Here is a 144,179-nt window from a genome sequence, read left to right as displayed (position 1 = left end):
AAAGGTCGTCACCACCACATGTGGTGTCTGTTTTGGTTTCGAGATGTGGAATGAAACGGAGGGAAGCAGAAAAGAGGAAGGCACACAGAGGGAGGTCTGGGGAGTGTAAACCAGAGCAGAAAATTCTCCTACCTCTTGGGGGAGACAAAACGCGGTGTAACTTCATCACGTCCTCCCTTCTTCCTACCAGTATGCAAGCAGCAGCAAAATTCAACTATTATTCATTTCCTCTGCACCCGCCCACCCTCTTAGATAGATTCTGATGTCAGAAAGAGGCGTGACTCCTAACTCAATCCGTCGTCCGTGGTATAATGTGGGATCTGTGAGAGGTCAGTGCCACAGGCTGCCATCCTGCCACCTCAAATGACAATAGATGACGCTAATAGCAGGAGGAACCATAAGGCCTTATCAGATTACAGACACAATGAAACCATGACATATTACTGCTGGCTAAACACCAGAATGGGAAAAGTCAGTGATAGTGTTTTGCAGGAGTTTTACTGCTGTTTTATTCCTTGCTCTTGTTTATATTTCACAAGCTCTCTCTGGGCTTCAGCACTGCCTGTTCTGTGTTTATTCCTTCCCTCCCCGTAGGTTCCTTTTTGTTTGTATGATTACTTTCAAATGAACATGCTTAGGTGCTCTTCTGTTGATTTGCATTTTTTCTGCCTGTGTGTGAGTTGCCATCCTGGGAAACATAAATGGCATCCCCCCAACGTTCATGTGTGTTTGATAAAAATCTTCCTGGTCTCTCTCCATTTGTCGGCAGCCGCTAACCAGCTCCAGCTCTGCCTTCAGCTGCCTCCCATTTTATCATGCAGGCTCTAATCAAAGCCAGGTCTGCCTGGACACACACACACACACACACACACACACGTTACATGTATGTGCACACATTCAGACATACAAACGAGAGTGCACACACTTGCATATCTCTCACGCCCTCTAATATGGTTTCAATTGTCTATTTGAGCTTCAGAAATGGTAACAGTATTCCATTGTGACCAATAAAATGTTCTGCCCACAGGGACGTTTATTTATGTATGTAGAACTGGGTGAACAACATGATTTTAGCCTTTAACAACTGAGCCAAACGGTGATTGCAGCATTCTTTAACATTTCTGTAAAAGCTGCCCACAGGAAAACTGTTAGAGTGAGCAGCTCGTCCCGTGTGCATTACAAGATTATTTACAAGAAATCTGCCTGCGGTGTCTGTGTAATTTTCAGGCCGTATAGTGGGTCATATATTACAATATGAATTCAAAATTACTGCAATATGTGTGTATGTGTATGTGTGTGTGTGTGTGTGGGGGGGGGGGAAATGTGTTTTCTATTTAGAATAATTGTTGTGAGGCATTTTAGTACATTAACATCTAACTGCTTATGATCAACCATAAGCTAAATGAACATATCAAGCTTCAACTTGTCTAATGTTTACAAAGATTTATGATGTGTAAATTTAAATAAGATAAATTCCAGCACCCTCTCTGCCACATGTGGCTTTCTGTCTCCCTATGTCTCTTGCTGTGTGTGTGTGTGTGTGTGTGTGTGTGTAGGAAGTTTCAGCCATTAAACGCACCGGGCCGGGGCGCAGGTTGTTGGGGTCAACCTCTCTCCTGTTGGCAGATTCAGAGGCCCAACTAGAGAACAGGCAACAGATTTTTATCTTCCCTTCTGGAGAGCACCTGGATTCGGTCGTACACCCCCTCACACACATGCACAAACACACACTGCACTGGAGTGACTGACAAGCCAATTCAGACCTTTGACCTCCCCAAAGGAAGACTGAGTGGGAGAGCATGTGTTAGTGTGTGTGTGTGTGTGTGTGTGCATGCATGCTTGGGTGGGGAGTGTCTGTTTGCATGTATGTGCACATGTGCATGGTCTGAACTAGAACTAAAAAAAAAAAAAAGAGGGCGTGAGAAGGGGCATATACTTTCTCATCACTCTCCGCTATGTTTCTCTTAAATTGGCAACATTTAATTTGGGAACAGCGTATTTTGCAGCTTGCCAATAAAGCATAACTAAGTGAAACTGAATAGAGTGAGAGTGATTATAGAGAGAATAGTAAAAGTAGTTCTCACATTTACTGTGGACATCATTTCCAACAGACAGGTAATTTACAGCTCTCTATTCAGTTCAGCCCACAGGAGCTCAGCGGGCTCATTTAGACGCTGTTTTAAATTCTTGTCCATTTGATTCAAATTAAAGGAGAATACCATTAAATCTAAGAATGATGTTACAGATTTAAGGCAGGACACACTTGCTGGCCACCGTTTGTGAATGTTTTTCTAATACAGCAACTAGAGAAAGAGAGATACCATGTTTTGATATTGAAATTCACTGATATTCCACCTTAAATATTTCTGTATGAACTCTTGCAGCCGGAGATGCTTGTGTTTGTTCAGCAGCAAACTTCAGGGACACTCGGACAAATCCTAGTGAAGGTTATGTTGAAATGAAATATAAATCAGTAAATGTAAAACCAAATAAGTAATGTTTATATATTAATAAATACCTAACCACCTACACTTACTTAACTATTTTTTCACTTAAATTCTATGTTTGAAACTTTACTGAGAAATGCAGAATTGATATTTCCCCATTCTCTGTCATACTTTTATGTTATGCTCACTTTACAGTAGATCTCCACTATTTTTTGCATTATTCAGCATTGTTTTTGACTCATCGTACTGGAGTAGGAGGTTGAAGATGTGATGACAACATAGGTAAGCATTTTTACAAAATATAAGGAATGTATTTTGAGGAGTGTCTGGAGTAAATATAGCTCAGTTAATCATTAGATTTTATGATGCTCTTACTTTTTCCCCTGTAATTTACTTCCTGGATTGTTTTATTTGTTCAGTGCCCATCAACTAATTCTGAGATAAAGAGCTGAGAAGAAAAATGCCTCTTGGCGGCAGGGAGGGAAGCTTTGTGTGAATAATAATAACAAGTATTTAAGAGGAGGAGCTGGCACTGGGATCTCATTTTGACAGCCATTAAAAGGACATTAATGTTTATTTATTGGGAGATGTAACTAGCTAATCTTTCAATAATAATACAGAACGAGCTCTTTACTTGAATATACATATGTTTAGGGGGTACTGTGCAAATGTGTGGGTGTTTGAATAGTAACTCTATGCAGACACCCCTCACCTCCCGACACCAAGACATACACATACACACACACACACACATACACACACACTTAAATTGTAAGACCATAGATCTGGGCCAGGGGTGAGGGAGCTTTAACTGTTTGCTTAAGCTTTGACTTTATTGGGTGGCAGGGGTTACCTCCCCCTTTCACACCATTAATCTTTTGGAAGGTTTCTTCCTTCTGAGATCCTGTTCTCACAATTCTGTTTGAAATTTATTCTTAGGAACATTTTTTGTGGCTGTGATTTGGCAAACAGCAAGGTGCATTGGGAGCTTTCTGAGAAAAATGCTCTTACCACTTTTTTTTTAAACTAAGTAAACAAGGCAATGAACTGTTATACCCTATAATGAGTCATATCATATGCTTGAATAGTTTCCACAGGACCCAAGGTCTAACATGCACAGGGATTTCAAGTAATAATTATAAAAAACTGTCTATTTTGCTTCTCTAAATCAAGAATCCTCAGACGTGATGGGAAGTGATGCATTTTACATTACTGGCGGAGGAAACAGTGGCTTGGTTGGATAAACAGGAGAAGGACTGTGTACTTATATATGCAGTGATAAATCAGGGCTCACCATGACTGAACAGGCAAGAATCACCTCCTGCATAAGCTTTTTTGCAAGAGACGGCAAACAACTACATTTAAAGTTAGATAAATACATATTTTATGTACATAAACGTCAGACACTCTCCAGGCTTTTAATGCTGTTTCCGCTGTACATCAAAGTATGATGATGATGATTTAAATCACTTTCAAACTTTCTCACTCACTCGGTGGATCAAGGTTAGAAGTTCATTGTGAGGTGCAGTGAAAGATGGGATTTTCAAGTGTTGTCTAAAAGGTTGAGAATGGACCCACAATACTAACTCTACAGCCATGCTCTGTGAGGCTGGACACAAGCATAGCAGTGCTTAGAGCTAAATTCTAATGTTTACAAGTTAACATGCTCACAATTACAGTGCTAACATGCTGATGTTAAGCAGGTATAATGCCATATTCACCATCTTAGTATGCTAACGTTTGCTAATTGGCACAAAATGCAAAGTAGAGCTGAGGCTGATGGGAAGGTAATCAGTTGGGTATTTGGTCATAAACCAAAGTACTGAACAAATTAAAATGATGACCTTATGGGGGTGCTAGATGAAAAGTCAGAGGATCACTAAAGTTATTACAATTCATCCTGAAGAGGACATGAATGTGTGCACCAAATTTCATGGCAATCCATCCAATAGTTGTTGAGACATTCCACTAAAAAATACAAATGTCAACCTAGATGTGCCATAGATATTGAGATATTTCACAGGATAACTGAAAACTTTACCTGTTGGTGGCTCTAGAGGAAAAGTCAGGGGATCGCCAAAGTCAGAACATTCGTCCTCTGGGGACGGCAATCCAACTAATAGTTGTTGAGATACAGTATTTCAGTCTGGACTGAAGTGGTGGACCAGCCAACAGATGGACGGACCAACCGACCGGCCTTGGCCTCCCTAGAGCCATGCCGCTAGCATGGCTACAAACTGTAAGAACGCTACCATCCCAGAAAGGTTCTGGTCAGCTTGTTGGCTGTGAAGTTACAGTACATGTATTCATTTTTAAACCCTGGATGCTACAGTATTGGTCAGAATTAGAGGAAATGCTGGGAACTGCAACATAAAATCATTACAGTACTTAAGGTATCACAACCAATTCAAATGATTGTGACAGATGCCCATTTATATGAAGTAAAACATGAAATCATGACTTTTTAATGGAAAAGCAGCTAGCACTGCTCTTGAACTGTACTGTACACTTATCAGTGGAAACATCAATATGTAAGCATGAGTTTAATTTGACAGACAGGTTGCACTCAGCCAAATGCATGCCTCTTGTGTATCTCTTAGCATTCAGCATATTCATTACATGAGTGCCTCATCTGCAGCAAAAACAATGACCCCATTGTTTTCCTTCACCTCCAATTCAAGTCGGAGAGGTTTTCTGGCTGACCTGTATGTGTGTGTATAAGTGTCCATGCAGATGTATGCGTTTGTGTGTACAGTGCTATTAGCATATATCATAGCAACATTAGCATACAGAAGAACACCAGGGGATACCAAGTGTGCATAAGTTTTAAATAATTGTATTATTCTTCGCAAACTGAGTCCCTTAACGGATGGACTTTATCGCATAAAGTGAAAGTATTCAATCATAAAAGATTAATTTTGGTGGTGCTATGAGAAGTTGGGACTAGAGAAATGTATCTTTACCACAAAAGTAGCAGAGCAGTAGGGCAGCAGGAGTGTGAGAGAGGATATGAACAGTCTGGCACTGACTGTGCTCAAGGCATCACGCCGAGCTGTCTGTTTGATAGCAGATCAGATCTTGAGCTGAAAAATAGAATTTGACAAAAAAAAAAAGCTCCACAAACAGTGCTGGCCATAGAGTGCTGAGGACAAATAGTGTAAGGGCAATAGGTGGAAAAATCACGCAAGTAGAAATATAGACCAATACTGTTTTTAACCAGTGTTTTCTTCACTGAAATTGTTTACTGAAATTTCACTTTCATTACAAGCACTATTTAAAAGAGGCCAGATGATGGCAGTTTAAAGCCAGCTGTTTGTTATTGTATTGTTGAGGACATAACAGATGAAGAGTGCCACAAAATACACAGTTATAACCGGTGGATCTGTGGTGCATATTACAGCCTATTGTCTGTAGACTGTATTGCCATGTGTTTTATGATATGTCAACTTGTGTTTACTCCACTTCCTTGCTTTCTAAACATAAAATTTTATCAGCTGTAAACAGAATCACCCCTTGTTTGGGCTTCAAGAGAGCATGATGTTTGTATATGAAAAGCTTTTTATTGTTTAGTCTGGCTTGTGTTACAGGTAGTCTTGATTAAAACGCAATGGGATCATTATTATGACTTCATTTTTTCTGATAAACTTGTTTCACAGATTGAAATTTCCTTAAGAACCTTGTCTCAGTCATTAACAATCTGTGGCTGTAGGATGGAAATGCAGGTGCATCAGTCCAAGTGCAACATGTGAAAGCACTGATCGCAGAATTCTGAACTCAATTCAACTCAAAAGTTTTCTCATAGGTAGTCATGACTCCTCTATCAGCTTAATAACCTAATAACTGTATTTGCTGAGCTGTGGCTCAGCTGCAGATACTGGAGGAAGACCTTTGAGTGGCACTGAGAGAAAACTATCCTCACAAGCCAGAGAAGTCCTCTAAGCCGGACACAGTTTGTGAAATGCGTGACCTTCCCCAATAGTCACTGAAAAGCGTAGCCACCCTGCATTATTTAAATATTTAGTAGTTTAACAATGTTATTCTTGGTATGCCGTGAGTAATGTCATCCTCAAAGAGTGCAACCAACAGAGATATGACAATAGGGACTACTGAGAGGTCAAACTCCTGAATCTGTTAGGAAAGATCAATGGAAATACAGTTATCCTCTCTGGAAAATAAAATATACCTTAGTGCACTTATGTAGAATATTCAATGTACCCATCCCCTTACTTTCTGAAGTGCTTCACCAACACCGTAATATTCCTTCTATGCTGTTGTTGCTTTCGGTTCTGCTGTTGCACTTGATTACACTGAAGGCCACAGGCAGAAACATCTGTATCTGTCCAAGCTCCTCATTGAAATGATGAAAGATCTTTGGCATAGTCATTTTTAGAGTGCAAACCTGACACCATTTACAGTTTAAGAGGCACTTTTGATCAGCCTCTTAAACTGATTGCGCTGTCCACTTTGTGGCCGACTCACCTCATTCCTGTTCACAGGAAGGTCAGGGAAGGTGGGCTACAATGTGAGCTCTGAAGACTACTTATATAACCCATTTGTATCCTTCCATTTGTTGTCTGATTGGTTTTGAGATTGTATTAATATTTTCTCAGGCTTATCAATTCTAACCCTTTAACCCCTTGTTGGTGGCAGAAATGTTTTCTTTCTTTTTTTTTTTTTTCATTCCTTACTTAGGTCTTGTGTGCCTCATAGGCCACAAGAGGGCAAGGTGACATATGAGTGTTTTATTTTATGTAGGTTTTAAATGTGTTTTCCACTTGAGCATTTATGAATTGATTTTTGTTCGTTTTCTAGTCAATAGGAAATCTGTCAACACTGTTATCGTCACTAATACACAAAAGAAGCAAACTATTGAAAAAGGCTACAAAGAGCCTTCCTCTTTAAACCCTGCAGGCATGATCTGATGATCTGTAGGGTGCCTTGAGATGAGCATTGAATAAACTAGATTCCAGCACTGGAACTAATTGGTGATCGGCAGCATTCATTAAATAAGCGGTATCTCCAACATTCACTTCCACCTCTGAGCCCTTGGTCACATGTGGCCTACTATTGCCTAAATACAACTAATGATTACTTACTGATTATTTTCTCTCAGGAAGGTTGGCAGGTGTAGGTTTATGTATATTTGGCTTTACAATCTGTACAACATATGGTACCCTTTAACTTTAGACCCTCGATTTGGATAAGGAAAGTGCAACATTTTAAAGAAAACATGCCAGCCTTGGTAAGTGCTTGTACTTGAGGTCAGTTTGGTGCACAAAGTTTGTACGGCTATGGTTAACTTTGTGCCACCACCCACACTGCCAAATCTACAGTTTAGAGTAAGTTTATAAACTGAATGAAGGTCATAATGCTCCCATTGCATTCACTGGCATTGTAGTTTATACAGACGCCATGGGTAGGCGGCGGAAGGCGAGAGTTGTTGTCATACTGCGAGTAGGAGGCTGTATTTACTGGAAGCAGAACAAACCCCTGCAGATGCACCAAGCTCAAAAATGTAATCAGTACCAAAGCATTGTTTGTTCATTTTTGCCCAGCTCAAGCCCTTTTAACTCAAAGTGCTCTGGTTGGGCTCTCTTGGCAGTCTTGAGTCTTTAGGTTAAAGACAAAAATTGATCAGGCTTTCACTGTCAGGACCCATTGGCTGTGGGCTGCCCTGTATCAGCTTTGTCCTTCAAATCAATCAAAACCCATACAATTCTTTCCATACTTTGCCTCACAGTGTAGATAGATGATCTGTGTAAATGTTACAGTGTGTTATGCCCCTTGCCATTCCTTTTACACACACATACCTGCCTCATACCTATATGTAACTGATTGGTCTTTCCAGCTACAAGCCTTAGACTTGAATGAATTACCCCTAATAACTTTTAACTTTTTTCACATTAACTTATTTGATTAACAAGTTTTATTACTTATTTGACCAATTTAGGAGCAGGATATTCCATTACATTCTGACACTATCCATTAGTTATTAAATTAACAGCTGCTGCAGCCCATTAATATTCTGATTAGCAGTTTTATTAACAGTTATCTGATCACAGGTGGTATCTGCTAATGACTGGCTCGCTGACTGTTTTGTACTGTGACCTTCGAAGCATCTCCCCAACCTCACTGCCTCAGTCAAGACAGTCGCTTTGGAAAGGCAAGGGAGACCCTTCCTCCTTCATGGAATACATGGAATAAAATCTATGCTGCGTATCCGTAATTCAAAATGCTGCCTAGTGTTCACAGAGTAGAGCACACCTCCCTGCAGTTTTGAGCATGTAAGCTAAACAATGGACCCCACCTCATTAACTTTGACCCACCAAATTTCATAAACGTCCTAATATAACCATAAGGCTCATGGTGTCTTGAGTCATTCCCCTGGCACACCTCAGATAGACGCCATGCTTACGCAGTCCGTTGGGCAATTAGAAACACTTAATCTTGATGAGTTTGTTTGAAATCACCAAGAAAGTGTTCAATGTCTTTAATCACAAACACAGTTACAGTCTTCATTTGCAAGAACCAAAAGCTGTGAGCTTTTTTTTTCTTCTCAAATTGAGTTATGCACATATTTATAATCTTTAAGTCTTACTTGCTTTTGAGATGAGGTTGCAAACACCTGTCTGGGCTACATATTTGATAAGATAGAGTGTGCATACAGTTTTGATGGATCTCTAGCTATGTCTGTATTTTACCTTGATTAGAAACCTGTAATTCAAAAATTGCCAGACTGTTAAAACATTAGAAATGTAAGCCTCAAGGACATGCACTGGTCTTGTGCAAACACCATCACACCTCTTTGGTATGGATTGTACACTGAGGATCTCCAATCTGTGCACTGGTCTATTAGTATTGACCCCAAGAGTGGAAAACAAGACCCCTCATACAGAATATTGATGCCAGTGAGGCAGTGTACAGGATGATTTGTGCTGCACATGCTTCCTCATTGATTGTTTATTACAGCTGCACACTATGAAAAAAGCCTTCATCCATCACCCACCAGTAATGAGTTTTTACATGCAGACTCAATTCAGGGTCTAGGCATCTCAAATGGGCTGTCTCTGAAAAAGACAAAGATTGAGCAGCAATCATAGCTTATTATGTGACTGCACTGCAGGACTGGAGGGAAAACGAGGCTGATGCTAGATGGAGGATGGAAGAAGGAGAGAGGTGGGTGGAGGGGTGACCAGTATTTGCTGCTACCGTCTAGCCTTCCTCAACCTACAGGGCAAGTGCCAGATCAATGATTGCGCTTTATCACATGGTGGCAAAGACTAATGTGCTTCCGTTAAAATGCAGACAGCAATCCTGGTGTGAGCTATGCATGTACACTAATGAGCTGTGCAGCCGCATGTTGTCGTGGTGATTACCATCTCTTCTGGGCATTGATCCCAGCAGGGTAAAAACAGGAAGGAAAGAGGAAGGCGACCAACAACAACAGCAGCAGAACAGCGTGGCACTCTACCCTGGCATCACACCAGGAAGTTCAAGGTCTTCTCTGAGATGTTCTCTTGAGCTATGGAGCCTCCTGTGGACCTTCATTTGAATTGCATCAACATACATATTTTTTTCTCCATGGGATGAATGTAAATCCCAGCATGGAAATGGGAATTATTCACAGCTGTTTTTGCTCGGGACGTTTTGGCTCCTGCTTCTGAGTGGGAAGCCAAAGATGGGTTGTGTCCTGACAGCTAATGACAACAAAGCAAAGTGCCCCTTGCCCCCTCAGGACCCACTCTACTGCCAAATGTGTTTTGACTGAGCTAATGAAAATTAGTCAGGTAAATCTGATATGTTGGACATGACGGCTAGACCTGTTGTAGTGTAGGTCTGAATCCATAGAGGCTCCATTAAAGTGGATACACTGCCTGCGCTGATCAATACACTAACACAAATGAGAAACAGCATAATTTTTATTGATGAGGAGCTGCTTGGACTTTATAGGAAAGCTCTCAATAGACACTTGGAGAGAGGTTTGTCTTTATCACATTGTGTGTACTTGTGGTTTGATGTGCCATTGCTTAAATACACAAGCATGACTTCAAGGGATTAGAAGGTTCCCAAATGATATCTGATGCAATTATGGAGAAGCGTTCAAGATAAAATAGGAAAAGAGAAACTTTAATCATCTCTGTGGGGAGCTGGTTGTTGGAGCAACAATGAGCACTAAGACAGATTAGTGGAATAATAGTATATGAACAGAAAAATAGAATGTCACAGAAATGGAGGAAGTGTGGGGTTATATAACAACACCATAGCCATACTATAAATTTTCATTTGCAATTTACAAAAAAAGGTTTGGGCAAAATAGTTTTTTCTATAAAAATAAATTGCCTTGCCTTCTATTAGCATAAGAATTTACATGCAGTAATTTCCTGTTTGTCTGTATTATTTCCTTTATGTCTTGGAATTTAAGCTGTAAACCAAGACAGCAATGAAACTGGTGTGGATTGTGTACATTGACAGCAACATGGATAGTAGGAAGGCAGAGCTGCTGAATCAAATGAGCTTTGCATGTTTTGCTGTGGAGACACAACAGGCCTGTTGTACAAAGTCTGTCATTTGCAATCTGGTCGATCTGCAATGAATAGCCTGTTCCGCAGGGCTGCCTCCAGAGAATGGAAGCTCTTACAGCTCTGAAGCCTAAAACAACAGAGAAGAATCTCTCATATTGTATCTTTGGGTATAAATTTACATTTCTAATTTCTCTGGCGTTTAGCAGGCACCCCCACAGGCCAATACAGATGTCTCTGGCAATGACCTAACTCTTCATTAATATGTATGCTGACAACCAACCAAAAAGAATAATAAAATTTCTCCTCTCCAGTTACAGTTTCTCTGGGCTCCCAGAGCACCAGGGAGAGTGAAAAGCTGTCCAATTGTACATCATGAATTCCTGTCTCCTCTCATCTCCTTGCTTCTTCTACCCCATCCATCTGGACCAAGTGGGGTGGTTGCCTCTTATTAAGAGACATTTAAAGAGGATCCTTTACCCGCTTCTCCTTTAATGTAATTGTTTAAGTATCAGAGCTCACATCATACCATGTCAAAGAGGAAACCTCTTTTGTTGGAAAAGGGGAAACAGTGATGTGATTGTTCAGTGTTTTTCTTTTTTCTTCGGTCACATCTTAGACAAGTTAACCTCTTTAATTAAGAGTACTTAGCTGTGTGGGCCCGGATGGGGCAGGAAGCGATTGTTGAGACCCTGCCAAGCTGGATCGGGTTTCTCGGTGGCCCATGCCTCCAGCCAAGGCTGAATGGGAGACTGGCTTGTCAGCAGATGCTGTGCTCAGGGATCAGTGTCTCTCTGTTGGGTTACAAGAGCCCTTTTCCTCAAGACAAGAGAGCAGGGGGGAAAAAACAGGACGAGTAAAGGGTGTAGTGGCGAAACAAGGATGAGGGGAAACTTGTATTGTGAGATATGTGCTCTGATGTTAGAAACTGAATACTTGGCATAGTCTGTCAGCTTGTTTCTGGACCAGTGAGCATGTCAGCACAGCATTGTCCTCTGTGAGGATATCATCAGTAGCAGTGCAGTATATCAAAATCTTCTTAAGAGCACGACACAAGCCAGTCACTTAGCATGAGAGCAGGAATTTGCCCTAAATGCTGCAGTGTTGTGCAGCAGCAGGAGAGCACCGTTTTAATGCTACTTAAATGTACTCTGGGACAAAATCAAAGAAAACAAACTCTGTTAAAGAGAAGTTAGATGTTTTAGCTTAACACTGTGGCTAATATGTGTAGAGTTGATCGCACTTACATGGCTGTCAAAAATAAATATGAATACTCTGCATCTATAAAAGATGTGTGGAGCTGTTTTGATTTTTTCATCTCACATGAGTCCAATGTAATGAATCACAGTTCTAAGTCTTCAGTTCCGGCAATAATAAGATCCAGCCCGCTGTGTTCGCATGGTAATTTCATCCAGCGTCTAACCCTAAATGAATACATACGTCATGTGGTTTATATACTGTATCTGTATTAGTTTCTCCAGAGCTCCAAGAAAGACGCCTCTAATTTCAGTTTTTGATATCCTAAGTATGCTTTATGCTTGTGGTGACATGGAATGTTCCAAGGGGACAACCCCATAATCTCCATGTTTATTGGCCTGTTTGCCAGACACAAGAGTGAGACGACTGCTCAGAAACTTTCCAGTGTATAAAGATTCCCGGCATAATACAGTTACTGCTGAAGATGCAAACATTTGTAATGTTACAGCACGAGCTTATATGATAGCATCATTTATTTAACTCTATCAGCTGGAGAGTTTGCTTCAGATGAACACATTTATGTGACTTGTTGTAAAGGAGTCAAGGTTCAAGGTTCATTTATTTGTCATTTTACAAATTAAATGAAAGTTGTAGCCCCACTAAACACAAAGAACATATATACAAGTACTTCAAATAAGAATTTAATAAAAAATTTAAATAAAATGAAGTTAAAACAATATATACAGTTGCTAAAATACATTTATTATACAAAAACGTTGTGGTATGGTAATGTGGAAAACAGAAAGTTCCATGTCATTTATTATCTACTATGGTGGAGTGCAGAGGATGAATCATAGTCATGGAGTGCTTGTTATGAAAGATTTAAAGTTTAAGTAAAAAATTCATGTTTACATTGAGCACACAGATTTCATTTTTATTTTTTTATTTGTTTTTATTCTCATATTTTTATGTCATCTTTATATTTTGTAACTTATTGTATCGTTTGTCTTGTTTATTATACATACTAACATAAGGTGGGGTGATAAAATACTCTATCAGAGTATATGCATTTTTTTGTGATATCTATTTTTAAGGAGAAAATGACCAGGTTCTGGCCCTGGATTGACAGTGTGCCTTGTCCATTATCTCCTTAATGGTGACTTCTTCTTTACCTTAGCACACTGTGAACTGAACCTGGCTACCCTCTTAGTGTATCAGTGTACTGAAACACACCCATATAGAGTTTCCCTGTCATGAACTAACATATACACACCGGGGTCTACAAGAGTTCAAAGTTCTTGGGTGTCCGATGGGACAAACCAGAGTGAAAGGATAGACTTATTTTGGTCTAAATGACTTCAAATGACTTTAAAATTACACCCTCCCATGTCTAGACTCTTTGAAAATGCACTATAATGCCTATATGGTAATAACATCCATTAAAATGAGGCGTATGTCTGCAATGAAATCTCAATTAGAGTCATATCTTTATCTTTTAAAGGAAAAAAAAAACGTGTTGAGGGTAACATTTAAAATTTGCACCTGCAGATGTCACCTAAGTGTTTCCTGTACAACATTTTTCAGTGATCTGAGGGAGATTACAAATGAAATGGGTGGCTGTGTCTAATTGGCTATTCCCTTTGATCTGGGATCAATCTCTACCATATGAGCTGTGGTTTTGGTTGAAGGGAAAATTGAGAGGGATGGCAACCTCATTTCCCAAGTTTACCACAAGGTTCAAGCGTCTATAGCCTGTGGTCAGTTGCTTCTTGTATGCTCTCGTTATGTCTGTCTGCTACCCTCTTCTCCTCCTCCTCCACTCGTTTCTCGTGTTTCTCGACACTCTCTCAGGAATAAAGTGACCCCGTAGGGCCATTGAAGTATTCACCTTTAAGACCTTTTGAAGCTAAAGGTGGCGGCCTCCCTCATATCTCACAGATTAGCAACTAACCACATCCAACGTGACACACATGTCCACACTCTTCAGTGAGCCCACTCCCTTATTCCATACCTGTGCTTGATTTGCATTCATTCACAACAGTGTGACCTAAGGGTAATGAGCATAGATAAAATAAAAAGCATAAGTTCTCTGCACCTACAACAGACCCTTCATTGTTACAGAGTTGAGTCCCACTATCCAACATGCATAGAGATATTTTTGCATCTTGAGATGTTTAATGGCAATGTCAACAGCAGCAGCAGCAGCAGCTCAATTGAAATGGAAAAGTACTCTGAAATCAGAAAGGGGCTCTAGCTAGCTGCCTGTGAAAGCACTCAGGCTCATCTGGAGCTGTGGGCCGCAGCGCTGGGGAATTCAAACCCCACCTGTAACTCATTATACCCGAGCCCAGCACTATGCACCATCCACATTTTGATCTTTCTCCATTTCATCTGAAATAAGTTCCATGAAAAAGAGCAGCGGATTCGGGGCGTTAGTGTGTTAGGCTCGGCGGCCGACACAGCTGCCTACATCGACTTCCTTTCCCCCTAGCTGGCCCCTGACTGTGGAAGATTAGAGACAGATTGCAGCTTGGGACTCTGGCCTCGCTGTATTGAGAAAATGACAAGGAACATTCAACTGGCGATTTTGTACTGATTTAGTGTTCATTTTACAGTTAAAGCGAAGGGTTGAAACCATGTAATACCAGCAGGTTGGTATTTGATGTTTTTTATTTTTGCATTGTTCAGAAGGATGGGACAGTTACATTTTGCTGCATATGCTTGTATTGAAGTTGTGACAATGCAAAACAAACATCTTGTACCTCGACAGTGCTTCTGTGTAATGAAACTACACAGTTATATTTTACGTGGTGTATGTTGCGTGTAGTGCAATGTATATATATATATATATATATATATATATATATATTTATATATTATGAATATATTGAGTTACAGTGAAATGAGATTGCATCATCCAATATTTAATCAAGCCAAGCAACTAACAAGCAAACTCAAAGATCAAGTATCCTCTTTAATTATCATTTTATACTTTTCCAACATACTTACCAAATGTCTTTGGAATGGGTTTTTTTTACGAATGTATAGAGACCCCAAGGCAGGGGTTTCAGGTTTAGCTCTCTTTGTCTGACAGCTATAATGCTCAAAACTTGGCATTGCTGCTGTCTGGGCTGCATTCCAGAAAGCCCAAAAATGCTCCAAAATTTTCAATGTCGATCCTTCATTCTCTAGTTTAGACACAACATTAACAAGCGAGCTGCTTGCCGCAGAGTCAGATGGATTGAGTTAAATAAAATGAGCCGTACTAATATGATTATTATATAAAGCATTTAATGGGGGTTGCTGATAGTGTTTTGCTGAATACACTGGTATACAGGATTCTGGTTGAGTCAGGTATGTTTAGCATTCAGCATTCCTTACTGTAAGGCAAATTGCCTTTTGTGTCTTCATGGAAATTTTGTTCTCTGCAACAACTGGCTGACAAAGTAGCAATTTGCCACTAAAATGGTGCTTGTTTGGTATTTTTGTTTCCCTCATCAGCACAATTAGGCTCATTTATTTTCTCCATCTTCTGCTAACCAGCCGTTTTCCTTTGGAGAGCCAATTCTATCTCAGTATGAGTGCCATTTAGTCAGGTTTAATAAATACGCTGAACACAAACCAATTTAATAATAAATTCCTTTTGCTGGGAAAGTCACTACACAACAACTGGGAGAACACTGTGGTAGCACTTTTTAGTGGAGTACATGAACATTTATATTTTGCGTTAGTAAATGCGCAACCACTGAAAACAATGAATTTGATCATTCATTTCAAAATAACAACAAACATAATTTTTAAAAAAAAGTCTGTGAACTTGTAATAGCTAGATCCCTGTTGTCTGGCTCAGTGTGCAGCTGTTGAAAAACAACAAATCAAATTTCTTGCTAAATTCATCAAGGATAATATGATGTACATGAGATCAAATGTATTGAAAAGTAAAGACTAAATGCAAGGAGCGTTTAAATTGAAATGTACAGTATATATTGCATGGGCAGTAATGATGGCAGGTGTTTGGTTTCTTAAATGAAGGTTTCCATGTGTCTTTCTGACCTTGGGCTCATTTCCCTGTTGGCACACCCCTGCAGCATACAGGAGCCCTCTGTGAGATGACTCATGTTTGACCCAAACATGCACAGGACATGCGTTGGTAGAAAAACATCCTTGCATTCTTCATTCAGTGATACAACACGTGTTTATCTATACGTTTGTTCAAAGTTGAAGAGCTTTTAGAGAACTGTTTATGATGTTCAAATATATATTTTAAAAAAAGATCCTCGTGGATTAGATTGATGCTTCTTTGGTGGTTTAATCAGCAGCATATTTTAACTAATCTATTTCAGATATGGATATTAACTTTATATGCAGACAAAATGCAACTGATTAAACCACCAAGAGAACACCAGTCCAGTGTGCATGTATCTTTCTGTCCCTTTCGATTTCTCCTCATTCGTATTAAGCACCTGGCCAGTACTTTGAATGTGCTGACACTCTCTCATTGCTGAAAATCAAAATTAAACAAACATGCCAGTGTTCCCTCCGGACACCTTGTGCGAGTGTCTCTCCGAGGCAGGAAAGAGTCTGAATGAACTCCCTGTGGAGTTGCCAGAAGGAGAGTCCAGCTCAGCAAGGCCAGGTGATCTTACCTGCCGACAGATGATAGCTGCATTGTTCTCTCTGACTCCTCTGTTTGAAAAGTCCTCTGGATTCAATCGCAAATGCCCCCGCTGCTTTGATACAGTTGCCTGGATACCAAGTCCACCTGGACTAGCATATGGTCACAGCATGCCGCTCTTCATGTGAGACAACCGCTCAGCCAAAACAGTCTTTTCCTCCCTCTCTCGCTCCCTCCTTCCTCCTCTCGGTGTCTCTCTGCCTTTCTGTTGATAGCTTACTTTTTTTTGTCCCACTGAAAATTATTTTCCTGTAATATAATTGTGTGAATATCTCACGCAAAAATAACAAGATCATAGAACAACATAGTTAAAAATGTAGAGGAAACAAATGGAAAATAAATCACACAACTGCCCCCAGCCTGGAGCTGATACACCTCAAACTGTCTCAGAGGTCTTAAGTCTGTCACTGATGAGGTTGGCCTGCATGGGTCCAGCTTTAATCACTTCTGCAGATAGTCTGAGAATAGACATGTGCGAGGCTTGCCGTTCTTCTGAACAACGCCTGTGAAAGTGACAGGCGGAGAAATAACTCTTCAGAGTAATTATGCACCGGATGATGGATGGGTCATAGCCAGAGACTGGCAGGAGGGATATGGGGTAAGGTTACGTTGCACGGCCCCTTGGAGACTGGCTTAAAGACGTACAGGACCAACTACTAAGACGAAAATCATTAAATGTTCTACAGACTTGTCGGGGATGACATGGAGCAGACAGAGACCGCATGGGCCCCGGAGGGAGTTTCACCGTAGAACAATAAGCCGCTAGTCACAGTAGAATGCATATCAATCCCTCTGACTGACTTGATGATGAAGATAACAGCTTGTGTCTATGACAATAAAAATGCTTTTTATAGACTCTGGGCGAGTTACTTGTTGTATCATAATAAATGTCTGCGCTCTGCAGTAAATTGTTAAGTCTAAATGAATTTTAGGTGTTTTAAATTTTGGCAGAAAAAGACAATCTGCCAATTATAGGCTATTATCTATTTTCATAGTCGGCCTTAACTCTTTGAAACCGTGTAGAACTTGCGTGTGCATAATCATCAAATATGAATGGAAACAAAAAGCACATTCAGACACCAGCTGTTTTATCAAAGCTCATTTATTCAGATACTTCCTCCCTCATGTCAAGTTCTAACACAGTGTAAATGAATGATTGAGTACATTTAGTACTGAACAACCAGCACAAATGACTGTGATACAACATGTATGGTTATTGGGACTTCAAAGACATCTTCATACACTGACATCTTTCTCTTTGAACTGTCTCATTAAATCTCAGAGTGGCAGAGTTAAGAGTCCAGACACTCGCTTTTTGTTTTTTCAATCCTCAATAGCTCAATATTTTGATAATGAATATGAAATAGATTTGTTATGTGAGTAATAAAACAATTATGTTGTTTTGCCAAAAAACATCCTACAAAGTGACTGAATTATGATGAAGGCATAGACCTAATTTATAAAGAATTTGACTTTTCTTTTGAACTTGCCTTTTATGAGGTTGAACACACACAGACGCAAACTCAACACTCAGTTTAGTGAGTGTTGCTGCAGGGAGCGATGAGAGATGTGATCAGAGGTCAGCAGTACATATGGTGAACTCTGTGGATGGCTCAGGTTAGACAACAGATGCAAACACCTGCAGCTTCAACACACTCACCTCTGTCAGGCTGATGTTGGCACAACTGCTCACTGATCAGATTAGCATTTGTGGAAAGAAATTCGGATCGGCAATAAGAGAAGTTTGGAGTTTTTAGATTATTAAACTTTCGGTGACTTTGTGAACCGATTATTGTGGATTGAATTTCATAAAATTACAAGGGATCACTTTTGAACACATCGCTAAAAAATACATTTTGAAAACACTTGACTTAGAAGCGGTGTGTAGTTTTACCTTTATCTAGTACAGTGATCCCAAAATCCTTAAAAACTTAAAAACATAATATTTCGAGCCGTTTACTTGTACATCTCAGCTGTTACCTTTGACAGAAATATACCGGGATCAATAATGGATTTTTTCCAACCGAGAGAGGAAAAAATATTTTATATATGATGCTGAGATTTGATAGTGGTTTATTTCAACCAGTTACTCTCTTTTACATTTTGATCTCCCTCTAGCCTCTCAAAATTAGAGGAAGAGCAACCTCCTCTGCCTCTATGGACCAGCCTCCTCTGGATGTATATAACTTGATGTTAAACACCTCATCAGTCATCTTTAATGGATCATATTATAAAAGTACAGCAATTGTTCCAACCCTGTATGCACAGTCAGCATTTCTCAAAATATCAGTTAAGACCGAAAAAAGAAAAAGGTCCCAGGTCTGTTTCTGGCTCTGCGTGATGCTACTAGGATTTTTTTTTAAGTCTAATATATCCTTGTTGCTTGAATACACGGATAAATTAATCTAAGAGAAGATTTTTCTGCACTCACCTTTTTCAAAATGGACAATTTTAGGGAGAAGTCGTCTAAAAACTGTTAAATAATTCAGTGCTGACAACGACAATTTATTTAAAGTTCCTACTATTATTACTTTATTTTAAACTGTGGTTTTATCTCAGTGTTTCTATAAAAAACCTCCCAACATTTGTCTTTGGTTGGTTGCAGCTCATGAAGCAGCTGGATGAATAAAACATGACTCGGGTGCATCGTTTAGCTGATTCCGCATCAAATCGGGTCTGTGCTCAGCTTGAATAATGGAGATAGGTCCCATCGAAAAGGTCATTGGATATTACCTTTCATTTTGAGCTTTAATGTGTTTTCTCCAAACAGGTGGTATCTATTGCAAACAATGTAAAGTCAGCAGACTTCTCTAGAGCCACCCATGCAGAACTGTACAAAGAGAGCAGGTAGTATCTCAGTGCGCAGTGACTGGTGGGTTGTCTCTACTCGTGTCATTAAAAACAAAAATGGGAAATGGAGTTTCATTTGGATATTAAAGCTTAATACTTAGAGACCTCAGTGGTGCCTTTAATTACAAATAACGCAAGCAATGATTACACTGTGTCATACAGAGCAAAGCTTTCTTTGTATTCAGCAATTGTCAAGTTTTCTTCTGAATTGCTCCAAGCAACAAATCTCATCAATGGTAATAACTGCTGATAGTGTCCTAAAAGGATTATGTAACAGTTACGTCTAAATAATTTTTGTCACTCACTCCCCAGTGTGCCGTGTCATCTTCATGAACTTCTGCCACAGGTGCTAAGAACACCACTCTCATTGCACTAAATTAAACAATCATTTCTAAAATCATAACGGGCTGCAATTACTTAATTACACAAGCAAGAGCAATTAGGAGGTGAGGCAAACAATGCGTCGTGACTGGAAACAGCCAAGGGAGTTCTCCTCTTGTCAACACTGATTAATTCAGCTGAATGCCAAACTTATTTGTCCCACAGAGAACAGCGCCGATGACAGCTCACGTGTCACTTACAATTTGCGTCACATCCAACCAGAGATGATACGTTATGATATTGACGGATTCTCCGCGTGGTGAAACCAGGCAGGGGGTCGTTAAGTAGTGATTTCTGGTCACATGGAAATGCCCCTTCTCGTCTCTTTTACCAGCTGTTCTTTGGTAAGAGGACACTCTCAACATCTTCACCAGCAGGTGTTTGACAGGTAATTTGCTGCTAATTTATTTGCCTCTTTAAATCATGCGACAGTTTTGGGCAAGTCTGGATCCTGGGTCATGGTTCAACCTGGACATCCTGTAAAAGTGTCACCGAAGCAGATTGGCTTGACGGTCTCCACTGAGAGGGATAGAATAGCTGGAGGGGAATGAAAGAGAGGGAGAGAGAAAGGGAGGGAGAGGAGTAGATGCAGTCAAAGGGACAGAAAGAGAGACAGATAACAGCGCCAGAGTGAAGAGTGAAGAGATCGCCCATGGGCAAATTCACGCCAGCCTGAGGCTTCCAGACAAAGCGTCAGAGATTGGTGGAAATGTGTAAAAAATGCATTTGTAGCCAGAGCTGTGGTAGAAGTGGACTGGAGGTTTACTGACAGCGATTTCTCACAGGTTTAGCAGAGAACAGACACAGCACCTCCACACTTCCACACAGCTGGCACAGAAATACCTTTAAATGAGGCATTTGTGGGCAAGGAGGCGAGCGAGGAAACAGATCAGGCAAAGTGCAAGTTTAGTGCTTTTCAGTTAACATATGTCTAATTATGAAGATTGATACTACACTAATATGAGCTTCACTTCTTTACACCGCCTTACTTCTCTCGCCGTCCATTTGTGATGCACACACACACAAAGTTTTAATTTGATGCTATGTATTAATTTCTCTTTTTTGCCCCGAAAGCCAATAGAAATCCACATTATTAATTTGTTTCAGGTAATTGAAAAGGATGTGATTAAACCAGCGGACTATCAGAGACTGGGCCTCGAAAAGGAAGTTTGCTTCTCAAGCCACTTAACAGTCTTTCTATTGATCGTTTTTTTGACTAATGCTGATCGATCTTACCTCTTGGTCTAGACCCTTCTCTTTGCTCAGATGGCTGGAGTCTTGTCAGTTGTCTGTTTCCCCTCCATTGGGTTGTCCTGTCAGCTTTTAGCCAACCTCTATCACCAGCATTATCTTTGCCTCTCCCCTTCAATATTCATCTCTTCCTTTCACACCCCATAATACTGGACAGGATGGCCTCTCTGCTGCACAACCAGTACAGTGGCTGTCTCAGCCAATTAGAGTTCAATAAAAGTCCTGTTAGAGCAGAGAGAGGAGTGCATTTGTCAAATCAAAGAAATCGTTTGGAGCAGTATCTTGATTCTTGATGAGCTTGTGCCAGTGTAAATGTAGGCTATGCACCTGCATGTACAGTGTTTGTTAAATGCATTCATATGCTTAACATTAATGCACATATCCCTGTTGATTTAACAAAATGAAATCCAAAGACATTAAGAAAGGATGTTTGGTCTAAGGTTTACACAAGTCTGTTAAGTATTAATTACATGTTTATACAATTAAGTACAAAATAGTGTATCTACTGTACAGTGTTCAGAAATGACAGAAAATAAATATGTCTTAGTTGTATGTGCTATAGAGAGGCCCTTAATTCAGTATAGAGTATTTGATTGTGTGTATCTATGTTTGGGTTGTTTTGACCATTATATGATAAATATATGAGTCAAAGGAGCAACGGTACAAGTAATACAGATTATCCCATTTTGCATTTCAATTGTGACAACCAATCTCTACGCTGTTTGCCTCAGGAGAAGACCCTTAACATTAAGGGAAAACAGTTGATCAGCTGTGAGATCCTTGAACTCGAGTGAACAAAGATGAGGACTAGCTGCTCCATATAATAACCCTCTCATACACTCTTATACATGTACACACTTGTACTTAAATACTTGTGATGACCCTCATCGAAATAAGGCATCTCCTACCCCCAACCCTAACCTTTACCGTTGCAATTACCTGCCTAACCTTCATCATCCTAACCTTAACCTAAACCCAAGACAAACAACAGCATCAGCCGTTGCAGCAAATGCTTCAAAACAATATGTTTACGTTCCAGTAACAAAGCCCTCTAGCAGCCATAGTGATTGTGACTCTTGTCGGCTGGCAGCGAAGGAGGCGGTCTGGTGGTTTTAAAGAGCCAAAGTCTGCATAGGCAGGAAGTCCGGGTGGATGGTTGGGTCAACAAAACCTTAGACTGCCACTGCCACGGGAAACTGCTGTTTGCCTGTTTCCTACCAACAGTTAATGTTGGTTTCTTTTAACGATGACCATGATTGTTATCTAATCTAAACCAAGTGGTTGTTTTTGTAACCATGACGACAAAGGTCCCCTAACCTTAACAAAGTAGTAATTTTAACCCAACTTTTTTTGTCATGTTTAAACCTAACCCAAACAACATCATTTGTCATTTAATTTGTTGGAATTATGACTCTTGTCCGTTGGGAGTTAAGGAGGAAATAGTGTGACATTGTTATAGAGTCCACAGAGGGAGGAGGTCATGGGGTTGGATGGGTCAGCAAAACTTTGGACGTCTTGTTTCCTACCGTAAGTCAAAGTTGGTTTCTTTTAACCAAGATCACGATATTTCCCTAACCCCCCATAAGAGGTTTTTGTGCCTAAACCAAACCATTTTTGTAATGGTGGCAATGGCAATAATAAACTAGAATAATGAGTGTTCTTCCAATGGGGGCGTCATTGAGGTCGGGCCAAAATGTCCTCGCTTTACATAAATATCCTCGCTTTCATGGTCTAAAACTCAAATATAAAAATTCAAAGATAAAAATACAAGAGAACACAACCGTGAAGTGGCTGATCAGCCGGCCTCGCTGTATTCTATATGGTTGCGGGTTTGCTCAGGGTGAAAACGGCTAACATGATCCCTCAAATTCGTTATATTACCAAAGTATTTCATTTTTGTGAGGCAGATTTTACACAGCGTGTGTCTTGTTCAGTTCACACTTCCCAGTAAGTTCATAAAATCCAAAATGTGCCCAGATGTCCGCATTCAAAATACTGTGTGGGTTTCTTATCACTTGCTACTGATCTCTGCCTCTCTCTGCCATATTTCCCAATGTATAAAAGTAACGTTAGCCTAACGTTCCCCCACAACTCGATGCAAGAATACAGAGTCATCAGCATTGCAATGCTTTTTAATATCGAGAAATTTCCACACTTCTAATAATCAGTGTTGTATTTGTGTCTTGGTCAATAAGGACTTGTTAATGTGGTTAATACTGTATGTCCGATCTTTTCTCATCATTATATTTCTGCAATAGAAATAACAATAAAACAATTGTGCATATATAAATAGAAACGCATGTTGACACACAATGCCTAGTAAGCCCACACATTCAAACATGTGAACAGATACACATAAACCTGCAGTCCACACATGCACTCACATGTGCACGTTCACACAAAGCTGGGAGGTTGAATAACCATCTGGCTTCTGTTTCCCTGCACTGTGTGATTTACACTCTGAGGCAGAAGGCTGAAACCGAAGCTTGACGTTGCACAGTGTGCTGCTCCAATCAGGGCCTCCATCTTCTGTTTATGGATCGCAGCTACCAGCTGTTAAGCACTTCCACTTGAACTGTAGTCATTTCCTGGCAAAGACGAGGGAGGCCAGCTACTTAAAGGTTCAGTCTGACCCAAGAGGAACAAGGAATGCTCGATTCAAAGGTCAGTAGGGATAGAAGTTTCTTTCAGGTGCTCAAAAGAGTTGAGCGGTGAGGTGAGGAAATATAGTTCACCTAACATAAAATATAGCATTTCAATTATTTCTCTTTTCATCAAATGTACTGCTTTTATGTTGAACTGGCAGTTTTTTCTTTTGGTCAATGGCAAGAAGGCATCTAATATTTCACAAGTGAAAGCTTAGAAGAGTGGTAGTGTAAGTTTATTTCCAAGCTGAAATTATGTTTGTTCTGATGTTGTATTTGATTGCCTTATTTTTAACAAAGGAAATATATCTAACATTTTGTTCCCCACACAAAATATTAGAAAGTCATGTTTATCTTGGCATGATCTGCTGCATTGCATTTCATTGTACAGGGGTTTCTATGTGTCATTAGAGAGAGTTTTAATTTTTTGTCAAATATTTACATTTTTGGCGATTAAATGATTATATTGTATGGGGAAATTATCTTAGTAAACAGTATCACTTACAACTGTTGACAAATAAAATAATTAAATAATAATAGAATAATAATTGTTAATTTCAACTTTTGTGTATGATAGACTGATATATTGAATGCTGATGTATTGATATATTGATGTATTGGATACTGATTCAAGCTTTGCTGGTACCAAATTAGAATCACCTTCCCCTCATTGAAAGAAGCCTCTTCTTGATGCTACTGTATTTGCTTGTTTCTTGTGTTACTCATCATATTTTCCTGTCATTGAAACCTAATTAAAGCGCTTCAAGAAAGATGGGTGTATTATTTAAAGTTTTGGTTCAGCAATGATATTGTTCATTTGTAATAATAGTGTGAATGTTATGTTAACTAACTTGCAGAGGCATCATTCTAGAAATTGCAATAACATCTGTTTCCATGATCCATGAGTGTATGTATTGGATGAGAGGAAAGGAATCTTTATCCGCATGAAAACAATACAACAAAAGGAATACGTGATGATAATCCAACCCTGTCTCCTATAATTACGTTTATATAGTACAAAATTGTTTCCTAATGACATTGTGGTGACAAAAATAATGGCTTGTTTTCTCATTCTCTGCCTCTCTCTCTTTCTCTCTCCTGCATCCTCCCTCTGTACTGTGTTGACCGTGTCCTCCTTCCCATTCATTATCCTTTTCAATTCATTCATATTTCCCATGTTTTTATATTCGTAATAAGTGGTGGTTGGTCGACATACAAAGTACAGGACTTTGACTCCAGAGACCGGGTTTGCATCCTGACTCCCGTCTGTGGTTATGTTTAGGCACTTTGGTTAAGGTTAGGGAAAGATCGTGGTTTGGGTTAAATGTTAACAAACATGCGTCTCAAGTCACTGAAGATGTTTTCTGTACAGTATTAAACCAGACCAATGATCTTTCCTTAACCTTAACCAAGTGCTCAATAGTTTTTAATGGTGTTACAGACAAATTTCAGTTGGTACCAAGGAAATATTGAGGTTTGACATCCAGCCCTACATGTGAATGAATCATATAAGATAATTCCACTCCATTGCTTCTCATCATGTGCACTGCAAGCTAAAACATTTTTGGCTTTGAGTATTTTAGTGATGAAGCTTGCAAAAAAGATGAACATATGCCACCACAATGTATCTCCCAGTATATTCTTTATATCCTTCAGTTTCTACACACTGTCATAAACAGTGGGTGCGTATTTCCACAACAATACATGTTTCTAAACATGGTATTCTGTGAGAGAAAAGGAGTTACATTCTGCGTATCTCTTACATGTCTTACTTGCATGTTGAAAGTCACCTTTTGTTTGCAACCTTAAGGCAACCTGGAGCCGCAGAATGATCTCCAAATGTATTAATATTGGCCATTGGTTGCTAGGTAACCAGTTCTACTTGAGACCAATCAGAAGTCTGGTTGGCTCCGTAAGAAGCACTTCCACTTACATCCAGATAGAATGTGCATGATATTTCTGTTTCCCAAGTAATTGCCTCTGAAAAGAACCAAATAGGGAGAGAGAAAGTTTTCCCTTCTTCCAGAGAAGAAGGAGAAAAAAAAGAAAGGGAAATAAACGGTATTATAAAAATCTGAGTGCACATTCACATGCAGTACATGAATGACGCAATGCGCTCTGTAATGATTATTTTGTTTAAAATTCTTGCATGTGGAATTCCTCTGAATGATCCTGATTAGACGGATGTGAGATTAATAACATGAAGAGACATCATGGTTTGGAATGCACTGTGTAGTGCCTGGCTCCTGGTCAGGTTTATATGCCACAGGCGATCCTTCGGAGCTGAGCCAGTTTTCTCCCCTGGATAAACCTCTACCATTATGATCCTGCACGTCCTGTCAAATCAATGGCAACTCCTAACCCAGCCCAGCCACTGATCCTAAATTACAATTAGCAGACGTTTGTGTGTTTGCTGTGATGGCAGGAGCCCTTGCAAGTATTTCAAGGTGTATGCTGAGATATTGGAAGCATAAGGTCGACGACATATATCTTTACAGTCAACAGATTTCCAACCAGAACTCAAACTAAATGTTAGCATTTTCACTTATGTTCTACATAGAACCACACAGGGCTTTAACCTGGGATGTGCACATACAAATGAGTTGCAGAACATGCTTTTGATGCTGATTAGCATGTAAATGCCCCCAAGTTGTACCAGGGCAGCTAAACACTCTGAAATGAAAACCTTGTGTTATTGCTGCAAGGATTGAAGTCTTGTGTTTCAAACAGCGATGCCATAATTGCTATAGTCTAGCATAACTATAGTCAAGCATGCAGCTGCACACATTCTAAGCCCACACAGTAATCTTACATTACTTCAATTAAAGATGTGTACCCTTCAGGGAGTAAAAAATGAGGATCCTGTGATGGATTTGTAAACTAATCAGATTGAAACATCAGCAAAACTCAAGGGGACTCATCAAGATGCCTCAGATATCCACTTCTGTCCATGACATGCACATGGTAGGACTTTGTTTGGCTTTTGTGTTGGCAAATGTAAAATACAAAAACATAGGGAATATAAATGAGTTGAACAGGAAAATGAATGGGAGGGAGGAGATGGTCAACACAACACAGAGGGAGGATGCAGGAGAGAGAAAGAGGCAGAGAATGAGAAAGCAATGACGGTGTAAATCTCTCTGTGAGCATGTAGTCTCCTCCATAATGGAAATGGGAAAATGCATTTTCATGATTCATGGTGGGCATTTCCACTTATGGTCTGCAAATCATTAGAGCGCCAGACGTCATATTTCTGTGGCCTAAATGGCAGCTGAGATGCTCGAATGCTGGAGAAGAAAAAAGCACAGAGACAGAGAAAGGGTCACAATAAAGGGTGTAAGGGGAAATAGGCTGGGACGGATGGATGACGCAGTACTAGCTGCAGGAGTGGACGCAAGCCCTGGATTTGTCCACCGGCTGCTGTCTGCCATTTTACCACATAACCACTGGCAACCACAGACTTTAGTGGCTTCCAAAGACTGAGATAGGTATATTTAAAGCTGGGGATGTGTTTTGTTTTGGTTTAGTGTATCAGGAACGGGCTTTATAACAAGAACCCTGGTGAGAGCGTGGATTAACTGTAGTTGGAATAATATTCGACACCAACATAGTTTTTGAGCTTGTTTTTCTTTTCATGTCATAGACTGAAGCTCTGCTGTGGTTACCCCCTGTGAGCCTGTCTCTCCAAGCTGCCACATCAGCACAGTATTTTATTCAAATGCCTGGCAAAGTCTTAGTAACATTAGGAAACACACAAGTCATAACCACAAGCATATGGATGCACACAAAAACACAGACAATCACATACTAAGTTAATTCCAACAGATGGGCACATACACAGCGATGGAGGGAGGGAGAAAGAGGGCTAGACAGAAAAAGGAACATCACAGTGGGTGTGCTACAATGGGTAACATAAGGGATTCATATTCCAATTCTAAAATAAATTAAACATATCCATGTTGCAAAATAGTAGTTTGTTTTTTAAAGGAGACAAGCCAGAAGAAAAAATAAATATGAGGAGAAAATGGGTAAAAGGTCCAGCTTTTTAACAACAAAAACCAAGATATTTTGAAAATCTTACTAATTAAAGAAATGGAGAGTTGTACTGAGACAGAAAGCTGTTCCCATATGCCAGACCTTAGCTTATTAAAAAAAAAAAAAGGCTATACCTCATCAGAACCTTTTTATAGGAAAGCGTGTATTGGTCTACATGCATGAGAAGAACTCCTAATATATAGATTGTAGAGTTCATTCATGAAATGGACCATTTGTTTTGATCCCAAGGTCCTGTGGGTTAAATTCAGGCCTGAGCAACTGTGAAATTGTGGTGATCAAAAACATTTCATCATAATGGACCGTGAAAATTTAATATTTCCGCAGGATTCATATATGCCAACAGACTCTCGACATATTTTTATTTCTTTTTTCTTTTCCAAATCTATTGTGCACAGTGCATTTAATCATACATGGAACTTTATTGACAACCTTGTGGAAACGGTTCTAAATTTACAAGAGTTCTCTGACAGGAACAAGTCAATGATCCTTTAAGGTTTGAATACCTTTCACACATACACTCTTGCACACACACCACACACACACACACACATACACACGGGGGAGAGAGGAGAATGTTACAAATGTTCTTTGTTAGCCTCTAAACATTTTGAAATATTAAGGTTAATTATAGTGCAACATCATCAGGTTTATAATAAGAATTTGCATATTTCATTAAAGCCATTTGGTTGTATACTGCAACTTACATGACACCTTCTAAAAAGCTGCCTATTAAACTGACAGCCTCCATTGGTCGCCGGCTATTTGGGACAATTTGTATCTGCATGGCTGGGGTTTAATTGAGCTGCGATTGCTCCCTCAGAGTACAGAGGGAGGCAAGGTCAGAATGCTAATACGCACACTCATTGTAGCACATAAAGGGGAACATAAATCATATTTCTTTAAGAAAAAAACACTAACTACGATAACTCCCAATTAAGATGTGAATAAAGCAGCGCAGTCACTTGAGTTGACACATCCGGTTCTCTTTTCTTTTAATGAATCATAGCCTTTCTGCCTCCACTCTTGAACTCTTCAGTCTCTGAAACTGAATGGATGTCTTTCTCTCATTTGTCCATTCACCTCCATTTACTGTATTTCCCCTAGACCTGACCCTCTGCTTATTCTCAGCACTGTTCGGTGGAGAGCTCTGCGTAGCTTGACATCACACCCTGATCCCAGCAGAAGACTGTTTCCACTCCCTAGTCTTGAGGATGACTATTAATTGCCCTGGCATCTCTCATGTGTAAAATCAAGACCCAAGACTGTCCCACCGAAGATAAAAGGACCAAAGAATGAAAGTTGCCACGTAACTGACAGAAAAAAAAAATGCACATTAATATACTGAAATGTTATCAAAGACAGAAAGTGGGACACATTGTGCCTGTACGATCACATCATTTTCCTTTGTTGGGCCAAAAGAGAAAAATAAAGACAGACAAAAAAATTCAAGAAGCTTTTTTTTTTTTCATCTCATAGATTTGTGGAGCATTTTCTTGCTTGCCTTTGCTGGGTGTGAACTTCTTGGACCTCTACTGTTAAGTGATGTTTGAAATCCCACTTTTGCGACTGCCTCTTCTCGGCTGTACATTCTTGTATCCCCTCTCATCTCTCTTCGTCTAAACTGCTGTGTTAGAGCAGAGTCACAACCCCGACACTCCTTGCTCACTGTTAAGGTCTGGCTCACAGTTTGTCTGCCGCCACTCTGCTCTTCTCCGCCTCTTGTCTCGAGGGGCCCTTCTCTCTACGCCTCGGCTGCTTGTTCTCTGTGATTGCGATCTTTGTGCCTTTGGTGGTGCCCTCCGTATCCCATGCTCCCCTGTTTCGGAGGAGTTTTATCACCCACCGCACACACTGTGTCCCTGGACGAATATTCAGGTGGCTGACTATTGTTTCCCTCAGGGTGGTGTCTATCCATGCACATGCATAGATAGACAGCAAACAGGGCTTGAGCACCTGCCGTTTGGCCTCCTAGAGAGAAAGTGCCCTTGTTATTTTTTTAAATAGAAATAAATTCCTGTTTGCTCACAGCCTGCCCTGCCGAACAGATATATTGATTCAATCAAAATATCAGGTTGAGAGCTTGGTGCTCCTGGCGCTGCCCTATACCTGTCTGTGATTTGTTAATTTTTTTTCTGAATGATCATAGAAAATCATGAAGGTGACACTACTTTATAGAGTATATAGGCTACAATATAGTATAGAATTGAGTATTAATGGTATATAGTTAAGAGAATATTATAGATCCAAGACGAAACTGACAGAAGGGAGGGACTGCACGTCCCTGTGTCTTATCAGATGGAGATAGACAACACAGAGAAACACACATACAGTAGAAGACACGCGCTGACGTGAATTTGTGTGTTCTCAACATAAAGGTACTGTCTGTGCACTGTCTATCAGTCTGTCTCTGTCACAGTGAAACTGGCTGAGATGCAGACAGCCAAATCCAAACAAGTCATTCATAGTGGAATAACCACAGAGAGGAGCTTGTTTAATTCCCTCTTTAATATCTGTCTTAGCTTTCATGAGCACATCTCAAAAACATCCACCGAGACACTGCTCCGTTGATAGCTGTATAATAAGGCAGAGAATAGAACTTACAGCATCCCAGAGCAGCATTATTACAGCACTCCTGCTAGAGGCCTGCTCAGCGTGGGGTGCAGAAATGACTACTGCAGAAACACCATCACACTTTCATTCATTCAAAAAGGAGAAAGTTAATTGCTCAGAGAGAGAGAGAACGAGGCCTGCCAAAATTACAGACGCTCTCTGAGAGGCGTTGACAAATTCTACCAGGAGCAGGTTGTGTTTAGATGTGGGTTTGAGGTTGCCTCGTGATGGTGTTCTATTGTTAGGCACTGGGGTGTGTTTGCTATTGTGGTAGTGTGGTGTGCAGAAAATGTGGTGGGATTCACTCACATAGGTTGGCAGTGATGGTCAGCATCCTGCTAGGAGGACAGACCAATATCCAACAGCCTGGGAAACACACAAACATACACATGAACACAAACAGAACCAGGCAGCTGCAGACTAACTAAGCTCCATGCCAGCCTGTTCTCCAGAGCCCAGCTAGAGATAGCTGTAACACAGCTAAATCTGCTCCTGCATTATGGCTCTATTCAGTATGCACTCTTAGATTCATGGCTTTTAATCTCTTTTGGAAGCAAACTCTGCAAATAAGTGGACAGTGGAGCCTAGTGGGGAAGTCATCAAAATGACCAATGGCCAGTGACTGGGATCATCCATCCAAACAGTGGTCATCCGTTCCATTTGTTTTATTGGAATACCTACAGTTAAATTCAAATATGTCGACTGATGCAGCCCTATAACTACCAATGGACCATTTCACTCATCTTGACTGCAGTGCGAGGGAGGGGATCAACAGTGACTGCCTTTAACTTCCATTGATAACATACAGTCATTGGTTTTATTACAGGAAATACAGTGGGAGACATTGTAGAAGCCCATCAAATAATGGATCTACCCCAGAGTGTTACAGGATTTTCCAAAAACATTTGTTTGGGAGTTCATCAACAGTCAAACAGAGGGAGATGTATGAGGTGGTACATGTACGATAGCTATATGTCAGTATTAACTCAGGAGTTAACTAAACAAGGTGTCTGAGTGGCTTTGCAATGCTCGAAGCATGCAGTTATCATGATATATATCAACTGCCTATCTCAGAATCAGCAGTGGAAACTGGTATAGCAAATCACTCACTTAGGCTCATCAGAAAATGGTATCATCTCATTTGTTGTGGGTTTTTAGCCCAAATTAGTCAAGGGATCCTGGGATTAGATGAGAATGGAGATTATACCAACTACAACATGGGGATGCAGGAGTGTATGCGTGTGTGTGTGAGTGTATGTATGCTGTGACTCAAAGAAGGAGAGTGTTTTTATCTTTTTGGAAACTTGTGTATCTGTGTGATGCAGAGGAAAAAAAATGTGTCTGTGTATATGTTAGCATGTGTGTGTTTGTATATACATTTGTGTGTGTGTGTGCTTGAGTGTGTGTGATTGATCCATAATCGCACAGCTCTCTCCATCACAGATGGTGCAAATATGGATGCCAGCGTGATGATTCTTCCAACCCCAGTGGGGGCCAGAATGATTGTCTGAGATCTTGGAAGAGCTGGAAGACAGAACGAGACACAAATTAGACTTGTTAACGAAGGACAATGAGTCTGACATGCAGCTGTCTAATCTCATATCTTTGAAGCATGCAGAGAACATTCAGAGGAGAGCTGCTTCTCAGATGGAGGCCAAGAACATGTTCTGTCTGTAGCAAAAGGCACTTGCAGAGCAGTATTCTGTCTGAAGATCTGGCGTGACATGTCGGATATTACACAATGGGGAAAAGCACTTTATTCATTCACTCATTTCTCTGTGTTCAGACCATAAATCAGCCACTGTGTTACTGTGTTTGGCTTCAAAGGTTTCACTTATTTGACTGTGGTAGGAAGCACATTCAGATCACACCAGGAAATCAGCATTGATCCCTTGGAAATGTCATTGGATTTAGAGATACCATATGTATTGATGTTACCGAGCAACAACAACATTTAAGGTTATAGTGCTAAATCAGAATGCCTGTGCTTGTAAAGAGCATCTAACAACAGCGTTTGTATGTGTTTCATCTGGTGCATTGACACGTTCACATGTAGTTAGTGCTGCTGCTGGATGACTTAGCCAATCTATGATAGCTACCTGCCAAGAATTGGTCATCAGTTACTGCTAGGATATAAACTCTGAGAGATACAACCATATCTCATACCAAATCAAACATGAAGAACAACAACAGGCAGTCATTTTCCATTAAGTTCATATGAAGGGTCAGTGAGAAATTATGGTGCAGCACTCACACCATTAATGTAGAAATGATGTATTGTATTTAGAGAGAAACTAAAATGATCACTCTTAAGATATTCTACGGAAGACATAACATTTATCGTGTGCATCTTATTAAAGTTATCTCATAAAGTTAGCGAATCCAGAATTGAGTGTGGGATTTGGATTTCACCACACACTTCTTGGCCTGATGGTTACTTTCTTTGGCATGAGTGGAAGCCGAACCTTGAACCTACCCTTGTCTCCAGAGTTTTCGAGCGTTCATAGACCAATCACAGGAGGCGTGGATGTGAGATGTTAGAATTTCAGCACAGCGTGCGTAGCCAAAAGCACTTAATGTTATTTCTTCCCCTCTGTCAGGGATTACAAGGAGACAAGTTTAAGAGTTATAATGTTCTCTTGCATGACCTTACAAGACCAAGCTGGATGATTTTAATGTGACTGTTCATATGAGTTATATTATTCATCTCCTCCCTCATAGGGGGATTCATCCCCTCTACCACTTCATAGCTGTTGTGGTTGTGGGCAGTGGTTAGACAGTCCTTGTCAACAACATTGTAGGACCATGACTTTAATGTCTCCTCATCTGAAACAGCAAAATATGCCATAAAGTATGAATTAGATGAACTTTAATAATGAATGAAGGTCATAATGAGATGCTACAAATTGCCTTCCATTGTTTTCTCCCCTCTGGATCATTAGCCGCTGTCCCACATGACGTTGCAGATTAGGAAACTACATGTAACCGTTAGAATACCAGTCAAGCACATTTTAGGGCTCATTTGCACAGCATGTGAGGAATGTGGAGCTAAGAGGTTACAAGTCTGGTGATTAACGCCTGGCTCCATTTTATTCTTCATGAAAATGAATTACTTCAAAAATAATCCCATTTATGGGATCATAAATATCTTGACTTTGAATTCATTCACTTTGGAGCCTTCAAATGTTTGTGGCAGGCAAATGTTGTTACTTCACATCTGGAATTAAGTTTTTCGACAGAGGTGCACATGTAGGCATGCGTGCACATACACGCACATATGCACGTCATGTTGATATTGCTCAAACAATAGCTATTGTTTTAGCTTTTGAGTGGGAGACTGGGACAGTGTCTCAAGTAGCTGGGTATTTTTAAATGTGTGCAAATGGAAGCGGCAGCAGTGTGAGCCTGGGCCTAAACCCTTCCTTTGGACTGGGCCGGGTATCAGTGATGACCCTACCGTCCCCAGTCACATTTAATTACAACCATGACTCAGCGAGCTGGACAGCCAGCCAGTCAGCTCGCCTGCCTGGTCCAACCTGGAGCCACAGCAGAACAGAGCAGACTTAGAGACCAAAGCTTTGACATTTTGAGAGATAGCAGCCGCACGGCAGTCTGGGGTTTGCACCAACTGTCTTTCTTGGCCCCGCATAGTGGGGCCCGTAATATTCAGCACATTTCCTACACGGCTAATATCTTCTGGACAGTGTCTGAGCCAGTAAAAATACTCTCATTTCCAGGCCTTGAAGCTGGTTTGCATCCAGGTCTCCTTGACAATTTATGGAAAAATATGAGAGAAGGAAGGAGGGGAAAAGGGAAGTTTCATTTCTTGCATAGGGTGATGTTATTTGACTGCCACAAAGAAAAACAGTAGCATACATTTAGTGTAATAAAAGAAAGAAGGGGACACTTTTAAATATGTTCTTCTTACTGTTTATGCACATGAGCAGAGTGAAAATAATTAAATTAACAATTAATGTACATTTTTAATAAAAGAAAATGATATTGTGATAATATGATAAACTGCAATTGACCATACTGACTGAGCACTCCATTTGCCACCATAAGAAGTGCACTAGAGGGCAAAATACAGATAGCATATTAAGTGTTCATACTGCACAGTCTGGATCATCACTATGGGTCCTTGTCGGACTTGCCTAGCCAAGTGTAACAGATATGCCCATGCACATTTAAGTGCACACACTCAAGTACACACATAAAATACAAACAATATGTTGGCAATTTAATTTCAGTGGTTCTCATTGAAAGATGTTTGCTATTACTAATCTACTGGATTGAACCAATGTGAACTCGTCTCAGCCTGTTTCCCAGCTTGCAGCCAAACTTGGCTCCGGGTCAAACTGCTGTGGTTTGCATTCCTGTGGAAGATTTTGGACATGATGGTGGACAGTTTGAGTTGTACCAACATTCTCTGTATATTTCCCCAAATCTATTGGTCATCAGAAAACACTTAGGCTGAATCTGTTCAGTTGTTTTTGGAAACACTTGGTCATCCCACATAAAAAGGGAAAAGTTTCAATGATCAATATCACCGCGTCTGCCTGTCAGCATGCGATAATCAATTTTGTCTGCTGAAATATCAGTTTATGGATTCAAAGACATTCATTGGTGGTGTTCCTGTTACGCGCCTCATGGTGTTTTGACATTAGAGCACTGTTAAAGGAAAGCGATCTCTTGCCTGCCTCAGGTCAAGATGGATGTGTTGAGAGCCACAGCCCAGACCAGATTCCCCATGGTCGTTGAGCAACTTGCGCATTCTGGGCTCCGCTCCCCTCTTCCTGCCTTTTCCTTCCCCTCATCTATCCCCTCCGCTTCCCCTCCCAGGGCCTATTCCACCTCGAGCTGCTGGAAATCCCCCTGTCTGTTGAAAGGCATCCTTCACTGGCACTCAGCAGCCATTTCAGACAGACATGTGATTCGGCCCAGAATGAATACAACAAGCATCTCAATCTTTCAGGCGCTGTGAAATGACTACTGACTGGTGTATGGGAAGGAAATACTTTGACAGGAAAAATGTTTATGCCTTGACGACTCAAGACGTGTCAGCGTGGATTAGGGACAATATTTCAGGGGTTGAGCAGTCAAACTGAACGGGATCATGTTTGTGTATCGTGACAAACTGGACGAGGGTTAAACTGCATGTTTTCTATCCAAATAACTATCATGTTTAGCCACTGAACAACTATATTGTTTTAAGGACAATGAACAATGTACTGTAATGCCGCAGTGAAGTGAATGGCACAGAGGCCAAAGACCAATCACATTCTGGGAAAGTTGCTGCCAAATAAGTGGCAATGAGTATTTTGCTAACTGAGCTAATGGTGATGCAGGGCACATTTCAAATAATTAAGACAGCTTTGCCTTGGAAATGCACCAAATAGTACCAAGGCATTTAATTTGTTATAAAATGAGTTGGTTTTCTGTATACTTGATTCTAAAGTGGAACTGGCTCAAGGTCTAAAAAATATGTCTATATTATATAATGTTATTTAAAATCCAGCCTCCCTCTATTTTACTAGGTTCAGTGTTATATGGCTCTAGATGCCTGTCTCCAGACTCAGGTTTATGATTCTAGCTGTTGTGCCCCAGAGGTATGTTTTGTCTCAGCATCTATCCCCATTTCACTTTTTAACACTCCTTGTCAGAAAGGGGATATGTCATTTCCCTCTGTAAATCTGAGTGGAACGTTAGCTTCCCCTGGAAACACATGTTTTACCTTTACAGACCTGATGAAGGTTATAGCCTCTCAGTCATCGTAATATCGTACTCTGTGACATTCAAACACACAAGAATGCAATTTCACATGCACAAGCTATCACATAGACGCACACACTCACACATTTACGCACACTCTCAAGGCGCACAACAACAGCCTTCTGCTCGGCAAGAGTGATATCAGGTGACAGTGCTACAGGCCTTAGATGGCGCCCCATAGTGAAACTGTGAAATGTTATTATTTAGTTCCTTGCCAGTGGTCTGTGACGTTATGAAGGACGACGGGGCATACAGAGGAGGGGCCTTGGGTTAAAAACATGGTGATAAACACTGCAAAGCTCCAGCTATACACCAACTGCATTCAACTGGTACACTGTATTTCAACTATGATCCAGATTTACATGTTTTTATTCTATCTCTTAAAACTGAATAAATACTTTACACACTCATCAGGTGTGATGTACATCCGATGAGTTTCTTTTTAGCTGTTTTAGTTTTTTCCAACTTACTCTCCCATTATCATTTTCCCAGTGACCTCTGTGGTAATTGCTCGAATAATTTCCCATTAGCCACAAGTGTTTGCTTGAGTTCAATGGCCTTGACTAACTGTATCTCAAGGTGGAATTTCAGTTTGAGGACAAAGTTTGGATGGGTAATGTCTGTGGGACAGCATACTGACACAATTACTTCAACCATTAAGGTTTGTATAGGCTTACACTAGACCAGTGATTAAATTAATGCCTACAAGAGGAGGGGTGGATGGCCCAACAGCCAATTACACCAACCCTGAACCAGTGGACCGCACTATCTAATGAGCACTTACTCACACATTACACAACAAAGGAGGAGGTGAGAGGAAGGCATGTGCTGTAAGAAACTTTAACCCCCCGCTGCTACAATTTGTGTGAAAATAGGAGGATTTCACATCCTAGTTACCACTCACAAGCATGATTGCTTCCTGTGGTATATGAAGCAACTTCCCCCACCCTGCCTACTTCTTAAACACACATACACACACACCACATAGGGGAATGTCTAATTGATAAAATATGGCATTCATTCAGCCTAATGGGCCCTCTTTTCAACTGCACACATGATATGGAGAGGCAAAATGGCTTCACCTGTGTCCTGCTCCACACAAGCACGCAGCTCAGGGTTCACCATAATGGAAGGAGGGCGCTAGTTACAGGAGACATTTTAAGTGCACAATTTAAAAGTCTGTAACTGGATCCAGTACGAGGAAACACTCAACGCTCTTCCAAAGAGCACAGGGAGCTGCAGTTTTGAAAAATAACTTTTTACATAAGCAAATCAACAAAACCTCCTGTTTCCTCTGTAAATCGATTTGGATAGATTTGTGTGAAAGAGATTAGATTCTCTACATGAGTATCCTTGTATTTCATACTGTTGTCTGTTAATCTATATATCAGCTTCTCTGCCCGTGTATCTGTGTAGATATATTACACATTTAAATGCACATATGCATTTTGAGTGAAATAAACCTCCTCAGTTGGTCTTTTCCTCCTCTGGATTGAAGCAGAACAGAGTTAGCAGACCACTGCGTCTCTTGTTATAGTTGGCAGGACAGACAATAAGTGATCATTGAGCTAATGATGTGCAAACCAGCTCCTCTCCCTGTTAGTCTGCTAGCCTGACCTGGCTCAGGGCACAGCAGCTGTGGACAGAAACTGTGCCAAAACACCAGTGTTAAGGTTGGTGGATAAAATAGAGGGTAGTGGGTGAATAGAAATAATACCAAATTAATGCGGCATTGTAATATGTGACAGCAATACTCTTTTGTAATAATGCTTCTATGACTATGTTAATTATCACATAGGTGTGTGACAGTTTTCAAGGTTGTTTCCACCACAGCAGTACAAAATAAAATGCTAAACTAGTCTCCATTTCACAGTAAAGACAGAATCACCATTAATGTTCCATCATATTTAGCCATAAAAGCAGTACGAGGTTGCCACAAAACAGCAGCCATAGAATATGTTTTTTGTGCAGCTATTGGGTGTTAATTAATGTTTATGTGAGCCAAGTGAGAGAACAATTCTGCCACACCAATGCTAATCCACCACATACAGCTCCTGATTTATTTCACACAGCGCCTCATAGATGTATGATGAATGGAGTTAATTTATTTCTAATCTGTTACAGATCTAGCTGGGGAGGAATAATGAAAAGTGATTGTGTAAACTGGACCAAACACATCAGTTAACACTGAGGTCGGGAGCCTTTGAACCACTGACAAATGTATAACACCTCCTATGGTTTTTTGTGGTGCACAATGCTACTGCCTGAGCGAATGGAGAAATACGCCCGAGCATGATCAATTTTAAGATTTGGAGAAATTCTGTCAAAGAAAGACTGATAAGAAAGGGGGGAAAAATCTGTGATCAATCATGTGCAGCTGCAGTGATGATAACTTCTGTGTGTCATTTGATTAATTCGGACCAATAGAAATCAGGATGTGAAACACAGAATTTGCTATGATTGAAGTGTGTGAGGGTGAATGTGCCCAGAGTAATGTGTGTGTTGTTATCTATTACCCCACAGCACAATTAATGATTTCCCAACCACAAGACAGGGATTATACATCAGAGAGCAGACAAACCACGATAACCACCTTATCTCCTGCGGACCATACAGTAAATGTGTTGTCAATAAATTCTATTGGCATATTTTCATTGATGAGCTGAAGACACACTATTCCAATAACAAAAAGAAAAGTATGGGGGGAAAAAATCCATACATGGGCTATACTGCTACAGATTCCAGATGAGGAAAAACAAGAGGTGGAAACTCATAAATGAGGACATCTACTGTTGGAAAAAGAAGCAAAAAGAAACTCTCTCCCCCTGCTTGGTAGTGCTCTCATTTTGTGGTGATGTATTCAGCACAGTGATGTGATTGCAAAATCCCATCTCGTTCTTCCAGACCCTATAAAAAGCGGGTATGACGGCAGCAATACTGATGTGTGACTGTATGGCCCTGAGCGCACCACCAGGTGAATGTCCCAGAAAAGCCAGAAAACACAATTTTGCTCTGAACTGGGGATTCTGTGGCCTCTTTCCGAGAAGGGAAGAGAAAACCTACAATTTCATTCACACCAGTGGAATTCCACACATATTCCCCTTTGGTTTAAAAGAAAGAAGGATGAATCAGTTGGCATTATGAAGCTGGAAGTGAAGCGTAATGCATTATATTGACCTATCTGGGTATTTGTGGAGAAATGAAAAGCTTCCTTTTACAGTGTTTTACACTATATCTTTGTTTGGAATTTATTGGATTTGTTTTTTAAGGAAACAAATACACACAAGGTAAAGGGAAAGAGGCAGCATGACAATACCGGGAGTGAATCCACAACAAAAGCATTGCTCTGTGACCTTGAGATGAGCTGCTCTGCCCTGAGCGTAGCAGGGTCACAGGAGAATGAGGGGAATATCATAACAATTAAAGAAAATGAAGGCATGAAATGTCCAGAAGAGAGAGAGAGAGAGAGAGAGAGAGAGAGAGAGAGAGAGCGAGAGAGAGCGAGAGAGAGAGAGGGTTCAAATGTGAATATATGCCTGTGTGGAGTGGGGGCTGGAAGAGTGTTGAGGGGCTTGAGTGGTACCCCTCATGAAAAAAAAACTTGACACACCTCAATTAGTGGTACTTAGCAGGACTCTAAGAGAACCAGCCTGAAAGCAGTTGAAGTGGTTCAAGCGAGGAGGAACTAGGGGGAAATCAAAGACATTTTTTAGCAGAAGGAGGCCGTATATGCTTTTATAGCCAGGCCTAGGATTTTAGTTAGTGGGAGGGCCGTGTAATGCTCGGAGTAAAGCTTGATACAGGCTCTGAAAGCTTTTTACGATGACATGGAAAGTAGATTCTATCGTACGAGTGCGATCTAATAGGACCCACATTACTGCCATGGCAACAGAGACACCAAATATAAAGTTTCAAAACAATACGAGAGGAATATAATTGAGATCAGGAGAAGGGAAAAAAAGTTCCCTGGATGAAGTGTATCATCTGAAGTAAAAGACTAGTTTGTGGTCTACAGTGGGAGAGAGTTCTCCCCCAAAGGAGCTTATTATCCACATATAGACACATCACTTTCCTTCTGAATGACATAGAAGATTGGAGAAAGCTACAGTAGATGTCTCTCGCACACACTCACATGAAGACTGGTTTTAAAGCAGACATACTACAGAGAGATTTTCGACCATGTTTGACCACCCTGCTAATCTAAGATGATGAAGTGTCAGTGGCTCTCTGCTGTGGGAAACACACATGCGTGAGTGTGTGTGTATATTTCTGGGTGTGTTTTTACGGCTACATACTGTATGCGTGTGCGAGTTTCCTAATCTATTTGAATCTTGCTTGTTTCCTCGCTGTAAATAATTGCTTGCCAAGAGAGGTTGGTTTTTGGGTGTTTTTCTTCTTTTAGTGACAGGGTTTAAACGGACCTCAAACATGCTTCCGTTGGAATGTTGGATCCAGAGTTTTATTGCATCTACGGGAATGGCTGTTTGGATGAATGACCTTAAATACAGCCTTTGGTGCGAGGGATCAACAGGTACTTTCCCACTGTATCACTGGCTACAGTAGATTTGTGTGCAGAGAAAAATCGGTTCTTGACCCAACAATTCAAGTAGGGAGCTTTTAAATTCAACTCTTGCCATGACGATAATGTTTTGTCAAAGACTGACTGGGTTACTGTTGCCGGAAGAAAAAACATTTCAATTTTCGTTTTTTATTTTGTGCAAACTCAAACTCAACATAGCCACAATCTATGACATTATGTAGATCAATATTGAAATGATCATTTCTTCCTCAGGTATGGAAGTAGCCTCCTGTTGATCAATGAATGCCGGGGTTATACCCTTTTCATTCCTGGATTCCTCCTGGATCCATTCAGTCTGTGGATGGGAATATTCTGTTCAGTGATACTCATGACAACTGGATGATATTAGAGATTTGCAGGTTATTAAAATGTAAACATAGCTTTCACATTGCCATGGAATCATCTAAAGCGAAGGAAATCTGATATTTCAAGCTTATTTTCCACCCTGTTATGTACAAGTGAGCAGAATTACTGTGGTGTAGTGGTGAGATTCTTTCCTGCTGCATCTACATTGGTTATTATAGGAACTACACAGACACGAAGCCTTCTATAGAATGGGCTTTTAGTTTATCCTTTATCCTTTATTGGATATGCAGAGAGAGAGAGAGAGAGAGAGAGAGAATGTTTTGGGCAGAAGGAATTGGAGGAGGTCGGTGCTCACTTGCATTGTTGGGTGCTAGATAATTTAGCTATGTTGCCATATTTATTTTGTTTTCCCCTCAAGTCACAGCCCATGACCAAGCATCACAGATACTAGAAATGTTTCCGAGCCACATTCCCACAAATGTGACTTGTCTTACATCTGAATCCACATACAGAAGTGGCTCATGTACAGTTTGAAATGACTGGATTTGATATGATTGTTTCCTGTTACAAATGAGAAAACAATTAAATAGTCGCCTGTGGACTGTGTCATGTTACTTTTGGGCAGCGTGGTGGCTAAATGGCTAGCACTGTCGCCTCGCAGCTAGAACCTCCTGTGTCCAAATCTCAGAGTGCAGTTTGCATGTTCCCCCCATCTTCACATGGATTTCTTCCAGGTGCTCGACTGACAATCTGTTCACAATATTTCCCAGCCTTCAGCCCAGTGCATGCTGGATCCGCTCCATGCCACCTGTGAACCTCAATAAGCGGGCGTAGAAAATGGATGAATGAACAATTAATTCCTCTGCACACCCCTGATTAACAAACTCCGTTAGTGAATACAGTTTGAAGATATATTATTTGCTTTTCACTGTTCTTAAAAGACCTTCACTGCGTCCCTTTTGTCTTTGGATGCCTCTGGTCTGTTCAGCTTAGTTGGGCCATCAATCTCCATCAGGAGACTCTCTCCACTTGTTTCATTGGAAATGCTGCATACTTAATGGGCATTATTTGAAGACTAAAGGGTTACATTGCTCTAAGTGGCCAAGATAGAAATAAATGAACTGAGAACACCATTATCTGGAGGAAGAGATTAAAACGCTTATAGGCTGTTAGGCCCAAAATAAAGCAGGAAAAGAAAAACGCTTTATGTGACTTTATTTCTTTCTATATGCATTTAGTAATGGTACACATAAACTGATTATTTCTCCGTAATCCTTTCAGGATTGGGCGTCTTTTTAAGACTTGACTGTTTGTGATTATACCCCACGCAGTCAGCTCTGCCTGGCTCAGCCCAGAACATGTGTTTAAACACTTCATTGAGAGTTTCCATGGTCGCGCTGGCTTCCAAGATGAACTGCGATTCTGGCTTTTTTAATGTCCCCCAATAAAAATTCACAGTAGTCCATTTATCTCAAATGCTGGGGTGTGAGATGTGTGCCACAGCGCTGTGCTGAGATACAGGGAGGGTTTTTTTTTTGTCGGGCTTTGACACAATACTTCCAATCTTTCCCAGGTGACTTAGAACTATATGTAAGGGGCCACACACACACACACACACACACACACACACCATTCTCTCCATTTTATTTTTTACTGTCTTCTTGTGCCCACGTTCCCTGCACGTTCATTGATTTGGCAATATTAACATGATGTCTGCAATAGAAAAAAATCAAAGCGATCTAATAAAACCAGTCCAGTGATGTAAGTCTGATCGATACTGTCGAGACGGTGGGATCACAGACGACACTAAAACTAAACAGCTTTAATAGTGTTTTGGGAGAAATAACATCTAAGGGCACTTTCCCTTCGACATATGGGTATTATTCATTGTTATTACACTGTGTCATCGAATCATTTTTTATCCACTGAATAAACTTTTAGACACATTAGAAATTATCGCATGGAGCCTTTTCTGTTATGCATCAGTAGTTCACAAAGGTTTGTGTGTGGCATAAGAAGTCTCACTCTTACAATCAAAGGTAACAAGATGTTAGCACTTTGTTATGCAATTAAAGGGACACCAAATATATATCTTTTTGTTCTGTCTCATCTGAAAAAAATAAAAGGTAAATGAGTATCACTGTGTGGAATAAGGGAAAATCAATAAGACTATTATAATTCAGGGAATGAGTATTATTTAGAGGAAGAAATGAATACAAGTCATCTGCTCTCAGGGACCAAAGCCAGATGATATCATTGAGAGCCTGTTGACGTCAAGCATCAGCTTCAGCAATATAAAAGCAGGATAAGTAGCACGAACTGCCATTCATTTGTACAGTGTATTTCTGTTTACATTATGCAAATAAGGGAGTGAACCTGATGACATACAGTTCAGTATTCCTCTTTCCCACAAATCATTACTTTTGTAGACATTTTTGCCAAATTAATATTCTAATGACACCTGCTGCAGCAAAACTACTCACTGCCGAAGACATTTCATCACTGAAATGTAACCTCAGCATGGAGCCTGGTCAAGCTGACCAAAGCCAAGCCATGATGTTTAGTCTGTCACATAATCCACATTACACAGCTCTCCGCAGAACACACGGCTAGTACAATGACAATAAGCTTGTTCAATTTCACTGAACACGGAGGGTCATACTGACTCAATTTAACTACAGTGCTACGCTGTGGCCATCTGAGGGGGCAGAAACACAGAAGAGTGGTTATTGGATTGTTTGGTATCTGGTTTCAGCGATGGATGTGAGTTATAAATTACTGTGTGAAACAGGCCTTGACATTGCTGCCATGATTTTGATTAATACTCTTTTCATATATTACCACTATGTGATTCAATGTAGGCCAGAAAGTGATGTAAAAAAAAAAAAGAAAAAAAGAAAGAGATTTAGAAAAAATGACACGCACTAGCCCCGCATAGCTGTTATCCAATCATATGAATTCTGTGATGAACGCCATGGGGCATGAGGGACAGAGAGGAAAAATGTGAGTGTTCACTTGCAGCATGGGCTCTATTACTACCACTTCACTCTTCCTTCCTTCATTCGTACACAATGTTAAAGAAACCACTGCCTGGATTTTACCTCATCTCACAGATTTGTAGCTCTTTATTTTACAGGTTTGTCTTTTCCTATTTTACTGGAGAGCATTATGTAATTTGATACTAATTATGTGTAAAAATGGAGACAGTGTTTAATTGGTACACTTCCAATTAATTAATTCCAGTTAATTGCTAGTGTAACCTAGAGAGTCTCTTCTTCAGTGCACCGCAGGTCGGGTGAATATATAAAATGTGACATATACGTGAAGTATACAATTCAACGGATATGAAAAATAAAGTTCCCTTTAATAAACTGTAAAAAAATAAACTGTATCACAACTTTCTCTGTTTCCCCTACAATTAGTATCAAATTACTTTTTTTCCGAAAACATCTTAAGAAATTCATTCAGCTTCATTCTAACATGTAGGAAAGCTCTATAATTACAGGTCAATGCAGTTGTTCATACTGATACCCACTGGTTTCATTTTCCTTGTTATGTTGTACTTTTTTATTGTATATAGTCCATTAATCTCATAAACTCAGGAAGGAATTTGTCATACATGCCCAAAACAATTAGCATGTTTGCTGCCTGCAGTTTTGTATTGAAGTGACTTTTCTCACAGTGTTTCTACAAATATGGAAGATAGAAATGTTTTTGTCTGTCAAGTTTCAAGTTTGTGGGAGTCTTTGGGGATTTATCTTTGAAACATCATGTCTTTGATCTTCGCATACTGTACTACACCCTCAGATCCTGGCATGGGTTTGTGGTTTTAGCCTCACATTACCACAGTTCACTGTGCTTTTATCTGGAATTAGTAGCTAAGCCTACCTAAGAGGTGCCCACCCGCCTGCTTAAAGCATATCATACCGTGCACCTTTGCTCTGTCATCATCCACCTACCCACCAAACCCACAACCATCTCAACACATTCACCACTCACTCAAAAGCTTAAACACACACAGGCTTTAAGTGCACAAAATCTAATACACACGCACTTCACTCAACAGCTACATTCCAGGTGGGTTATCTAATTTAATTTACTGCATCTAGTGGCTTGGGTCCCCTTTGTCCTTGACCCCATTGCTGTCGGCCATCACCCACTGCCGGGGGGGCCTGTCTGCCTGGCATATTTATAACTGGGCTGGAGAGGGACAACAACACTCATACCAAGTGCTAAAAAAACACAGACCCCAAATTTGGGCATCTGCCAGTCATCGTTCCATTTTCAATAATTGCACCAAATCAACACATACAGGCAAAGATAGCCACTCTATTGGCAGGCTAATGACGGAGGAGTGCTGCAGGTTAAACAGAATAAATGCGGCTCCAGCTGACAAGAGAGTTTTGTGATGTTGACGCATCCAAACATATCAACTCTTCATTTTAGTCACATGAGTCATGTCCTTACACGAAAAGCTGAAAGCTTACAAGTGTCATTACATACAGCCCCCTCATAAACAGCGCATGGATTTCTAGGTACGGTAAAATATGGAAAATACGACACATCCTGTTATTGTTTTCACACTGCAAACCAGGTCAGTACAAGTTGTTCAGGTTTAGACGCTCTTGTTGATGTGATCACATTACATCAACTTTGTGAAACACTGACATGACTAATCCTCCTACACCCCATCCCAAACTTTTGTATCTGACCATAAGGTTACAGTCATGACAGGTACTGAAGTGCACAGCATTAGCTCGCAGAGTGTATGCAAAATCCCTGTCATATCTGCTGCCCACACACCAAGCTGGGCCTACTGCACCTGTCAGATAACATCTGTTCATCTGTCCTCTGTCTTTCTGTGCTCTCTCTCTCTCTCTCTCTCTCTCTCTCTCTCTCTCTTTCTCTCTCTCACTCTCTCACTCTCTCTGTGTTACCCTCTTGTAAGTATATCTGGATTTAATTTTCATCTCTAGAACTGAAGAAGTCTGTAACTTTTTTTTATACCATTGTACAAAACGTGATCCAGGCAATTAAAATATTTGTGATACACACCCTGTTTGCTTTTCCCTGTACACGCACTACTCGACACGAGTAGGGCTTTCAGTAAACTAAATAATGCAGTGTGATGTGATATGATAATTGCTCTGTTTCAACAACCTGCGTGGAGGCTTGCAAGAGCGTCCAGACGTAAAATGCTGATAATTAAATCCCCACAACAGCAGGACAGGACGTCATGAAAACAACAGTTGCTTTACAAGAGTTTTATCTGAAATCGCTCCCTTAGTCATTTCATGCAGTGTACAGAGCTACATAATGGTTGTTCTAAAGGACCATTTTAGAAAGACTTAACTTTGTTAAGTCTCTGTGGTACCAGAAGGATGTTAATACTGTAGCCTCCCCCTTACCATTGGTTTCGTCAGCCTCACCTTCCCAGTGAAGAAAGAGATTTTCAACACATCGTGAGAAATGGGCAGCGATACATTTAAATGGCTTAAAATGTGTGCTTGATCTATCTTGCACAACTCTCAAACAGCAGCGCCAGATAAAACACATCCAGCGCTCAGTAATAAAAAGAAATATATGTATTCATCTTTTATACTGCATGTATCCACTGCAAGACCACCACTTCATTCTGCCTCATGTACCGTGGTATCAGTGTCAATGCATACAATCGGAGAGCGCGCTGTTATATTACTACATCGACTGCTGCAGAATGACTTTGCTATTCCAACAGACATTCCTTTAGTATTTGTACTGATGTGAGGTCACACATACATACCACATATTTGTATCTAAGTATACTGGATGCCTACGCTCAAAGCATGGTGACATGGTGAGTGTGACAGCACGTCAGTGGGGGCAACTCGTGCTTTACTGTGGCAGTTAATGTACAGGCAGGCATTGAAGGCCATATTTGAATGTTGGCCTTGTGACCCCTGACATTTCAGATTGACCCTCAGCGGGTAATATGGGAGCGCTTAGCAACAAGACTAAAAAGTCAGGGGTCAGCAAAGACACCAGTCATGTAAAGATGTGACTTCCGTGAAGACTTGTGAGTGCCTACAAAGCCGAGGAAGGCAGTTTGATATATTTGTTTGTCTATATTATGACTCAAAATATCCAACTGATGTGCTTTCATACTGATTAATAACACAAACTACTCTTTTAACCTGCATGTTTTGTTAGTTTGCATGTGATATTAAGTATAATGTGAACTGAACCACGTTCTTATCAACATGCAGTTCTGCCATAACCTTTCTGAAGAAATATCACTAAACAAAAATGAGAGGCTAATGTTGAATGTGAATTTATCACCAGCAGTCCAATGTGTGTATGTGTGTGTGTGTGTGTACTGTATTTGTGTGTGTGTGTGTGTGTGTGTGTGTGTGTGTACTGTATATGTGTGTGTGTGTGTGTGTGTGTGTGTGTGTGTGTGTGTGTGTGTGTGTGTGTGTGTGTGTGTGTGTGTGTGTGTGTGTGCGAAAGAGAATATGCACATGTCCTTGTGTGTGTGTGTAGGTGAAAAAGCGAGAGAGAGGACAGCAGGGAGGAACAGAGAGAGGCGGAAGTTAGAAGGGTCATTTGCATGATTTTTGGAAATATTGCCATAGCCTCAGGCTTTTACTAAGAATACTGAGCTTGGAGAAAACAGACTTGTTTCCCATACTGTGTGTCCACTCTGCCAGCTCAAGATAAATAAATGCTCTTCCATGGTGCATTAAAACAACCATATAAGGTCGACCTCTCATAATTAGCTTTGCCTTTTCCTTTAATTAATGTTATCCAGTAACACTTCAGAATGATGACATTTAATAAGATCCACTAGTGAAGAACATGATTCCTAATGCATAATTCGGACAGTATTACCATAACAGATTCATTTAATTTTTATTATAGACCCACATTTCCTTCTTTTGGACTTATCTAATTGTCAGTTTCACAAATTATGTATAAATGATGGAATGATTATATAAAAAGTAACATTTTAATATGAAATATGTACATGTATGTATGTATATATGTGTGTTGCATTGCTGTATTGGAATGTATCATAGATTATTTGTTAGTTCAGTTTGTAGTTAACAGGTCTTGGCTCATGAAATTATTCTGCCTGTAAAGTGCATTAGTTCATCCATTTGTTAATTTTAATTACCAGTCTTCTCACTTGTTACTTATTTAGAGGCATCTTGTGTAAGATTTTCACCAGCCAACAATCTTTTCATTTATGCTTTTGCCAATTTGCTTGTTTTTCCATGCAGCTTAGTGAATTTCTTTTATCGGCTATTAAGTTAATTCTTTGCAAAAGCAGCTAATCAGCTTGTGCTTGCCAGGTCTGTAAAATGGAGTTTGTACTAGCTAGGTTAGTTGGATGAATGTGCTAATTTTTACTTATCCATATCCATAAATTGTGCGCTACACATTAAAATGTTTGCTGCCTACAGTCTAAAGGTGCAACTAAGAACAGTTAAAATATTCATTAAAGCTGGTAATTTATGTTACCTTCAGGATGAAAATGCAGTGACAGTTGAGTTTGAATGACATACTCGGTGTGAGAAACCTTGTGCTTACAACAGCAGAACTTAATATATTCAAATCATTTTGTCGGTTGATATCTAAGGCTAAGGCTGATTAAAACAAATCAAAGAATACAGCGTGGCCAGTTCATGATTCATCCATGAAATACGAAATCTCAAGTAAAGCTTGTGAATGTTCATTATTCTAAACTTTTACCAATTATTCAAACTTTTATTAAATAAAGTGAGTAAAGAGTTGAGGTGACGGTCATCAGTTAGCTTTAAGTATAGTAGAAGTTTGTATATTTCTTTTTATTTTACTTGTATTATTGTCTTGATGTCTTATTACAGACTGAACCTTCAATATGGATTAATGAAAAGCTGGAACACTAAATCGAGCCGTCTGCTAATCTGATCTCAGACATGCTGCATTCTCATCTGAAATACAATATGATGCTATCAAGAGCAGGAGTGATAATCCACCTGAAGACACATTTGCAGAGATGGCAGCCTCAAACAAAAGAGTGACGTGAAATATTGTCAGAGAAGGAAAGTCTTGAATTAAGAATCAGATTAAAGTTATGGTGAGCTTCATGAATAATGCAGCCAGCGTTTATTTCCCTGGAAGTCAACTGTAAAACATAGTCCTCTCGCCAAGTCTCCCTGCTCCCAGTACTCTCTACATTTCATCCACACTGGTAATGATAGATGGCATTTTAAAGTAAACTAATTAAACCCGAAAAAGAAAATGAATTGTGACAATATTTCATCCCATCAACATCATAATGGTGCAAGTGTCAGACTTTCTTGCCATCAAAAAATTAAAAGAATAAATCAAAGGTTATGGCGGCAAAAAAAATGAGATTGGGTTTGAAGTTATTGTTTTAACGGAATGACAAAATCATTAGAATCTAATTTATGACCCCGTGGGCAAAGACTTTTCTGTGATCTAGTGTTGGCATGTCAGTGTAATATCCCTGTCATCGCTTTTGCCTCATTCGTTCAATGGGCACTGGCAGGAAATACTCTCATTTCAATGGCACACTTGCTCTGAGTGGAACGAGCTGCTCAGGAGGTGACCAAGGACCCTCTCCCTTCTGGCAAAGCTGATAAATTGGTGTGCTCAAATTCCACAGCAGTACCCCACAAATATAACTCATTCATTATGTGAGGGGAGGAAGCAGATAGACGTGCAGGATATAATTCTCACTCTAATATCTGATTTCCGCTCAGCAAAATCGTCAGTGATTAATTAAACTTTGTTACTGTAAAAATAAACTTGACTCTTTATGAGTCCACACCTCTAAAGTTTATTTAACAGTGCTTTTGAACGCCAGCATTAAGTGATTCATCAGAGGAAAAACAACCCTCTGATCAACACTTTCTTGCAGTGGAAAATGTATCATGTGAATTTTTTTTGCAGCCATTTGACACTAACGCAAACTCATTTGTTTCAATGCAACCAGGTTTGTGTATTAAGCAAACAAACCACCCTCTTCTCGTGCTCCTAACCAGTGACCTGTTGGTTTCACAATGAAACGTTTCGGTCGCATTCACGTCTCCCTGTGCCATTAGCTGTCACTTCAGATGAGGAAATCTTCATTTCTGCATGTGTGAACACTCACTGTAACACATCAGACATGGTGTGAAACGCTGTGTGAAAACCTGCTGTTTTCATAGCTCTTCAGTCAGATGCTGTCTGCCTACACACAACACTGAAAACAATCCTTCCTACTGTAGTCCCCTTTTCACAGGGAAGTAAAGACCTTTTAGTTAAGATTTGAGACTACAATATCAGACATGCAAGCTTGATCCAAAACACATACAGGCACACAAACATGTGACCCTCATTGCCTTCCACCACCACCTCTTTCAATCTCTGTCTCATTTCCCCTGAAGTTGATATTTTGTAGTGGCGTCACATCTTCCCATAATCCTCCTCTGGATTGGCTGCAGCCCCTCATCTCTCAGCCCTGAAGGTCAACATGTGAGAGGCATCGGTAAAAGAGAATGACCTGTGTGAAACACATCACAGTAACCTCCACCTGAGCGGAGCGGAGGCAGAGTGAGGAGCCTTGGTCATCTGAGGCTGATAATTGGTTAAAAAATACTCATAAAACATCTTTATAAGCGTCTGCAGACTATTACCCTACATGCAACAAAAGCATTTCACCTCACTGTTCACAGGATGTTGCTTTCTAGTCTTTAGGCAGTTTATTTGCCTGATTTGTTTAGTGGAAACTACATTCTGCAACTCATTCATTCATTCTGCAAGATCAAGATCTGGGAGTTTCTTTGTTCTCTGAGGCACTGACTCTGCAAGCATGATGAAAGTAACTAAGACATTTTATTTTAATGTGTATTGATCAAACACAGCTGAGTGAAAAGATGCATTGCACCTGCTTTGAAAGAGACAACGTGTTTCAAAAAAATAAGTTTTGCAATTTTCTGATAGATCTGCTGTAAAACAATGTGCTGATGGCTTTGTTCAAAGCTCTCTTTGTTTTCCTCTACACACCGTTTTTTTCCATTTTATGTTCACTTCCTCTTTGTAATTATTTCTAGTCTTCTTGCTGAACTTGTTCTTGAAACATGTCAAAGCTGTCACAAATCATAAATCCCTACCTTGAATTCAATTCCAACTTTCTATCCCATCAACACTGTGACATTCCACAGTGTGACTGAGTCTCTAAAATGTATTCAGCTTATCAGTTATTTCTGGCACAAGCAGCCACCCCCCAACTCCCTCTCAATAAATATGGGGTTGACTAAGTTGATATGCCTCGGAGGCGTTTTAAATATTCCCCAAAAAATATCTATGCATAAAGCGGGGCATCATAATTGGGTGATTTATGACCTTTTCAAACCACTGGAGCGATTAACTGAAGACATCATTCAGAGCTGTCAATCAAACTGATTGTTCACATGGAAACGGAACACCATGCAGCCAGTAAGGAACCCAGCTGACTCGAGAATGATGCTTTCAAGAGCCTTTCACTAAAGTGGCCTCTTCAGGAATGTCAGTTTCGTTGTTATTGTGTTAAGATAAAACTTCTTCTATCAGACAGCCACACTGGCAGAAAGAGAAACAGAATCAAAGGAGTCGCAGGTAGAATCTGTGCACATTCATGTCGCCATCTCAGGGGTGACATGGTTTCATCTCATCCCAGTGCCCTCTTCTCACTCACTGCTGGTCACAGGCCTTGACTATGTTCATAGCGTAATAGCACATCTGGGACACATCTTCACATAAAGCTATCATTACCTCAGATTTAATGATCAGGTGCCGTGATTTGTCTTTATTGGTCTTCATAGACACACACACCTGCATCTCCAGAGGTAATAACACCAGGAAGACACAACTTGACACTAATTGGCTCATCATGTCAAGTGTGTTCATGCATAACGCATTTCTTCCTCTGATGCTTAAAAGAGTAGCAGCTTTGGAAAAGGATGAGATTTCATGTCTTTTGCGTCAACACGTTTTATTCCAGCCTACGAAGCGACGTCTACTTAATCTCCACTGTGACCCACAGTGGTGCTGAAAAAGCCTTTAAGACAGACTGGCAGCACAACTATCTTCATTTTATTTATCAAATTTCAAATCCAACAATTTATATGTACCTCCCATATAAAGAGCAGTGTTATATTCTGTTGAGTCAAATTTCACTGATCTTCATAACATCGCTCCAATTGGCTTATCAGGAGGCCTTTTCCCCCCCTTTGGTCCTCGGGGCTTGCTGGCTCTCAGTCTAATTACCAGAGATAATGGAGGGTGAAGCTAAATGGTGCTGATGGGGTCCAGAAGAAGGTTATTAGGTGTCCTCATTAGAGCCCGACTGAAGTGAAAGGAGGTTTAAGGTCTTATTCTGATCCTGATGGATGGTGTTCCTCTCAGTCAGTCTTCAGAGGGTGTTATTCCACAGTGTAGACAGCTAGGCAGAGGCAGGGATAGGAAGACACATAAAGAGGGGTGTGTGTGTGTGCATGGTGATAGCATCCAATTTGGCACATGATGAAATGTGTTTCTACTTGAGTGAGAGGAGTTGGTTCATTTGCTGTATTACAGTAAGACATGAAACATTCCTAATGCATTGACAAATCTGACAGTGCTTCTGATTACAAGACTTACACCATGATCGCAGCACAGCGCAGTTGTAGTTTCATCCCTCTGTTAATGGGTTAAAGAAGAGAAAAAGAGTAGCACAACGATCAAAGCAATGTATTCCCGTTTTATTGTATTACTCATAGTTGCTCAGACACGTGTATATACAAATACAGATCATTTTTTGTCAAATTTTTTGTTGTTGTTTATATACTGTAAAAGAGCAGGTTGGAAATATTCCCCACTGATGGCAAAGTGGGAGCGGGGTTCAAAGGTGAGGGAAGAAGGACAGCAGATGGTGTGGTGGGGTTATACAAGCACAAGAAGAATGGGACAGGACAGGTGCACAAAATGAACAAGTGGCTCATCAGCAAGAGGGGAGCTGACGAAGAGACTTTGCCCTGTACGCACAGAACCTGGATCGATGATAGGCTGTACCCCGCTAACAATCCAGGTCAGGATTTGGTGGAGGGGATACGCTAATCCTTGAACTGTGCCCAGGACCAACGTCTACCGTAGCGACAAGTGATTCGGGGTTGTTAAAAAGGGAGAAAAAGTGAAGGGCCCTGTTGTTGTCTCTTCGACGCCAGCAGCCGTTCCGTGTAAAAGCACAATGGCAGAAAGCGTCTTGTACACAGACGGAGCCGCCAGGGCAGAGGCTGAAGGGCTAAGGCATGGGAAACACTCTTCGTTGCCAAAGAGGGTTGCCGCTTCCCATTCACTGCGGCAACAGCAAATGAGACACGTACAGACGCAAACTCAAAAGGTCTCACACATTTTTTTCACACTGAAAAACGTCCACACACTGATGTGATACACTTCCAAAATGCCTCCTCTTGGGAGAGCAGAAAGAGGATGAATAGTCAGAAGAGACAGACTGCAACTACATGGGATGAATTCAGTGGATGTGTACAGAAAGAGTAATTCTTAGGAGAAAAAAAAACAAAAAAAAGTTGCTTTTGAACTACAAAATGACCGACCCCCACTGTAAGTTCACAACAATGGTTTGTGTTATGTACATTTGTCATCTGTCACTACACAGCTTAATGACATCACTCAAATGGGGATGCAAAAACACACAACATGAAAGTGATCAGAAATTCTAACACGTCTTAAAGAAAAAAGAAAATAAGAGCAAAAGAAAACTTTTTAGATTTTTTTTTAGATTTTTTTTTTTATATGTCATCAAGTTCATGCGCATGCCACATAATGAAACTGGCGAGATCCTTCCGTTAAAAAGCAAACAGTCCACTCATGGCAGATCTTTCAACTGACCAACATGCTTTCAAACACTGAAGGCAAAAAAGTACAAACAAGCCATCCATTAAGTCCCAAGTGTTTCTTTCCAAGGCAGGATCCTTATGTGAAGAGATGGTGACGGTTGGTGACTGGTTTGAAAACGTGTAACAGGTGAGCCACTCGTTTGGCTAATGTCCAGCCTACTGTACACTGGTGTACAGCTCCCACAGGTTTCCCCTTCATATTAGCTCAAAGTTTCATGAGGCATTGAGGATCAAAGCACACAATGCATTGTTTGAGGACAGTACACACTCCGCAAAACCCAGAGATAATACCGTATTCATTTTTTAGAAAAGACATAAGAACCAAATTAATACTTTAATATCAAACACTATTTACATCAAGAAGTTTTCCTAATAATAATAGTCATAATCATCATCATCATAACAATAATAATAATTATACAGTTTTAACAATGATGTATCTCATTTTTTTCTTTTGTCCTCCAGAAAGGTACAAAACATATACTAACCTAACACTACATGTTTTATTGTTGACTACCTCAGGATACACAGTATCCAGTTTATAAGTTGATCCTCATTTCCCAGGTTAAGGTGTGTACAGAATAAACCATGGTAATAATAGCAATAATGACAAATAGTAGTATTGGTAATTATAAGAGAGTACAATTGAAGCTGGTTTCTGATAAGAGTCTAGTGTTAATCTGCTGACAAGCGTCCATTTTGAATCTTACGCGGTGCTCATTCCCTGTGGTGTTCTCCTGAAAATTAGTACCTCATTAAATGGCCTCATCTCCTATTACCCCCCATAGCTGAGCTGCTATTCCGCTGTAATAGCATTGTTACCGTAGCACAAAAAAACAAATGACAAAAGGCAAGGAAGTCTTTCTGGGGGAGAAAAAAAATGCCACAAAAATGAAAACAACAAAAACAAAACAGTGCATGCCTTTTGAGACAAAATGATACTGAACAATAGGTTTAGCATTGAATCAGGGTTTTTTTCCAGTAGTGGTGCATGGATTTTTTGTTGTTTTGTCTTGTTTTGTTTTGTTAGGCACTCTAGTCACACTACCTTCGGCTTCCTCCCATGTCTTTTCTATCTGTTCCTGTGTGTGCGCGTCTCTTCCTTTAATTCTCTCCGTCTCCTTCACTCACCAATTCTCTCAAACTGCAAGGTCATCGGTGCTTTAAAAACCCCCCACGGTGGAAATCTACACTCCCCTCCCGAGACCCCCCAAGCCTTCTACCATCTATTTTTAATACCAGAAATAACTCCCCTTGCCACAACATGGGGTCCACATGCCTGTCATTTTGAACCTCATTAAAGAGTCACTTAAACTAGTAACACTAGGAGCTGAAGGTGGACATGCAATTGCTCCTGTGCTCCTTTTCTTGCTCTATTTCTCTCTTTCTACTCGTCTTTCCAAAACCAATTGGTACCCTATTTCTCATACAAAAACCTGACGCTGAAAGGAAATCAATTTCAGCAGTTCAGAGTTAATTTCTCTATCTGCCCATACTTCTTTTAAAGCAAAGAAACAAGTCTCTTCCATTTGAAAAAGACATAATAGTGTTCATTATGCTAACTCACCATGTGCATCTGTGGGAGCTGAAGGAAGCTGAATATCATTATAACACAGTGAATTCATTTCAATGTAAGTGCTAACATAAACCTGGCTAGACTAAATAGACCTACGCATTGCCTTGAATTAAATGGATAGTTTTTCTGTTCACACAATGTGTTTTCAACTAATTGGAACTATGCATCAGTCCTCTAAACGCTGCACTAACTGCTGCAATAAACTAAATGTGAGAACTAGCACTAACTAATATTTCACAAGCTTGAGTCAAAGCTGTGGTTTTGTTTAAGTGACAAAGACGTGAGAAAAAGTATGGCACTGTGAATTTAAGTGTCTTTTCAAGCACTTTCCCATGACCTCAGACAATACAGAAATACAAAGTTTACAGTGTATGCAATGTGAGAGACAATGTTTGGAGGCAAAGTAAAATAACTTAATGGTTTAGAAAAAAAAATAAAGTGTCCAATTTAGCTGTGAATCATTTTTTAAATATTCACTTTAACAATCAGTATCAGAGAAAAAAAGCTGTGGATGCAAATGTTTATGGGAGTGTTAATATCGACTAATACTCAAATGGAACAGGGAGAACAATTGCTTCCCAGCTCAGTAAACATTGCGTAAAAGGACTGTGACTGTTGCCGTGAAATTGTGTGATCAACTTTCAAAAGATATCGATCCTCGATCTTAATAGCAGTCCACAAAGTGTCTGGAGAGAAAGTTTCAATTTGGCTGTTTTGTGAGTCAGAGTGAACCAAATGCTTTGAGAGGTGTTTTATTGAGCAGACGGGCATGCTCTACACAAAGGAGGACAAAGAAAAAAAAGTTGCCTCATGGTTCCATGGGTTTTACACTCACTCAGTCAAGCTGTAAGTAGCTTATCCACCGATTCACACACTTTGTATTCAAGAGAAAATTGGGCACTATCTTTGAACCAGGGCAGTCTGAAGATCAGCAGGCTAAGGTGCATGCCATGTACGTATTTCTCAGTGCTGTGGTTTCCAGTCTGACCTAAAAACCTTTGCTCTTCTTCTCCTACCCAGTCATCTTTCAGCTTTGTACTGCACTTGCCATTAAAATGGAGGCACAAAAATCTGTTTCTTACGACCCAGCAAAACTTAAAAAAATGTTTTCTGAAAGGCTTCTAGAGAGGTCTCGGGACAACTATTTATTTGTGTATGTACATGTATGTCCTTTCTAAGTACTAGAATCTTCACTTTCCTACTGTGTATTGCTGCTACTGTATACCACTAAAAACCCTACTGCTATTGATTGTTAGTGTAGAGGCATTTTTGTATTTGACACCATAAGCGTGTGTGTGTGTGTGTGTGTGTGTGTGTGTGTGTGTGTGTGTGTGTGTGTGTGTGTGGGTAAACATCAGTGCTGCAATGACATAAACATGATGTAAAGGGATGTAAAAAAAAAAATAAAATAAAATCACGGGAAAATAAGAATCACTAAGTGTCAAAAAACGGGATTTGGCATCTTAGTTGAAGGTTTAAGAGGGGGAACTGTCTCTCCCACTTCCAACATCAACTTTTTTCACTCACAGACGGAGAAAGACCACTTAAATATATTTCTGAAAAAAATAGAGGGTTCCTTGAGAAGCCTGCTCTGAGGCCCAATCAAGCAAACACGCTCCACCCAAATCCCGCCCCCTTCCCTGCAACCTCGGGCAGATTCAGGCCACGCTAGGTGTAAATGCCCTCCAGGACAGAGGGAGGCGCTATAAAGTGAAGAGTGCTGGTAGGCAGACCAGCAACAAAGCCAGGAGTGGACTTGTTTTCTGCAGGTGCGTCGCAGCATTTGTTTCGTCACTTCGGGAAGGCTCAGCCGGTTCATGGCTGGTGTCGTCTGAAGGATAAGAAAAGGAAACAAGGTGAATTGCTATTTATGGTGCAAACAGTGCATCACAGACAAAAGACAACATTATGCAATTCATTTATTCTTATATGTTTATATCTATTGTGGTGTACTAAGATGTAAGCTGACCGTATTTTCGAAAATGAATAACAATAGTGGAGACATCAGTGCATCACTGAGATGTTTGGGCTCATGTTCATTAAGTTGTAATAGTGAAGTCTGAGTTGCCATGTGAACTTTTGGGTTGCTATATCATGCCTCAGATCTCATCAGAAACATTTTAAATTCTGCTCCCAGGTCAGGCGCCTCTTGTGCCTGTCTGGGAGTGGCATCAGTATCTGTGAGCAGCCATGTGCCTGCTGCATCATGGGAAAGTAGCTGAACCATGCATAGTAAAGGACAGATAGACAGAACAGAGGACCGGGCAGTTACATAACTATACGTGTGTGTGTGTGTGTGTGTGTGTGTGTGTGTGTGTGGTAGGGGGTGGAGGGACGCGACAACAGTAGCTGACGGATGAATGTTTCAACTTCCCTCCTTTGGAGAGCGTCACAGGGGAACGAGCCAAAAAGAAGCATGCAAGGTGAGAGGCAGCCATCACAGATGCAGGCAGGATAGCAAGGCGGACAAATCGGCAGACAGATAATCAGGCAGGAGGAGAGGCAGGTGGGCATCGCAAATGTTCTAGGATCTGGCCTTGTGTATGTGTGTGTTTGTGTGTCCCATTTAGATGGCAGTTTATGATAAATGATCTTCACAGTGAACTGATAATGCAATATTCCTCAAATTTCAGAATGTAATGGATCTCATTTTCAAATTAATAGCATCCATAAAATATTTTTTTTTAAATGACTCATGTCCTATTTTTGACAGTTTGTTGTACATATTCCCAGTGGGGTTGGTCTCTGTGTTGTTTCAGATCTTGGGGATGAGACAGCAGCATGTGGGTGATGTGGAGGGTTTCCAGTTCAGTGGCTGGCTTAGACTCATGTATGAAGACATAAAAATGCTGTGCGTTGTGAGCACAGAAAATAATCAATGCTGCGCTACAGAGCCAAACAGCAGCTCAATGGTGTGAAACAGAAAAATACAATTTGCCAAATTTACTGTGGATGTGTAAATGTATGTGTATATGTATACATATAGTTTAATTGAATATGTGATTTTGGTGTATTAAGGTAGAATGATTTTCGTAAAAAAAAAAAAAATCAAGACCAATGATATGGAGCACAACATGCAGTTGGAAGTGACATCCTGTGTTGAATTAGTGAAAAGGTTTGTGGTAATGTGAAATGTGCACATCTACGAGAACATCATACTGTAAACTGACACATTCACAAAAATGATACATATATGTAATTGATTATATACACTACATATACAGTGTATATACAAATTCATATATGTATCTCAACATGCAATATAGTCCATCAATATCATATGCAAGCAACGGTAGCATGACACGTCTTTGGTAATCTGAAGAAGAGTCAGTTTAAGAGAAGCATCAGGCAGAGATGTGGAAGGACAGATCAGCTTACGGACAAACAGCATGAAAGGAAAGAGGCACAGAACAGGAGACACATGTACAGATGTATGGAGGTCATACTGAAGACAATCAAAAAAGCAGGAAGCCATACTAACCTCGTGGTTCTAATGTATTGTCTACTTTGTCGTTTACATCAAAAACGCGGTCATGTACGCCTATAGTTTTCACACAGCTGTCTATAACAGAAAATAGGGAGAATGAGAGATCATTAGAGGTATATGCCAAATAGGTTAGTGACATTTGAAGCCCCCCTCTCAGCCCTGAAATTAAACATCCCAAGCAACAAAGCTCATGGCAACATTCAGATGAGGTATGAAGTGACCTGGATTTCATTTGATGTGATCATCTATCATCCTTTTCATGTTTTCAAAAAAAACATTTTCTTAGCAGTTTTGTGATAAATGAAAGGGGTATGTTGGACAGTGAGCAAAAGGTAATTGAGGAGGAGGTGAGGTAACCAGAGAAGTAGACATAAACTGTTTTGATTTTCAATCCAAATGTGTACTTCAACAAGCTCTATTACAAAGCCTTGTGTTGCATGCAAACACTTACTTGATGGTCGGACGAAAACTTTCAGCTTCAGGCATGTTTTTTTCCCGTTCTCAGCAATGGTGGAGGCTGAAAAAATGACAAGGTAAGGAGGGCGTTAATATAATACCGCATGTAGTATCACATGTGCACTAAACGATCAAACAAATTGTTTCTGACTGTAATTTTCCTTCATATAAACGTCTGCATGAAAAGATTTTTAATAATCAATAGATTTTGTTCCCCATAGACAGCAGTTAAAACTTAGGTAGTTTATTCAAAATAAACTTTCAGATCGTTAATGTTGACTCTTTAGTGGATTTTGTAGGGTTAGTCATGGTTCTTGTGAAAGTATTTACAGATGTGCTAGGGAAATCTCTCTTGGGAAAGTGGAGTGCTTTGCTCACAGTTTAATTGTAGCATTTTACATTCTACAACTGGCAGCAGCTTAGTGAGGATCAAGGAATTTGCGTCAGTTTGACTTTTTTTAAAGAAAAAAAACACTCCAAACTGGAAGACATCATGTTGTGCTAATACTTTATGTGTATACATTTATGTATTTTCCTCAACCTCAACACCCTTCGAGGGACACACCGAGGATGTATGCACTGCATGTGTGGATGGTTTGCGGTTCCTGTCAGGAAATGGATCCCTTCCTGTCAAGCCCATGGGGTGTGAATCTCTGAGCGTTAGCTACCATAGTGGTTGTATCACGTCCCCTAAAAATATCTCATGTAGAGAGCACGTTGTGTGTGTGTGTGTGTGGTTGACCACTAATGGTGTTGTGGTGAGGCACCAGGTGCTGTCTCCTGTAGACGAGGATAGGGGTCAAACACATGTCAGGTGGAGCGTGGTGGGTCCGCACTGCGTGCATCCATCATGGCAGGAGGACATACAGTAGTTTAAAAATATATGCTGTTGCCTTGTGTCAGGACCTCATATTAAATGGAGAATATTGCAGGCTTTTGCCACTATTGTGATATATTAATGCAATTTACTATAAACTGGTTTTCATTTCTACTATCGCCTTCAGCTCCAGAGAGACCATATTGTCCGCTCAGATGTCTTTCGGGCATCATTTTATGTCGTCTGTGGATCATTCTGCAGCTGATGCAATGAAGCCAAGCATTTCCAAAGGCTACCATTTGAGATCTGTCAACTCCTCTCTAGTGAACCTTTACCTAACCCCTCCTTTCCCTTCCCTCTCTCCCAGCTGTGTCACCCTCTCTTCTCGTCTGTCAGCGTGGCCATATCCATTCATCAAAGCTCAACTGACTTGCCTTCATCGTATTTACAGCACATACACCAACCAATGTCTGCACATACACATGCACACAGGATACACATTTTCATATCTGTCTGGAAGTGTTGCTACACGTCGTCTTAAATTACAGTTTTTACAATTCTCTGATGTCTATCCTGTTTGCAGAATGCTTCACATTCAAAAAATGTCTGTATACACATCGCTGCAATTGATGTTCCAGCATCTATTTCATGTTGAGCCGGTGGAGAAGTCAGTGAGCTGTCTCTGCAGCCACGGCATGTGTTCATTAAGAGAGTTATTGACTAATAACTAGAAGTGTCAGAGATGGAAATCTATTCCTTTCTTGCATTTTGTAAGCTCTCTACCCCTGATTTATCCTGTTGCCAGTTTTTTATCAAATGCGTACTGCATACTCTTTCATTTTGCAAAGCCTTCTCTACAGCTCATCAAGATCTCTCTCTCTCTCTCTGTCCCTCTCGCCTCTCTGCCTTGCTGTTACCATTTTAATGTTGTCGCTTCATCAGCTGTTATCTGTTTCTTGGTCATGTGTCAGTGTGCAAGAGAGGTGGCATGAGATCAGATGCCTTTTTTCACAGCTCAGTTCATATTCAGCAGATGCAGAAGAGGAAGAAAATGGAGGGAAAGTGAGAAGGCCTTATTATTTCGGTGTGGAGGCAGCCGATGACACGCTAATGAACCTTGACCACCGCCGCTCACCCACTCAGTCATATATACACACCAGTACCCACACAATTTATGTCATTCTTCTTATTGCTCCACTTCTCTTTTCCACCACTACTTTATGCTCCCATTTCCAATGTGTGCACACACACGGCCAAGCACACACACACCGTCTCCAGATGTCTTATCTTCATCATTGTTGTGGGCAGAGCTGAGTCACAGCCATCGACACCAGCCACTTAGCAAAGGCAGCTGATCATGAGAGAAGTATGGCCCTGATGAAAATGGCAAAAGGCATGTGGGAGTCTCTGTCATGATGACAGTTAGTGAAGCTGTTGTGGTGTTTATAGATTTGGCCACAACACGCTATCCACCTCCTACACAAGGAGAATCGTGGACATAAGGTGCAAGAGTGAACAGATATCACAATTGTGTAGCTTTCACCAAATATATATCACATAGTTACAGTGGAATTCATTGTTTCCTTGAGCAGTTTGCAGCTAAAAACTCGTGTCTATGCTTTTGTGCTATTGCTAATGTGACAAAAGTCAACTAAATGAGTTCAGCTGAGCTTGGATGTGACCATTGTGTTGACATGCTGCAGATGACTGAGGTGTGTTGCTGTACTGTACATTCTTGACTACAAAGGAAAGATTAAGCTTTGGCTCTACATTCCTTTCTTGGTAGCAGCTCTTCATTCTCTGTGTTTGATGAGGATCCCTCCACCCGGGCCCAAACCGTCCGCGCCAGCGCCTGTTTATTTTGGATTAACATGCTGCAGAGGGCCAGCTTATTGTTCTTGTAGGCCGTAACATCAACACCTGCTATTCTGGTTCCCATCAGGCTCAGAGCCTCGACCATCAATCCATCCAGCCTGAGCAAGTGGCCGCTTTGAAGGACAGAGGCCTTGAAAAGATGTCCCAGAGACGAGGGGGTGGGGGGAGAATGGTGGGGGAGAGGTCAGGTTACTCCTCCAAGCCTTGTCCCCTGGCTGGTAATGGCTGGTCCCCTCAGTACACTGCATTATGCATCAGCATTAAGGCAAATGGAATGAAGCAGAATCCAATTACGGAAGAACAAACAGGTGGGCTCAGTGCGGCTTAGGCGCAGTATTGTTTCAATCACAGCCCAAGCCAAGCTTTATTGCAACTGTAATGTTATCTGGAAAACACATTTCCTTTTCCTTTCAATGAAAGATTCACCAGCACGTTCCAGACGTGAGGACATAAAACCATGTGTCTGTTAGTGATAGGAAGCTAAAAGCAAAGTTTACACCGGCTAAATACAGTAGATAATATCACGGTAGGATATTGATTTCTTTTCCGTCATTTAGGAGGCGTAATGGCTCAGCCGTAAAAAGAATACCGCAGTGTGAGTCAATCAAACTGCTATAAGAGGATTTGTTTGTTTGTTTTTTTTAAATCAGGTGTCATCTAGGGTCTTCTCATAGCGAGTTAACCATTGCAAAGACGTGGACATTTGGCAGTATCAACACAACCACAAGGCTTAATGCAATGTTGCAGATTAGCAAGCAATATGGCACAACTGGCTTAAAAAGTTGCCTCTTTTGACAACTATGCTCTTGTTTGTAGTGGTCCACTACAACATCAGTAAACAATCCAGTGAGACTTCGGGTCCCAAAAACATAATGTGACAACAAACTGTTAACATTGTATAGAAAACCATGTTTTTTCAGCAAAGATTTTAAGTTTGAAAAGCCAAGCCTTGCCGTAGACTTGTATGCCATCATGTGAACATGTAACATTAATATCATGTTAGCATGCCTCTCGTCTGCGTCAGGACTCCAGCTGGCTTCAATAATGGTGCTCTAATCCTTTGATCCCTGCTTATTTGTCAGAATGGGACGGGTTAAACAGAATGCCCTGTAATGTTGTGTCCAGCACTGAGCATTCCTAGGTCGCTAATTCTGCCCGCTCTCTGAAAAAAAGCCCGCTGGCCTTGTCTTCAATTCACTGAGTTTACTCATGTGGCTTACACTGGGCAAACCTGGTCAGAGTTTAGGTCCAGGAGTTTACTTGAACCGGTGTCCAAGAGAGAGGACACACATAGACAAAAACACACACACACACACACAAACAGCGTTACTTTCTAGAACCTTTGTGCCATCTTCTACCCACGTCTCCATCTAGCTAATTAGAGAGTTTGCAGCCAGAATACATTTCCTCTATTCCGTGTACAGAAATCACTGCTGGGATTCATTAACGTGTGTCCTTCGGTTTCAGGGTGTGGAATCACTCAAAAGAGGACAATGTGGAACTAAACACATGGAAGAAAACCTTGAATTCAAGACTCCAGAGTGAGTTTCAGACCAAGAGAGACGACTGCACTGTCCAAAATAATGTCTTTAATGCCTACAATAGCAGTACAATACAATAGCACACACATACAGTACAAACCCACATTCAATAAAGTGTTGTACATGTGTACAGACACGCTCAAAATTATTGAATGTCCTCCACAAAATGTCCTTCACCACATTCAACCAGTTACAGAGCAGCATACTTTTCTACCAGGACATCTTAAAAAGAGGGAAGAAAATATAATAAAAAAGATTCAAAACTACAGACCAGCACACAGAAACTATCTGTACTGTATGTGTGTGTTTGTATGCCATACACAAAATTTGTGCGTGTAAGAAGATGGAAGAGACCATCCACTGGAGAGGCCCATTAACCAGATGCTACTACAGCGAGCGCACAATAGGAGGGAGGGAGGGGGCTGGGAGGAGCGGTGAAAGAGGGGCACTTGGATTCAGGCAGCCAAGGGAACATAAGTCCCCCCCCCCCCCGGTGATAGCTGGCCTTTTGCTCTTTCCTTGCATCTTTCAACCTCCGCCAAAAGTGAACCAAAGTCATTCCTCATGCCACTTGCGCCGAGGTGACGAGGTCACAACAAGCAATGAGGGGAAGAGTGAGAGAAAGGAGGGAAGAGGGGGAGAGAGCAATAAGTTGAGACGGAAAAGTGCCTGATTAAACGTTGCACTAGTTTCTTCACACTATTGTGTATTGATGCAATAGTTTGAGATACAATTATTATGTGAATGTACAATAAGCTATATGATAATATGGTAATCTAACAAATTACTCGTCTTCTTGATAATGAAAAGCGAGTGATTGAAAGTCAGTAAAACCCTTGAATTTCCTCAGCTCATCCATGTCATCAGACTCACATTACAATAAACGTGGTGATTTATTAATCTAAGGGGGAGTTCAGCTTTTTAAAGCAGCCACAGAATAATAAATCACTGCACATAATAATGTTTCATTACTGCACTTAGTGTATCCCATAGAATCATAATATTATTGTTATGGCATCCACCCACTGAATAAACGAGAAACACTGTGTGCGGATGTGTGCATACGCAAATGTGTGTATTGCAATGGAGGAAGAAAAAGAACAAATAAACGAACAATAGCCAATTAAACATAATGACTAATGCACTGGGTTAATAATATATGTGTTAATGGTTTAATGGCCAAGGATAAAATGTCCTTGTCTTTGTGAAAGTGAATCATAATCAGCTCCTGAAGACGGCTGTTAGATGTATGAATCATGTTAGGCTGAGAGGAACCTCGTGCCCTCTGAAGCACAGTCCTCGCCCGCCCTACTTTTCCTCTGATCTCTTGGCTTTTCACAGCCTCTCTGTTTTTCTGCAGACAAAGTGATGACTACTTCATTGGCAGTCAAACTCAAATAACTTGATTAGAGACTTTTCTCTCTCGCATTGCTTTCCCTGGGCTGTCAACAAGTGTGCCATGACTTAGCTCATGGTCTATTATTAGCCAAGTCTGGCCAATGGGCTGGCTCGCTGGTTGACTGTTTTCAGTTTATTTTTAAAAGGGGACTCTTGAAACTCCGATGAGCTTGCCATGACCAGACCTTTAACAGTTTACTCTTATGTTAATGGATCATATAAATCCAGTAGACCGAACTGATGGATTTGTTACGATTTTCTAATGAGTTTGATGTGCATATTGAGTGAGAAATTTGAAAGATTTCAAGATCTCTTTTGGTGTTTTGATGATGGCTGTGAAGTTAACATGTCGATCCAAAATCTCTCATCAGCTTTCAACTGGATTAATACCTTGTGACTGTGAAGGCCTTTGCATATGATTTATATCATTTTCATACTCAACAAACTATTCAGTGACCGCCCTCGTGATCTGTATGGAAGCACCTGCATTTGTTAGGCTTTATTCAGAGTTTTCCTTTCATTTGTCACCAGTCTGTACATGTCCAGCATCAGTGTGTCTGTAACATGCAATCTGGAGGGCAAAGACACAAAACTGACAGGTATCTGGTGCAAAAGAGAGGAGGGTTAGTTACTGTAGGCAGTGCTGTCCTAAAATCCAAACAGATAGATGAGATGAAAAGGGGAGACAAGAAATTATGTAGTAACCATGGGAGACGAAGGTGGTGGAACCTCTATCCATCTATCAGGATTATAATGATGCATTCCAGGCAGCGTGCATCTGTGCGGCTTTTCTGTATGTCTGTTCATGCATGTGTATGCATCTTGTACATGAGTGCATTGTGTATCCATGCGAGTGTGTGTGTGTGTGTGTGTGTGTGTGTGTGTGTGTGTGTGTGTGTATGTGTGTCGCTTTCTGTCACATTACTCCACGTTGTCGGATCATTTCTGAATGCTGATGACAGGGTTGATTTTTCAAGTGAATGAATGGAAGGGCTGAGTTATGATGGTGTCCAAATGCAGGTTCCCTCCTTGTACCACAAATGGAACAGCACCGGCTCTTTATCATTATTAGCAGACCTCCCATGGCTCCAACAAAATACAGACTGCATACACAGTCCCCTGCCTCTATTTCATTTGTCCATTAATGGCATTTTCTGCTGCTGCTGCTGCTGCTGCCTGCTCTTCGATCTCTACTCCATTCTCCTCATGAGAGCTGCTTGAAGGAGCATGGTGCATCACAGGATTTATGATCAATCAGAAGACCACTGTAGTCCACGTCTTGGAGAATCTGTTTTGTGTGCATGTAGCAGTCCAGTAGTGTTGAATAAGACCTTGTGAATATCAAAAGGTTTCCTAAGTATTAGCTTGGTATTCATGATCAATGTCAGTCTTGTGTTTTATTTTGCATATTGGCCTATGGGCATCTGCAGAGTGCTTGAAGCCCCGCCAAATGTTTTTCATTATGTAATATAACATGGGTAGAATCATCGCCCTTCCTCTGGGTTTTGTTGGCCATTTAGCAAGGGTTCATTTTATATCAGCCACATGCTCTCTACTATAAAGTCTCCGTGTTACTGTAATGTCCTTCTTTCTCGCAGTGTCAAGCCCAGAAATATCTGTAAATTACTAAGTGAGACGCAAAGGTGTTATTGATTGTGTTTTCCGTGAGAAGCAGTACCAGTACATGTAGGTGAACAAGTCAGACGACAAGAAAACGACATCTTTTCTGCCGACAATCTGCCACTGCATGATCACACCAAGTGGTTTCCTATTTGCCACACATCTTACGCGCCTAGAAACACCATAACGCGGCTCACTCATCTTTTACAGTGAGCTGCCACTGATATTGGATTTCTGCCCTTTTCAGATTAAAATCACTCAAATACAAGATTGTGGATTGTGTCCATATTAGAAAAACATGCTCACGTCAGCATTCTGCGAGATGGGTTTCACTTAAACCACGAATGCACTGTGAACTCTGACCCAAGAATTGCTCCAACTGTACGCTTATCGCTTTCTGTCTGTCAGAGGCAGACACTTTCAAGCTGTAACTCACTCACTGCTAATACTGCATTTTGCTGAATTGCTTGCATATGTGGCCAGCATAAGATCCCTCTCTGCATCTCCCTGGGTCTGGTAAATTTTACATCCTTAATGTATTCCTCTGCTAATACTTTTTTCTCTCTGCCCTGTCTTGTGAAAGAGAAAAAACACAGCTGGGTGTTGTCTACAAAAGGATCAGGCTCCTGACTGACTCCAGCTTTCGTCTGGTCTTCAATTACCTGCCTCAGTCAGAGAGAAGAGGCTGACACTAACAAAAATGAAGAATTATGACCTCCATTTGAGTAAATTCCCTCCGTCCTGCTAGAGTTGATTAAGCTGTTTCTGTTGTTGAAGCAGATGACAGCAGAACCCTGTCTCCTCTCTCTAATTTTATCAGAGATGCAACAAATCAACCCCTCGACCCGCATCAAACTCATAGGGCGAAAACACCATTAACGGGCATTTTCACTGCAGGAATATGATTTGACCGCTTAATTTTCATCTACAAACAAGAAAGCTAATCAATCACATCACTGAGGGCAGAGTTTTCATCTCCCATTCCCTCAGGTCATTTGAAGACAGGTCTGAAAGTTATTAGAGATGAGGAAAAGATTAATATTCTTATATTGTATATACGAGCACTGTTTATATATAAGGTCTCTGCTGTTCTGTGTAGTTAAACATTGGTTACTCTAAATGAATACTAGAGTAAAATCAGTGAAATATTGATTGTGAATAAAAAGTCTATCTTCATTAAGACAGTGTACTTCTACAGCAGGGCTATAAAACCAAAGAAATGCTTTTGATGAGTTCTCCTAGATGATATACTGTTATGTCTCAGGTACATGAGCCCACTCACAGTTAACTATTGCTAACCTCTGCCTCATGTGCTGATGAGTAGTGGCCTATGCCTCAGGACACACTGATGTTTCTGTACAGTGCAGGTGTGCAGTATAGCCAGCTTCAGTGAGTAATGATGCATAAGATTTTCTGTTAGCTGCTAGTTGTAGGACCTGTTTATGGTGTAATGTCCACACTGATAGGCAAATTAAATTTGAAATGTGACTTATTACAGACCTCATGTCAATAAAAATTTATAAGTTACTAAATATTTAAAAATGAAAGTAGTCAGTCACTAATTACTATTTGAGATTAATTATTTAGACGTTTGGCCTTTGGTACTAAAACATTTCTATGCACAGTAGGAGACGATAAGATGAACATTTAATGATCCCCGTGGATAAATTTGGGTAAATTCAGGTTGTGCACCAGAGAGGGCCAAGCCATAGAGAACTTTTGATTCCCCTACTTTGTAGGCCCTAAAGAGCATTAAACTCAAATATTCTCATTTCAATTAATTCAAAAGTGATCTCTTCATTTCTATAAGCCTCACGAGTGCAAGTGCAAGGCTTAGTGACCATTTCAAGTAGGAGACATCATGGACATTACGTTGACTCAAGTTACATCACAGAATTGACAAGTAGCCCAGTTTGGCCTATGTAGTATATCCATGTAGTGGGTGATATAAGTCAAAAATGAACCTCAAAATGTTTGAACAACCAATACTGAATAATATCCCAAAAAATATGCAGAGTTTAATGAATGTTTACTCACGGCTGCACGGCTGAACACATTGATAACTTCAAATATGACAACCGCATTCATTCTCATTGCCGATAATAATGAGAGTGGATATCATCACGAGGTAGCTGGCAAAGCGTTATCACAATAACAGTCTCAAGTTAAATATCTGTTTCATAGTTCAATAGGCATCCACATCTCAGAACTAAACCTGGACACATAACATTGTGATTATCATTCAAAAAGAGCAAGGCAATGCCTTCACTTCATCAAGCATTAAGTATGGTGTTATCAGACACTGACAAACTACAGGCACTATATCAGTGAAAATATTCCAGCAGGAAGAATTTGAGTTCCTTATGGCACTAAAGGTTGTTAAACTACACAACAACTCACCTGCTCAACTATTTCTGTCTTTGCTCCAGAAATAACGCGCACGCAATCCTGTCAGGCTTGTTGTTTCTGGACACAGACTCTGGGTTTTTCTATATTGTAAGCTCTGACCGAGGTAAAGCCAGAATCTGTAACACTGAAAGGTTATTTGTCTCCACACTGGACATAATCTGAATATCATTCGACTCATCTGAAAATGAGAGGCACGTTTACAATCCTGAAAGACGCAGCATCTTGCTCAACAACACTTCACTAGGACAAATGCTTGACAACATGCATCTTTTCATAAAGGGGCTGTTTCCCATGACCATAACACTGTTTTAGCGCATCATATACACTTCAAATATCATGTTCTTTATATGTTAGTTTTTATGTATTTAAGCGTGTGCTCATTCTTTGTTTTGCCACATAGCCGACAGACCAAATCAGGGCCAGAATGTGAGCAAATATTGGAGTTCAACAGGTAACGGGAAAATGGACTCAAGTAGGATGGCCATGTTACTCTGTTTCTACCGGATTACGTAAGCGATGTTACAAAATATTTTGTTAGCACATTAGTCAAAAGAACGCAATGAACTGATACACATAAATGCCTTGCGGTATGTCTTAGAGAATTGAATGGAATTATTGTTAGGCAACAAAATACAGGAAAAACTTGGACCTAGTTTGATGTTGTTAATTAAATGAGCTGTGCATGTAAGCATAGAGTACACAAAGGAAAAAGAAATTGAAAGAACTTGAAAAATTTGCCTGAAAAGTTTACTCCAACTCAAATGACCTTACGTTGTTGCAATTGGTGCCAAACAGACCTGCCTCTGGTGTAATGTGGCTTTTAGTTTTGCTCTTTTAAAAAGATTAGAGATAAAAGATTAGAGACAATCAAGTCTGAGCCAATGTTTTCACCATCTTAACTCCTGAATATTTATAACAGTAGTATGTTAAGCCAAAATGTAATCCCTAAGAAAATTACCGTAATTAGGTTATACTCTTTTTTAAAAAATTCCCTGTTGTGATTTAATTTTGCAGCCTGTTTACTTATTCCTCAGTTAGAAAGTTGTATTTATCTCAGAATTCTTAAGATTAAAGGAGTACAAAAATGATGTAACCCAATGCAACCTGAAAGGTCTTGTATGTTTCTACTGCTAGGGGTTGAGGAAGACTCCCTCATGGTGATGATGATGATGAGGATTATGATGGTGGTGGTACCGATGGAAACAGATGTTGTTGAATTGGCAGGTGTAGTAATGTAACTACCTCACCACCTCTCTCAATCTTCATCCTTCAGCTCTACATTCTGTCCACTAAAGACACTGTCCAATCCATCAGCAGCCATCTCCCCTGCTACTTATGGACATTCAGACTGGACACAATGGCAGTGGGAAATCACATGTCAGACAACTTCATGGTAGATGACTTTAATATCCGCCGCAGTAGCCAGAGACGCTATACGCTAGAATCATTCAATAGCCAATGAAGCCGCCGGCCACTAAACCAATATGGCGTGCTACAGCAGAATGGATGTGTTCCATGGAAGCCCTGTCGGTCGCAGTGTAATTTAATCCAGCCCTTAGGACAAGCATCTCTCAACAGAAATGGGAAAAAAAATATGTTCGAAATAGACTTGAGGGAGTGGATGAATTCTATAACCCTTCGCTAACCCCCATCTGCGCTCACAACTTCGGAGATTTCCATTTTTCCCTTGTCTCATTTAGTATGACTGTCAATGCAAATTGGCTATAAAAGCAAAGGAAAATCTGGTTACTTTTTAACAGACAAATGGCCAAACACCTAGTTGTTGAAAGGCCTCTGGAAAGGATTTGAGGCTATTTGTTTTGTGGACAAGCTTGAGAAAAAAAAACACCTATTCACCACGGCAACAACGGCAAAAATTAGGGACATTTTACTCCAGTCTTCAACTGTAAAGTGTCACGGAGCAGGGAGAGAGAGCGAAACACGTGAAATGAATAAAGGACAGAAGTCTTGGCTGGCTGTCAGGTTAACTGCTTCATAAAAAGGTGCCAATTTAGAAAACAGATCTCAGCGTGTAGAGCTCGGCTCAGCTACGCTCCAGACTCTTTCAACACTGTCTCTGAGAGAAGGAGAAAACACAAAGACGCAGGGGTTTGACAGCCACCTAGAGCTGCATTAACACCACAGGCCAAACTTTACAGACAAACAGTTAGAAAGTATAGTATAACCAGCGGCGTTTAGCAGGAGGGTGTTAACTGTCAAAAACTAAAACCCCCCCTTGCTGAGAAGGAATTTATACAGTTTTTCTCATACATTAGCCCGCAAAGTGCACAGACCTTTTAACTTTTCCTTCGACACCTGAAGCAATACTGCATCACACTGCATGATAGTGCATTAATGCCACCCATATAACAACATAACTATGCTTTCTATTTTGTAATATCAGTGTATCCCTATGACAAATGTGTTTTGAGCGAGTGGCGGTGACTGCGCCTACTGACAGTTACTCCTCCATCTCTCCCATGTGAGAATAGTCTGTGGTGGGAGGACATACTCAACTCAATTCCACTCTATCACCTTGCTTTGATAAAACCTAATTTCCCAGGGGCTTCAACTTCAGATGAACTCAGTTAGGCTCAGTTTCTATGCCAAGAAGCAGACAACTTAACATCCAACGCGAGCTGAATGGGAGCGTAACATAATGCAGAGAGGAGGGCACTCCTTTTTGAAGGATACAGTATTGTGCAGCAGGGGAAGTGAGCTATAACTTTCAAACTGTCTCAATTTAACTCCCCCATGAATTCCATTGCCATTTTAGGGAAGAGTTTTCCATGAGTGATGAGAGCAGTGTGAAAAGCTGGGCTGAAAGCAGAGCATGAAAGCGTCGGATCACTGTAATGCCACTCTCAAAGCTCTGTGCTGAAGTTGTGAAAACATGGGTGAGGGGAAAATGTATGTGTGTGTGTGTGTGTGTGTGTGTCCCTCTTCTTCTCTGTTGTATTAAAAGGAAAGCGTTAGGTCAGGAAAGGGCCATCTAGGTTTGTAATTCATGTCATGTTATTTGGATTCGTATTTTTTCCGTGAATGCATGTGGGTTTTTGTGCAGATTGTGGAAACATATTACACACATCATAGTACTTCTGATATGAAAATCAGCAGCTCCATGATATGTTACTACTTTTACTGCACTCTGTTGAATCTACAGACGGGTGAGAAATGAAAGGCAAATGCACAAATGCAGATGCTTAGATAAAAGCCTCCAAATGGCAACAGAAACCAAGTAGACTGGATTTCTATATAAAAGCCCCACAGGCGATAGCAGGACCTTATCGACGGGCCCTCATTGGAAGCCAGTATAGCCCCAGTGGTCTAATGGATAAGGCACTGGCTTCCTAAGCCAGGGATTGTGGGCTTCGAGTCCCATTGTCCAATCGTCCCCTTAAAGGGGGACCCAGGGGACTGCCAGAAAATACGCCATTCTGAGTTATTACTATTATGCTATGATGAAACAATTACGAGTATGAAACTGGTGTGAAACATATATTGTTACCTTCACAAGATTTCAACACCCTAATATCTTTTGGAAGAATGCTGTTCCTTCCAGTAGAGTCTAAAAGACCTTGAGAATCTATGCCAAGCAGCACTGAAGCTGTTCTGTCTGCTCATGGAGGCCCAACACCTGACTAAGACACCTCATATTGTTTTGTCCTTTAATTTGTCACCCGTCCTTTTGTGCACGAAGCAATCATGACTCACAGATGTAGTAGTATTCTCTGCCCGGTCTGAACTCGAAGCCCAAGGAGAAGGGAGTGAAGAGCTGAAACTTCTCTGAAAACTTGAGCGGCCCGTTCGGGGAGTGCGGCCTGTTGCACTCCCAGCGTTTGAAGCCCTTGGCGGTGTGGTCGCACGTGCTGTAGCCATCGTAGTTGACCATATAGAGGACATAGCGCTCCGTCCGCTCCTCAGGCACTGTGTCTTCGTAGTGAGGACAGTAGACATCCAGGTAGTCGTTTATGCACACGTCAATGTGGTAGTCCCCACGATGGAACCTGGTTGTAAAACAGAAGAGAAAAGAGACAGGAAAAGGTTAACATGTTGATATTTATATGAAGCATATAGGTTTAAGTGCAGACCACCTGATTTTGATTGATGTACATGCTACGTTACTTCAGTACAGTTCAATTATTATGGATAAAAGTTTGTATGAATTCAGCTTATATGCAGAGAATGCAGGTTTGATCTCTCGACACTCTTTCAATGGTGTGTGGAAATTTACAAGCACCAGCGCTCTCATCTTCTGGCTTCAATAAATTCGGGTGGGTTGGTTTATCTATAAATCTATCATTGCAACATATATTTACTCACACATACACACATCTGCCTTCCGAATGATAGCAAACTGAAGGATCCAAGCCTGAGAAAATATGCTTACAAGAAAACAGTTTTAGGTCTTCAAAACAAGTGTCTACAGACGGACAACCTCAGGCTGAGTGCAAAGCAGAAATGATCCCGGGGATACAGGATGGTCCAGACAGTAAATGTCATGATAGGAAAAATACAGGCCCTGGCTGTCTCTGAGGGCTGTGCGGTGAGGCATCTTTACAACAGCAATGATATAGAACAGGCCACACAGGGTCAGAGGGCTTCAGTACATACAGGCAGATTCATCAAAAGGCCATGCACTGTCACAAGCTTGCATCTACACACACACACATACACAATTTCCTCTCTGTTGCCCACAACATAGGTCTCTCAACAGTGCAATTTTCACATCTACCAGAATTAGAGAGCAATTCCTGTGTTGTGAGTTTCTGGCTGGGTCTAGGATGGTATGACCCCTTTGGGTCACAGGGGGCCTCACAGAGAAAACATTGGACACCTGTAAACTTGCTCGGGATGCCCTCAATTTAGCACACACACTTGAAGCACTGTCAGAGCGACACAATTACACACACACACACACACACACACACAGCTGGTGCCACTGACTTCACCCAGAAGCCAGGTGGTGCAAGTTTATAATTGAGACCCAGTCTTTAATGTTGTAAGAGCACAACCTGACAAGAGTTTTGACAAAACTTTTAATTGAAAACTGCCACTGCTGTCTATAAGAAGGGCTCCTCAAGCCCCAGAACACACAAGGGGCAGAACACATAACAGGCTAAAATAATTTTATCCCGAGGACTCTGGAGCCTCAGGATTAACATACTGAAGCAGTACACACGCAGCATGGTGACCTCTTTCTCTCGCAATGCACTCTTGTGTTTTTGTGTAGTTCTCTTTCAGGGTCTCCATGGTGGAGAGGAGGTTGTGTGGCTAAAGTCCTACCTGTCTATCTATCTCCCGGATCAATATTCTTCATATATGTTTACAGTCTATCTATGATTTTGTTGTCCTGATTGTCCATACTGTATTTTTACTATGTTGGTCTATTCTGTACACACGACATCTATTGGTTTCCTTATCTGAATCGAGGGTCTAAGGATACAGGTCATCGTATGCTGTACATATTATAAAGCCTCTGGAGGCATATTTGAGATTTGTGATATTGGGCTATATAAATAAAATTGACTTGACTTGACTTTTCTGTAGTTCTCATGTACATTGTGTCTTAAAGATTTTGTACAGAAATCAAGGAATATTATCTTGCCGTTGGTCTAGAAATACCAGTGATTGGCACTAAATGTCTGAAACAACCTAAGAGAACATTACTGACATTTTTATACCATTGTGCAGCATAGTATTTTCATCAGCATCTCTTCCTCGTCCTCCTTTTCCCTGCTGCTCCCTTTCCATCCACTTATTTGCTTTCTCAATTCAAAACTACAGCTCTGCTCGTTATTTCAATGTGATATTTGAGTTCTGACTATAAAGAATGGATTTTCTAAGATCACATCGCTGTGCATGCATTGAAAATGCTTATCCTGCTTAGCTTGCGCTTACTTCAATCTGCAGTATGTCTAGACAAACTACAAGGAATTACAATCACAATCTGAACCAGACCAGTTGTTTTGGAGATCAAATAGCAATTTGAGCAAAATCTAGTTGTGGCGCCTTCACTTGTCACTTAGTTTATGTTGCTATAATCGAATGATTAATGTAACAATCAAGTGACAAATCGAACCACAGCCATTTCTCATTAATGTGATCATGTGTGTCTGCTGGTTCTGCTCTGTATATTTATTTATGTGCCTGTGTGTGTGTGTGTGTGAGCGTGGGCTAGCATGAAATGTTGCTTTCCTGCGTTTACCTGGGTAGGGTAAATACCAATGTGAGGGTGTTTACAACCAAGGCATGGAGTAGCTCATCTGTAACATCTCATTTAAAACATGTCTGTGGAGGTCCAGGAAGAGCAATGCATCACCCTCACTGCTTTAAAATGTCACTGACTTAATGGTCACATCCTCCCATCCGCTCTCGCCCCAGCTTCTGTGTGTGTGTGTGTGTGTGTGTGTGTGTGTGTGTGTGTGTGTGTGTACTGTATGTGTGTGTGAAAGAGAGAGAGAGAATGTGTGTGTGGGCGTGTTTGTGCATATCTGTACGTGTGTGTGTGTGATGTTTCAGCTGCCCTTCTCTCCCTGCCTCAGCAGTCAGAATAGTGGCTCGTGGCCCTGACTGCAAATGAAGCAGAGGATGTTTGGGTGAGTGAGCACATAAAAAGGGACAGGACAGGCATTTGTAACATGTAACACACACACACACACACATATATGCAACAAACACACACCCAGTACACAGCTCCACGCGCATACATTAGGTTTGTGTTATCAGCTCAGTGAGCTCCCTGGCACATTGGCAAAGGAACAGCAGTGAGACAGCCAGAAGCTGCTAATGGCACAGAGTGAGAAAGAGAGTGAGGGTGACAAACAGGCAGGGTGGGAGAGAGAAGGACCTGGTTCCAAAAGAGGGTGAGTCAATACAAAAAAGGCGGTAGCAAGACTGAAGAATGCAGATAATATTACCATGCTCCCAGTGAATCCAAGTATTTGCATAGGAGTCATTCAACCATGCATTTATCATTAAAGGAGATTCTACTAAAACTGTATGTGCACAACATGACTGCGTGTAGAAGCCAAAGCTGTACATTTTTCTCCAAGTCTATTCAGTGCAGGATTATCATCACGATGTCTCCCGGAGAACTTCTTGTATTTTGTAGAAAGCTGAGTTTATTGTCCTTGTAAAAATACTTGTTATCAAGGGGCTAATGCTGGAGTTTTAGATGCGGCTGGTGTCTTGTTTATGGCGATAGCAGCTTTAAGCGGCTGCTGCTGTTCTATAAACAGTCCCCACTTTTCAGCAGAAAGAGGGAAACCGTTCTTCAATACGAAATGGACATGTGTTGTTCGGGCTCTGCATAGGACACACAAGCACCAAGAGGTTGCAAATCAAGGCTGTGCTCTGTCAGAATCTCAGAGAGTGAAATGTAGGCGGGAGAGACGGGACAGTAACATCAGGGTCAATAGAGGAGAGTAATCGCAAAGATACTGTAGGATCAACTGAACCAGTGGGCACAAAAGAAAATGTCAATTGAAGCTGCATAAGAAATAGGCTGTTTTGTGTGTATGTGTGCCTGGAGTGTTCTACCAGAATAATTATAGATGTTCTCATTGTTTAATGATAATCAATTTATAAAATGATCTGACACAGTGACTCCCGCACTTCTTACTGTGTACCAAAGAAGGCAGCAGCAATGTGCTACACGTAACAACTAGCCAAGCAGAGGAGTCGCTGCTGCTCTATGGGTTGGACCTCATTTAATTTTTAGTTAACACACTGCTCACAGCTTTAAATCAAAGAGAATTGTCTCTAAATTAAAGTTATTACTAAACGTAAGCTGTAAATATTAAAGGCAAATTAACTGTGAGATGGCATGTGATAGGCAGACACATTAGTAAATGGAATAAATGCTCATTTAGTTCATCAATATACAATGCTTTTTGAAATGTATCAATTAAATAGTAGTTTTAATGATTATATGTTATAATTAAACACTAACAAATGTCACATTTTGTTGGCATACTCCAAAATCCTTACAGTAACTGCTTACATGTTTATTTCTTATTAATGTTCCTAAGATGAGAGCTAAAAGCTGGTACTATTCATATAAGAAATTGTGTCCAGATGGAGTTGGTGCAGAGTTGCCGTCGCAACTCCCCCAATGCCACACACACACACACACACACACACACACACACAACCACCACAATCACTCCCTATTTTACGACATACTAATGGCAACATCATGAGCGACAATCTTTCCCATTCTTGTGAGAAAAGCGTAGCAGCAGAGAGAGGCAGCAGAGGCCTTCCAGCAGTAAAATAGGTAATTAAGGAGCAAAGTTGGATGGTTTGCTAATTGTCAAATGGTGATAATTACATGTCTTTGTTATGCCACAGCTGTCCCAGTGAGCTGTGGGTCACAACACAAAGCCAGGGAAATCAGCTGGACACAGAGCGTGGGTGCATATGTGTGCGCGTCTTAGTCAGTGAGTGAGTGAGAGAGAGGGAGATAATCTTTATTACCAACTGATTACATTTTCACACCGCCCCCTCAGGCCCTCAGGGCTGAAACTGAAGGGCCAAGTATTGTCAGCAAAAACACACACACACACAGGGACATGGAGACACTCACACACGCAAACACAGAGTCACAAACAGAGAGAGTGAGTTTGGGAGAGCTGGAACAGTGAAGTGAATGCAGGGTAAGGTGGCACACCACTGCAGTTGCTGATTGGCTCATTTCCATTTCAATTACACAGCCCAGTGACATTGCTGTGCATACACCCGGGCACACACACACACACACACACACACACACACACACACACACACACACACACTCAGAGAGAGACAAACACACACAACTACACTTACACGCACAGGCATTGCGCGAGCACACACACACACTGTACCCAATGAACTCCCATCAGCCACTTCTCTGAGCTGTGCACCAGTGGCTGCAGACAGAAAGCAAGAAGGACAGGGAGAGATAGCTAACCTGAGTGAAAGAGAAAGACAGAGAAAAGGAGGAGAGCAAGAGCTCGGTGGCAGGTAGAGGCAGAGAGCCATCCGAGTCATCTAACCAGTTGAATAAGTGAGATTCAGTAGAAAGAGGAACTTTTCAATGTGCTGCCGTAGCAGCGCTTTGCTCTAAATACCACAGCTCAAAGGTGTGACCCAGAAGGAGCGTCGGAGAGTGATTACTAACACATATGGGAAAAGATACTCTCGAAAATTCTCACTCTGTCATGCTTTTCTTCTGTCTCCTTTGTTGTTTTTGTGAGAGAGATTGTCACTGCAAAACTGTTTTTTGACTTTAAGGACGGACAATTGATGAATGCACAGTGACAAAATGCTGTAAAGAGGGTGGACTTTTAATGTGAAAGGAAGTGCCTGAAACAATCCTGCTTCATGTTCTTTAACTGCCAAGACAATAGCACTTACACACTGCTGACAGCTGCATGCATTACCAAGTCAAAGCCCCCTCTACCTGAGTATAAAAGATCATCTTTGTTTGTCTCTACCTCTTTTCCCTCCGTTCTCTGTATTTTCTCACTCCTGCCCCTTCTCTTTCTTGATTTTCTTTCCGCCTGCCTGAGTTTCCCGCTCGGCCCAGTCGCGCTCGTGACCCCAAAATCCGATCTATTTACATTATTTCACCTCTCCCTGTTGAAATTCATACATCTGATATATTTTCAATTTAATATCCTCAGGCAATGTTCCGTTGCCTGATAAATCAAATCACAGTAACCTAGAAACTAGAAATGCACTGGGACCTTAAAAGGCAAAACTTGTGATATCCTGTTGAATGTGTGTATGCTTATGCGGATGTGTGTGTGTATATGTGTGCATGTTCCTAAACTGAAAGATCATTTGTTGATTTTGGTCCAGAGGGAAAATATGTTTAGCCAAGAGGAGATGAACTCTGACTGAACCCCCCGACTTGAGTAAACATTCAAAGGCCTGTTCAGGACCTTTCAACGCGTCGCAAACACTTCTTGATATAGTTTGTGCAGTTGTCTAATAACAGATGATTGGTTTGGGGTCAGAGGATGAAAGAGAGAGGAGAGTGGAAAGAAAGAGAAAGAATTGAAAGACAGAGAGAGGCTGTTGCAATTGATTATGCTTGTTCTTAACAGCAGTCAGAAAAGGGACTTGGCCTTCTATCCAGTGAGGTATTCACCTTGTTAATACTGATGGCAAAGGAGTGTAATGGAGAGCGAGGGGAGGGGTGAGGAACAGATAACTGCTTCCAATATTTCCACTCCACAATCATTCTGACTGTAAAATTAAATTCCTCACCAGACCGCCATTTCAGCAATTCTCTTTTCTTTGGAACCTGGAGATGGAAAACATTTTTCTTTTTGTCTGAGGGACTGGCAAGAAATGACAATACCACCTTCTGGGGTACTCATATTACAGCTCATACATAAACAACAGACTGTTTCTCCACCAGTCTAACAATCTCACAAAGCAGAAACAACCTGCTCAAAAAGATTACATGACAAACAAGGGGAGAGGTGGCTTCAAAGGATAATTTCAGTTTAATGCAACACAATGGAATATGGGACATTGCTAGGTTGTAAACAAGCCAAAAATTTAGCCAGGTTATCTAAACCATCTGAAATGTTGGTAATAATCCCTCTTTGCACAGTCAAACTGTGTGTCTGCACAATTCAGTAAGTCCAGTTGGTTGTATTTGAACCAGTAAGTAGGCCTGTATTGACATTTGGGCAATAATTTTACAGTTTGCCTGCCTTTTCTTCAGAAAAAAACCTGCATTATCTGACTGCTTGTGTTTCTTGCCCTGTAGAAGTTGCCATGTTCCTAGATCTACAGCGTACAATTAATACCAACAGGAATGATAACTAAATCTATGAAAACAATACAAGTTGTTACAAACCGGAGTTACCCTCTAACATCTAAGATCTTGTTTCAAGTTCTTGCTCTACGCTTTGGTTTGTAGCACCTTCTTAGATGTTTTAAAAATCAAAGAACATGATACTGTGAGGAGAAAAAGCAACGCAACCCCCAAAATACTGCTATTGAGACAGCTAGTCAGAGACAGAGAGAGAGCAGTGAAGTCAGAGGAAGAACATGTGAGAGTTTCACTTGTTATACGAGTTGATGGCCGCATTCCTTGCTGGCTAACTGGCCGATAGGTTTACAGCACTGGGAGGCTATGGGGAGAAGACACGGAGGACATCAGACCTATAGAGTATCACATATTACTGGTATTGCCTCGGGGACATGGTGGAGGGCAGGGGTGTGCGTGAATGTAGGAATATTTTAATATATTTATACGGGATATCTGCTGTAATGGACACACACATATGGGGGCATAGCTGCTGGTCATGGTGCATTTTATTGTGTCCATCTGCTGTAGCTTTATGGAGGGTGTACTGGAGACTCAGAGCAGGTGGTCAGCCCAGTATAATATACTGACTGTCAGCAGTGAGGGACACAGGGACGTACCCATGCATTCCTTCCTCTCTCTTCCCCCAATCTAGTCTCATTCATCCTTCCATCTCGACCCTTTTTCCTACATTTCTCTCTGTAGCTGTCCCTCTCCCATCTCTCCAGCCCCCCCGCTTCTTCACACCCACTCTCTCCCACCACCACCACCACCACCACCACCACCACCCTTGACTGTGATCTTACAATATTCATTTCTGCCATTTATGTCTGTCAGCGCTCATTTTGCCCAAGGGAGACAATGAATTAAGAGCAGTGACAGACAAGTTCTTGTTCTGCTCTTAAAGCCGAGTGAAACAGCGCGATGTAGGGCTCCAGCGCTTGTTTGATGTAGTCTGCATTAACATGCTGCAGCTCAAATCCAAAACAGAGGGGGGGAAAAGACAGACAGATACTTCCTCTGAGCTCATCTACTCACTACTCTGCCAAACAACCATTTTTATGGGTGTATAACACTGATGTGTGTAGGCTATATATGTGAGTGAATGGCTGAGTGTGTGTATGTGGGTCTGTGTATATCTCTCTGTGTGTAAAAGGATTTCTTTATGTCTCTGCTCGTCACCAAGGGAGTCAGGGAAAAATGACACATCCCCCAACATCCTGTCAGGCCCTGGGGCTATTCTCCTGAATCATTGCTGCCCCAAACCCACTTCAATCCCTTTGTAAATACTGTACGCTCTGACATGTTTACCGGGACCAGAGTGGGTGTGTGCGCGCCCGTAGATGCATGTGAGTTTATACACGACCACACATGGGCAGTTAGTGTCAATTAATAGCCATACATCATTGAGTGGCAGACGGGTTTGCCATTAATCATAAGTCATTGTTTTATAGTGACAAGGTATTTGGCAACTGAGACAGAACAGCAGCAATGAAATAGCTCTGAGCCGTGTAACATGGCCTCCTAATGTGTGTGTGTATGTGTGAGAGAGAAGGACATCATACACAGATAGACACAAAGCTGAAACCTTGGTCTGTTGTTCCCTGTTACCGGCACTCGGCTCTGAATAGCCAGCTAGCTGTGAATGAGTTCCAGGAGGTTAGAAAAAAACAACAACAGCAACAACCCACATGGCTGCGAAAAGTTGCTGTGTGGCTGCGACAGTTAATGCTTACATAAGTATAAGTGAACTGAACACTGATAGGTGGGGTAACATGCCTCTGTAAACACAGATACAAGCAAACACTGCATGTTTGCATTATACACAGTAAACGACATTGCATAATGCTTAGGTGCAAGAAGGCCAAAAACAGGAAAGTAGAAGGCTCTGCACACTTAAATCCAATGAATGTATTTAATGACCTGAATAAATTAGACCTTCATTTGGGAAAACATGCATAACAGCACAATAGGTAGGTTTTGAACTATATAGTCCTTAGAACATTTGTAGATAAACGTAGTAGAACCTCCTTTACATTTTGAAGAAATCCGATCAAAACGAGATGAAATCCCTCCCGATCTGGGTTGAACACAGACTGGGCACTACTCTGCTTTTGCGAACAGTCATTTGTATTAAAGATGAAAATGTTACTTCTTATTGAGATTTAAAGACTATAATCTACTCAAAAAAAAGGCAGCAAAAGGGAGAGAATGTGTTCAGTAGACCTACGTCATATCTCCTGTATGAAAAGGCTATTACACACATTCCTCTCTCCTCCTACTTTCTTTCTACTTCATCCACCTCCTGTGGCCCACCTGTATATAGCCCACTACAGAAGAATGTCAGCCCACTTTTCTTCTGTTGTTGCCCCCCCCCCCCCCCCCCCTCACTCCCTGTCTCACTCTGTCTCTCAGGACAAATGATCAGCAGATGGATGGAGGAGTGGAATGAGTAGGAAAGCTGGCAAAAAAGGGCAGAGATGGACAGAAAAAAAAAATGGAAAAGAAGCATACCATGTGGGAGAGGCAGGAGAGATCCAGAGTGGGAGGAGGGAAAAAAGAAGAAAGGCATGTATGAAGGTATAAAAGCTGCAAAAGATGGATGGGAACATCAAGGGAAAGGGTTAACGTGGGTAGAAGAAAACATAGAAGCAGGGATGAAAAGAGAAAAAGGCAGTGATGAAAAGGGGACACACAAACATGTATGTGTCCTGTCTGTCTCCTCCCAGCGAGCCAGTGTGTTCACCCATTGTACTGATCATTAAGACTCGCATCACAACCATGTAAACACACATGCACGCACACATACCTATTCCCATGTACTGTATATCCATACACTAAATACACACACGTCAAACACACACTGACCTTCAAGGTAGGTTGCCATGGAGCTGTGTCAGGATGTTATAATGGCACCACTTTCATAAAACCCCTCGCCCCTTTCACAGTTCACAAACCACTGACTGTATACTACTGTACAGTGTGTGTTACTGTGTGTGCATGCATGCATACCGTGTGTGTCAGGCTCTCTTAGGTTGAGTTAGGTATGTAATACTTAAAGCAGGAGCCATGGGAGGTCAAATGGGAACTGTTATGTGTTTATCTGTGGGATGTAATTGCTTTACTGACAGATTGTAGCTATAGTTGTGCCTGTCTATACATCACTGTTGACTTGAGAAAACCTTGTAGGCTTTCCTCCTTCCTTGAGGGATTCCATCCTTATCAAGGGAGAAAACTCTACAGCTAATAACCCTTTTAAATCCTTCAGATAACATCAAAAATGTCTTCAAACTACCAAAAAAAAGACTGTTTTACGTCATCTTTGCTCGTAGATCTAAAACCATCTTTTTGAGAAGCAGTTCATATGAGATGGTCAAAGAGGAATATCACAAAGCTGTACACAGTATTTCTTTGTTCTTTTGCATAAAGATTTCACCTTTTGTCTGTAACTCTTTCTTTTCTGGTCCATTACTGCACTAACATATTGTATTATGATGTGACATTATTACAGCAAAGATAATTCACTTTTATAAGTCTGTCACTTCATTTGGAATTGTATATGTATCCTGGCATGCTGCCATTTTTATACCATTTTATGAAAAGTATTGATCTACTGTATATGAAAATGTATAGCTGCTTATAAAGAGGTGAGCAAGTGCTGCTGGGAATCTTACGGGTATAAACAGTCTAGTTAAATGAGGTCTCTACATCAGTTACTACTCTGTCCACCCTCGGCTTAACTCTCATATTTCCACCTTGATTACTCCTGGACAGTTCCATATTACATGAGCCTGAGCAGACTGGTTTCGATAAAACCATGTTTAGAAATGTTTTGTTAGGCATCAAGCACCCATCCCGCTGAGTTAAAACTATACGACACAGCTTGTTGGGATTCCTATCACAAATATTTTGCTCTAGGTTGATTTTCTCACGGTTTCCACTATAATCTGTAACGTTACTCCTCTAGTTCTCCCACGCCTGCACTCCTTGTAAAAGTTTCATTTAATGGCTTTAGCTTGTTCACATGAGATGATGCATCAGCCATTCATTTTTACACTAATTACTGTCTTAAGGCAATACAAGTGGGCTTTGAAGGGAAATGTAGTACAACTTTGGTATCTCACATTAGTTGAGACCTGCTTATGATTTAAACTCCACCTAGAGAATGTTAGAATAGTCTAATTCTCTCACTCTATGTTGCTCGATAGACAAAGGAAGGCTTGAACTCCCAGGGACACTCATAATGTATTATTTCAGTGTACGGGAAGGATTCTTTGAATAAATGTTTGTGCCAGCAGCTCATGTGTTCTGTGTTTTGTCACATCATGTCATGTTTTGCCTCATCTGTTATCGGCATCAGTCTAGACAGTGTACACCTGTCTTAGTCATAATGTAGTCTACACAATGCAGCCTTAAGAGACAGTGTTGACACATCCATCAGATAACAGGAAAACAGCAATATTCCCTGATAGCTATCATCCTGGCGGCTATCCAAATCAAGTTTCAACTTTTGAAACTAGGGTTTATAAAGGGCTAATAAATACTTTCATCTTAACAGTGATAACAATCGGATTGCACGGCCCCTGTCTTCTCTCCAGTCAACTTTCAAGTTCAATCATAACTTTTAAGAACAATCAAATTTCACCATCATCCTCAGTGTTATGACTCTGTTATTGAACCAGAGATCTGGCAGACAGGAGATGTGGTTGATGTGGCAGCGGAGGGGAAGAGGTGGTAATTTCCAGAGCATCTGCTGATTGTAAAAGGCAGAGTGTTTTAAGAGCAGATGGTTATGGGATGGTGGAAGTCCTTCATAACCAGCCTTGGCACAAGGCAACAGCAGCAATGTTTACCAGCAAGGGACTTCTGTTTCTAGACATGAGAAAGTCTTTTTAATCATTTGCTCTGCCACAACACAAGCATGTACGCTTACATACACAGATGAGTCATGCATAGTCTTCATATATGTCGGCTAGTGTGTACATGAATGCTTTCAGCTAACAACCTGTCGATTCTGACACATTGATTAATCATTTAGTCACTTAAATGTGGGGAAAAAGTGAAAAATGTCCATTGCATTTTCCCAGAGCCCAAAGAAAGTCTTCATAATGCTTTTTTTGTCCAAAACTCTAAAGTATTAAATTTACGATGAAGAAAAACAGGGACACGCAGCAAATCTTATTTTTGGAGACATTAGAATCAGTGATTTCTTGGAATTCTTGCTTTTTTGAAAATAAAACTGTTCTACATATTTGTATTTCCACATATTTCAACGTCTGTTATTGCACGTGTGTGTGTCAGAGGGAGATATATAGAGGCAGACAGATTATAGCAAGGTGGTCAGGAGGACAGAGCAGTAGCTGTAACTCCAGGGGGATCAACAGTGTTTTTATCAGTGTGGGGGCTGACACATGGGCCTCTCTGCTAATTCCTCATGCATGTTTAAAAGCTATGTGGTCCTTCAGCTCCTACACTGTATAGGAATGTGTGTACATACATATGCAGAGTTTAAGTCTGTATTAATGCTAAAGTTTGTGTGTGTGTGTGTGTGTGTTTGGTATGAACAAAGCGTTTTCCAGGACCTTCAGGGTCAGCCTCCCATGGAGTAGCTGTCAAGGTCCCAGGCAGGGGGTTAAGTGGTGTGTCGGGTACTTGGGCTGTATGTCTTATTGTGGGCAATGCCTGCGTTATATAGGGCAGCAAAGGTCACTATATAATACAGACATGAGCATGCACACGCTCGCTCACACACACGCACACACACAAATCTGAGTGCATACATAAATCCCTTAAAGTTAAACCGTATAGTTCAGGGCCAGTTTGCAGTTATCCTTGTATTGCTCTCATTATAACTGGCTTACATTACTCATGCCTTGGTCTGGCTGCTTTTTTGTGTGTTTATTGCATACAGACCTCGTTCAGTGTTGGCATACACACAACACGCATATTTGGTGTATCTGGCAGACAACTGTATTTTACAGAAAATGTATTAAAAAAGCAAAAATGTTTTGAAACGCATAAACAAGTGCTTTAATAAGAGCCTTGTCTGGTGAATTACGTTGCTGTGATGATCAAAATTAGTTGCAACAAACTGTATACTTGAATTCCTATTCTATGTATTTTACAGTAGCAGATTCATGTTCCATATTTATTTTATAACGGCTTGATCCAGGCGTCACAGCAAGCTGTAAATCTCAGCGTGAATGACCTCCAAGTGAAAATGTTACGGATTGAAAAGGTTTCTTTCCTTGTCGGGTGTGATGGCACTTGCTTATGACTACTAAGCACAAATGGTGGAACTTTCCTTCCCTCTTCTGTTTCCCTGTGAAGAGACTAAGTGTGTTTCTCAGCAAACAGGATCAAACTGTGCAAAGTGGGAGCAGTTGGTCCCGTCCTTGCCTTTGATCGCAACTCAGCCCAGTTTGACGGAGCAGGAACTCTGTCAGTTTCACGGAGCTTTGTGTCACGTCAAACAGGCTGAAAAATGCTCAGCGTGCCTTTGTTCTGCTGTCCTGGAGAGTGGGCCGCGGGCAATTAGTGTTACAAACACACTGCACGTGTGTGGGGGGGTAATACTGTATGTGCATATGTGTGTCTGTGCATTTCTGTTGATATCTGTGGGTGTCTGTTGATGACTATCTCTATTTGTTCCACATTCTCGTATTTGTGTGAGCTTCACAACAGGAGAGAACAATCCTTATCCAAACCATTAGTGTGTCCACGTGTTACCTTCGTGAGCACACAATCCAAAACCTCATCTTTCCACTTATCCAAATATATGCACACACCCACGCCCACACAAATCCCTTCCCAAATCATTCCTCTGATAATAGGGATTCTGATTGATTCTTGCTGAACCAAAACTAGTTCTGCATTCAAACTAATTGGCCTAGTTGAGTTTTCCCCTGTGGAGGGAGAAGGTTTTGGCTCTGAAACAAGGTCTGTAGGTCATGTCTTGGTGGGCACAAGCTACATTCTGTTCACACTTCCAACTGTGAGTTCATGAACTTTTGAACTCGCAGAGCAGAGCAGGAAATTGAAACAATAAGCTTCTGGAAGGAAAATGAAATTTCAACACAGAGATGGGATTTGTTATACTAGCAAATGATTTGGCCCCTTTGTGCTGTTTATTTATGCACTCTGGTTGATTTGCGCAAACAGAGCCATGCTCCCCAATATACGCACCCACAAATGCACACACACACTCACAAAGGGGGTTTTATGGAAGCAAGTGGTGACACGCTGTGGACAGGTTTTGGGAGGTTTACCGACATGTGTGGTCTAAAGTTAGCGCAGTTGGAGAATGCCTTCCGTCCTTCTGTCCATATATCCCTGAACATACACTCCTCCCCAGCTGTCTCCTTCATCTCATCCTCTGACCTGAGCTCGCTGTCAGGGCCTCCTGCTTCAACACGGCATACTGCACATTCACCACATGCCGCGGCTGGGTACTGCAAGACCTCATAAAATAAAATGACTATCAATCAGTATGATAAAAGAGGGTCCAATTCTTATTATTACGACTAAAACTGGGACCATATGTTGTACTGCATATGGCACATATGGTGTATTATTACAATAATCTTTAATTGATTGATTTCATATTCTTTGGTTGCAACATTGAGATAATGAAACTAGCTATCTGTTGAAATGTATTTCTCAGCCTTTTCACAAGTTGCAGCAATGTTGTTCATATTTACGACAAAATAATCAGTCCGTCCAATATTATCCCCTCTGTCTGTCCTCCATTTTGTGCCTGTCTCACTCCACCTGCTGCTCTCTTTCCACACTCTGATGCTGGTGTGTCGAAAGCCTAAACTGCCTGGTATTGATGTCCCCATCAGGGCACAGCAGGGGCCCCTTCATCACGGACACACAGACACACAGTTGTCTCGTTGAGATGTCCCAGTTAAGGCATTAGTCAAGTTTGTGTGTGTGTGTGTGAATATGTGTGAGGAGATTGTCCATATCAAGTCAGCAGTATAGGCTTAGTAGGGTTGGCTGAAACTTCCCACAGGTGTTACGGATCAATTCAAACACAAATCATTTCATACACTAATCCCTACTCACACCATCACCTGCATGTTGTACAGTTTCTGACTTTACACAGCTGTTAACAGATCCAGCCGTATCTCCTCCTTGTTTTTCCAGTGAAAAGCCAGCCTTTTTCAAGCAATGAGGCAAAAACACGAATTCCCATAAATACTGCTGACCTTTTGTTTCTGTTGCAGGAAAAAGAAACATCAGCCAGATATTTGGGGAGTGAGCAAAAGACAGATCAAGATAAGGAAAAGAAGAAAAAGATGACATGATCCAAGACAAACATTTTATTTCTGTCTTTATTTCTGAACGTATAACGAATATTTCAAAGAATAGCAGGGGTGTGAGCAGAAGAAATATGATTATGAAAGAGTGAGAATGTCATAAGGTAACGGACAAAAGAAAAAAAGGGAGGGAGATTATCAAAGCACTAGAATGAAAATCATATGTTGCTATCTAATTGACCATCTCTGCAGTTCAGCACATCGGCATGCAGAATGAGGCTTACACAGAGGTTGGGTTTAATATCAGATTCTGGTTTCATGCTGTTTGACTGAAATAGGGTAACTTATGGAGACGGAGAGAGAGTGAGGCAGAGAGAGGAGGCATCTGTTAAAACTACAGAGAGCACTTGCACATCTCATTTGAGCAAATTTGACAGATGACAAAGGATCAAAGTAATACCAGAAACAATCAGCGTTTCACAAAATACTACAAAAGTCGAGGCTGCCGTTAAACTCACTGGCTGATGTTACAGATGGTCTTTGAGACACACACATAACGTCACAGACGCTTTCATAGTTCATCGGCTCCGACTCAATGTATTTACCGTTGAATGGTGAAATATTTGAAGTGGATGCATCATGAATAAACAGCGGAGGGAATGATTGGCTGGAAAAGCTTATTTATCGCGAGGATGCGGCGGGGGTAGGGAGGTGATGGGGGGCAGTGAGAGGAGGGAAACGTGGGATTTAGTGAAAGGGATTGTGGGTAATATTTCCACATGCATCCCGGTCACAGTTGGTTGGCCTTAAATTAAACCGGCACACAGGAGGGCACGACAACACAATCGAACACGCATGCATGTACACAAACACACACAAGCACAAAAATAACATGCACACACTGTACAAACAAGAATTTAAACATGCACAGACAAGCAAGCGACTGAGTGAATCAACAGAAATTGTGTTTATATACCTACATCCTATTGAGCTGCTCAGGATTTCATCATCAGCATCTACACTAAACCAATACTCTCTCACATTAAAAACAAACTGATGGCCAGCCACCAATGAGCATCGCACACACTCGGAGAACGCTGTAATATAGCAGACGTACACTTCTGAAGCTGAGCGTGCTCTTGCATAAAACATCAGGCGTTGAGCATCTTAAGTGCTTCTATTGTAATCAGGCCAAAGCCATAACAGCTCCCATAAAGGCCTGGTGAGAGTGGCTGAAGGTCCATTTAGGCGTCCAGAACAAAGAGCATCACTTGATCAATAGACAACCTCGTTAGGGCAATATGCTGCGGCGGGCACATTCTGAGGCGCAGGGGGATGATGGGGGGTGGTCTGACAAGGGAGGAGGTGGACAGAAGACGGTCTCTGCGGTGTTCCTCTATGCTCATGGGTTTGAGCAGAAAAGCAACAGTGTGCAAAATTGACATACAGACATGAACCAACATGCATGGAAGACCAACAATCCCTCACCAAGTGCTTTGTGCTTGTAAAAAACTCTAATGAGGCCTGTGTGTGTGTTGTTGTGTACGCATATGTGTGTGTGTGATCGAAAGCCACTAAAAGCTCTTTAGGGGCACCTTAGGGAGTTATCCTTCATGACTTATCAACTAGGCAGACAGGCAAAAGTGTGCGTACACATACACAAACAGACACACACACACTTACATGCACTTATACACACAAAGTGGATCCTTAATGAACCTTTGTCAGTTTGAAGGGAACAAAGGTTAGAGAGAAAGAAGAGAGGGAAGAGGAGCGGAGGGGTGGAGAGTGGAAAAACGAAGACTGTGAGGGGAGATGGAGGGGGGGGGTCCTCCCTGGGCTGTTTGGCCTTGAGATCGATCGCTTATCACTGTCACCTAATCTGTCCATCTCTCTCTCTCTCTCTCTCTCTCTCTCTCTCTCTCTCTCTCTCTCTCTCTCTATCTCCATCTCCATCTCGCTCTAGTGCAGAAAGGTGTAGAGAAAATGAAGGGCAGACAGAGATATAGGGAGACAGAATGATGGAGTGTGCACCTCTCATGAATAGAATTAGAGAGGAGAACGAGGGAGAGAGGAAGTCAGTGCGGAGATGGAGTAAAAAACAAAGGCAAATAAAGACCAGCAGAAAGTGAAGTAGAATGACAGTAAGCAGCAAGTGGCAGAGAAACAGAGAGAGAGAAGGGATGCTGTGCAGCCGACCAATAAATCTACAGTAAATCTCTTCAGAAGCATAGCAGCGCACTTCAGAACAAAAAGGACTGAGACAAAAACACTAAAGGCACAGCCAGGTATTTGGTTGGAACTATCACACTAAGCCATCCATGTCTGATCAAGTATGGGTAAAAATAATAGTAACAACAAGGCCGAACCAAATCAAATAAAGTGTGATACAGAGAGACTTACAGAGTAATAAAACCCTTCCTTTCTGCATGTCCTCGCCTACTATGCACATATGAAAAATCAACCAAGTCAATCAAGTGGTGTTAGCAGAGGGCTAGGCTAGGCCAGCATACATACAGTACACGAAACAAGCATCCCGTTTGCTTTTCTATCACATGTACGGGCTTGTAGTGCGTACAGTCTACCTTCGCGGACTTGGACAAATAACATTTACCTCGCAGATGAAGCAACCACAAATTAGCCATAACTCAAGTTATAACCTTCAAAACAGCATGTTGAGTTTTAAATCTGCCTTCCTAACAACATCTACATGACTGTAAATGACAAAAAAAAAAAACTTGTTGTGTTTAACTAGTCTTCAAAGAGAAGAGAAATGACACATACATGCAGTATGTACATGCTGTATATAGGTGTTGCACTGTAAAACTGGATCAGACCAAAGCTCCAACCAAGAATAAAACACCAATATTAATTATATATGATGTTCTGTTTCCACCATAATTCAAAATTTAACAACATCTAAAACTACACCTGAGCTCTCTGAATGGCCACAGCGCAGCAGGTGAAAACCATCGCTCTGTACTTTTCTCAGCTCCCCTCTATTGCACAATTATTACACACTGCTTCCCCTTTCCTCTCTCTATCTCCCTTCCCATCCTTCCTTCCTTCCTTTCCTCCCTGTTATTACCCCGCTCCTATTCCCTGCCTCCTGGCTGTCTTTTGGCAGCACAGGAGGGATGACAGATGAGAGGGAAGAAACGAGAGACGGAGACATCAAGGAGGGAAAGAATGGGCTGTTGTTTGGTGTTGCACCTCAAACATCATCTTACAGTAAGCTATGAAGATTTAACTCACATTCAAAGCACTGTAAACAATAGTAATGAAACAGCTCTATGTGTAATTTTGAATATTTCCCAAATATTCACCAGCTTTAGAAAAGTGATATATATCACAGCAAATGTGCCAATAACCTCATGCAAGACAGAGAGACAGGAACAGACACCCACTGTATTTCCCAAAGGGTCGCTTTCAAACAATAGAGGACAGATGATGGCGTGAGAGAAAGAATAAAGGACATTAAGGATGGTGTGAAAACTCCCTCTTTAGCTGCAGCGGAGGCTCCACTTAGGGCTGCAATTAACCTGAACACTTAACCCCCATCAGGGAGAGACAGACAGAGAGAAGGAGGCAGAGAGAGAGAAAGACAGTCAAAAACTGAGAAAAAGTGAAAAAGTTCCCTCGCACAGACCGCACAGAATGAAAACTGTTGTGCAGTGCACACATACTCGCATTAAAGAAAGAAAGAAAGAAAGAAAGAGTAGACATGGAGCATCAAATGAAAAGATGTCTAATGAATTGAATGGCAAAATTACACAAACTACATCCCCAGCGAGCAAGTACTTTTGTCTTGTCTCTTGAGTGTGTTTCTCAGCATTCTGTATTAAAAGCACACGATGCCAAACTGCCAAGCCCACAGCATGTCTCCACTTCAGACATAACTGATTTCTACTCTGCAGTTGAATTTGTTATGACTCTGACGTGGTTTATTAGATGTCTTCCTTTCACTTTTCCTCTCTCAAAGAGAGGATTTGTTACTTTTTTTTGTGATATCTTTTTAAATCCTCACATTGATCCAAGCCAAAAAATCGGAGAATAGATTCCTCTGGCAGGGTGATAAGCAGCTGAAGTATTGCCCTGACAGCAAGAAAGGAAGCCGAGTTTGAGTCGCTGCTTTTTGCTTTCTAACATTCAATTCTGTTCGATTGAGTGAAGCTTTAATGGCATGACCATTGATCAAAAGTATTGCCAAAATGCTTGGCACAGGGGACGACAGACAGGACACAGACACACACAAAATAAAAGAAACAATAAACAGAGTGAGTGTTTGATGTCAGGAGATTTGAAAAAGAGACACTTTAATACAGTTGTGTTTGTGCACTGCATATGACAAGCATACATACACCCATGCAGTCACTCACACACTCTGCAAAAGTGACAGGACCACTGCTAATAGCGAGACATTGTGATATACCTGCACAGCTCACCACACAAACATTATAATGCATCCTTCGGTCTGTTCTTCCTACTCCATTCCTCTCTCCTCCTCACAACCAGTCTTCTTTCCTGGCCTTGAAACTCTCTGCACATCTGTCCATCTATTCCCCCTGTCTGTGCAAATCAGCCTGAATGTGTATCTCCACTTCACTCTCCGCCTTGCCACTCTATCACACTCTCTCCCTGTCATTATATCACACTTATCCATCCTCCTACTACTCTCATAATGCAAAAGCAAATGTGTATGCTCTCTCACACACACACAGAAGCCCTCCTAGCTGTGGTTTCTAATAGATTTGCGGGAGAAAGTGACGGAGGGCAATGTTGGAGAAAACAATATGTTAAGTATAATTACTCAGAATTGTACAAATGCACACTTAGCCCAGAAGCACTGAGGAAGTGTATTTTAATGTGATGTCGTTCAGTGTCCACTAAATTTCTGTCTTCTTGTTTCAGCGCCTGTTTAGACACGGCTGTGATAGGACAGACGCCGCCCATGTTTAATTGCCTTGCCAGGCTCCTGACCTCGTCTGGGACATCCCAATCATTAACAAACACGCCTGACATTTTCATCAGTGGTCTTGTATTGTCAGCAGTCGAATGAGCTGTATTATCACTCAGTCAACATCAAGACGGAAATTATCCCGGGCGATGTGATGCGAGATGTCCTCCGTTGAAGCAACATAGCGAATGAATGGATTTAAGACATTGGCAGAGCCAGTTCCATTTAAACCTGAAGGGTAAGTTAATTACATTTAACTACAATCAAATAATGTTCCAAAGAAGAATGGTCATTGGGTATCATTATCATTAGGTATTATGGTACTTACCTCAAAAGGACATATTGTACAACTAGCTGTATATTTTATTTACTAGTTACAATGTTCAATGACGTGATCTAAAAATGATGAAGACAGTAAACAAGCGATAACTATAATGTTGGAGAAACCGTAAAATTACAATAATATCTGAATGGGAATTTAAGAGTCAAAACGAAGTATAAAGTGAAGAGAAACCTAAAAAGTGCTTCAAGATAATCCGACTGGAAACTGAACCATTTTCTAATCTGGGATGGATCCATCGTGTAAAGAGTAATCTGAGAGAGCTCATCGCTGTGATATATTACCAAATACCATCTGGCAGGGAGGACCACAGTTAAATGTTGACAGTAATGACAATTTAGTTCACCGGCCTTATTAAATAAAGAGCTCATTTGTGCAGACATATGGCCAATCAACTCATTGCCTGGCACTTCATCATGCACACACACACCCACGTGCATGTACACACACACAAAAAGAAAAAGACGACATAAAACACTAAATGCATGCAGGGGCACACACATAAACATGCAGATGACAAGATAGCAAGATATGCCTTCGGCTGAACACCTACTATGACAAGTTTCGTGTGAAGCCAAGTCCATGTTTGCTGAACATAATTTACACTTTCACACCAGAACAGTAGGCACACTAGAAGATTAGTTAAAGACATGAAAACATGCAGTTTGTGGGTTCACATGTTCGCATGTAAAAGCATGTATTTTCTGGTTGAGGCGTTTCTCCATTTCTTCTCTCACCAAACACATAAATCAAGCATGTGCCCATTTGCTACCAAGCTGAAGCTAGGGATGGGAATATTATTTTGAAAAACAGAAGCAAATCCTGGAGGAGTATTATCACATGTGTCTAAGGCCCAAGAGAAAAAAAAAAGTTTTACAACACACAGACACACACATCACTCATGGGAGCATTTTACCATAGACTTAAGACTCTGTGGAAGCAGAGAGAAGAGTTGTGTGATTATTGGTGTGGGGACTGGGAGAGAGGACGGACAGACAGCTGGGACTATCTTTATTGGATTCCACATAAACACTCCAAGTGTTTGTGAGAGCGGGTGTCTGTCTGTCTGTCTGTCTTCCACATGTCTGGTTTGTGGGGTGTGTGCAGGTGTTGATCTGTGTAAAATGTCCATGACGCAGCTCCTGTTTTCCACACTTGCAACTGGCATTCAGCTTTAAGTGGGTGAAAACACACACACACACACACAGGGATGAGTGGAAGAACATGAGAGACACAGAAGGGAGAGGGAAGGAGACAAATCCGTTGTGTTCTCCCAACACGACCAACGGCATCATCCATCCAATCTTTTGCCTTTTCTGCCGTTCTATCTATCCTCGGCTCCTCTTTAGCTTTCAGCAGCCTCCAGGAACACAATGTGATAATCTATTAGGTTGTTGTGTGTGTCTGACAGGAGGGAGCAGGTTAGCACGTTGCATGGGAAAAACAATACACGACGAAACTCCAGTAAAGCCTTACATACTCATTTAAATCAGGCTGAAAACATCAATAATGTTGTCAGAGATTTCCACACTGTACCCTCTGTGTAAGCTAACATGACTGCTTTTGCATTTGACTGAAGCCTTATCACAGCAGCTGACAAGATCAAACATCATAGCATCTCTCAAACAAAAGGAAATGTTACACTTAACTGGTTCAAGGAATTGGCAAGAAATCTAGCAATGTTTACGCAGCCTTCTTTGTTCATCTTTTTCGAAATACCGACTCGCATTTTTCTTCTCTGTTGATTCACTAGAATAAAACCTGTTCTATTCTGTTTTACCATCTTGTGTTTGGCACAAGTGACAGCAAACTGTGTCTGATTTGGCTGGACAGAAATCTGTAAAGATGGTGGCACAGTCGATGAAATACATTTTTGTGTGAAGACCAACACAGTTTATCGTATCACTTTAATGCTCAAAGGAACCTCTTTTCTCATTCAGCTTCTTACTGTGAGCAACGGGGTCCTACATTAGCACAAAAATTTGAGCAATTTTAGTTATTTCACATCAGATATTTCTGTATTTGTGTTTTCGTCTGTGCTCTTCTCACTGGTTTGATGTGGGTGGGGTAGGTTGGAAAAAGGTGACGTCCATACTTCCATGTACTAACCAGGATTTAGCAAAACCAGAATCAAAATCTAATGACAGTAGCCGGGCTGTTTGCTTTTGTTGCATGACCATTGTCATTGTCACTGAGTTTTTGAGTGGTCTTACTCTTAATAAATAATACCTGGTAAATATTTAATGTAATCGAGGAATATCTCAAATTTGAAACAATCGTGGTCGTATCGCAAACCGCTAAGTTTTTACATCAGCACATGTTCATATGAACGTGTGATGGTAAAAGCCAACCGCTATATTGACTTTGACTACTTGAACAATATACTAATAAGTGAGATAGTGAATTACTCTTTCTATAGAAGATTGACTTTAGTGAGTTTTAGGGTGATCTTTTTTGGTAAAAAAAAAAAGAAGTTGGTTATATTTGCATGATTTCAATAAAGATGAGGACAACAATAGTTAGTTTTAGGGATTGTGTTTGGTTTTATTTGCAAGACTGCAAAACTAATGATGTGTAATATAGTTCCCTTTGAAACCCTGTCTGTATTCATGACAATCAGAAAACATCTTGGTAGGTATTACATTACTCACAGATTCTCATACCTTATAACATACAGTATACCAAGCTTTAAATTACTTTTCTTACACCATGTATTCTTCTCTTATTTCAGTCACTGTCTCCTTCTCATCGTCACACCTCTTATATCTCCGATCCTATCGCCTATCAGCAAGTCATTCCACTCTTCCTTCCCATCTTTCCTGTACTCCTGTATATCCGTTTTACTTTTCACATAACTCTTTCTCTCTCTGTTCACACCTCTTTCTCCCCTCGCCTCACCTCCCTTTCTTCTCCTCTCTCCTTTGCTCTCAGCTGTAGTTTAGATAAGGCTAGAGGAGGGGATTAGTGAGAGCTCTCTGCCATGTTTGCCTTTGGCACAGAGGACAAAAGGACTGGGTCGTTTTCACTGCTCCGCCATCTCCATTCACCTGCCTGTGTGTGGAAAACAGCCGTGCAAGGACACACACACACACATAAGAACACACACTCTCACACTCACCTGTGTAATGACTGTGTCACCGTGGCCCAGTTATGAACTGAATCAGCATAATCCCTTCACACTCCATTAATCAAGAAAAGGCAGGGTGTAGTCTCACAAAAATGCACAAACACACACACAGAAATACAGTGCTGACACATATCCTCACCCTGTGTGGTCTGCCAATTTTAGCTAGTCCCATGGGCTGATATTACTGGTCTACTGAACCAAGTCAGACACAATAGCATCTGCAATAGCATGCATAGTCCACAGGTGTGTGCACGGCTGTGTATGTGTTTAAGCCCATATTTTTTTTTTCCCAAAGAATAAGATTCAAGCTACTGAAGGCGACATACCGTGCAGGGATATTACAATATGATTGGCCTTGTTTCCACCACAGAGCAAAGCAAAGCTTAGCAGGTGGTTCTCATTGTTATAATACTCGATATCTCTCAGCATTTCTGTGATTCTCTTTTCACCTCATTTCCTGCAGAGATGATTAGTCAGCTCGCACTTCTGCCTTTAATGAAGAAATTTGACTTTTGATCATGCGCTATAAACATCCGATAAACAAAGCACTGGCACTCATGTTCATATGACTGCTGGGGCGTGTTCACTGTGACAGTTCCCACATAGTTCCTGTCATCCATATCACTCCTCACTCTGCCTATTACAGCTCAAATATTGCAATTGCTCAAGCGTGTGTGTGCCAGCTGCTGCCTAAAGGAAACCACGCAACTCAAAAACTTTTAAGCTACGAAGGAAAGCTATCATGACCAATGCAACAACGCATGTGGACACAAACAGACAGAGAAATTCCCTCTAGGTGGTATAAATGAGGTGAGGACTTAACCAAGGCTTCTGCCAAGGCTTTATGAGACCACTTTATGACCATACAAGGAGAAAAAAAGAGAGGAATCTGGAGGAAAATAACAGAAAGAACTGGAGTTTGTGTTAGGTACTAAGTGTCTGAGCTGTCACACAAACAGGCGCATGGTCTGTGCGTACATTGCTAGTTAGCTACAGCCGTCATAGCGAGAAAAGCTGCTAGAATATTTGTTATGATCACTGATTCTTCTTCATCATTTGCAGCACTTTCAGTTTCGATTTCTCCTCCTACACGTCTAAAAACAATAACAAAACCAATGCAACATGATTCTAAAGTGCAGGCCAATGATGACTAATCCTCCACCAGTGACGACTGGGACTCTTCCAGCAGGTCAAGTGAACGATGGGGCTAAATATCTATATCATGGTGCAAATGTATATTGGAGTATTTTTCAAGCCAATGACACTGCCCACATTCTTAACTATCTACTACCTGTCCATCTACCCATCAGTCCCAGCTGGGCAGAGCCTCAAAGCTGCGTTGGGCGGAGGTCCAGAGCAGACTGTAATCTGGAGCTCCTATCATCGGGGATCCGCTCGTCCGCCTGTGTGATCAGGCAGACAGAGTGCTGAGCATTTGATCAGCCTGATACTGAGCCCAGTGGGCGATGAGCCACCACGGAGAGACACGACAATCAGTGAAATTTTACACACACACACACACACACACACACACACACATGCAAGCCACAAGAAATTGTATACATGAAAATAGACTGATCCAGTGAGTGGGCAGAAAAAATATTGAGTTAGTGAGAGAAAAACAAAGACAGAGAAAAAGAAAATAAGCAAGGGAGGAGGATATGTGTGTCTGGATGTTGTTTGTGTGTGTGTGTGTGTGTGTGTGTGTGTGTGTGTGTGTGTGTGTGTGTGTGTGTGTGTGAGTGTGAGTGAGTGTGTGAGTGAGTGAGTGAGTGAGTGAGTGAGTGAGTGAGAGAGAGAGAGAGAGAGAGACCTTGTATTTGTGTTTGCTATCGGGTGAGAGTGTGTGTTGTTTCTCTAGCACCTAACTATCAGTCAGGGCCTGCAGGCAGGAAACAGAGCAGTGTGGGTAGGAGAGGTGTCAGCTAATCTGCTGTGATTGATGTGTGAGTCCAAAACTGATGAAACTTTACTGTACACTGCAAAGGTCTATGGATCAGACACACACACGTCAGCACACACACACATATATACACACACACACACACACACACACACACACACACACACACATATACATGGAGCAAACAGTGAGTGGCAGTTTCTGAGGGATGCACAAAATCAGGCATACGTGATAATCACACGTGCACCCTGATCTACTACACTCTCAGCTCATCTCTAAGCCTCCGTCTGCATCCTCTAAAGCCTGAGATTTCCTGCCATAGCTGAGGTTTCAGTGAGACGGGCTCTCCATTTCACCTAATTGGCCGTGAAAAATGGATGACAAACATAAACAGCGACTGTCATTATGTGTGTGTGTGTGACTGAGGGTATGTGCATGTGCGCGTTGGCATTTATATATGGAGACTGGCAAGCATAAACCGAAGGTATTCTATTTGTTTTTAAGCCTAATTGCTGAAATAACAGTGTACTTTCAAACAGCGCCCAGATGTGGCGAGCTGGCTTGACTATCAGAACACCCACACAGAACAGAGAGAGACAGAGAAATAAACAGGGGAGGAAAGAGATGAAGTGAGCTTTATTCTCTTCTGTCAGAAGATTTCTGAGAATCACTAAAAACGAATAAAGAAAGACGGAAGATACAGCTACATCTACCTCATCTCTGTCGTCTTTTGCCATATCCTCGAAATTGCATTCTCTATAAAACGATTCATGAGCTATAACTTCATGCAAACCACACACACAAACAATCTTTACATGCAAAAAATAGGACCCCCTAAGCGGTGATGTCATCTGTGAAAGAGGTGAGGAACTAGAACTGCAGACAGAAGTTTCTTGTTTTTCATCGTTTACAGTGATTCATCTGGGCAATCCTCAGTTAGTGTTTATAAAGGAAAAGATCATCACTAAATATGCTAAAGGCTTCTGCTTTGAAGCAAAGAAGCCATTTGAACAAGTGAACAAATATCTTTAAATATAAGCCTTAAACTGTTTACATAATGACTCATTCCTTGTTTTCTAAAGAGCACTTTTCAAAATCACCAGTGTGGTCTTCTGCAACACTCTGTATTTCGTGTTAATTCCTCTCTTCCCTGGAGGCTTTGAATCATCACCAGACTTTGTGCTGGATTGTGGTCAACCGCTGTACTGCAGAGATACAGTGTCCTCTATTCAAACACACACACAGCCACAGTATATACAGTGGTGTGCGGGGTGTAGGTGTTGCTATCTGAACATAATCTGTGTAGGTCAAAGAAGGATTATGTGTTCTGCACAGAGTATATGCAGGCACACACACACACTGTCAGAGGCTGAGGCAGGTATGTGAGAGGGGAGTACAGTGCGAGTGGTCATTTCTTAAGGTGTGTATGAACCTTAATGTGAAAAGTATGAGCATCCCTCTACAAGAAGCACAAGTCTTAGAGCACATACTCTCAAGTGCTGCTTTGTTGCCCCTGTTGGTGTGGTTAAGTTTAAGCAACTAAAATTACTTGGTTAAGTTGAGTTAACGAGTGTGGTCATGATTAAAAGAAACCAACGTTAACTGTTGGCATGAGACAAAGTAGGTGTCAAAGTGTGGCACCCAACCATTTACTTCACCCATGTCCCTACAACTTTTTGCGGCGCTGTAACAACCTCACGCCATTTTCGTCTCTTCTTCTGGGAGTGAACCGTCATACATCGCACAACCACAAGAGGTCACTTTCCAAGAAAACACAAACATGGGTTGTTTTAAATGTACGAAACAATGACCAGTGAAGACAGTTCTAAAGATATAGGGTAAGTTGCATGTTGTCTTTGTATCAGGAATAGCTAAACTCAAAAATCAAGCTTGAATCTCAAGTCAAAGTTGTGCAAACAGGCCATGAACCAATGCAAACTTTCACCCACCTCCTGCCCCATTTGTTGCCTGTAGTGTGTGTGTGTGTGTGTGTGTGTGTGTGTGTGTGTGTGTGTGTGTGTGAGAGAGAGAGCTTTGAGTGGTGATGCTCAGAACTGAACATTATGCAGGAATGTTTTTGTTCTCAGTAAAAACAAATCCAAATTCCCACCAGTACTTACAAACACTGTCGCATACACGTTTGAACACATGAGACAAACGCATACGCACACATTGAAACAGCACAGGTCCTGTCTCTTTCTTTCCCCATTTCAATTAAAACTTAGAACACCAGGCAGGCACAAAACAAGGAGGCAAATGCAAAGGTCCTGCAAATTTCAAAAGGCTCCCAAACAAATCTTTAGTAGGTCCCCTGAGCAAAGGGGCCTGGGTTAGGATGAGAATCAGAATCAGTAGTAAGGGACATTGACATTCTACACGAGGTTTCATGATGGGAAACTTTGGCAGGCTTGTTCGGTCGTGCCGGGCTGGAATTCCTGATGAGTCGATGTTTATCTTATCTGGGAGAGATAGTAATTTCTGAAGTGTTTTACATCAATTCAACTAATTCAAATGGGGTTTGGACAAACAGCAGAGCTGCATCCAATCAGACGGGAAATGCTGTCACACATAAGCCCCCCCCCCAAGCAGCCTCGCAAACACACTTGCATGCACGCAAACACATGCCCTTAATGGCCAAAGCCTAGTAAATGTAAAAGAGTGAGAGCTGGTCCTGCTGCAGGACAGGAATTAGAAGGAAGCGTCCTCCCTCAGCAGTGAGTCTCTTGAGGGCCAATTAGTCAGAGGAGCCATGGTTAATGTTACACAACCCTCTTCTATGCTTTATTTCCTTTGATGGCCCCTTTACCCTCTACTAAAACATGTACAACAAAGCAGAGCAAATTGGGGTAGACAGTCATTCATAAATTTCAGCGTTTCACACACAATGAAACATGCAACAATTCTTAAAAGATTTGCATTTGGATATTGTTTAGTGAAAGTTATGCAAATGTGCATTTTCCGAATAAAGATTTTACCTCAATCACGCAATATGTATTCTAAGGATAGTTGTGTCTACCTTCCAAACTGTGCATATCGATACGTCTGAAGAAGCTTTAATCAGAGGTCTAACACCTGATTGGTTCTTGCTGGCTTCCTTCCTGCTCTCTACCGACATTCTTTCCTGGTGCAACAAAAGTAATTACCAGAGACCTCTACCTCGCCCTAGGGACAGAGAGGAGAGCATATGCTATCGCACACACGCACACACACACACACACACACACTCTCTCAGAGTAATACTGTCCAATACGTGTTCACCATCTCCAGCTCCCCGGCCACTGAATGACAGCCTAGCTAATTAGAATCTGATTTACCCATTTAATGAAAAAAGGAATAATTAGATAGCTAGATAGCAGCCAGGAGACATTTATTCTGTATGCGTTTAGAGTCACGGAGTCACTGCGTGTGTGCGCGCGTGTGTGTGTGTGTGTGTGTGTGTGTGTGTGACCTAGGGGGGATAGAGTTTTGAAATGGGATGCTTGATTGCACCGCCCATCTAACTGCTTCTCTAAATGAAATTACTGTTCATTAGATACACATATGTAAACGCTCACGCTCATAAGCACTCTCTCCCTCTCAGATGCACACTCACACACACACACATTCAGTACATACAGTATACACACTGATAAAAGTAGCACCGCGCTATTTAAACATGCAACATCACAAAGCGGTTACACTCCTGCCTCTGCTGTGTAACAGTCACAAGATGTCTCCTCATTGTCCACTTATTATTTCAGTATGTCTTTCTCTTCAAATTGGTGTGTATTTCCGTATCAGATTGTGATTGGACACAAACTAATTTGATTTAGGCATTGAGAATTCATTTTGTCCTGCCTCAACTCCTGTTAGAAGTGTTTCTAAAGAGGCTATATGCCATTTGCAGCTTGTTGATTCATGAACTGAGAGTTATCCACAGTGTGTGAGGTTTTTGTATTACAAACAGGGATTGCCTTAATCCATAGCTAGAATTGAATGTCTCTCAAGGGAACAACGCATCTTTTTGAGAATATAATAAGTAAAGCACATTGATTCATTTGATGTGTTCCCTTGCTTGCAGCAAACTTCAACATCCAAGAAGAGTCAGCTGCCAAAAAAGCAAGCTACGTTGTCAGAAATTAATTCTGGAAAAAAAAAACATAAATGTATGATGTGAAAAGGATAATGAGTATTTGGTAGTTTCTTCCATAGGAACGATGGCTGTTTAGTAGCAGAATCTTAAGTCTTGGATGTCAGTTTCCAACTGAGCCACAAGGGAAAGTTTTCAGAACAGTGCCTACTTGCAACTGTACCATCCAGATATTATGTAGCCTAAAAGTTAAAAAACAAAACGTATATAGCATGCATTGCAAAATCTTTGGCAGTGACGTGAACTATGATGTATAGTTTGTATAATTGTCTAACACATACAAAATAACCCGCACAACCCTTTACAGTGATAAAGCCATGGACAATTTGAGTAGAAAAATAAATGAATGACAGACTTGCCTGCCCCTTGTCCTTGAACATGAAGCTTCCACGTCTAATCCTGTCTCCCCTTGAAACCTTTCCCTGGCCTTTGCTGTACATACTAATTTGAACCAGAAAAAATAGGAGGAAAGACTTAGAATAGAATTTCAATAAAAAGGTCAAAACTATTTGGGATGTAAAATGAGTCAAAAACCTTCTTTTACCCTTCTGGCTCTAAACTCTCCATATGGTGTAAACAAACACAAAGAAGGACATTTGTTAATGAGATGGCATTGTTACAGTTTCCCAAGTTGAGGAGAGGACTCTCTCTCTGTCTCTGTCTCTGTCTCTCTTTCCGGGCCACACGCAGCCTAACACAAGAGATTAGAACTAATGTGTGAACGCGTGGGGGATGAGAAATACATTTTCACACAGGCAGCCTCGAAGAAAACGTGCATGTGCTCAGTTAGTTGGCTGTGCTGTACACCACAATGTAACTTCACGCGGTTTGGTTCACGTCTGTTGCCAGATTAATTACCTGCTATTTTGAAATTGCATCAGATGCTATCAATGTGGACCGTTGTGGCTTCTGCTTTTTATTTTGTTATATTTAATCTCTGCTTTGCATTGTGGAGAGAGCACAGGACGGCAGATGAAAAGAGCAACACAAGTCCACTGGCCTAAAGTGAAATGCCAAAAAAGCTTTGTTCCCATCCAAAACCTTCCAAAGGACCACTTTCTATGCTGGAAGTTTGAGTAAGCTGCTCTTGAGGCAGAAATGCCCGCCCATCCTCAGAGAGTTGATGGAGCATTCACCTTATGCCTCATTGAGCTGACTCACTGTAGCATTGCAGAGGATACAGCATATGGGAGGAAATAAATAAACAAATGCCCCAAGTGTCCTCTCTCCATCTTGGCTCTGTCGACTCGCAGCCGGGGGCTGTTTCCCTTCCCTTCACTCAGCTCTAGTGAGAGCCGCCCCGAGTGGCTACTGGGCCCTGTGTTGATCCATCATGGTTCATCATCATGCCGGATCAACCACCACCCTGATGCCTGAAGAGCCGCGTGCCGCACAGAGAAATCTGTCACGCTCCTCTTTCTACTCCTGTCTAGCTCTCACTGTCTCCCTCTCTCTCTTTTCCTGTCTCCACACACCTGGTCAAACAATGCATCCCTTCTTTGCCATGCCCTCCAGCGCACTTGGTCTGCCTGTCAGAAAACTGTCTCACACTTCCAAGACAGCACACAACACCTGGAAAAAGTCCAAATACACACAATGGAAGTGGTAGCCTGGCTGGAAGACAGGTAGATACCTTGGTACATGGTGGGACAGGTAGATAGGCGGTTATGTCCTCAGGGCCGCTGATTAGGTGACTGACTGCTGGCAAGGACTGCGGCGTGCAGGTATCAGTATCATGTATCTTCTGATGCTAACTCCTTCCTTGTTCCTAGGCTTCAAAAACACCCCATCATGTTAGGAGAACAAGAAATAGGACGTCTGCGTGGGAGTAAAAAGAAAATTGTCTACGCGGGTATGTGTGTGAGTATACACCAGTTGTTTGTGAAAATGCAAGTGAGACCTGCCTGCGTGCGTCAACAAATGCTTTTGCATGTGAGTGCAGGCTTCAACGCAAAGTTTGAAACTTGCCCAGGGCAACGTGCTGGCTCGGAGTCACAGCACTGAGAGGGGAAAGAGAGTGATTGGCATGAGGGTGTTTACAGTAAACAAGAACAAAGGCTGGCAGGCTGGCTGGCTGGCTATTACGCAGGAATGCATCCTGCTCTCGTCTTCATTCTTTTTTTTTGTCTTTGGCTGGCTCTATCCACCCCCGAAACACCAACACAGCAGCATATTGTCACTCTGACATATGTGTGAATTATCTGCTTGGTGCCTACTCATGACAAGGCTGACCACAACAACGCATGTGGTGGCATGTTGCATATACAATATGTGTTTAATTAGGAGAGTTAGCGAACTAAGGTTAGACTATCGATCTATCATTGTCTATCTAAAGCAAAGAATATTTGAATACACTGATCTGGAAGCAATTAAACTTATACCAGGCATACTGTGCATGGCTGTTACTAATAAATATCCTACTGATACATCTTGTCTTTTTCTACTTCTGACAAACCAGTTGTACCACTGTCATTTTCAATCTTCTTATCTACTCCTCTCTGACAAGTGTCCCTCAATCAATCAAATTCACAACCACATTTATACGTAGGTATACGTTCACAGGCACGCACACACACACCAGTGACTGTCTTTCATTCGGCTTCCTCACATCCATCTGCCAAGTCACTGTTTTCTATCTGTCTGTAGGGTTGTTAATTATCTTAAGTCAAGGGTGGCACCACCAAGTCAATTTTGAGATATGATCTAATCTCTCCTCCTTTGATCTCCTTCCTTCTCTTCCTGTCTGCTTCTGTTCCACTCCAAGTGCGCTCACCATTTTAATCAACACATGACATAGCCTACTGTTGTTAAACAATGACTTAGGGCATCATTGATATAAAGTGTTATTTATAGTGAGCTGTATTTGCCATGTGCTTTTTGACTCTCTGAAAGTCTTCCAAAAACCATCCTCTGTGTTTATTAACTGCTGTTTACTGTACATTTCTGATCCTATTATCTATTGTTCTTCCAGGAAACAGTCCTCCACTTATCTATAGCATTCCCTACTAGATGATATGCATACTTAAACACACAAAGTGATTACACATAAGCTTACTTATATATACAGATGGTTTTCCTCTGATCTCTGGGCTCGTGGTGTCCCAGATGAGTTCCCTCACTCACAGTTTGTATTACAGAAACTGCTATTGTAACAAAAGCTAAAATTTAGCACGTCGGCATGTACACATTGCATATAGTGCAAATACAAAAGGCATGCAACTAAGACAAAATTGCAGACATATGCACATGCACGCACAGCCATTTATCCTCATTTTGATTGCTGGACACGCTGTGGTTTTGTCAACATGGCAAATCAATAGGAAGACAAACAAAACTTTCTTTGGCTGAGAACAGTTTGGTCATGGGTGTTTTGGAGTGATGCCACAGCAGCACAGTCACTAGTTTTCACCGTCACCATTCCTACGTGTGTGCAACATGTGTCTGAGTGGTGCATATCGGACATTTCTGTTTCCGTTTCTTCCCTCCCTTTCCTACCTGGCTACCTCTCATCCCTCACCTCCACCCTCCCTTCTGCCTTTTTCCTCTACCTCTTTGCAATTTCTTCTCAGTCCATCTCCTGCACCTCTTTTTCCCTCGCACGGTATTATCTGCTACTATGGCCTGACATCGTCTTGGGAGCTTTGAGCTCGATTGGATCGCACAAAGATCATCAGCTGACATTTCTCACTCTCCTTCTACCACAACCCTCACCTCCACCCTCACCTCTTCATTCCAAAATGTCTGTTCTGGTTTACTGTCTGGCCTACATTCCTGTGCTCTGCCTCATCCCAAGACAGGTCCAACTCCTCTCTCATAACAGGGTGTGTCCTCATGTCCTGGTTTCGGGCCAACCCTTGTCATCACTTTTCTACCCTTTTTCTTCCTATTAGTCTCTTTTCTATACACTATCCACTTCCAGTCCTCTCCCTCACTTCCCCTCATCACATTTTCCTTACAGCCCAGCCTTCTAAGAAGTATACTAAATTCCTGTTGTTGTCCCTTTGCTGGTCCATAGAGAACGAAACCACAGTGCCCTTCTCCTAATGAAAGTGTATTTTCCCCTTTCAGTCTTTTAAAGGAAATCAAACAAAAAGAGAAGAAATGCATAGCTGGTCCCGGTTGCTAGGAGACCCGGTGTCCACGTTTCAAGCAGCTATTCACAAGCTTTTATTTACTCCTCTCTCTCTCTCTCTCCCTCTTTTCTTCCTCTTTCTATTTCTACTCTGATTCACTGTATCTGTTTATTGTCCTATTACTTTATCTCTCACTATCTGGCAAACAGAGGGCCAAAAAGAAAAGGGATGAACTTGGATTGAACGACAGCCAGTAGCAGGGAGAGGTGGCTCTGAAAGGGTTTCTCCTGTATGTTGCTGAAAGATGAAGGGACACTTGAAGAGGAGGAAAAGAAAGTCAGACTATTGATTTTTCTCTCTTCTCCTTCCATCTCCTGCTTTGTGTCACACAAGGGGGCAGTTGTGAAATCAAAAGACCCCATACAATTTCTCTTTTTCTTTCTTATTTTCCACTCTTACTCCCTTTTCACTTTTGTTCTTCCTATGTTTTTTCCTCTTTCTCTCCCCAATATCAGTAACCCTTTGCTCTGCCAGATTTCTATCCTCATCTGTCTCCACTCCCCTCTCCTCCAGTCACCCACAGCCCCTCCTCCCTGTATATTTTTCTGTCTGACAGCAGCGCCGGGGGCCTGGGGCAGTTGAAGGGAGGTGTGGTAGCCATTAGCCAAGCACCTCAAGTCTGCTACAGGGTGAGAAGATGAAGGAGGAAAAGAGGAAGAGGAGGACGTAGTGTGGCTGATCCAAGATGATCTCAGTTGCATGTTTCCTCCTCTGTTCTGTTTCGTTTTGTTTTGTCCTTCTCCTGCATGCTCCTAATGGCTTCCTAATGACAGCTTGCAGGCACCACACACCCAGCCATTTATAACCATCTAGACAGAGAGACTGGGTGTGTGTGTGGAGTGTTTAGAAGACAGGGGGGACATTAAAAAGCAGATGCACCTCATCCGCAGCACACACATGCTGTTAGCCATCAGCCTACGCTGTCCCTGTTTAAACAACGGTAGCCTGAGGCAGCTCTACGTGAACCTGGAGGTGACACAAAGAGTTTTAGTGTCTTCCTCTGAGTCGTTCTAGCCACACTCTGTGTGAAAACCACCATTAGTAAAGGCTAGTTTGTCTAAATACCTGCAGGCTATTTTTACAGTCTGGCTCTATCTTGCTTTCTTTCTCAACACACCTCACGTAGAGGTGCAAACAAACCAACAACTTGGCACCAAAGTGTCAGATTTTCCACTACTGGTTGTTAAAGTAAATGTTGACCTATGTAATAAAGCAAGAGGTGCAGAAAAAAAGCTCACACTTTTGCATTATGGGTATACCAGTTGCCATTAGAATTCACAGTTACAGACGATACAGGACCTGCTGTCTAGGGTACTGACTGCATTAATCCAGCAGCATGCTAAAGATTTAACTCACCACCCAGGGGTAAGAGAAGACAACACAGCAAACACTTATTATTGACATATGGATTACATAACTTCCAGAGACAAACCTTGCCACGGCAAGTATAGTGTTTCATTAGGAAATGGACTAGAGGAAGCTCGGGTGGTGGAGGCAGTATTCAGCATATCAGCAACAACAGCAGTGAATGTCAAGTAAGAACCACAGGGATGAATGAAGAGCTGAGAGCTTCAATGGACAGCCTGATGCAAAGTGCCGAGCACAACTGTTTTTGATCAGCTGATATGCATGACTTGAGTATATTGTCTAAATTTATTCAATGTTTCTTTGACTGAAAAGCAGCAGTGAACTTGCTGTTGATGTTAATTTCAGGAAACTATACACCATTCCCAGTCTGAATGAAAAATTGCCCTGAACTTTTTGACTCAGACCAGCCCACCGAACCTCAAGAAAAATGGCCAACATTGGTTAGTTAGTCTCTAATTTATTAATGTATAAAGTACTAACTTGTCATGATCCCACATAACAATAAGTTCAACATTTAGAAAGTTTGCTGTAGCATGTCAACCTTTTTTTAATGTCCCGCTCTATCCAGGCTGTGATTGGTCGGATCAAATGAATAATTTCTTATTTTAAAACATTTGGCTGCATCAGCCTCAAGGGACATCCACCTCTTCCCTCTTAGCTTTTCAGCACCACCTTTACATTTTTACTCTTTTTGTTTTTCCATCTTGCTTCAGTCCACTATTTATCCAAATGTCACCACTTAACAGAGATGGGAACAAGTGAGATTCTATCTGTGTCTGAAAATCATTAACTACAGTCCTCCTGGGCTGGAAGGGAAATCCCTCAGCAGATAAAGAGTGTGTATGTCTGTGTGGGCAGCATGTGTGTATTGGGGGTGTGGGTGTGGGATCAAATCAACACCTTCTCACAGGCTCTCTCTGATGTCTCAGCATGTGTTGAAAAGGTACGCCACCCCAGTCAGACAAACTGTGACCACACACATAATCAGACACACCAGTTATCTGAGAGCAGGATAAAGGGGGGTTTTACTTAAGATCAGTTCAGTGTTTATTTGTTTGAGACCTCACATCTTCTGTCCGTTTAAATTCTAACATTCATATTCCTGATACAAAACAGCTAATATCAGTTTGTCTCACCTCCTGTCCTTCTGTATGCCTGCCTATCAACCTGTCCTTATTTCCAGCAAATTAATCTCTCAATTTTCTCCTGAGCCTGTGATTCTCATGAGATTAAAACACAGACTTGCCATTGAAAGCGCATCCTCAGCTGTTAGCGGGGCCGGTAGCAGCCATATGATCGCGGTGTTGACAGCTCTCCATGACCTCATCCATTTAGGTCAATTTTCGGCTCAGAGGCAAAAAAGAAAGAAAGAAGGGAATGAATAGAGGAATTGAAAAAAATGAAGAAAAGGGTCTGAAGACAAATAGGGAGACAGAGAAAAGGTAAGGAGAGTCAAAGAGATAGATGGAGCAAGATTCAGAAAGAAATGCAGAAGGGAACAAAGGTGAGAGAAAATGAAGAACAGAAGAAGGGAGGGAAACACAGAGGGGGGGCACCTGGCAGCCAGTCACAATGCAAATGCACTTCAAAGCATTGCTGTAAAAGGTGGGATCAGATAGTGAATTATGCAGAGATCCTAGGAGGTGACTTGGAAACTTAACCTGCATCTTCAAAAACACATGCAAACGCTCTTGTGCACCTGAGCGAGCCACAAGCACACGGAAAATAAAAGGAAGTTGTGAGGGTTCGAGCAAGGTAATCAAATCAGACACGCGGATTATTGTTATTATTTTGTGGACGTTTGACAAACACCATCTTAATGCTCTCTTTAAAGTTGTGTCAGCTTCTCACACTGGCTGTCTAATCAGCCTCTTCTCTTTCAGTTCTAATTCACTTAACATGGCCGAGATGAGAAAAAAAGAGCTGATGGGCGAGATAATGGAGCTGACTCGGAACCTGTCTATATACCAGTGTGTACATAAGGCCCTCACACACACACATACACACACACACACATTAGCAGGCACATTCGTTCGAAGATGCACACGCACTCATGCATATACCTGCATGCACACAGCCTCAAGACGGAGATCAGGATGGAGTGGATAATGAAACTGCTTCTGACCCTGTTCACTTATGATCCTCTGTCCATTACCCAAATGGACACCACTCTCTCCTATTGATCACAGCCCCTTCTCTTTCACTTCGCCATCGCTCTTGTCGTTTTTCATCTCGTTACCTCTCCGCTCATCTGCATCGCTCCGCTGATGGTTTCCGTGGTCGTTGATGGGACAATAAATCAGAGGCTGCGCCTAGCGATTATCACCACGGAGACCAACTGAGCACACACTCCTCGACCCTGAAAACCCCAAATGTCCTCATTGGGAATGATACACACCTCCTCAGACATGCACAATGGGTGTCCAATGGGCGGATGTCCTCTAGCTCAAGTCTACCTTTTGTGGTAGACAACGCGTGTATGTGTGTGTGTGCGTGTGTGTGTGTGTGTGAGTTATGAGTTACGAGAGCAGTAATGGAATCCCTTCCTTGATGTGAGGTGCTCGGCCCATTCGAAGTCCCGTCAACCGTGAAAATGTCAGCCATGATCTAGAGGGGCTGGAGCAGGTTTATGACATCATCAGTGTGCTGCCATGGCAGAGATATGGCACGGAGAACCCTGGCAGTCTGATCTATCCACAAGGTCTCAAGTCGTGCAAACAGTCACAAAATGTTGGAACGGGACTTGCTCCTAAGCATTTCATTCTTTCCCAAACAGAATGAGACACTTCAGACAGCGAGGCAGCATGGAGAGTGGTTTGAACTCAATCAAAAAGGTACACACTGAAAGCCAAACAGGAAACCTACAAGTGTGTTGTGGGTGAAACAGAGGGACACTGGATATAGACATTTTAGCATGGTATTTAGTCTGTGGCAGGGGCTTTGCTACTTGCCTGGTGTCTGCCTGTGCCACTTTTGGTGCCAATCCAAGCAAACTAGCAAGGCTGCAATCACAACAGGATAATCACAGCGGATTAATACTAGCACACACCCTTCACCACATATGCACATTAAAACACTTAAAAATATGCATGAACATACACACACTTGGGCGTACACACAAAAGGAGCCCACAGATGTACACAGTGGACACTCTAACCCCGAGTCTAGCTGCTGATTTCTAAACATATGGTTGTCTCCATTATGCCTGTGGAAATACGAAAGGCTGAGCTTATGGAAATTATGTTTCACTCACTGTCAGGGGACTAATGTAAATAAATGTTCTTACAACAAGGCCTTACACCCACAGTGGGTTTGAATTTAACCTGCGGAGAAAACATTGCTTCTCAGTGTAACTTGCTATTCAAGGCCTCTGCCCAGATCGTTGTTTACCAAATTCTTTAGTAACACTAAGAATCTACGTTGCCATTAGCGCCAAAGATCGTGGTCATACATCTTTTCATCACGGTAAAACAAACGCAGGCACACAGCAGATGTGTGCAGATGTGTTACCTTTCACAAGAAAAAACACTGTGTAGCCCCACTTGGAAATGAAATTTTTATAACACCCGGGACATTTACAAGGATGCAACATAACACTGAAGGTCTCGGGAGGACCACAGGTGGAGAAACGGAGAGACATAAATGAAAACAAATCAGAGAGAAAGCAGAGAGGGGGAAGGGGGGGCGAAAGAGAGAGCACGAATGAGCAGGACAGAGAGGAGGAAAAAAGAGCGCTGTGTGGATAGTGGTAAATGATAGGGTACAACTAAATGAGGGTATGTAATTTGGGGTGTTTAGTAATTACACTGGTTTGACAGAGCCATGTCAAACCATCCCTTTGTTGATTCCCCACTGCTCGACTGCCTGCTTTTCGGGCAGCATCCTCATGTTTTCCACATTTAGCTCCTCTCACTCTCTCGTTCCCCCTCTTAGCTTTAAATGCTCCGCTTCACGTCAGCAAGCATCAGTCAAAAAGTTTTACCAGCTGTATATTCCGTCTACCATCCTTCCCCCCCTTCATTTGACAAGCTTGAAATATAGAGGAAAATGTTAATATATGTTTTCTAGTCACTGGCCAGGTCTATGAAATTCATTTATATTGGTGGATGCTGTGCCAAGGAGTCGACGGCGGGTGCGTGTGATCGTGTGGTGATTTATTTTATCCCAACAGCATATTATTCTTAAGTGTGAATGTGGTGAGTGTGTGTGTGAGTGTGTGTGTGTGTGTCTGAAAGAGAAAGAGAGAGAGAACCAGTGTTTATGTGTTTATATTATAGAGGACTTAAGTCTATGTGTGTCCGAGAACATATTCCCGAAGCTCGAGCACCAACTGTGTCGTAGAGGGTTTGGTTGGAATTTTTCGAAAAGGGAAACGTTACTTTTCTCTCAAACATCAATATCCACATGCTGAGTTGATAAAATCCACATTAGTGAGGCAGGAAACCAGCAATAAAACCCAACACATGGAAACAGTCAGGCTCCTGTGATTTCGCAGTAGTATATGGGCTCTCCAATGAATATAAACTATGATATACCAATGATGAAAGACTAAACAGAGAATAAAGTGGGGTATAGAGGGATAAAGAAATAAAGAGGGAGAAATATTGTGGGAATGTGTATGTCTGATTATCTTGGATACAGCAAGTGTTGATATCACCAAGCGCTGGGGTCATGAAAATACAAAACTGTGTGTGTCTCTGTTGAAGATTCAATTGAGTCTTTCCAATTCAAAGGTTTTTTTCCTCATCAATGGTAAACACATTTAAGTTAGTTTGGTTCATTTGGTATGATTCCATACGCTGAAACCAAAGAACAAATGATAATGAGTCCCTGCTGCAATCTGGAACCCAACTACACACACACACACACACACACACAAACACACACACACAAACACAGGTAGAAAAGGACTGAAAGGGTGTTGAAATGAACATAAAGCCGGCATTAGTATAACCACTCTAAAACCCTGGGAGAGCTGTTCCTTTCAACCCACCCCCTTATTACATTACATGACCACAGATTTTTAACTGCACATACTAGCATATAAACACATATCCACATATCCAGGCGCGCGCGCACACACACACACACACATACACACACGTTCACACACGTTCACACACAAAAACATGTGCACTATGCCGCTTCCCAGTTCTATTTGACTGCCCCGGGCCCCCGACAGTGTTTGAACCCTGACCTTGTCACATTCGAGTGGGTCCGAGGGGGAAGGGGGGATTCTAGGGGTTCGATTTTACATGGAGGAGGTCTCGGAAAGCTCGATCCTCAGACAAAAGCCCCAGTTGTAGCGGGTGTCTGCGGCTCAGGGTGGGTCACAGGTCAGCCCCACACCCTAACCCTCTCTCTGTCTCTTGCCTTCTTCTCTTCCTCTCTTCCATCCATCTCTCTTTTCAATGGAGAGGAAGATCCGAGAGGAACAATGGCCTTCTCTTGCCCCCACTATCATCCCAACAGTGGAGATGCATACTGAACAGGGGCCATGGCGAGCCAAGGGGTTCCTCTGGCTGCTTAGCCCATTTTCTCCTCTTCTCCATGCTTCCACCTCCCCTTGCCCATTAAACTCTCCGCCCTCCATCTCCTCCACCCACCCCTCCTCCTTCCCACGATACCCTCATTCTGCCTCTGCTTGTTACAATCTGAAACAAACTAACCAGTGTTGTTTTTCTTTTCTGAGAGCATCACCTGCTTTTTATGTGTTCTGATGAAATAAACATTACACAATCAGATAGTAAATTTGTGCTACCTGCCTCTGCATCATTTCCTACAAACCGCTCCAACCCACCACCACCGCCACCTCCCCCACCTTTCATTCATTCTCTCACCCTCTTTTTTTTCCCCAAGTCTGCCTATCCAGTGGGCCTCACAGGCCTCTCTCCAGCTGGCACTACAAGCTGACCTTTGCCACAACAAAACAGCTAGAACGCTCTCCGTCTCTGCCTACACGCACGCAAACGCACACTCACGCAAACACACAAAGACGCGTGGATCCACAACTACAAATGCAGCAGGAATGCCAGCAGGGGCACGAAAGAGGCCATGCTAGAATACAAAATGACAGCCTTGTTCCTCTTTCAGTTGAGGGCTTAACTAAAGAGTTCCCCCTGTTATTCCCTCAGCCCTCCATTTTGTGCTTGTCTGACCCCTCTAGTCCTTCTAGTTGCACCTTAGCAAGGGGGCTCACACTGAAAAGTGGCAGCCAATCTGGGTCCAAATGTGATTAATTTGCTGCATTCACCAGGGTTGTTCTCCACACACAATAGAAATGGACTGTCTAGGAGTCCATTAAAAAGCCTCACAAGCCAGAGGGCTTCCATCCCAGGCACTTGGCAACGACCAGGAGGTCACACACTGCAGTCAAGAAGTTTTTAAAGGTGTGTGTGTGTGTGTGTGTGTGTGTGTGAGAGAGAGAGAGAGTGTACATGGCAGGTTGTGCATGTGTGTATACTCTAAAGTTTCTTTAACCAGAGAAATAATATTTTGATAGCCTGGCATGTCACAATATCTGACAATAATTCAGCATAACAAGAGGTGCTTGTACTGTGTGATGGGAGCCCATTAAAAGGAATTCCTGAGGTAATCAATCATGAAAGGCGATTAATGTTGCAGCCATTGAACTTATCTACCATATTTGGAGAAAAATCAAAGAAAGCACTTGTTAAGCTACATTTTAATAGTTGCGCTGTGCCCTTTGTTGGCCTGTGTGTTATTGGATCTCCTGCTCTGTTGGAGATGATCATCTCCATTTGTGAAAGCAGTGCATTTAATGCCAATTTCACCCTACAGAGAAATGAAGTAAATTCACATTAAAATAGAAAGATCAGTCAAATAACAGTAGACCGATCATAACACAAGAATTCCCCTGAGGCTTCAAGAACAACGCAGAGAGTAGATGTACGCAATTTATTTATACGCTGCTCATCTTCACTTGTATTTGTATTTGTGTTCTGCTTATGAAGCGTCTCTCTGTCTTTGCTTCCCGTCTCTCTCTCTCCCTCTCTCACCCACTCGGTCTCATTTGCTGAAACAACGCTGAGTGCTGAAACAATGTCATAATTAGTCCTGATTGATGTAGCATATTAAGCAGCAAACAATTAGCATACAGTATATTGCTACTCTGGCCATCTGAGAATGACTGATGTGACTGACCCACACTAAGCACAAGCTCAATAACACAGTGAGAGAGCAAGAGGCGCACAAACAGGGAAAGAGAGAGAGAATGTTGCTTCATAAACAGGGCCACAAACTTTTTTGTTCCGTTACTTCTCTCACAAACAAATCAATTCAATTTGTGAGATGAAAGGTTGAAAGCTCTCATGAGTCATTTTAACACTGTATTGAATACTAAATAAGATTTATTTATTTTTTTGCCTCAGTATGCCAGAGAGGTAATATCTGTGTTTTCATCTTGAAATGGTGACTGGAGCGAAAGAGCTTCAGATTTCAAGCATGTTGTTCACAATTCATTACTTATGTACTCAAGTACTTGTGTTGTACATACAGAGAGAGAATGAAGAAAACACCAGGATTTAAGAGATGGAAATTAAGAGATTAGGAGCAACAAGGTATATTCTAACTCTAATCAAGCATGTTTAATATTTCTTATTGTCCTCTCACAGTTAAGTGTGGTCTGTCATTAAGCACCAGGAATACTCCATTCACACAGAGGAATGGGAAAAGTCTGCCTATTGTGAAGTTGTCCATCAAAGCTGAAAGTTTACACCTAGGCTGTATAACAAAGCAGAAAAGATTACAGGGTGTATATGTTGTGCTACTGAAAGGCACTCAGCAGTTCAGTGAAAACGCACCATGTAAGCAAAGAGACAGAAATGACACATAGCTTACATTTCACATTACACACTGTTTTAGTTCAATCAAAGGGAAACAAGCATGGAACAGTGTGAGACATTTTGTTTGCATTTCTGCCTGTTTGAATGCCTGTGTGTGAGCGTGATTATGCTTGTCAGCGCATTCATGTGTACACATATGTGTGCACAGGAAGCCGCCTGTGTCCAACAGGCCACATGAGCCGAGAAAGTGCCACTGAAGGGGGTCAATTATCCAGCTTTGTTCTTAGCATGGGACATCATCTTATCCCTGTACAAAGCAGAGACAGAGACAGGGCCTCTGAAACCACTGCGACCAATTGTTCTCTCTCTGTCAGACAAATGGAAGGCAGGGGTTCATACATTGGAGGGGTTTTATGATCCTAAATGTGCACAAGAAATCCACTTACTCCCTGATTTTCTTTTCTGACTGTTTTTTCCCTCTGTCTGCCTTGCACTCTATTTCTGCCCGCTCTCGTTCTTCATCTCTCTGCGGTGCAACACAAGACCTTGTGCAGCTACTACAGGGTCTCTAGAGCTTGCAAATCCCTATGAGGGCTCCCACGGCAGCTACAAGCCCAGCCTGGGGCTCCCTACCTGGGGCTCTGTGCTTTGCATATTTCCTTGGGGACCCGGAGACATGGGGGAGGCAGGCTGGAGGGATAAACACAAATTTAATACTACTGGGAGGATTTAAGAGGTGCGAGTAAGGCAGAGAGCACGGGAGGTTATGAAAGCAGATGAAGTCAGAGAATAACTTGAGTCAGAAATGTGGAGAAAGGTAAGGATGAGAAAAGGAAAAGTGAAGTAGTTGCTAGCAAGGTAGTGTTTTCTGTGATCAAAGTACGCCACTATTTCCCCTGGGCATGGGTAGGTATGACTGGGCAGGTTTCCCAAATGCAAATGAAACTGCAGATGAGAGCAAGTGACTAAAGTGTCTTTCTTTAAAAGAACAATGGCTTGCTTAGAACACCCAACATGTTTGTTTCTGCATTTTGTCTCTCTATTTCTCTCTCACCTTTGAAGGTTATAAAGCCGTCCAGACTGCTTCTAGTTTCAACTACAGCAGAGGACGTGCAGCACTGACGCCTCTGAGTGTTGTCTGTTTTATATACGTGTGGGTGGATTACTGTTTCTGATACATCTGGCATTTGAGAGGATGCTGACTATGCCTACATGCTTGAGTATCTGCACGCATGTGTGTGTGTGTGTGTGCGTGCGCGTCTGTAAAGCACCGGGGTGTAGAAAGAATGCTAGCATAAAGCCACAGGGGATGGAGGGCACTCCTCATCTCCCGCCAACAGAAAAGGTCAAGCTCCTCAATATTAACTCTGGTTCAGGTCACCACGCTGATTAGGCTACAATAACCATTTTACACACTGCATCTATGGACCCCCTCCACCCACACACACCCCACATACACACTTTTTACTCTGCCCGTCCTCACGTCCATTTGGAATTAACACCCACCCCGAGAGAGAGCCCTGTCGGCGCCCCATGCAGACATACATAAACACATTCTCACACAATCGTCCGCAATCACGATCCTTTAGAATGGTCTTAAACCCAGAGCCCCCAGAGACCCCTGCTCCCCATGCTACGCCACACAGTGGAAATATAAGTTGATATGGTAGAAGTGTGAAAATGCACACGGACACACATTTACGCACACACACAGAATGCAGGAGGCACGGATGCAATCCACCATTAGGGCTTGAAGAATGTTGTGGGTTTACATTGGGGACTTGACCTAACCTCCAGCCATGGCCTGATCTCAGCATTTCTTCACACGATGCCAGATTGGAGGTAGATTAGGCTAAGACCTAAACCCCTTCACCCCTCTCAGTCCTCCCATCCCTTCAAGCCCCCAATTCCCCGACCACAAATAATGACTCTTTCCTCACCAAACTTCAACAGAGAGAAAAGTTGAGTTAGGAAAGCTGTGTTTCGTACTAAGAATCTGGATCATTACTGTCGTCATTATGGCATGCCGTAACATTTTGGGAGAGATGACGCAAAACTGTTTTAAATTTATCCCTCTGTGTGTTTGCTTTGTTCATTGTTCAGCGCACCTCATAGTCCGACCAGTTATGAAATGTGCGCATGCAAACTATTTGACGTGACATTAACTGTGTCGGTGATAGTAAATCATGTCACGCTTTCTTGGCAAACCTGTTGACAGAACAAGTTCTTGCAGGCTTCAAAGAAACCAGTAATGGGCACGTGTGAGTGTTTCAAACACACCCCCACCCTCCCCTCATGTCAATAATTACAGAGATGAAACAGACTAATTTTCTTCCAAATTGGTGGTATTCTGATTGCTACCACATTGGAAAAAAAGCCTGGATTTAAATAAATCCATTAAAACTGTGAGGAGTGCAAAAAAGAGAGAGACAGGGGAACAAATGCAACAAGGGTAAATATATAAATAAAGAAAATGAAAAGAGCAGAAGTCATCATGAGTGAATTAATTTTGGCTCAGCAGAGGAGCTGTATTAAATGACACCTAGTGAAACGTGTGGCTAAAGCTGTCATCTCCGGCGCCTCCTTTTCTACACGGAATCATCCTAATCCTGTCTAATACTGTACAGCTAAATGTCTGTCTATGCTGCCTACAATGTCTTATATTAGCCTAGTGTTGTGTAAAATTATGTGGCTGAGCTTTTTCCTCCCATTGTGGTACCAGAGAAAAGGAATGCAGCGGTGTGGATACAAATAGAACATGATTATATTTAATACTATTATACCATCACGGTCACAAGGCGTCCTGGTGAGTAACAGCAAGTTGGTATTTGAATTTTCATCTGTTTTTCAGTCTCTCTTGCATTTTTCTTTGGTATGCTAGTCAAGACAACAAAACCTCATTCTAAAAAATGTGTTACGAGTGACCATTCATTGTTATTTCACGTAACATATTTTCAAATTACACATTCTGGACAAAAACAAACAGGACTGACTATCTTTCTTTCTTTTCTACACACACACACAATTAAACACAGATGGACTTCTAAATCAACTTTAACACTAAAAACTCCACCCGGCTTCGACCAGAGGCGTCTTCATTATCATCACTGCTGATTCAGAGTCAGTTGAGCTAGGAGATAAATCAGTGTTAATTGTGAGTCGGGCTGCTCCTATAGCCACGTTGGCCACCACCAAGCAACAGCTTAGTGAATAAATCACATTTACCACTAAAAGATGCCTCACACTCGCCTATCCAAGAACTGAAAAATGAGTTCCAGGTAGAAAGGGGAGTCGTGACGGATCTCCTCCCTGGTCTCATATCTGCTCCTACTGTGATCTGGGCCATCCGTGGGTGAGGGATGAGACTCTGGGAGCACAGGAGAAACACTTTGTCATCTCTGACGATGAGAAGGAGGAACTGTCAGGTATAATCAGCAGGGTGACAGGGGTGAGAGCAGAGAGGGGCACGATTTGAGGATGGATGAGAGGAGGCTGGCATCCCTCTTGTTAACACAAATTATTAATCCCGCTCTGCTGGCTGCAGAGTTTAGAGTAAAACAAGAGGGAAAGCAATCATTTATCAGTCACAATCCCCGTTGGGACTTTTTGAACAAATCGCTCACCCAGTGTCTGTTTTTGACACAGTTTCTCCACGCTACTGGGATTGATATTTGTTCTTGTTCTTGTGACCTCTGCATGATCACATTAAGCAAATGCATGGTCAGGTCTTATTCGCAATCAGTTGCATAAAGAACACATTATACAAAACAGTGGACGAAACTCTGCTCAAGAAGAATTGTCCTCTTCGTGTTTGACTAACCATCTTATTTTCCTTTCAAATTAATTGCTGTGCAGGCCATCATTAAGGTAAGCAGGATGGGAGTAGAACATCCCAGGATGAACTTGTTTGTTTAAGGAAACGATAAAGAAGTGAACGCCTCTATAACCCCCCCTCCCAAATATGCATTTGTGTTTTATCAAAACTACAGGACTACAGTACAGAGCGACATGTAAAATAGCAGACCTTCTTTACCGTTTTATATAATTTTGCCCTATTTGATGACAACATAGAACCTATGATATTGCTTAAAGTCAATTATCTACCCATTTCCCCCATGGGGAATATGGGTAAATTATCTCTGCCAATAAACAAGGTTTGCACAGACAGTGTGAGCAGTGAACAAAGGGGAAAAGGATCATTTTATGCAATCAATTACCTCATTTGATTCCCTGGCTGTAACCAAGACAGTGTGAGCCAGGAAGCTCAGGGGCAGACCACAATATGATTCATAACGGTACAAAAAAAAATAACACACAGCATCACCACAACTGAGCGGCTACAAAAGAACTGAATGAAAGAAAGAAAGAAAACACAATGAAAGGGGCATTATAGGCATTCCTTTATCTTGGATTCATTACCCTGATACATCAATGTAAATAAATTAAACATAAACAACACTGCACAGCAAATAGTTTTCACTATATTGAATCTTCATATTCAAATTCATCAAATCTGTGTGCATTTGCAGAACAAGATCTGTTGACCCTTTCATTAAAAGAAGCGCTCACAATCCAAAGCAATTCCAGGCTGGATCTTATTTTGCTGTTGCAAAGCACATTTCTTAATTTCTATTGATTGAGGAAGATTGACGAGCTGAGCTGAACTGCAGAACAAAGTTTTTACCTTTCTGTCAGGCTGAAGGCCGCATGATCTGAGTGAAAGGAGAGAGAGAGAGAGAGAGAGATCTTTTTATCTCTTTTCTACTCTCTGACCTCCAGATGGAATCAGGGAGCTGTTGTGAAGCTCAGTGCCCAAAGAGGGCAGAGGTACACGGGCTACCTTTTCACCGTGTGGACCCTACGACCAGAGTCCCCTTGCAGGAATGAAAGAGGAGAGACAGATGAAAGCAGCAAAGAGGGGATGACTCCCCTGATCCCCTCCTGTCTTCTCCATCACCCACCCGGAGGAAAATTTAATAAAGTCCACATACCAAGAGCCACACAAGAGAGAGATGAGAATACATGAAAGGAAAGATGGAGAGATGGACAGAGGAGGAGATGGAGGGGTGGCAGTGATGACTGACCCCTCTCCCACGGTGTCATCTCTGACCTTCAGAATAGCCAGAGAGCATTGAACCCCAGGAGGAAGGATGAAACACAAAGATGCCACACACATAGCTACAAACACACACACGGCCAAACACAAACAACGCTGACACAAGAATAGAGCTTGTGCACCAACTCGCGTACAAAAATACACACACACCACTGACACAAGCACACTCCCTCACACACGAGTATGCACACATTTATTTAAGTTCAGCGTCAATTCCTGTGAAATTGGTCTGCGGATTATATGCCAATTTCAAAAATAGGATTTGAAAAATATGTCTGTGATTCAGCAGAGAATGAGCCCTTTTCATAAAGGTACAAGAAAGCAAGAGTCATGGGATCAGCAACAGACTGAATTCTACACACACACACACACACACACACACACACACAAAGTCTGGTCCGAGTGACTGTGACCTTGAGGGAGGATTTGGTGAGTGTGTGAGGGGGGAGTGCTGAGTGAAACAAAGTGGGCCATGTTGGCATCATGGGCCACTCAGACGGCAACACACACACATGCACAGAGCAAACAGTGTTAGCTGTGGTAACATTAATGTGTCCTCTTTCATAGATGATTACTCCCAGCAGGAGAGGGGGCATCTCTTTAATGACAGTCTTTCACACCCAAACACTCCCCCCAGACAGGAGGGAGGGAGTGAGGGAGTTATTTAAGGAGGAAGGAAAGCAAGAGTTGATAAAGGACACAGAGAGGGGGAGGCATGAGGAAGTGAGGGATGAGGATACAGAGAAGGAAGAAAAAGAGGGAGGGCAAATGAAAGTACGGTATGGGAAACCAGAAGAGGAATGGCAGAGATGAACAGTGGCTGCAGGGAGGAAGAAAAACAAGATTAGGTGAAAGCATAAGACAAAAAAACTGTCAGGAAAGAAGAAACAAAAAAAGCGAAAAGACAAAGGTGAAGGTGGGAGAAATTTAGGAGAAAGAAAAGGAGTAAATAATATAGAAAAAGGTGGACAGTGCAACAGATGTATTCGTGTGTGTGCACAAGAAGGCTGTGCGTCCGTCAAGTGCCAGCCAACAGATGGTGTCTAATCTATGGAGGGCAAGCCCCCCCACCCACCCCCTCCTTCAGGGCACAGCGGGAGCTAAGGACCCCAAAGTGGTGTTCACATAGTCATCAACCACCAATGGACTTGCCCTTTAAAAAGAACAACACACACAAAAACACATTCATGACTCATGCATTCAAACATGTAAAAACAGATTTATATACACTCTGAAATCCCATCTCTGATATTTCTGCCTCCGACCAAATGCAGTGGAAGTGAATTCAATTTCTATGTGATGCTCACAGCATTGAAAGATACATGACACGTAAAAATAAGTTAATCTCCGAGAGTGATATCTCAAAACAACTCAAATGAAAACTTTTTGCATGACGAGACACAGCTAATGTAGGTGAACTGACCCTTTAAGGTTGAGGTTAATTCACTTTCCCACTAAGTTAATTCCAGAGGTGAATTTTCAAGTCGTATCAAATCTGTCACATGATTGAGTATTTTAGCTGACACAAATTACAGTGAATGAGCAGGTGAGGGTCCAACATTAAGAGTACTCAACGCTTAACACTGGCTGTCAAATCTGCATCTTCTCATTTATGCCACCGTCTCTCTAACAGCAAGGCCACCCTGTCTGCCCTTGTGAAATAACATGGAGAATGCAGTTACAGCATACACTTTGGTTGAATACAGCATAAAGTGAATTAACCTAAACCACTGATGCATGCTGAGACACATATGCACACATCCCTCAAATACACACACACACACACACGCAGCATAATGTCTACGTGGCTTTGCGTGGTGTCTGTCTGGCGTAGCCCCCAGTGCTGATGCTGCTGCGACAGCTGTCTGAATCAGCAAGATCCAACATTGACTGACTGACTGGGGAAGGTACAGCCAAGCAGGAGCCGAGGGTGAAGGTGCGTGCTCGTGTACGCACGTAAATGTGTGTCTCTGTCTGCGTTTGTACATGTGCGGGACTGCTCGGGCTGTGGGTGTGTGCAGGTATAATATGTGATGTGTGCGCGTGACTGAAAAAAAGGGAGAAAATTAGAGAAGGAATAAGGGAACCATGTGGGATGCATTAGGCATTTCTGTTTAGAAAATGGAGGTCTTGAAGGCCTGATGAAAACCTTGGTGTGAACAAAGAGGAACTGTTAGTCACACCAGCCCCCCTTGGGCCGCCGCGTCCTGTGACAAGCTGTGAATCAGAGGCCATTTACTCAGTAATACATAGAAATAATAGCGTCTCCAATCAGCAGCTATTCTAATAGGCCTAAATTACTCAGCAATACCATTCTGTCAAGTTTGAAGTTATTTTTCCTTGAGCTGAATGTCTAACGGGACCCTATTGTATTTTTTGTTATGAATGTCCACAGTTATGAATATCCACAGGACTCTGTAGACATTCAGTACATTCAAGCTACCGGGAATATTCTCTAACCACTGTGCTGTCATGAGCCTCACTGTGTTCAATTGGTGTGTCTATTTAATTGCGTGTACTGTACACAGATATGGGTGTCTCTATCTGGTGGTGTTGCTTGATAAATATTTGCTCAACTAATTGCCGGTTTAACTGACATCACAGCAGATGTTTTAACAACATAATTCATGGCAAAAATACACACATTGCATTTTGTAATGCAAAGTAAAGGTGACTCAAAGAACAGAAAGGTGAATGGGGTCCTTGTCGCTTCAAAGGGTCCATTTCTCACAGATATGGGTCATTCTATCTCTCTGCGTCTCGTTTTTTTTTCTTTACTGCCTTCCACTAGTACCTTTTTTAAATTCAGTCCATATAACCGGGCACTTTACACTATTAAACCCTCCCTCACCCCACCCCCTCGGCAGCTCCCAGTGTCTCATCTAAAGACACAGGTCATTTGTCATCAAAGAGGGGAGCTCGAGGAAACAGCAAGCCCAGCATGGGAGCTCCACACTGGGCCTGACAGCTCTCAATGCTGCTCAACAGAATCGCTGAATATAGTCAAGCAGTCAAGTAGCAGTCAGAGAGGAAGAGAGACAGGGATGGAGAAGTGGTGTCAGTGTGTTTGCGACTGTGTGTCAGTCCTTCTCCCTGACTGCTTTTCTGTGAAGGGTGTGCGTGTGTGTTTGGGCCTACATGTGCTCGCCTGTTTCTGTTTCCTCTCAGGACTTAGCTTGACTGGGGACAAAGAGAAGGTTAAAGCGAAGAGGTCTGCAGATAGAGTCATCTGTGCATATATATAATGTAACCTACACACACAGGAGATATCCACACAGGGTAAGGGGTTATATAATGGTGATAGTCCTGCTCTTTTGTGTGTGTTCGCTTTCAGTGACCCCATAAGAACTGGTATGACTCTCTCATTACTTACATACACATACACACACACACACACACACACACACACACACACACCCACATACATGGAGTCAGACGCTCATTACAAGCCACCCCAAGGAGGTGGAGGAGGCAAAGACGAGAAGAGGACCACTGTAAATGCATTCTCAGTCTCTGAACCTTCTCACCTTTCTGCATTACGTCTTTGCTTCGATGAGAGGGAGGTAGCAAGTAAAGGAGAAGAGGCACGTTAAGTGAACAAATAAAAATTAAAAATAATAATCAAAATAAAGTAAAGCAAGTGGGTGTAGAAAGTGGATAGACTAGAAGGGGAGGTTGACAGAGAAACAGGTACAAGGATGAAGAACAAGAGGACACTGGCTAAAGAATAGAGCCCCCCCACCCCCGTGACACACTTATAGTGTGTGCTTGTATTTTATCCCAGTGTACATGCAGATACTGTATTGATTTGGGCTGTGAGGGGTAGGCGATGGCAGAGGGGTATTAAATAAAAGAAAGGGGGGGAAAGAAAGGATGAGAAAATCAATTTTTCCTGCTTTAATGGCAGACAGCCCTCTGAAAAAGAGGAGAGAAAAAGAAACAGAGGAAGGAGAGAGAGAGAGAGAGAGAGAGAGAGAGAGAGAAGGGAAGAAATAAAATTGAAGAGTGTTGGTCAGCAAGCCAAGCTGGTTCATTCGAGCCAGGCTGTTTATGGTAGATCTACTTTCTCTGCACCCTTGCCTCAGCCCACACTCCTCGCTCCTTTTGTCGCTGGATGCTCTGGTCAGCACATTCTGTCTCTTTGTCTGCAGAACCTTCACCTTTCCTTCTGTTGTCAATAACTGTATTGCTACCAAGGGTGGGTGGAAAGGCACTGAGCCACACTTGGATGCACAGGCATACACACAGGCAGGTGGAAAACACACGACAACACACACTAATGGACGTGGACACATACAGGTGCACAAAAATGCACAACATAGCTCACACATGCCCGCCTCAATCAGGTTGGACACCAGTAAAATACTGGTTTTCTATGTCACCAAATTTCAAAAGTGTGTGTGTGTGTTTCTGTGAATGTACAGTAGGAGTCTGTCTCCAAGATGTGTGTGTGTGCATGTAGAGGTCAAAACATTGCGTGCCAAGAATCACCCAGGGAGATCTTTTTGTGGGCCCACCACGTGACCCAGCCTACCCCAGCCTACATCGACAGCGTAAGCCAGACATCGACCACTTATCTACCGGCAGCCACCCTCCTCCTCCTCCTCCTCCTCCTCTTCCTCCTCCTCCCTGCGCCCTCCTCACTCCACCCAAACCCCATCAACGACACAGGACCAGGCAAGCGTGAGAGAAGGGCTGGCGATAGACACGAAATGTGGCACGAAATGCAGAAACGGAGCCCCTCAGACACACATCGAGTCAAGCACACAGACGTCTCAGCCTTTCAGCCAAGCCTACAGTGTGGTTAACTTCTGGCATGTCATGCAGGACCAGAGGCAGCTGTTCTTAAGAGAGACGCCATGACTGGATGGAAAAAATCTTCCTGGTGTCAAAGCAACTGAGGGGACTATTTCACTTACATCTAAAATGTTCAAAATAGCACAGTCTGTATCTATCAAACTAAAATGCCCTTTGCGCATGATAATACAGTATATATAGTGCCACCTAAATATTAATCATGAATGAAGTGAGCAAAGGTCAAATTATTTTATATGGTGTAATTTAAATGATGGTTTAAAGCAAGTTTCAGCCCGATTTTAAAATTAAATTTTTAAAATCAGTTCGTCATGCAATATTCTCTATCCAGATGGCTAATATAATAACAGGAAAATTACATCTTTATGTCTGCGGGTGGGTTTGGATAACCTTTAAATCTGCAGCATGCGGGTGATCTCCTGCTACTCTGAAACACGTCCCCCTGACCTTCCAATTAGAGCTCACTACCCAACAGCGGCAACACACTAAATCTTCCCCAGGCTGCAGGTTTGGACACCGGTATAAAACAGCCTGCTATAAAATCATTACTAGGCTGTAAAACACTGGAAAAATTCACAATTAAAAGACCAACAGAGACACAGAGAAAACAAAGCCAGAAGGAGAGGAATTATTCTGTGTCCAGATATGTGGAAGTAAAACATTTGCACAACACACACAATAACATGCAATTCTACTGGGAGATCAGCATGGAAAAAAGTAATGTTTTCTCTATGGGTTTCAAGGGCATGAATAGAAGAAATGAAATTACCACTGGGATATAAACAACTCATATTCTAGCAATGGAAGAGTTTATACATAAATCCATATGATAAGCCACGACAAGCAAATAATACCACATCAATCGTAAATCAGTTGCCTTTCCTCAAATTCGCATACATCACAATATGCCCTGTGAGCAAATAAACATAGCATATGGCTAATCTGAGCTTTGCTGTGACATTTAATTAATTGGCTGTTAATGGGAAAAAAAACTGCTCATAAATTACACATGTTCAGACAAATGTATCAAAAAGACAGTAGCTCATCCTCCATCAGCCATGTGGGTATTTAAACTAAATGCCATCCATGGGCATTAGCAGTGACATTTCCTGATGAGACTTTTTCTTGATAATACACTAATTAGGTCTAGAAAATTGTGAGGGTGCATCACAGCATTGCAAGGGGAGAAATACATATCTATTACATTGGTGCTGTATGTAAATATATAAAGCCATATAGAGTAATTGAACAGTTAAATATAAATATGCAAAAGAAAACCATTAGTGAAGCAATTAATGGCAGAATATGATGATAACACATCTAACTGCTATACAATCTAATTTGTGACACCATAATAAGCCATTTTATTAATGACATTACATTAATGGCGAGTGTGATGAGGGAGGCTTGTTTTAGACTGAGTGTGTAAAAGGTCACAGAGAAATGAGTTATCGAATGCAGTCTCATCAAATTGGAGTCAGAAATCATCAACTTGAATTAAAAGTGAAACTGTAGTGCTTTGTAAGCTGAGTCTGAGTCAGATCTGAGACATTCCCAGTCCACTGTGGGAGGAGGATTCCCTCAATTAACTTCACAGTGAGACAGAAAGGGGTCCAATCCATATACCTGCAAGTGCCAATAGCATTCCAGCCCTGGCACGCTGAGCCAAGCAGTAAATAAATAAGAATATGAGCTCAACTAGGCATGCTGGCCTATTCACATGTCCCACTGCTAGATGACCAAGAATGTATTTCACAGGGGGCTATTGTTTCCACGCAGCAGAGCATTAACGATGTTTACTTCATAAGTGTTGATTATTGAAGTTCCCTTTAATTAAAATTCTTTTCTCATTTGGGATATCTAAAAATGAATTATTCGCATATAAAAAGAATAATTTGGGTCCTTGCAATCTCTCTTTTAATAAAGTTAAAGGCGAGTCTCTTAAGAATTTAAACACCGCAAAAGATAAAAACAGTCCATTCCAGAGGGCTACTGCAAAAACACCCCCATGGAGCATTTAGCCTGTAGGAAGAAAACAATGAAACAAATCAATGGTAAGCTTGTAAATGCTGCAATTTTAGTTTGAAAAGGAGAGCCTCAATTGGAAAAAACTGGGTAAGTCCAAGATTAACAGGCCCTCTATCACTTATCGATCCACATTTATTACTTTTAAATGTGGGTAATTGGGGGGAGTTTGGTGCAATCTCTGTCTGCATCTTTATAGAATGGCTCCAGTAGGTGTATGGGCCTTAAGTGCACTCGTAAATTGGTTTTATGAGTTTCTGAGACATATCGCTGCTAATGTTTCCACTCGACGGCTTTATGGTCACATTGTAGCGACTCTGGTGAAAGATACTTTCTAATATATTGCAAAAGTGATGTTGACGAAGACAATATATAGCTTGGATGTAGAGCTTTCATTTAAATGATAATGGCGTGTCTGGCACTGCAACTCAAGTCTATCTTTTTTAATTTTGTTGTAGAAAATCTTGAAAGCAAGAAGAAATACATCTTTCACTGTCAGTGAAAATGAATACACCACTATTTATTTGTGACCAGGCCAGGTCAATATATTTATGTGCACGTTAAAAAAAAGTAATTGAGCAAATAAGTAACTTTTGTTGTGATTAGAGGGGAAAATGCTGAATTAATCAGGAAATGGTCATAAAAAAAACAGCATGTAATACTGCAGTGATACAATTAGTGTGTGTGTGTGTGTGTGTGAGCATTAGCGCACACTGTGTAGCCTACAACTCCCTGTATTATTCTCCAGATGTTCTCTTTCACGGCTTCGTAAAAGACTACCGGCATTTATCCGCCTTTCTATTTTCCGTCATCCCCATTCCTCCCACTCACACCATCCGATCCCTCCATCAAAGCCAGCCACTTTGCCAAACATGATCCCTGCCTGTTGTGTGTTGGTTTGGTTTCGAGAAGCGGATTAAACAGTTCCCACCAACTCTCTGATGTGGACCTTATCTCAGGTTTCTCTTGACACTGGCGGTGCTGTGGTGTTATTAGAAGCTAAAGGGCTTTGTTATGGAACACAAAAGGCAGAGCTAGGCAGCAGTTAGTAAGGCTTTGTTAAGGGTCAGAGAGGTGTTAAATAGACTACACCTGGGGCTGTGTTAACACCTTCACCTGAGACATTCAAACCATCCATGGAACGGTGTTCCATTCAGTTGAGGGAGCTCACAGAGACGACGGGATGGGAGATCTGAAAATCATTTCTGAAAGAAATATCAGACCATATAAATATCTAGCTCTAGAAAATGATGTAGGAATAAATTCTTTGGGGAATTGGGTAAAGATGAAGATTTGCAATGGCAGGTTAATTATATGAAATATGAAACAGACAGCCTTTTCACAGTGTGGAGTGTTGTCTTGAAACATTTTCAAAAGGTTGTCTCACTCAATTTCTCAATAGATGGCCTCTCTTAACTATTGAATAGAGCCAATCACTGCTCTTATGTGGAGGTCGCTGTTTATTGATCATTGTATCGCATGGTTGTAATATGATATCAATGCCTCTTACCTGCCTGAGCAAGCAGGTGGTGAAAGAAAACTTGGATTTGGTCCAAATGAAAACCAAACCCATGAGTACCCATCTACAGTGCAGATTACTCCTCCTAAATAATTTAACCCACAAAAATAAAGTTTTTCATTCCATGATCACATTCAATTCGATTTCAAACATATATTTGCCCACACAGGAGCCCCAGAGTAACTTTGGGGGGGAGACAGACCACATTCTGGGCCAGCTCAGCGTCAGGCCTTGTTACTCTGGATCCCCATCTCCTCTCCCTCCCACCTCCTTTCATCCCCCTCTTATCCCCCCTCTTATCCCCCTCTCCTCTCCACCCCCCCACCCCCAGACTAGTCTGGCTGGCCTACACACGCGATCCTCACGCTAGCTGGGCCTAAGCCCCGTAAAGGCTAACACAAGCTCAGTGTAAAAACTCCTATAGGGGCCCACCTCCATCCCTCTATCCCCCTCACTACCTCACCAATCCCCCTCTTCCCTTCTTGTGCTGCCTGACTACACTTTCGCTTCGCATTACTTCTGCTATTCTAACTTTTCCACTTCTGAGCACTATCAATTATGCACTAGAATAACAGTGGGGCCAGGCTTGGCAGCGGGACATAAAGGCCGATTATGCGTGTGAATAATTCAGCCATCTTCGTGCCATGTTCCTCTTACCAGTGATACAGGCAGGATGGCTTTGCTGCTAATGTACGACGGCAGACGCAATCTGACCTGGCCTTAATGTAAGGACAGCTCTCTACATCCCAGAGAAAGCAGAGAATGGAGAGCTGGAGAGGACATAAAAAGTGTGGCTGTACTGCATTATTAAAGCAGCTGTGAACCTGATGTCGCTCACGGATTGACAAGTCTGACGCTGTCACGGACATGGCGACTGACACCTGTCAATCTGTTAACAAGAAGACTCTGGAAATCCAGCACCAATCTTCAAACAAATTCATGACATTCATGTTAATCATGTATTTAAACAACTTATGGAAAGTACAAATAAGTTATAAACAAAAAATCTTTTTAAAAAAATCCTAAGAGCAGACAAAGAAAATAAACTCCAATAGAGGAAATGTTTACAGTCGTGTCAGCCGTCATGAATGTTTTTGGTTAAGGTCATATGAACCAGACAAGCAGACAACCTTCCATCACCTTCATGTCTACCTTGACTTCATTTTTCATGAATTGCGTGCAAAGGTTTGCAAGTGCTACTCTTCTTAGAGATCACAAACAGTAATGAATATTTCATCACTCCACCCACAGCAAAGCACGCACTCTAATCCAATACAAGAAATATGATGCATCTTTTTTCCTACAGGCTAATAATGTACTTTAATTCTGGACCTCATAAAAAAATAATACCACTGAAACATCTACAAATTGTCAGGTTTTTCCATAAAAGGTATAATGAACATAAGGCAAGTTTGCATTTTCTATAGCTAAGCCAAATTTTAAACGGGAAAGTTTCAAATTCAATAAATTTGACCGGGGAAAGATATTTATTATGAATATTTATATGAAGAAAAAATAAACCTGAAATTAGACAGTAATTATTAAATGTAAAAAGAAATACGCGGGTGATATTTAATCAACTGCTATATATAAATAAAAAAGTAAAAAGCAAAAAATAAATAAATACACAATTATCAACTTTTATAACAGAAGCTGCTACTACTTGTAATAAATTTGTAATTTTTAGTTGACAAATAAAAAAAAAACATTTTATAATTTTTTTAAACTGTAAATTGAAAATCTGTTTTAATCTTAATTGTGTTCATGATTTCACTTTTTAAATTGTGTTTTATGTGTCAAAATGCTCTTAGGAACCACAAATTATGAAAATGTTGTAAAAATGTCAAAAGGCATATTAACCTTAAAACAGCCAGGCCAAACACTACGTCGTTTCTGACATTTAAAAAAAAAAAAGCCCCTTCACTCCCTCTTATTTGTGCTTCCGTTTGCCATGCGTGCTCTAATCCTGGCTGGAATGTCTCCGGTGGTGGAGTCCTGCGGCCCAGAGGAACAGAACAGCAGGTGAAACTGAACTCTCTGAGGACTTGTCCCGCCTCACAGCAAATTCCTTGTAATGTATGTTACTTGGCAATAAACAGTTTCTGATTCTGATTCTGATTCTGACAGCTACTCCAGTAGTTCTACTATATGTCAACCAGACCCTCTGTTACACAAAAGTGCAGGGAAACTATTTTCAGAAGCAGGAATGTGGTTTTCATGGGATGAAAAAAAAAATTAAACAATTTAAAAAAACCTTATCAAATATATTAACTTTTTCTGTGTAATTTTTAAACAAACCGGTGTTCTTTAATATCCATCCTACAGATTATAGATTATTTAATATGCCTAAAAAGGTTATTCTTGCTGGGTATGTTTAATCCCTGTTGCCTAATTAATGCCATTTGTAAATGTCTCAAATTCTGAACTTTTCAAATCAATAACTGATTCAAACATTGCTGCCATATTTATCGCTTTGTGTCTGGCTGGTGCCACATTTTTCTTGGCTTGGCCGCCATGTTTCATCACACACACACACACACACACACACACACACTGTAGCTCTGTCTCTCTGTCTTGGAGTTCAGATGTTAAGTAGAAATGGGGAGGGGGTTAGGGTGATGCATGTTTTTAAGAAAGATTAAAAGAAAAGAAAAACAGACAGAAAAACAAGGGGAAAGAGATAGTGAGCGTAGGCGACTGTCAGTCAAGTGCTGCAGCCACAACATTGAGCCTAATGCTGGCAGTGGGCATGCTGGGTCACCTCAGCAGGACCCCTAGAGCCAAGGACAAGGACAGTTCAGTTAAAGATCTGGTGATCTCAAAGACCGAAGAGAGGAAGGGAGGGAGGACGGCAAAGAGAAAGAGAGGACAATATGGCACGAAGAGCAAAAGAGCGGGAGGAAACCGACTGGCCTATATTCCAGGGATCCTTGGCGGGATCAGGAATAGAGGGCATGAGCTTGGTGGGGGGATTAGGACAAAGGAGGGAGTTATCGAGGAAAAGACCTGATGTTGGTCAGATTCAAAGACGCACCAGCTCCTCAACTCCAACTTCTCAAGCCCAGAACCAAACCAAAATCATGAAACCATGTCATCATCACCTCGCCATTTACGAGGCAAGGTGATGATTGTCTCTTCAATAAATCTAGTTTAGTGATGTTTTGGTTTTCAAAGCTCAACAGTGAGATTAAGAACATTAAAAAACCTTTGTATGCATGACTGTGCTGGAAAGAAAACACACACACTCCTTAGGATGTAACCATAGGCAGCGCTCATCACCTCTGTTTATACGGAGGGCTTAGGCCACTTTGGGGACTCCCCTTAAGTCTCACTTATCTCATTAGACCCTTAAAACTGATTAATATGAATGCAGCAGAGGCCTGCTCAAGGCATTCTTAAGAAAGGAGGGAAGGAGGAAAGAGAAGAGAAAGATAGGGCAGGGGGGTTGGAGGAAGGGGGTTTTTGTGTCTCCGGACAATGAGCTGATGGCTTTTTAAGCCTCTCAGTGGCTCTGGGTTAATACCCAGGGCTGCAGTCATGGGATAGGCCGCGGTTCAAAGGCTGCTGCACTCCAAGGCTCGCTGCTCGCTGATTTAGAGGAAGAAAATAAACAAGCAGAATAAATACCACATCTCCTGCAACTTGAACCTCACTAAAGAAATAATGAACTGCCTTTCCAAACCAGAGTGGGGTGTATGTATATGCGTGTCTGTGTGTGTTTGTCGGCCTATGTTCTTTGGGGTGTCATATTTGGTTATGTGGGATAATGTTCAGAGTAAGCCGGACCAGTCAAAGCTGGGCTCGGATGAGAGGAGAGGGTGAAGATGGGATTTATCACACATTCCGGGGATCAATCGTTTTTTCCCTTCAGGGGAAAAAACACACTCAGTACCATTTCACAGGAATACCAACCACCACACATAAACAAAGACTGACATACACACTGCAACTTCACAGAATGGGAAAACTATCAAGCAGCTCTCAGAGGAGCAGGCTCAGAGAATTGGGTCAAGAATAGTGCTGTGCTCTGCTATAGTAAAGGGTGCTAGTGTAAAGGGTTTCTGCTGCTTCATTAAAGCGGGCCTCGATGCAGAGGTCGGCTCAGGATAACCATGCACGCGCGCACTCACACAAATAGGCACAAATAACTACGCACATGTGTTTGCACACGAGTTGCCAGCAAACACACGGACATGGACACCCACGAACACACTCGCTGGTCTTAACATCAAACCCAGATTCGACTGAAGACATCAGATTCAGTTCTGTGTTATACATTTTTAAACATGATTTATTATCTGCTTGATTCCAGACTCTTCTAAGAGCTCAGATCAGACAAGCATCTGTTGCCTAATAAAAGGCTTGGAGCCAGGAGAGTAGATCTATAAGAGAGCTCTTCATGCCAAAGTAGCAGTCACTGAAGTTCTGATTAGCTGTTTTTGACAGGAGACTTTGTATATATGTATATTATATATATATAATTAAAAAATAATCTTAATTTTGTGTTTCATTTTTGGTCCAAACCCCTTCAAAACAATGCAGTTACAGAGACAAGCTGAGTCAAAGACAAATACGAATAGATTTGTTTCAAAATGAGATATCCACCATTTGAATTACAATTACGCATAATTATCCACATTATTCATCAGAATGAAAGGAACACATCATTTTATGACCTTCGCTTGCAAAGTATATCAACCTCTGAGGACAAAAGCAGCTCATTCTTATTGTACCAATTTCTCTCCACAGCAGATATATAGCATTTTGGAATGAAACCCTCCATTAAGTCGCTACATTACACACACCCTGGTATTCTGACTATGATACATGCATTTCAGTGGAAAATGCACTTTCAAGGGCACAGTGTGCAGTGTGTCACAGTAGTTAAGACCAAGATGCAACTTAGTACCGGAGCACCAACTACCAAGTAAACACAGCTCTGTGTGTGGGAGTCTTCAGTGTCAGAGGAAACAAAGCGGGGGTCTAAACCTGAGCAGGCTTAATCCTGTCTCTGTGGAAAATAGCCCCAGTGTCACTAAACCAGGACTGCAAAGACGACACCTCCTCAGGGTGAAGACCCAGAGTCCGTCCCCTGGAGAACCACCACCAACAAACCAACCACGGTCACCACCAGGGAGACAGAGAGACAGACAGAGAGCCAGCGAGCCACATGCATCTTTAAACCTTGGCAAGGACAGACAAGGAGGGGAGGGGGCTGATGAACTGGATGGTGTGGAGGGAGGCAGATGAGAGAGGATGGATAAGGCTAGTTGGAAATGAGGGAAACTGCCACCTCTTCTTTTCCACACGCTGTGTCACCCCCTGGCTGCTACATGCCTCTCCCCTCGTGTCTGGCGCTCGCATTATACTCCTCCTCTTCTCCCTTTTTCTGTCCGAAAGCGTACTACATCTTCAGCTGTGCACTCTCCCTTTCCCCCTCGCCATTCACACCATTCTCCCTCACTCCTCTCCTTTGCCCTCCCTTTTTTTTTCTCCCTCCGTTTAAAGCGCATGCATTACTTTCAGCCCTGGCTATGTGGAGTGGACAGAGAGAGCAGAACAATGGCCGCCTTTCAGTCTCACGACCCAGCATTGGGGGGGGGGGGGGGCACTGGCTGCTAGTATTTTCTCTACTGTCAATTCAAACAGGCTAATGCAGCTAGCTTATTATTGGCACGTCCCGCCACAACGGTAGACTGAACAAAGTGAAAGCAACATTGTTTGATTGTTTGTTTATTTATATTTGTGTCAATGGAAAATTGACGCAGCTGTGGGAACTTTACAAAGAGGTGTTCATATTAAAAACAAGGCCAGGGAATCAATTAGTCCTTTCACCCGAATTCACGTCACCTTTTCATGACTGTTCCAACGCAAACAAAAGAACACCAAGCGAAAACACGAGAAGCTGTGTAAGCCATACATACATGATAACAACCATCTCTGGCAAACAGCAGCACTTTATGCCTTCTAAATTTTCTATTTGGGGATACAAACGTTTGGAAATACACCAAGTAGATTGTCTCAATTCCAAAGGGAAAGCACACCACACAATTGTACAGTCTGTGTGTTTCTCAGTCTGTCTGTAAAGACGAATTACCTCATGAGTCATTTACAACTGGCTACAACCCGTCAATTAGGTCTTTATTCACAAGCTGGAGATGTGTTCTCTTCTGGGATCTATTCTCCACACTGCTGCCCAGCTAGAAAAACATCCATTCACTCCCCCGCAGCCCCCCAAGTTAAATAAGGAAAACGGCAGTGTAAGGTCCGAAGCCAGCCTACCATGAAAGGAATTATCTGTGGAAAATGTGTCTGGCAAAAACTGAACAGTCTCAATCGTTCCCGTCACATTTTCCAGTTGAAAAGTGAACGGTGACAGAAAGAGAAACATTTTTTTGAGACCCATCAGTCGTTTTGGCCTTCACATGCTGGTGTAGTTCCTGTAAATACAATATGGGTTTGACAGTAAATGAGTTTAACGAGGTCAAATCAACCAAAGCAGAAAGAGCTGGTTTAAATCAAGCAAATGTATGTAGCCTTCACTCTTAACTGTACACTTGAAATGCTTTAGGCTGAGAGCAGAGGGCACAAGAGGCTATCAGACCTCTCTCAGTAGCGCCCCTTTCTGGTCAGGGGTGATAGATCAACCAAGCGTTACTACAGTAACAGCTGCTTCTAAGCCTCCATCTTACAGAGGAGAGCAGAGGAGCCAAAGAAGGATATGGTGGCGCCATTTTCAGCCACAAACGAGGACTTTTACTACACAATAGCGAGATTCCAGGACTGACGTTTTGAGACTTGTTGGACATGCAGCAGTCCGGTATTCCTGTTAATCACTGCTTTTTGGAGTCTTAAAACTGAAACATAAGATTTTCTGAGATGGGAGCCAAATTAACCCAACAGCTCTCTTCAGTTTCTCTTTTTTTTGTCTACTATGTTCATATTAACTACAAATCTGCTCAGGTGTTCACGGAAAAAATGCAACTTTGACTGCCAGATCTGTTCCCACAGCTGCTCTTGCATGGCACAAAGTAACTTGAGGAAAAATAAAGAACCAGTTGGGGGTAAAAAAAACTTTCCACAACTTTGAAATTTTGAGTGTAACTGAGACAGTGAGAGCAGGGATACAGAGAAAAAATTGCCCCTGAATAAACAAACACATGCATTTAGTAGACATGAAACCAACTAGCAAAAAAGGCAAACATTATTTTTATCATTCTCATGGCAGAATATAAGTCTCGCATCGAGCTTTTGCACACATGAGTGTTGCATAAGCTGGTTAATACTTTATTGTTTCCAAGTAGAGCTATACGGAGCGCTGCCCTGAAAGCCACGGGTTGAATGAGGGCTAAAAGACAGATTGCTCAGCTGATAGCAATGTTTCAGCACTCCATCTGACCTTGGAGTGATTACTCTGAAAACAAAAGCCTGGACATTAAAATCTGGTTCCCCAGGCAAGGGAGGGAAACGTGCAACTGGACTGAAGCTGCCATTCAATATTGTCCATTTCTGTCAGTATAATAAGAGAGCCCGTCTGCTCTTCGGTGGATAACCTAACATTTAAATTGATGGAGGTATTTTTAAGGCTCTTAGTGCCAATTCAACACTGTCAGCCTTGGTCAGGCTAAGTAATATTTATCTAATCATGAGCAAACACAGGTTTTCTAATGTTGTGTTCGGGTAAATAAATCACCAAAATGAAGGTCAAAAGACACAACCAATTGTTCAAAAGTAAGCGAAAGACATCATTTCATTTACAAAATCAAACTAATAACCCACCACTTTTGAAGAACAAAATGTATTATTTTTACATAAATAATTATATAAGTATGAATATAAATTATCAATAATTATCCAGTCTAATATAAATATATATATATATATATATATATACAAAAAATCTGGGAATGTCTTTTTCTATCCAGTTGTAGGCTGCCTTTACTTCAGTAGGATTAGCATATCCAAGACTACAGCCTGACCACCAGGCACCCCCGGCGACAGGGCTGCTTCTGTCCGCCGCATAGCAAGTCCACAAGGGTCACGGCCAAGAGTCCTCCCCCTCTTCCACCGCGCGCTGAAGAACAGCTGCTCTGCCAAGCACATTGACTAAGCATTGACTACTGCCTGCTGGGCTCATTTTCTAGTTAATAGAAAAAAAAATCTAATTTAAATGGAAAGTGCATTTACAGGTCTGGTGAGAAAACACAGAGTGCCATTTAAACCTAATAGAAGTATTACATCGCACAACACCATCATTACAGTTTGCTGGTTCTCCGTCAGGTCCCTTGTTTCTTTTTCTATATCCTCTGCCTTGCTCTCTTTGTGTCCCCTACACTCGCTGTCCCTGCAGCTCGGTCGCTGCTTGTGCTTGCCGATGCCATAGGCTTAAAAGAATGACAGAGCAAGGGGTCATTAACGAGAACTAATCAGCCCTCAGACAGAGAGACAGAGGGAGAGAACGAGAGCCAGAGCAGCGGAGGGAGTAAAACACAGCTCGGTACAAAAATGATAAGGGGGACAGGAGAGACTAGCATGGGGTCAAAAACTACCCACTTTAGCAATTGAAGGCAATATAAGCTCGACTTTAAAAATTACAGGTTTTCAGAATTTGACTTATAAATAAAAAGTTAATATTGTAATATATAATTTTCACATCTGTTAGAGATAGATGGGTGTATGAACTAACTTTCCACCTCCATGCGTACGTGCCTTTGTTAGCGTACAGTCAGCATTTGCACACACGTACACACATACAAGCACTGACTGACACGACGCTTATTCATGTCCCACTGGTCTGTGACAGGTAATGAGATGTCCAGGGGAGAAAAATGTCATTATTCTGGTATCTATGAGTCTTAAGGAGAGGAAACAAGCCCTGTATGACCTCATGGTTCATTTGGTTCTTTGCATGCACATGCACACACATGCACGCTCAAACACAGAAACATGCACAGACAAAGACGAGCCAGACACGACGGCAACAAAGGAAAGTTGTCTTTGACACCAGCGACACAACTGCTGCATGTAAGCCTCCAGTTACAGTGCATTGTAAGAATAAAAATGCAAAAACTACAACATGAGGCAGCACGTTAGAAAAATGCTTTCCAGGCTGTTTGTTGAGCTACAAATTATGCAGCAAAATACAAATCACCTTGAGCAATTTGCATGACCACAAGCGCATCAAACTGTTTATGTTAATAACACCCTGCACTTCAAGGAGAGTTCTAGTTACTAGTTTGTCATTCACAGACCAACTTTCTGCTTCGTTATTCCTCGCCGTATGTGCGTGACCTCTCCCTGAGCTCCTCTCAGAGTGTGCCTGACCTCTGCACGTCTTTCTCCACCATCAACCGTGGAGGGACTCCCGAAATATCTAATTGTATTCATTCATTTTCTGTGCCCGGCCAGGAAAGACAGAGAGAGAGAGAGGGGAGGGAAGGGAGGGAGGGAGAGAGAGAGAAAGAGACGGGTAGAGGCAGTGCGCCGAGAGGCAACACGGGAGAAAGGCGAGGAGGGATATGGGGAAGAAGAAAGGGCAGAGAGGGAGAAAGGAAGGGAAGGGAAGGGCCGTCTCTTCGGCATTACAGCTGAGACATCATTAGAGCCACTGTCTGTCCCCTCATTAGAATAAATACTCACAAGCAAAGACAGTCAGCGAGACAGCAGAGAGCAAATGTCCCTGTATTTTAACTTATTCCAAGCAGAAGGAACTCTCCAAGGACAAATAAAACTTCAAGGCACTTCTCTAAACTGCCCCTCAAAATAACTTTCTGATGGGCAAAATGCTGAACGTGTAAATGAAGGTGCCATGAGAAAAGCTCGAAGAAGAACCAAACCACAGACAGAGACCTAAAAGAGAAAGTATGGATGCGTAAAAGAAAGAGACTGAGAGATGGGCAAACAAAAGAGAAGAAGATAGAGAAGAAGATTAATTAGCAATATGAAACAGTTAGGAAGTTCCTGGTCTCATGCTGGAGTTGTGATACACAACGGTGGACTGAAGCCAACAGAACAGCATGGAAATCCCCTTAGCCCCTACCCCGATCACCAACAACACAAATGACTGTGGCACCGCTAACACAAATTACGATACGCTAAACCAATATAAAATTCCACACTAATGTACCAATTGCTTATCATTCAGACCGCTGGAAAACCAAAGAAATTCCAAACTGCAAAAACATTTCAAAAGGTTCCATTTCAAACACAAAACGTCCTTATCTTAGATCCCCCATTCAATGCCACTGAGGGTCTACGCTGTATTAGTGTCTACACCAGCGTGTTTTGTCTACCAGTGACTGCAGAAGTCACTACTTGAATTTCTAGCCCTTTCGCTTATTTTTGTCTACGTCTAGCTCACACTTTCTCCAATTATGTTGCAATAACGAGTAAGTAATGAGACAATTTCATATTTACTGTCTTTCTGTCACTTTCTAAATACAATTTTTTTGTTGTAAACTAAAAAAAAAAAAAGGAAACATATGTGACAAAGTTTCTAAGTAAAACTGTTTTTAGTTGGCATTTCCATGTGGAGGTTTTCATTTCTTTGCGTGCATTTCAGGTGATTAAGTAAGTAAGCAGAGCATAACGAATTGCACACGCTGATATGAAACATCCAACTTGGGCACAATGAATTATAAGCAAAACAGATTTTGTGACAAAACCAAACTCAAAACTGCAGCTTTAGTGTGATGGATTATCTAGCTAGGGCAATTTCCAAGTCTGTGGAAGCTGCAGTTTGATACGGTGCAAAAATGAATGGCAACAAAAGGGTTTTTCTGGAGGTAGTAAAACGAGCCCTGAACGACTGTGTTCAGCACCAACAAGAAAGAATGTAAAAAGAGAGAGTCAGACTAGAAGAAGAAAAAACATTGAAATTATCCTTTAAGTTGCCAGCTAACATTATTTATGACAAATTACATTAGTTTTAATTTTATTGCTATCATGAAGTAACATGCATCTTTGGCTCAAATGTGGCCGTTTATGCGCATGGGGCGTTCACACAGTAAATTCTTGGAGCAGCCGTAGTTTCGGTGTGACTGTGAAGCCTCAGAACAAAGGCAGACGCAGGCAAGTTACGTTACAGTGCCACACCAGCTCTCTACAGTAATGCATGAAGAAAGGGACTCAATATTTATTAACCGAGTCATCAATAAGAGAGTTTGCTATCTCTCCCCTCTCTCCGTCTCCTCTCTTCTGTCGTGTTACCTTTCGGGCTTCCTGCCTCAGCCCTGCAGGGGAGAGCCAAACAAACTCTGTTTAGAGTAAGTGGAACGGAGTGACTGGTGTTAGCAGCATTACAGCCTCTGTGAAACCTGTTTCCTTTCCTCAGGCAAGTCAGAGATTCAGAAACGGATGAGGCTCAGGAAGCTATCTGTTTCTCAGATTTTACTTGGGACCCCAAAGAGAGTAAAAGAAACAACATGCATGCAGCCAAGTGGATCACAAAGTTGTAGTTTTCTCCTCTCTCTCTCTTTCAGTGTTAGTGTGTCAGATCTGAGATTAACAGTAGATTTACTTAAATTCCCCTTCACTGAAACTGAGAAAACTTGTCAGCACATCTGGAAGATATCAAGTTAACTGAGCGGCCAGTCAAGTCAAAACTTTTTTGTTGAGGAAAGAAATGTAGTGTCTAATGAAAGTATGTCTATCAACAGCAGAAATCAAGATTCAGTTCAAAATTGTGTTTGCCTCTATTGAAGAAAGCAGTCCATAAATAAACAGCCGGGGTAAGTCAGAGTAGAGAGTTAGACCACAACAGTCATGGTCTACGGTATATCAGGCCGAGAATCTACGCACCCCGCTAGACTGGCCCCGGCTTCAGGAGAGGGCTTACAGTCAGCCCTGCGTTTGTACCCCTGACCACTAATTGCTTCAAGCAATAAATCATGTTTTCCGAAACTTCAAACTGAATATAAATAGTTGTGCAACAAATTCAGCATGTACTATTAATGGCTTTGTGCGCACTTGGTGGGTAAGCTGAGGATTTTATTCAACAAATACTAAGTGCCGTTGGCAGTTGAGTGAAAGATCTCTGTAAACTCCACCAGCAGTGTTTAGACTTAATAAACCCGGGACAAGGCTGTGCAGTCCAACTCCGTAAGGGACTTTTAGTGGGAAACGCTGTCTCAACAAACATGTACACTGAACGCTGATGTTGACTCGAGACTGTCCGAGTAGAGAGGGCTTTGAGAAACTTTTATTTTAAGTTTGCTGACGTTCTCGCGTGTGGCCCATTTGAGTCAACAGCACATAAAATCCTCACTTCACTTAACAGTAACAGTGCTGAGTCTTAAATTGAACACACACTTGTCTTTTTATGAATATAAATGAAAAGTGAAGAGCATACACTCTTTATTCCTAAAACATTTGACAATATTTAAATTAACTGTGTGAATATGTTTATTTTGAGACATTAGGTCAGGACATGACTTGTGCCTCTGAACTTATGAATGAGCAACCATTCATGCTCACCAATATGCAGAGAATAGAAAAGAAGTTTCAATTAGGGAAATGTCCATTTTAGAATGAATAAGATACACTCTGTTACACAGTGAAAGTTTTCAAAAGTTTTGAATGGGAAAGTTCATGGTTTCCAAATCGTACAGTCCTTATTGGAATAAAAACCCTTTCACTGTTTTATATAATTACACTACAGTGGGTTTTGCGTGCCAGAATATATTTGCATTCTTTAGGGTTTAATTTTAGCAAGTAAATCTATTATTTGTTCTCTAAAAGCTTTAAAAACATCCTGACCAAATTTTATTTGGGATTTTTTTTTTACTTCACAATAGTGTGCTTCATTCAGATGTCAATAGTCAAAGTGAAAACAAATTCGCTCAACTTCTCAAGGAAACGTTTCTTCACATAAAAAGTGATTCAAGAACTATTTTAAAGATAATAAATAAATAGGAAAATTGAGCTCCATAGAGCCATAAACACTTACAAACTCTAATGTAAAAATCAGCATAATATTCCACTGGAACTTCAGCCAACTGTGTGTCTTTGTTGCAAAAAAAATTAGTTTGTCATTTGATGTAATTCATCTGCCAAGGTGCCTTTATAATATTCATGAAGCACTCCTTCATGTACTTTTAGATGTGCTGAGGCCGTTGTATGCCCATAAATTGCATTATGGTGACTGTACTGAATTTCGTGAAGGAGCTGTTGAATATTGACTGACGCATTCCGCTCTTGCTGCCTACATTTAGTATTGTAGTAGTTTGTAAGCCAAACAGTAAATAACCTGAACAAAGAATCACATACAAGTGCTGTCTCTCTCACTGCACAGCTCTGAGACGTTTGGCCTGTACGTACGACTACAAGTAAAGTTTTCCCGAAACAAGGCAATGCACCCATACGCAGTCTGAAGTGAGTAAATGAATGGCTACGTTTAATGGACTTTGTGCTGATTATTTGGTGTTGAGACCAGTTAGATACTGGTATTAATGGGTCCCAGTGGGGTCGGGTAAATATCCAGCGTGAGTCCGCCGAACAGAGAAACAACACAATATAATGATCCAGGTTATTTTTCCCTTTACAGCTCTGATCCTGTACCTACAGCAGAATAATTCACAATGAAACGATGAACTGCCTTATCTGGACAGTATTGACAGCGGGTAAAGCGATGCAACACCAGGGAATGGCTGTTATGACCAGGCCTTATTACGCACGGTTTTAATCTATACTTTCCTCGGGGGACGCGCTGTTAATGAGCAGCCACGTCTTGGATATAAGGCACAGTAGCCTTTTACACTCCTGTTCCTACCCTCGGCTATAGTCTGTACCTACAGCTACTGGCATTATGCCCTCACTGCGGAGAATAAATACCGATGTGGTCCAGCAGACCTGCGAACCCCGTGGTTCATGCAGATGCGAGGAGACGGAACATCGCCGACTCTCCGCGGTAAACCTGCCCGGCGCGGGGACACTTACTTGGCGTTGGTCCGGTTCCAGAAGACGGCGTAGCGGTCGGCCACCACTTTGGAACTGGGCTCCTGGCTAAATACACACATCAACAGCACCAGGCAGACGAAGATGACCATTTCCATTTGCAGCATCACTACAGCAAAACTTCGGCACGTATTCCTCTTCAGTGTCGGTCGGTCAGTCGAGTTGTACAGGGCGCTTCAACCGGGACAGGTGATGAGTCTCATTCACATGTGGCCGTGTGTTGCAGTTTGTGAATGCTGAACAAATACAAATGCGCACAACATAGAAAACGCGAAGGGAAAGGCGACAATGTGACCATTCAAGGGGACTCTTGAGATGACACTTGTTCAGGTTGACGGAAATTTAAAGTAACAAAACCAACGCGTCACTGTGTTTTCTCTCTGATGCAGGTCGAGGGTCCTGGTGAATCATGGGCTTTATTTCATGCAGGATGTCAGCTCTGACAAATCCGTGGTGGGCTGACAAAATATTTCTCCCACAGTGAGCTCAAAGCACACAAATGCGCAGCACAACAGGCAGTGTCTTCTGTGGTGTGATAAT

The 144,179-nt window shown here is 41.6% G+C and overlaps 1 protein-coding gene across 1 annotated transcript; it reads right to left on the bottom strand.

Annotated features, from left to right (window-relative positions):
* Nucleotides 1-57,472: 57,472 nt before the first annotated feature.
* On the bottom strand, nucleotides 57,473-143,746 carry efna5b (ephrin-A5b). The gene is made up of 5 exons (XM_070904769.1): nucleotides 143,622-143,746; nucleotides 73,087-73,379; nucleotides 59,708-59,773; nucleotides 59,251-59,331; nucleotides 57,473-57,600 (listed from the first exon to the last, which is right to left on the bottom strand). The coding sequence occupies exons 1-5, from the start codon at nucleotides 143,744-143,746 to the stop codon at nucleotides 57,473-57,475; spliced, it is 693 nt and encodes a 230-aa protein (XP_070760870.1).
* Between the last annotated feature and the right edge of the window lie 433 nt (nucleotides 143,747-144,179).

The sequence above is a fragment of the Enoplosus armatus genome, chromosome 4 (assembly GCF_043641665.1).
Source record: "Enoplosus armatus isolate fEnoArm2 chromosome 4, fEnoArm2.hap1, whole genome shotgun sequence".
NCBI classification, from domain to species: Eukaryota; Metazoa; Chordata; class Actinopteri; order Centrarchiformes; family Enoplosidae; genus Enoplosus; species Enoplosus armatus.
The sequence above is the reverse complement of the archived record's forward strand: the minus strand, read 5'-3'. Positions and strand labels throughout refer to the sequence as shown.

Excerpts from the sequence above, each read along its gene's own strand:
- efna5b (XM_070904769.1), bottom strand. The coding sequence starts at position 143,746 with ATGCTGCAAATGGAAATGGTCATCTTCGTCTGCCTGGTGCTGTTGATG. Across the intron at positions 59,332-59,707 it reads AGTTTTCGTCCGACCATCAA|ACAGCTGTGTGAAAACTATA; the intron begins GTAAGTGTTTGC and ends TTTCTGTTATAG. Across the intron at positions 57,601-59,250 it reads CAATACATTAGAACCACGAG|ACGACACCAGCCATGAACCG; the intron begins GTTAGTATGGCT and ends CTTATCCTTCAG.